General features: G+C 48.9%; 2 protein-coding genes and 1 pseudogene across 3 annotated transcripts; all 3 read left to right on the forward strand.

The window, feature by feature from the left end:
• Positions 1-7,639: 7,639 nt before the first annotated feature.
• Positions 7,640-28,072, forward strand: LOC142250408 (cytochrome P450 2A5-like; annotated as a pseudogene).
• Positions 28,073-38,311: 10,239 nt separating this feature from the next.
• Positions 38,312-69,339, forward strand: LOC142251800 (cytochrome P450 2C8-like). Its single transcript, XM_075324848.1, has 10 exons — positions 38,312-38,367; positions 39,709-39,898; positions 40,465-40,627; positions 48,301-48,450; positions 61,363-61,523; positions 61,604-61,780; positions 61,877-62,018; positions 64,029-64,216; positions 67,133-67,274; positions 69,112-69,339. The coding sequence occupies exons 1-10, from the start codon at positions 38,312-38,314 to the stop codon at positions 69,285-69,287; spliced, it is 1,545 nt and encodes a 514-aa protein (XP_075180963.1). The 3' UTR covers positions 69,288-69,339.
• Positions 69,340-80,368: 11,029 nt separating this feature from the next.
• LOC142251090 (cytochrome P450 2G1-like) lies at positions 80,369-105,810 on the forward strand. Of its 2 annotated transcripts, XM_075323602.1 has the most exons (10): positions 80,411-80,496; positions 89,268-89,460; positions 92,660-92,822; positions 94,519-94,668; positions 96,547-96,707; positions 96,851-97,027; positions 100,683-100,824; positions 102,492-102,679; positions 102,958-103,099; positions 104,597-105,810. In XM_075323602.1, exons 2-10 carry the CDS (start codon positions 89,281-89,283, stop codon positions 104,776-104,778), a joined length of 1,485 nt encoding a protein of 494 aa, XP_075179717.1. In that variant the 5' UTR covers positions 80,411-80,496; positions 89,268-89,280; the 3' UTR covers positions 104,779-105,810. The 2 variants fall into 2 exon arrangements, with proteins under 2 accessions (XP_075179718.1, XP_075179717.1); XM_075323603.1 differs by lacking the exon at positions 89,268-89,460 and having other exon boundaries at positions 80,369-80,496.
• Positions 105,811-125,231: the final 19,421 nt, after the last annotated feature.

The raw sequence follows: 125,231 nt of genomic DNA on the forward strand, positions 1-125,231 counted from the left end.
TGCTAATAGTTTTGGGAATTTGATACAGTCTTATATTTTCTATGAATATGCAATATATGTTATTTTTAACAATCTAAATAAAATTATTATTTTATCATGAAATTATCACCATCCCCTTTATTTTGAACCCGTTATGGCTTCTCTTTTAAAGGCTTTTTGATATTTAGTAAGATTATATTCGGCTATGTGGATGATACAGGACGCGTCATCCACAGCAATCACATCGGGAGGATGGCGATTCACAGCCGAGAGGAGGGACAGGAGCTGTTGAAATGACGCCAATCGAAAGGACTAGACGCACCGAGGGCGGAGGTTTCCTGCAATCACATCCACTTTATTTATACATTTAGGCCGTGTTCACATGTAGAGTAAATGCTGCTTTTTTTTTTTTTGCTGCTTTTCTTGCAGACATTCTGCAGTGTTTAACTGTCCAAGCAAAGTGGATGGGATTTCATGAAAGCCTCTGCAAGTGTGAAGACGCTGCTGAAACGTGTGTGCCGCCCCTGCAGCGGTCCGAAGCGCTCGCATCCGGGGCGATTATTCGTGGCTCGAGGGTCTCCGGACCCGGGGGCTAGGGGGCCACACTCGAATTAAAAAAGGGGCTATTTACAAGGGAGATGTAGTTTGTGACGCCACCCGTGGTGTACGGTAATTGGGAGTACCGCCGCTGCCGTTGGGAGTGCCCGGGGAGATGGAGTGGGGCAGCCAGATGTCGTCACCCTCCATGGGTAGGGGAGGCCCCGGGGCTCTGGATAGTGGGGATGCAGGGGTCACTCAGGTACTCACTCAGTCAATAAGCAGACGCTGACAACCGGGTAAACCAAATCTCGGGGCATCGCTGCCGCTTGAGGGGAGCACGTCCCGGTCCAGTCTTCTATGGTGTTGCCTGGTGATCCGTGACCTGCCTCCTGGCACTAAGTTTAACTTCAATGTGGTGGCCCAGTAGTCTGAAACTTGTCAGGCCCCGCTGCCCACTGTGGCTAAGTGTGCGAGCTTGCTCTCAGGGCTCACTCTTGGGATTTTCTGGACCATTTGATTGGAAAGCCCTATCCTTCTCGTTGCGCTAGTGCCCCGATTTTGGAGCTGGTGGGAACAGATCATAAAGGCTCAGCTCTCCTCAGGTAAATTGTCGGGTTGCCTGAAGCTTCTCCCCGACCTAGGGTCCATGTACCCAGTTGTGCCTTTGGTCCCACACCGGTGACAGTGCCAGGCTGCTGACCGTCCTCCTCGACAGGTTCAGGCACCTAGCCGCAATCCCCTGCGACCGGGGTCTGACTCCTCTAGGTCCAGACCACCGTCTGCTACCTAGACAGCTTAATTTGGGAGCCACCACTCCCAACCTCCTCTGAGCTCCTCACAGCTCAAGGGTCCCTCACTAACTGACTACAGACTACACTCCTCACCTACCCTCCCTGACCCTCCAGGTGGGCGACTCTATTCCACTCAAGCCGTCAACTGGTGTGCCTGGTGGGCGTGGTGCAGGGTGTATCTAGGATTTGATTTTTGTTGGAGGCAACATCATTAGATAGGGACCCAGAACCATGAGGGATTTGAATACTGCACGGGAGGTAGATTGTGCAGTACCCTGTGACAACCTGATAGGCCAGGGGTGTCACACGTGCACTTTTATGCAACGTGTGAACACGGCCTTACAGGCACAAAAAAGCCACACGTCATATAGTGAAGCTTATATAAATATGAGAAAGTTCTGGCTGATACGACTTTGAATGAACAGTCCAAGGCGTCTGCTCAACATCTCTTACTGCCAAATGGGTGTGGCTAGGGGCATGGTCAAGTTTACTTTGTCCCTCTTTCTGTCTTTCAAAAGTTGGGAGGTATCCAAAAACATAGTATTTATGCAACATATGAACGCGGCCGTACAGACAGCAAAAAGTAACATGTCATATGAATCTTACGTATAAATGAGAAAGTTATGGCTGCTACAACCATGAAAGAACAAAAAATAAATCTACAGATCCCAACTAGAGAGGAGCAGGACGCACAGATGGCGTCTCACTGGCACCGGAAAACCAAAAGGACATTAGAAGGGAAGAGATTTGCGGCCTCCCGCCCAGCCGCCAGGTACCACTGACCTGGGCCGGAGTCCCATGAATCGATCCGCTCAGCTCTAGTTCCAATTGGCCTGGATATAATGGTCAGACCGGCATTTGGGTCTATGCCCTGCAGTCTCGGGCATCTGCTGAATGTCCCTTCTGATATCTCTTCCTCTCCAGGTAGAAAGAAATGTGGCAAAGGGGCGTAACCACACACTACATCTTCCATCACTCTTCCTTATCTGTAAAAGCTGAGAGATATGACACAGACATAGGTAGATATATGGATACAGACATATCCATGCATGAAAGACTAGACATGTAGGGACAAGCTACAAAAAATAAATCATATCAATATATATATATATATATATATATATATATATACATATATATATACAGTGCCTACAAGTAGTATTCAACCCCCTGCAGATTTAGCAGGTTTCCACATTCGGAATTAACTTGGCATTGTGACATTTGGACTGTAGATCAGCCTGGAAGTGTGAAATGCACTGCAGCAAAAAAGAATGTTATTTCTTTTTTTATTTTTTTTTTTTTAAATTGTGAAACGTTTATTCAGAGGGTCATTTATTATTCAACCCCTCAAACCACCAGAATTCTGTTTGGTTCCCCTAAAGTATTAAGAACTATTTCAGGCACAAAAAACAATGAGCTTCACATGTTTGGATTAATTATCTCTTTTTCCAGCCTTTTCTGACTAATTAGGACCCTCCCCAAACTTGTGAACAGCACTCATACATGGTCAACATGGGAAAGACAAAGGAGCATTCCAAGGCCATTAGAGACAAGATCGTGGAGGGTCACAAGGCTGGCAAGGGGTACAAAACCCTTTCCAAGGAGTTGGGCCTACCTGTCTCCACTGTTGGGAGCATCATCCGGAAGTGGAAGGCTTATGGAACTACTGTTAGCCTTCCACGGCCTGGACAGCCTTTGAAAGTTTCCACCCGTGCCGAGGCCAGGCTTGTCCAAAGAGTCAAGGCTAACCCAAGGACAACAAGGAAGGAGCTCCGGGAAGATTTCATGGCAGTGGGGACATTGGTTTCAGTCAATACCATAAGTAACGTACTCCACCGCAATGGTCTCCGTTCCAGACGAGCCCGTAAGGTACCTTTACTTTCAAAGCGTCATGTCAAGGCTCGTCTACAGTTTGCTCATGATCACTTGGAGGAGTCTGAGACAGATTGGTTCAAGGTTCTCTGGTCTGATGAGACCAAGATCGAGATCTTTGGTGCCAACCACACACGTGACGTTTGGAGACTGGATGGCACTGCATACAACCCCAAGAATACCATCCCTACAGTCAAGAATGGTGGTGGCAGCATCATGCTGTGGGGCTGTTTCTCAGCCAAGGGGCCTGGCCATCTGGTCCGCATCCATGGGAAGATGGATAGCACGGCCTACCTGGAGATTTTGGCCAAGAACCTCCGCTCCTCCATCAAGGATCTTAAGATGGGTCGTCATTTCATCTTCCAACAAGACAACGACCCAAAGCACACAGCCAAGAAAACCAAGGCCTGGTTCAAGAGGGAAAAAATCAAGGTGTTGCAGTGGCCTAGTCAGTCTCCTGACCTTAACCCAATTGAAAACTTGTGGAAGGAGCTCAAGATTAAAGTCCACATGAGACACCCAAAGAACCTAGATAACTTGGAGAAGATCTGCATGGAGGAGTGGGCCAAGATAACTCCAGAGACCTGTGCCGGCCTGATCACCTCTTATAAAAGACGATTATTAGCTGTAATTGCAAACAAGGGTTATTCCACAAAATATTAAACCTAGGGGTTGAATAATAATTGACCCACACTTTTATGTTGAAAATTTATTAAAATTTAACTGAGCAACATAACTTGTTGGTTTGTAAGATTTATGCTTCTGTTAATAAATCCTGCTCTTGTTTGAAGTTTGCAGGCTCTAACTTATTTGCATCTTATCAAACCTGCTAAATCTGCAGGGGGTTGAATACTACTTGTAGGCACTGTGTATATATATATATATATATATATATATATATATACACACTAGCTGTACTACCCGGCTTCGTCCGGGTTAATAACTGTTGTTAACAACATAGAATGTATTAACAAAAATGTATTCTGCACACAAAAAACACAGAACAAATAGATATAAATGTAATTATTAAAAGGCAAAAACTAAGCTAATAGAAGCATTTCACAACATATATTTCAACACCACAGATATTCCACACAGATTTAACTAAATTGGCCAAGTAATGTGCTCCGTCTGTCTCTTTACCTGTCTGTCTGTTTCCCTGTCTGACTGTCTCTGTCTCTCTCTTTTTTTGTCTGTCTCTATCTCTCTGTTTCTTTCCCCATCAGTCTCTTTCCAGGTCAGTCTCTTTCCAGGTCAGTCTCTTTCCAGATCTATCTCTGTCTGTCTCTTTCACCGTTTGTCTCTGTCTCTCTGTCTCTTTCCCTGTCTGTCTCTTTCCCTGTCTGTCTCTGTCTGTCTCTCTCTCTGTCTGTCTCTCTATCTGTCTCTATCCATCTCCACACCAACGTCTTATTACCTCACATATAAGCTTCTTATACTATGAATGTCTTTTGTTCCTATAGCAACCACTCACAGCTCCTACTGTGACGCCCTGGACTAGCCAGGTAGTCTTATACATACCAACATACACACCCCCACCCTAGGCAGTTACACCAGCCAAACCAAAAACCCTTGTTGCCTCCCTGCAGGGTCTGATGTCCACACCAGGTGGGGCGGAGTCAGGCGGTTGGCTCCACCCACCGAGGAGTTCACAGGCCTGGAGGCAAGAAAAGGTGTCAGATGAGTTTTGGAGGTGAAAGTGAGAGGAGTGAACACTTGAAGTGTCTGGATTGGAGCCCAGACACTGACAGCAAGGTTGGCAGCCGGTGGTGGCCGTCTGCAGGAGTTGGTGGAACTCCGCAGAGCCATAAGGACCGGGGTCGGGCGTCGGCCCGCCGGTACCGGACCGGGGAATGGAGTGAAGCTAAGCACACAGGCAGGGCCATCAGACCCCGACCAGGCTTGGAGCTGCCGTCAATAGTCAAATCCGAATGTGACAGGAACCCCTGGGGTTCCCTAACAACCAAGTCCCGATTGAATGCAACCGTCCACCCAGAGAGGATATACAGCCACCGCCACAGGCTAAAGATCCAAGGGCCAGCGCCTGCAGGCAAAGCGGGCTCCTACGGCACCTATACGCCGGGGAGCGGACTACCGGTGGGCAACCACAGGAGTCAAGAACATTTACAAAGGCACAGGGAAAGACAGCCACCATCAGCCGTCCGGGGAGAGCACAACAACAACACTGCAGCCGGCTGCGGGACCCGTCCATCCGGCCGTTTGGGTTTACCAGGACTTTGTCAGTGATTGTCTGAGTGAGTACACCGGTGCCGTCCCGGCACCGCGCCGCGCAGTCCCTGCATCCAGCCATCCAGCCTCCCCGTTACACCGCCGGGTCCCCGGATCACCAACCCCCTACCCACGGAGGGGACAACATCCCAACTGCGCCCCACCATCTTTCCCGGGATCCCCGTTACCAGCAGCGGTGGTGCCATCATCACCCCGTCCCGTGAGTGGCGTCACGAACAATCTCCATAACCAAAACCACCCCTTTTCACTCACGGGCAAGGAGCGCTGTTCGAGTCCCCGGGTCCGGTCCACCGCTCGAGCCACCGAGCACCAGCAGCAGAAGCTCCGGACCCGAGCGTGGTGAGCGCGTCCCCTCCGCCCGCGACACTACTAATAACTTGTAGTTCCAGGCTCCATTTACTTTAATTAAGGCATGTTGTTTGGAGAGTAACTGTAAAGCGCTGGGTTAATTTTTCCCGTCAAAACATAGTTTACGGCGTTCCCTCACATGAGGTTTCTGTGCAAAATTTTGTGATTGTAAATGAGACGGTGTGGATACACTTTTCGTTTGACTTTTTCCCCATTATGTAGATAGGGACAAAATTGATTGGTAAATTGGAACGCGCGGGGGTAAAATTTAGCCTCACAACATAGCCTATGACGCTCTCGGGGTCCAGACGTACGAGTGTGCAAAATTTTGTGGCTGTAGCTGCGACGGTGCAGATACCAATCCCGGACATACATACATACATACATACATACACGCATTCAGCATTATATATTATATGTATATATATATATATATATATATATATATATATATATATATATATATATATATATATATATATATATATATATATATATATATATATATACATATACATATATATATATATATATATACATATACATATATATATATATATATATATATATATATTTTCATATACATATATATATATATACATATACATATATATATATATATATATATATATATACATATATATATATATATATATATATATATATATATGAAAAATCATGTCAAATAAATCTACCATTGTAAAAGAATAAAGAAATATATATTATTTATTTTTTCACATAACTTTACCAACTTGTGCACACTTTCAACAAACTTTGCACAAATGCTGTGTCCATGCCTCCATGGGGCTGATATAGGCTGCTTTCACACATCAGTTTTTTGTCAAAATGGATAAAACGGATCCATCGCCGGATCCGTTTTTTCCCCATAGTCTTGTACTAGCACCGGATTGTGCTGCATGGTGTTGCGTTTCATCCGGCGTGCGACGGATCCGGCAAAAGTTGTCTGTGCAGCCGCCGGACAGGATGTACCATGTACGGCCTCTCTTTACACATCACTTTTTTCCATCATCCGCAATCCGGCGCCGATTAGTTTTTCCCTCATAGTGTTGTTTTTGAGCCGGATTGTGCCGTATGGCCTTGCGTTTTGATCCGGCATGCGACGGATCCGGCAAAAGTTGTCTGTGCAGCCGCCGGACAGGACGCATCATGTACGGCCTCTCTTACACATCACTTTTTTCCATCATCCGCAATCCGGCGCCGGATTAGTTTTTCCCTCATAGTGTTGTTTTTGAGCCGGATTGTGCCGCATGGCCTTGCGTTTTGATCCGGCATGCGACCGATCCGGCGAAATATGTCTGTGCGGCTGCCGGAAGAAACGCAGCAAGCAACGTTTTTTGTGTCCGCCAAAAAAAACGGATTGTGACAGATCCAACGCTGTCTATTTTTTATTACAATGGTAGCCTATGGGCGCTGGATCTGTCGCCATCCGTAAAACAACATGGAATCAGGTGACGGATCCGTTTTTTGTTTCTGAGCATGCCCAGAACATATGTAAATTCACTTGTGGAAAGAAAAAAAAAAAAAACTCTTACCGGAAGGGGAAAAATGAGACAGATCCTTTTTTTTTTGCCTGATCCGTCACATCTGTTTTGTCACAATCTTCAACGTATCCGTCGCATTAGGCACAATCCGGTTTGTGCCTGAAAAAAAAAATGCGAAAAAGTAAAGTTTTTTGTTGGAAAAAAAAAAAAAGGACGCCGATGGATCCGGCACCATCCTGCGTGTTGTATAATGGCAGCCTATTGGCGCCGTATCTGTCGTAATACGGTAAAAAACGCAATTCAGCGACAGATTGCATTTTTTAAACTGAGCATCCTCAGTATCACAATAGATCCATTGAAAAACGGAAGAAATGGATGGGAAAAAAACTGATACGATGGATTTGTTTTTTCGACGGATCCGTTGCATCAGTTTTTTTGCTGGATTGTGCCTGATGCCAAAAAAGTGATGTGTGAAAGCAGCCTTACACAGCTGGTCTCTACATGTGACTAATTACCTGATTAGCCCTTATGTGTGGCCTATATAGAGGCCTCTCTTTCTATTTACTTTATTTTTTTTACCCTCTGATGAAGCCACAGGCTTAGCGGCGAAACACGTGCTGCCATAATACACAGGTTCTGCCTATTATCTTAATTGACTGTACTGGTTTTTCGCTACAGCTCTTTAGTGATTATTTTCCCAGTATTGGGCTTATTATCAGCATTGTGTTCCATGTACATTTATATAGATATAAATATACAGACCGGGTACTATGTCATGACCTTTAAAACAAGCCCCCCCCCCCCCCCCTTCATAATGCGCTCCTATATACATTATCTGTAATACTCTATATGTTTCTCTTCTGTGATTCCTGGGTTCAGGTTACAGATCACAATGGATCTGGGTATCTTTGGGAATCTTCTCCTTGTCGTCTTTCTCATGTATATCTTAAGATGGTGGTGGAAAATTAATCGAAATATGCCCCCTGGACCCCGGCCCCTGCCCTTACTGGGCACCATGATGCATGTGAACAATAAGGAAATGCCTACCTCTCTGATGAAGGTGAGTCTGAGTTCAATATATAGTGTGTGTATGTGTATATATATATATATATATATATATATATATATATATATATATATATATATAATCCAAAATAAAAAAAAATGGTAGCATTTCCCCCCCCCCACCCCCCCCCAAAAATACAAAGCTGGTCAAAAAATGCCTGATCCCTGTACCATTTTTTTTTTTTTTTTTTTTTTTTTTTTTTTTTGCCCCATACTTTGAGTAGATGGGTACTTTTTTTTTTTTTTTTTTTTTTTTAAATTTTTCTCTTTAAACTTTTTTTTTTTTTCTTATATAGCTGAGTAGGACTTATGGTTCGGTGTTCACCCTCTACATGTCCAACACGCCTGTGGTGGTTCTGATCGGCTATGATTGTGTGAAGGAGGCTCTGCTGGACAAGGGGGATGTATTCAGCGCCAGAGGCCCCACCGGACTGGGACAGCTGCTCTTCAAAGGCTATGGTGAGTAACAGATCCTACATGGAGACGATCAGATAAACATTACAGAATATTGCAGTTTAATTAAGGATTAAAACTTTGCCCAAAAAATAAGTTGCGATTTTCATAAAAACATCCAATTTCACTTCCTCAAAAAATTACATTTAATATCTTTTTAAAACTACTTGAACTACCAACTGTGCTGCTGGTTTCCTGCATTTGGCTAAATAATAATAATAATATAATATTTTACATAATTTTAATATGTATATTTTTATTAAATATATAATTTAGATAAATATGTATTCTTATTTTAAGATTTAAATATATAATATAATTTGTATTTATTTTTAAATCTTATAATTTTAAAAATGTGTTTAAAAAATATTAGTATTTCTAAAACATATTAGAATTATGTAAAAAAAAAAAAAAAATTTGTGGTGGAGAGTGCACACCCCACAAGACTAAAGTAAAATTGCCGCATACTGATCTCAAAACTGGAAGAGGCTTTGCATTGCAGAGCAAATAAAAAAATGACATTAAAAAAAAAAAAGAGAAATTTATATATGATTTTTTTTTTTTATTTTATTTTTTGTTTTGTTCTCTGTTGCAGAGCCCCATTTCTAATTTGGAAAGCAGTATATCGAATCTTGCAGACCATCTGAGGTTTTTTTTTTTGTTTTTTTTTTTTTGTAGGGTGTGCACTTTCGCCACTGCCATCCCGGATACTGTTATTAGGGTATGTGCGCACGTTGCTTTTTACCTGCTTTTTTGCTGCTTTTTCTTCTGCGCTGTTTAATGCCAAAATGGATGTGTTCTTCTATTCAAGCAAAGTCTATGGGAATTTGGGTTTCTTGTTCACACTATGTTGTTCAAAATGCTGCCTTTTTGTGGCAGAACTTTGGTCAAAAACTCAGCTTTGCAGTGCAAAACCCAAATGGCAAAAACAATTGACATGTTGCTTCTTTGAAAAGCTGAGTTTTTGACCAAAGTTCTGCCACAAAAAGGCAGCATTTTGAACAACATAGTGTGAACAAGAAACCCAAATTCCCATAGACTTTGCTTGAATAGAAGAACACATCCATTTTGGCATTAAACAGCGCAGAAGAAAAAGCAGCAAAAAAGCAGGTAAAAAGCAGGTAAAAAGCAACGTGCGCACATACCCATAATAGCACCAGCTGATCCAAGTCTCAGATGCTCCAAAAAGTGACTATTTCATCACTTTGGAGGTGTTAACACAAAATTCATAATTATTTACTATCCAAATAATGTGTAATTTTAAATTATTAAATTCATAATAATTATTTGTATATTAAATTATTTTACATTTAATAATTTTATTGTATTATATTTTAAAAATTATTAAATGTAAAATAAAATTGGATTATGAATTTAAAAAATGAAAAGTATAAAAAATTATTATTATTATTATTATTATTATTATTATTATTATTATATTAAATGTATTTAAAAATGTATATCCAAGAACAGGAAACTAGCAGGAAAATTGGGGGCATTCAAGGAGGGTTTTTTTTTTTGTTTTTTTTTATGTAAAAGAATATGCTAAAATGGTTGTAGTAATTGATATTGAGAGGTTATGGTATTGCCAATGTATGTAAAGTGCTATGGAATTAATAGAGCTATATAAATGAATAAATCAATCCAATCAAATCAAATCAATCATATTTTTTTTTTTTTTGTCTCCTAATGTCAGGAGTGATAATGAGCAATGGTCTGCGCTGGAGAGAGTTACGTGCATTTTCTCTTTCTGTCCTGAGACATACTGGACTGGGGAATAGAAGCATAGAAAACGCGTATAAAAGAGGAAGCGCGTCACCTGATAGAAGAGATTCGAAAGAAAGGACGTGAGTGGAGACATGTTGATTGGGGGGGGGGGGGGTGGTTGACACTTAAAACTATCTAGGAATCAGAAAGCCACGGACCCACTTGGGGGGAGGGCGACATGACCAAGGGGGAGGTAGGGAGTGATGGGTTAATAGGGACAGTGGTATATGCCTAATATGGCTTTGGGGGATGGTTTTAGCCGGGGAGGAAGAGGAGGAGCAGGGAAAGGGTTAGCTGGGAGAGGAAGGAGTTACCTCCTCTTCTGTTTCCGGACGCCGAACGATCTGCACGTGCACCTCCATGGCAGATCTTCAGGAGCTCCAGCGTCTGATTCAGGCAGCGGTCGCAGCGCACGGGCCCCTGGCAGTGCAGACCCACATCAGGGCTGCCGGGGTTAACCCGTCGGCGCTTGCCCCTCGTCCCCCCAGCAGCGGCGGGCGCCAGTCGCGGCCCCCCCCGCAGGTATTCCCCGGGCGCGGGGGGGGCGAGGAGGAGATGTAAGAGCCCCTCCAGGGACCCTCCGCAGAGTGCAGCGCAGCAGCAGCGTCTGGCTGCTGCAGAGGGCCGGCGGGAGGAATCTTCGTTCCAGCCGCGGCGGTCGGGAGGTGGGAGTGGCCAGCACGGGGGCCCTGCTTCCGGTCCCGGCCTCCGGGCTGGAGTTACTGAGACTGCAGCGGCTCCAGGCCGGGAGCGCGCTCGGCGCAGGAGAGAGGCCAGCAGATCCCCCTGCAGTCGGCGGGGGGACCGCGGGGCTGCACGTGGCGGTAGGTCCGGCGCCGGGGGGGGGTCTGCGGTGCCTGACCCCGGTGCGGCTGAGAGAAGGAGTGACGGCGGGAGCCCTGCGGCAACCGCCGGGTCACTCAGTACCGCTGTGCAGCCCCCGGATGTGGCAGTCTCCCGTGGGAGCGGGAGGACTCGGCGGATGGAGGCCTGCAATAGCCCAGGAGGGCCAGAGGCGACGACGGCTGAGATCCGGAGCCGGGCGTCTGGTCGTCCGCGCCCAGAGGCCCCTTGCAGTCGGCAGGGGGGCGGGCGCAAGAGGTCGAGGCCCGGGGTGCCGGCGCGGGGGACAGGACGGTCTCCTGGGTTGTCACCCCGGGGCAAGAGATGAGCGGGGATGACTCTGCCCACGCGGCGGCCCTGTCTGGCGGCCGTGGTGGGGGGGGTGCTGCGGCGGCGCCCCCCGGATGTCGGATGGAAGATGAGGCCAGCGGCGAGGAGGGGGAAGAGGCTTTCGGTTCGGAGGAGTCGGATGGACGACAGACGGAGGACAGCGAGGCGGCGGTCTCGGGAGACGCCGAGCGGCGGTCGGGTGAGACGGCCGCGGAGGCGGCAGGGGCTGCGCTGGCGGGGGGCTTCGGGGGGGGGGCGGCTGCGGCTACGGCAGCGCCCGCTGGTTTCGCAGTGTGGAGTCAATTGTTGGGGCTGTTGCAGGGGCTGGCGGCGGCTTCGGGAGCGGGGGGGGGAGGGGGCCCAGGCGCCGGTGGCGGCGTGGGTGGGTGCAGCCGGTTTAGGGGCCTCGGCGGCGACGGGGGGTGACGGAGCGGGTGCGAGTAGAGGGGGGGGCGAAGGGGGGAGTGAGACGGGGGGGGGAAAGGAGAAGGAAAAGGAGAAGGAAAAGGAGAAGGAAAAGGAGAAGGAGGATGAGGTGGTGCGCTTAGATGATAGGGCTAAAAGCGAAGTTTATGTTTGTTTTGAGGGCCCGCTGGGGGCCCATTTAAAGAAGGAGGTGCGGGAAAAAATTTGGAAAGGGGAATATGTGGAGATATTTTCTCTGCTTCCCCTGGAGAAATTTAATTTGGATAGGGTTAAGCCGAGTGATTCCAAAAAGGAGAAGGACGAGGAGGAAAAGCGCCGTTATAGGCTTATTCCTCGGACTTTTGCCAACTGGCTACAGGCATTTGCGATTTTGGCGAGCGTGGGTCGGGGAGAAGGAGCCGGAGCATTGTTCGGCTTTGTTCGGCTACATGGATGCGATAGGGGAGGCTTATCGAGTTTATGGCGGACTGGCGTGGCTGCGCTACGACGAGCAATTTAGGCAGCGGAAGGCATTGCGGCCAGATATGCGTTGGGACCATAAGGATATTTCCTTATGGATGCGATTGATGTCGGCACCGGCTCAGCCCTTTCGGGGGGGCGCCGGGGGTTCGGGGGGGGCCGGGTCCCCGGCAAGTTTCAAGAAAGGTTTGTGTTGGCAGTACAATGAAGGGCAGTGCAGGTTTGGAGCGGCGTGCCGTTTTAAGCATGAATGCTCCGGATGTGGGGGGGGGACATAGCTTGTCCAAATGTTTTAAAAAAGGAAAAGGAAAGGCTGGTGATGGGGCTGGTAAGAGGGACGACGCCGGTGAAGGTAGAAGTGATGGTTCCGTTTTAAATAGGTATCCGGACAAGGAGGCGGCGGCGTTGTTAAGTTCTGGTTTTTCGGATGGTTTTCATATTCCGTCGGTTGTTAATGCATCGGTTCCGCCGTATCGTAATTTGCGTTCCGCTCGGGATCACCCGGAAGTGGTGGATGAGAAGCTGGAAAGGGAGGTGGCTTTGGGCAGGATGGGCGGCCCTTATGTCGCCCCGCCGTGCGGGAATTTGGTGGTGTCACCGTTGGGGGTGGTACCAAAGAAGGAGCGGAATAAATTTCGGCTGATTCATCATTTGTCTTACCCGGAAGGGTTATCGGTGAATGATGGCATTGCGCCGGAGTTGTCGGCGGTATATTATGTGTCGTTCGATAAGGCGTTGGACCTGGTTAGGGCGGCGGGGCGGGCGGCATTGATGGCAAAGGCGGATGTGGAAGCAGCGTTTCGGTTGTTACCGGTTCATCCAGATAGTCAGCATTTGTTGGGTTGCTGGTGGGATGGCAGTTATTATGTTGATCGTTGTTTGCCAATGGGCTGTTCCATTTCGTGTTCGTACTTTGAGGCATTTAGTTCGTTTGTTGAGTGGGTGGTTCGGGACGTGTCCGGGCTTACGTCCATCATTCATTACTTGGATGATTTCCTGTGTGTCGGGCCGGCGGGTTCGATGGTTTGTGCGGGTTTGCTATTTGCGTTGCATAAAGTTGCGGCCAGTTTCGGGATTCCTTTGGCGCCGGATAAGACGGAAGGCCCGGCGCCGGTGATGTGTTTTCTGGGAATTGAAATTGACACCATTGCTATGGAATGCAGGTTGCCGGCGGAGAAGGTCCGTGGATTTTTTGAGGTCCGCAGTGTCAGGGGTAAAAGCGGCGAAGAAGGTGCGGCTTAAGGCGGTGCAGTCTTTGCTTGGAAAATTGAATTTTGCTTGCAGAATTGTGCCAATGGGGAGAGTGTTTGCGAGGCGTTTGGCGACGGCGACGGCCGGGGTACGGTTGCCGGCGCATTTTGTGCGGATCACAAAGGCGATCAGGGACGATTTGGAAGTATGGGATCAATTTTTGCAGCATTTCAACGGCCGGACGCTGGTGATGGAGAGGGTGGCGTCTAACGGGGCGTTGCAGCTGTTTACGGATGCGGCGGGGTCGGCCGGGTTTGGGGCTGTCTTCAGAGGTCATTGGTGTGTCGGGCAGTGGCCACAGGCGTGGCGGGAGAGCGGCTTGGTTAGGAATTTGGCTCTGTTAGAGCTATTCCCCATTGTAGTGGCAGTGGAGCTATGGGGGTCGCACTTTGCCGGAAGGAAAGTGTGTTTTCATTGTGATAACCAGGCGGTGGTGCACGCGATTAACAACTTGTCTGCTAAGTCGGAGCCGGTGGTGGTGTATTTGCGGCATTTAGTGTTGAGATGTCTGCAGTTGAATGTGCAGGTAGTGGCAAGGCACGTTCCGGGTGTTGACAACGAGGTGGCTGATGCTTTGTCTCGTTTTCAGTTCAGCAGGTTTCGGGCGCTGTTGCCGTGGGCGGACGAAGTTGGAGTGGAGTGCCCCGAGGATTTGTGGCATCTGGTGAGGCGGTGATCTCAGACTTGATTCGGAACTCGGTGACCGAGGTGACTTGGTGCCGGTATGCTAAGGTGTGGGCTGAATGGGAGGAGTTGTTGCGTCTGATGTTTGGTGGGGAAAGCGTGGATTACTTGGTGGCTTTGTTGTCATTGGTGAGTACGGATTTTTCAGCCGGGCGATCGGCATCGGCTGTGGCACATCGGGTGTCGGCAGTGGCATTTTGGTTAAAAATGAGAGGGGAGCGTGATGTTTCACAGGATTTTCGGGTTCGTCAGGCTTTGCGGGGCTTTCGCCGTGGCGTACGGGAGAGGGACAAGAGGCGCCCTGTATCGTTTGGTTTGTTGAGACGGATGGTGGGTGGCCTGAGCGGCATTTGTGAGTCTGTGTACGAGACGGTTCTATTTACAACGGCTTTCGGTCTCGCTTTTTATGGGGCGTTCCGGATAGGCGAGCTGGTGAGCCCGTCCAGGGTGACGGGTGGTGGTTTGATGTTTGAGGACGTGCAAGTGAGCAGTAGTCAGGTGGAGTGCCGGATTCGCCGGTCAAAAATGGATCAGCTGGGCCGTGGTAGATTGGTGGTGTTATATGCGGTTCCAGGAGAGGAATTGTGCCCTGTGCGTGTAGTCGAGAGATTTATGGCCGTGAGGGGAGGCTTACCTGGCCCGTTGTTGCGGCATTTGAATGGGTCGTTTTTGTCGAGGTTTCAGTTTGTGGCGGTGCTGCGGCTAAGTCTACGTAACGCGGGGGAGCGCCCGGAGGAATTCGGGTCGCATTCATTCCGAATTGGTGCAGCAACGGAGGCAGCCCGTTGGGGGCTTGGAGATGAGGTGGTAAAGCGTATTGGTAGATGGGAATCTTCTTGTTTTCGGCGGTATGTGAGACCGCAGTTGTTGTAGCATCATGGGACTTTGGTTACGTGCGGAAGGTTTGAGGAAAGGGGTGTTTTTTGATGTGTTGGTGGTTGTGCTGTTATTGGTTTTGATATTTTCGTTTTGTTTTATTTGTTATAGGGAAGTGCCTGATCTGGATCTTGGGGCACTCCTTCGTATTTTGGGGTGCCCGTCGGGCGGAGGTCCGCCCGAATGGTCGACAGCTGGGTTTGGATCGTGCGCAGGCGACTGTTCGATGGATCGGAGTTCGGGGCATGGAGTGGGGCAGGGTGGTCCCGGAATTTCGTTTCCATTGTAAAGTTGAGCGGCCCCCGGATGTGCTGGTATTGCATGTGGGGGGTAATGATCTTGGTGCCAGGGCGTCGCGGGATTTGATCCGAGACATAAAGATTGATTTACTGCAGTTGTGGAAGCGGTATCCTGGTTTGCTGGTCGTATGGTCTGACATAGTGACCAGGTTGGCATGGAGAGGGGCTCGGTCGGTGGAGAAGGTTAATAAGGCCAGGGCCCAGGTGAATAGGGTAGTGGCTAGGTTTGTGTCCAGGAATGGTGGGATTGTGGTACGGCACAGGGATTTGGAGCCGGCTGATTGGCGATTTCGGAGGGGTGATGGTGTGCACCTCAACGAGGTCGGTCTGGATTTATGGGCGTTGGGTCTGCAGGATGGTGTGGAGCGTGCTTTTGGTGTGTGGCGGGTCCAGGCCACGTAAGGTGTCACGTGGTCTGTCCTGTGGCGGTGGGGGTAGGTCTGGTCCAGAGGTTTGGAAGTGATTGGTGGCTGGACCGGGAGTCATTGTCTTGGTATGGTGGCTCTCGGTTTCCGGGATGTGGCAGGCACGGGGTTCTGCCAAAGTGTGGGGGTCAATCCGTGGGTGATTGGCACCTCGTCTCTGGGTCGGTGTGTTGCGGCCGGGGACAGGGGGAGTAGTAGTAGTGGACTGGGCCTACCCCGGGGGGTATTGTAAATGTTATTGTCTATTGTTACCGTTATGTGGTTGTTTTGGGTCGCCCGTTGGACGGCGTCCCTAAGGTACTAGTCTGTAAAACAATAGGCAATAAAAAGGCTGCTGTGGCCATTTGAACCAAGTCGCATGCAGTCCGTGTGTTTAATTTTAGAGGATAAGGGGGTTTGGTTACACAGACATCATGACCGGAGAATCCTCCCTCAGCTGGTCAAGAAAGCCACGGACCCACTTGGGGGGAGGGGCGACATGACCAAGGGGGAGGTAGGGAGTGATGGGTTAATAGGGACAGTGGTATATGCCTAATATGGCTTTGGGGGATGGTTTTAGCCGGGGAGGAAGAGGAGGAGCAGGGAAAGGGTTAGCTGGGAGAGGAAGGAGTTACCTCCTCTTCTGTTTCCGGACGCCGAACGATCCCCGCCCACCCTCCCTTTGTGTTGTCATGTGGGAGATGTTTTTGGGTAGTTGGGATACCTTTTGTCACAGTAGCGGTGGGGGTAGGTCTGGTCCAGAGGTTTGGAAGTGATTGGTGGCTGGACCGGGAGTCATTGTCTTGGTATGGTGGCTCTCGGTTTCCGGGATGTGGCAGGCACGGGGTTCTGCCAAAGTGTGGGGGTCAATCCGTGGGTGATTGGCACCTCGTCTCTGGGTCGGTGTGTTGCGGCCGGGGACAGGGGGAGTAGTAGTAGTGGACTGGGCCTACCCCGGGGGGTATTGTAAATGTTATTGTCTATTGTTACCGTTATGTGGTTGTTTTGGGTCGCCCGTTGGACGGCGTCCCTAAGGTACTAGTCTGTAAAACAATAGGCAATAAAAAGGCTGCTGTGGCCATTTGAACCAAGTCGCATGCAGTCCGTGTGTTTAATTTTAGAGGATAAGGGGGTTTGGTTACACAGACATCATGACCGGAGAATCCTCCCTCAGCTGGTCATGGAATTGTCTGATTCAAATGTAATTTAATGCTATAAATCAATACAGTAGATTCCAGCGATGTGTCACTTACTGGGCTGCTTAGGGTCCTTTTGATACTCTCCTGCTGATTAAACAGTGATTTTATCATTACAGGACTACTTGACATGCTGCAGGTAGTCCAGCATATTCATGAGCTCTGTATAACTGCTAGATGTGCAGCAGAGAAAACAGTGATTTTATCAAAATGACAGCACACAGCTCAGTAAGTGACACATCACTGGAATCAGGGTCTCTGTCTCTACATTATGCCGCTCTCAGATGGGGGAGCAAAACCCTGGTGACAGATTCCCTTTTAAAGGGGTTTTCTCATGTTATGAAAATGGAATAAACTGCATGAAAATAAACAGGTTTGCCATAGACTTTCTTTTACTATCTGCTGATATTCTTCTCCTCTGAGATCTTATCTTGCATAGTTTTACAGCTAGTTGCCAAGGAGACCGACCCAAAAGAGCCTGGCCAAGTATGCACAGTAGTCGCATTGCAGATTTAGGCGTTAATTCCGAAGATCCCAGCCACTCCTTTCCAATCCGTTGATTTCTGAAAATATGTTCACATTCTCCTCCTTGTTAGCTCCTGATCGAGAGCTGCTATCAGTCCTGCAAAATCTCAGGCAAAGTCCCAATTATCAGCTATTTCTAGAGCAATTTTCTTATTCATTGCTCAGTTAGGACAAACCTATGACTCTTCTGTCCTAATCTAATAACTGGAGACGTCAGAAAGTCCCTGGCAAAGACTTTGTCTCGGACGAGTCCCGCCCCAGAAGCGGTCGACCCGCTCGGATCTGGGTGTCACTACTCGTAGCTCGAGGGTCTCCGGACCCGGGGGCTCTGGGTCACGCCGAAACGTGAAGTGGGTTATTTACAGTTGAGTTAGTTTGTGACGCCACACATGGTCTATGGTAATAGTGTGACGCCCCGGACTAGTCGGGTCGTCCCAGGTAGTCACACAAAACACCACACCTCCTCCCGATTAGGTAACACCAGTCAAACTAAAAGCTTTGTCACCACCCTCCAGGTTTGATGTCCACTTCGGGGGGTGGAGCCAGGTGGTTGGCTCCGCCCACCGATGAGTTCACAGGCCTGGAGGCGGGAAAACACGAGTCTAGCTCAGGTTCTAGAGGAGTGAAGTTCAAGGTCTGAGTTAGAGCAGACAAGTTGATGGGCAGTCCTGTGCCCAGGCTGCCAAGAGACTACCAGGTGACTGGGTCGAGGCCCAGTCACCATTGGCAAGGAAGCAGATGATGGTGGCCGCCTGCAGGAGACCGGGAAGATGACCGGTGGAACCGTAAGGGACAGGGTAGTGGCCCGCCGGAACCGAAACGGAGAGCCAACTGGATACCAGAGCACCAGGCAGGGTACTCAGACCCAGTACAAAGCCCCGAACCGACAGGGCCGAGTCGAATCCACGAATTGCGGACTGGACTTAAGGACCTATCCCACACAAGTCCCTTTAGAAGACAACAGCCCAACCATACAGGGTAAAGCCACCGCCAAGGCATAGAGACCCAAAGGGCTAGCGTCTGCGGGCAAACGGGCTCCTACGGCAGATATCAGTCGGGGAGTGGACTACCGGTGTCTAGGCACAGGAGTCAAGCATTTACACACAGAGGTGCAGGAGAAAGGAGGAAATCACCAACCTATTCTGGGAGAAGCTGCAGCCGGCTGCGGGCCCCGTTCATCACTCCGTTTGGTTTACCAGAGACTCCAGTGTTTTGTGTCAGTGAGTACACCAGTGTCATCAGGCACTACACCGCAACACTTCACCCTGCACCCCGGCCCTCGCCTACCAGGCCCCAGGACCAACATCCCCTAACCACGGAGGGGTCAACACCTAGCTGCGCCATTACACCGCTCCCGGGTGCCCCATACCTTCACCACAGCAGTGGTGTACACAATCACCACAACCCATGGGTGGCATCACGAACTATCATCCCAAACCAAACACCCAAATCCCCGCGTGTAGCGCCAACTGCCTTGCAGAGCGACGTGACCCCCGGGTCCGTGAGAGGCTCGAGCCACCACCCGCAGTACGAGCACGGATCCCAGCGGCTCGGCGGTCGCAGCCGAGCCCGCGGGGCGGTACAATAGGGAGTACCGCCGCTGCCGTTGGGAGAGCCCGGGGTGATGGAGTGGGGCAGCCAGATGACGTTACCCTCCACGGGTAGGGGAAGGCCCTGGGACTCTGGATGGTGGTACAGGGTGCAGGGGGAGCGCAGGCTCGCTGGTTGCAGGGGTTAATCAGGTACTCGCTCAGAAGGAAAGCAGACGCTGACTGTACCACCCCCGCAGCAGCAGCTGAGCCGCTCTGATCCGGAGCCATGGTAGCTCGAGGGGTCTTGCGCGGACACTCGAAGTAAAAGGAGAGGGGGGGGCGGGTATATACAAGGGGATTAGGAAAGTTGGTGATTCCACCCACGGTGCGTGGTAAGTTGAGGTACCACCGCTGCTGTTGGGGACACCCGGTGGCGGTGGAATGGCAGCTAGGTGTTTTTAACCCCTCCGTGGTTAGGGGGTTTCTGCCCCGGGAGCCCGGTGATGGTGATGTAGGGGTGCCGTTGGGATGTAGGAGAGGTATTTGCAGTGTATTCACACAGTCCTGAAATAACCACACCGACAGCTTGTAAACAAACGTTCCGAGCACCGCTGCAGCTGGGAGGGAGCACGCTGGGGTCCATGCCCTTGGTGTTGCAGTTGGTCCGTAGCCCTCTCCTGGCACCTGTACTTTCTCTATAGGACCTAGAAGCTTAAAACTTGTCGGGTCCCGCTCACCCGTGTGGCTAACTGAGTGAGCTTGCTCTCAGGGTTCACGCGTAGGATTTCTTTGGACTGTATTGGGAAAGTCCTATCCCATCGGTGCGCTAGTACCCCAATTTTGGAGTGGGTTGGGGATGACACTTGAAGTCTTCACACCCGTTGGGTAAATTTGCCGGGCTGCGTGAAGCTACTTCCCGGCCTAGGGTCCACGTACCACGTCGTGCCCTGGCCCCTGCCCGGTGATGGCTGAAGGCCGCCGGCCACCCTCCTCGGCAGTCCGTGCCCCTTGACCCTATCCCCTGCGACCTGGATTCCAGCTCCTACCAGGCCCAGACCAACGTCTGCCACCTAGTACACAGGTGCCCTGCTCCTCTCCACTTCACTCCTCATTCCTCCACTGTCAAACACTCCACTGCCACTTTACTCACTTTTTCCCTCACCAACCCCCATGTGGGCGGCCCTATTTCCTTCAGGCCCCCCCAATGGTGCATCTGGGAAGGGAAGGGTTTCTAGGGTTTTTGATCGGCTCAGCTGTTTGCAACACCAAAAGACCAGTCCAGGACCCATAACCAAGGAGGGTGGATACTGTGCTGAAGGGCAGATTGCACAATACCCTGTGACGGCTGATAGGCCAGGGTGTCACACTGACAACGTGGTAATCAAAGTCTCTGGGTGCCGCTGCCCTCTTGCGGAGCGTGTCTGGGTCCCGTCCCCTGCAGCACTACCTGGTGGTCTGTGGCCTGCCTCCGTTCACAGTATTTTAAAGTGTCCAGGTGGCCCGTAAGCTTGGAGCTTTCTGGGCCCCGCTCCCTACTATGAGTAGCAGAGGAGCTTGCTCTCAGGAGCTCACGCTTGGGATTTCAGTGGGCTGCTTTGCTTGCAATGCTCTATTCCCCTTGTTGCGCTAGTGCCTCTGATCTCTGAGCTTTGTGGGAACAGTCCATATAGGCCCTGTCCACCGCAGATTAATTGCTGGGTTGCTTGAAGCTTCTCCCTGACCTAGGATCCATGTACCCCGACGTGCCTTCGGTCCCAGCCCGGTTATTGAACTGCAGCTGCTGGCTATCCTCCAAGACTAAGTCAGGCACCCAGTCCCAATCTCCCGCGACCGGGTCTCCGACTCCTCCGGGTCCAGACAACCGTCTGCGACCTAATCTGCTTCTCCCCTGGGAGCTCCAACTCCAAGCGTCCCCGAGCTCCTCACTGGTCGAGGGCTACAACTCAACTGACTTGTCTCCTCCCACGTCCCTGCCTGACCCCTAGGTGGCTGGCCCTATTCCAGCTTAGCAGCCCACTGGTGTGCCTGACAGGGTGTGGTGTGAGGTGTGACTAGGATTTATAGATGCCGGTGCAGACAGTACTTCAAGATGGGAACCCAGAACCATGGGGGGGTTGAGTCCTGCATGAAGAGTAAAGAGCGTGCAGTACCCTGTGACGACCTGACTAGTCCAGAGGCGTCACATGTCAATGTCTCATTATAGCAAGGAGAAGCTAAGCATTTAATTTAAAGACTGTCAATTAATATATTGAGAAGTTATCCATCAATGTATGATTGGTGTGTATGTGATGCCCTGGGCAAGCCAGGGGTCACAGGTCACAACATCACATGCACCCCACATTCCCGGCAGGTACATCTAGGCTAACCTAAAATCCTTGTTGCCTTCCTCCAGGGGCTGATGTCCACACCAGGGGGTGGGCCAGGCGGTTGGCTCCGCCCACCGAGGAGTTCACAGCCCTGGAGGTGGGAGAACCAGGCAGTTCAAGCTAGGGGAGTGAAGGAGAAGGAAGTGGTAGAGGAGCTTGTAAGAGGAGTTAAAGTGGAAAACTAAGTGGCAGTTAAGCAAGCCTGAAGCTGGTCCGGGTGTGTGCCCCGGACTGTGACAGCAAGGTCAGCAGACGGCGGTGACAGTCTGCAGGGGGACTGCTTGGAGGTTGCTGGAAGGACCGCGGATGGGTGGTGACCCGGCGGTACCAGAGCAGTATACGAAGAACAGTCAGCACCAGGGCAGGGGCCTTTCTGATCCCGGCAAGGCTAGGAGTCGCCATAATTTGCCAAATCCGTCAGTGAAGGGGACCTCTGTCTCCTAACAACCAAGTCCCGATTGAAGGCAACAGTCCGACCGTTAAGGGGAGACACCGCCACCGCCAAGGCACCAGTTTCCCAGGGCCAGCGCCTGCGGGCAAGAGAGGGGCTCCTCCGGCCCATATCCAAGCCGGGGAGCGGGTACCCGGTCAGAACCCATCGCTACCAAGAGACTTTACATAGGTGCAGGAAGAGACAGTCACCGCTAACTGCAGGGAACAGCAGCACCGTAACCATCCGAGGGACCCGTCCAACCAGCCGTTTGTTTACCGAGAACTGTGTCGTGTTTACTGGCTGAGTGAGTACCTCCGTGCCGTGCGGCACAGCGCTGCCCCTGCACCTCCACAGGCCCCATACCCGCCTGTCCACCATACCAACCCCATCACTGGGCCCCGGGAGCACCAAAACCCCCTACCCACGGAGGGGCAAATCAACAACTGGCTGCTCCATATCATCCCTCCTGGGCTCCCCAGACAGAGCAGCGGTGGTGTCCACTTACTCACCACAACCGTGGGTGGCGTCACGGACAATAAACTATCCCAAAACCCAATCCCCTTTCACTCACGGGCGAGGAGCGCCGCTCGAGTCCCCGGGATCCGGCCCATCGCTCGAGCCACCGAGCAGTGGGAGAGCGCGGCGTCCCCTCCTCCGCCCGCGACATGTATCCGATCAGTAAAACTAAGGAAGTGAGTAACAGAACCAGTCAGGATAGGATATGGTAAACCCATTCCAGACGTGACCTTCTTTAATAGGTATTTGACATACTTTTAGGTGACCCCTTTGACCCAATACCTCTGCTGTCCAAGGCAGTCGCCAATGTTATCTGCTCAGTTGTGTTTGGAGACCGGTTTGATTATGAAGATGTCAAATTCACGACCTTTGTAGGGTTACTCAAAGAAACGACCCAACTGATGTCTACCCACTGGGGAATGGTAAGTTAATATTTGACTTGACTCTTGGTAAACCTGCCCTACTGTGTAAAGAATGCATAACAATAACATCAACCCTAAATTTTTATTTTTTTTTTTTTTTTTTTTTTTTTTTTTTTTTTTTTTTTTTAGTTTCTCAACCTCTTTCCCAAAATAGTCAGCCGTATTTCTGGACCCCACCAGAAGATATTTAGAAATCTTGAGGAACTGAGGGATTTTGTTTCAGAGTCCTTCGAAGACCACAAAGCGACCATTAACCCAAATAGTCCTCGGGACTTCATTGACTCATTCCTAGTAATGATGGAGAAGGTGACTTCCCCCCCCCCCACCCCCCCTCCTGCCTTTTTTTTTAGAGAGCTACTTCCCATAGTATCGATATAACAAATTACAAATACTCTGACTTTGCAGGAGAAGAACAATCCAAGAACTGAATTTCACTTTGACAATTTATTTGGCACGATCATAGACTTCTATTTTGCTGGCACAGACACCACAAGCGCAACTCTGAAGCATGGTTTACTGTACCTGCTCAAATATCCATATGTGGAAAGTAAGTACATGTGGGTTTTTTTTTTTGTTTTTTTTTTTTTCTTTAAAGGTTACAATAGTGCTCAAGTAGAGGAAGTCTAACGCATGACGAAATGCGCGTCGGGCTGAAGGCTTAGTTCCATGGACCCTCTTTCTATGTATCCTATATCCCTCTTTATTGCTTCATCCTTGCAGTATCAGCTACAGTATTTCTACTTGAGCACTATTGCACCTTATTATATAGACATCTGCCATTGGAACTAATATTGGAAATGCACTACATCTAAGACCGGGGCCAAACGGGGGGACTAATGCGATCCTCGCATGACACTTGGATCACGCTGGCAGCACAGCGGGAGCAGAGTGTCACTGCGACTGAGATCAGATCATGCGATCGGACCACAGCTGCAAGGGGCGGGCCGGCACTGAGGGGAGGGCCGCCTCTGAGGAGGAGGGGCGGGAGGAATTTATCACGCTCTTGCCTCCTTAGCCGGCTATTGCCATTCTCGCCCTGCACTCGCGGTACACTGGTGTTCTGCGAGTGCAGTGCGTTTTTTTTTTTTTTTTGTTGCCCCATAGACTTGAATGGATGCAAGAGAAACAAAGATCACATTAGTTGCAGCATGCTGCGATTGTTTTCTCGGTCCGATTAAGGCTGAGAAAATAATAGCTCATGGGGGCTGACACACAGGCTAATATTGGTCCGACTGGAATACGATGTTTTATTGCATTCCACTCGCTCCAATTTTCATGCAGTGTGTCTTAGGCCTAATTTTTCTGGTTCTGGTAGTTTGTTCATTTATTGTTACACTGTCATCTGGATACTTTATAACTTTTTGGTTTCCCTCTGGTATTTATTTCCCCTAGTCTTTTGCCTTTTTTGGAATAACCCTGTCTTTTTTTTTTTTTTTTTTTTTTTTTTTTTGTTCCCAGTAACTGTAATGAAAAGAATTGTAAGATTTAAATTTAGCTTTTGGTGTTTTTGTCTCCTGTGAGGTAGCTTCATGCCTTCTATTCAGCTCATGGGAGCTTTTTGAAATCCTCAGTGTTTTTTGAACACCTTTTATTAGGGGATATTTAGGATTTAAGCAGTAGTAGATAGAAGACTTTAATAATCTCCACACAGAGCTTCCAGAATAACATACATGACAGTCTGTTCAGACTGTTTTCTCTCCTTACGTAGAGCAGAATATGGTACCTATCATGCAGTGAGATGATGGGGAGGGGTGAATCCTGAACTGGTCACTTCTCTCCTATACTTCTGCTGCACGGAGTTTGCTTTTGAGTTGTCCTAAGCGGTTCTCCACTCCCGGCAGTCTGCATAGCTTGACTTTTTTTTTTTTTCTCAGGATACATGCACTACACTTTTGTGAACACTGCTCCTTCTTTGCAGAGAAAAACAGACACTTCTTTCCTTTTTACAGAGGCAAAACACACTCCCAGCATACCCTTGGTCACGGTCACTGCTGGACACTTCTGCCTCCTACTGCAGACTTAACTCCACTCCACAGTTGCTTTATGATTTTGGATAATCTGTGCAGTCCCTACTTGTCACACATGAATGTTCAACGTTAAGTTTTACAAAATGCATTTTCATAAAAGCTATTTGAGACTTGTGTAAATTAGGGGAGGGTTTTCTTGGGGCTCAATATTTTTGACTGGAGTGGAGAGGGGGTTAATAAGAATATCTCGCAATGTAGGACTTGTCCTATTCTGCACAAGGACAACCCATTGATTGGAATAGGCCTTGTGTAAATCCCCATCTTCAATTTGGTGGAGCTTCTGGAAATCTGAAGACACTGATGGCTTTTTCCAACCAAAGGAGGCACTTTGATAATTTTAAGGGGCTCTTCGAACAACTAGGAATGTGGAGACAGAATAAATCATGTGACCCAAGTGGATTTGAATTAAGAAAAAGGTAAAACATTAAATGGCCCCCAAATATTATCCCTTACGGTACGTTTACAACATGAGCTAATCTAATACACTCACATCATGTAACAAAGCATTGCATGGCCTATGACTCCTTACACTGGCATGTCATGCTCTACAAGTAGACATTACCCCTTAGATCTGTCGATAATCGTACAACCAAATCAGATCTCCTGCTTTGGATAAAAGCCAAACCAGACAGTGTTTCAGGGTGTGCCCCCCTCATCGCAAAGTCATGTCAAGGCTCGTTAAAGGGTCTATTGACTTTTAGGATTGCTACTTCCAGTAGGTGGTACTAATCCTTGGAGGCCATTTTGTATTGAATCATTTTAGTTGAAATGTAATGTTTCCTCCACTTATGGAAGAAAAAACTGTTACAAAATCTCTGCAGGTTTTTCAAAATTTTTTAGGATAGGACTATTGAATTCAATGTTTTCTCAATGTACATCTGGTCTCCCAATGTGCTAGTGGGCAATGATTCCCTAAAATAGGAACGGTTTCCTACCTGTTGACTTCAGTACAATAAAACACTGGATCCTGTATTGAAAAATCCAGGAAAAGCTCATTCCTAATGGAACCATACTAGAGCCATGTTGATGTGGACAACCAAGCTGTTCAACTTTCTGGTGCCACATAGCCATGTCTATACAATATTGTTTGAGGAATGTAGATTCTATATTTTGGTTACCCTCTTAAAAACATGAACTGTAATGTGCCTTCAAAGGGAAGGTTCATGTTGAGTTGGATCGTGTGATTGGCAAGAATCGTTGTCCTTCAATGGAAGATCGAGTCCAGGTGCCATACACAGATGCCGTTATACACGAAATTCAGAGGTTTGCGGATGTCGCACCAATGGGACTTTCGCGTGCAGCCGCTGAAAACACAACTTTTCGAAGATACAACATTCCCAAGGTAAGAAGTGAGACGACTGACATGCTGTGTGTGGGGTGGCACGTTCCTGCAACTCCTAAGCGTCTCACAGAGGGGCTTGTTATATACATCCAAAGAGATAATGTTTTATGAAGATCATAGTAAACCAAAAGCCATAGTGATGAATTCAGTAAAGTATGACAAGAAACCCTATATATCATTCTATAAGATCACAGTGCTAGGAATGTCTTAATTTTTAAGGTGAGGTTCATGCCCTGGGTTTTCTCTTTGCAGGACACTGTCATTTTTCCTATGCTGACTTCAGCCTTAAGGGATCCCAAATATTTTAAGAATCCGAGACAGTTTGATCCCACAAACTTTCTGAATGGCAATGGCAGCTTCCGGAAGAATGTCGCATTTGTGCCTTTCTCATTAGGTAATTGGTCATAATACTGCTTATTTTGGACGATCAAAGAGGTCAATGTCAATTGTATAATCGTAATAGTTGTCCACTAATGGTATTGTAGGGGCTTCTAGTAGGATCATTGATTGTCAAAGCATTATACATTGCATTTAGCCAGAATTGAGACAATATAAGATCTTACCCCCATAAGATGGACTTACACATTCACAAGAAGTGCAACTATCTAGAAAAACAGCATTGTAGACACTTTTTACTGGAAACCAGAGTGGTGACCACAGTTGTCTCATAAGTTGACCAGTCTTGACATAATCTCCACATTTTAGCACCGGTGTGCTCTTCCAGTAGTTATAAAGCTCACTGGTAACTATGTAATTATCATGGTTGGATGTCTGGGAGTGAAAGGGGGTAGGTAATGGAACAGCTACTTTGCCTAACATTCAACTAAGTGTGGCCACCTACTTGACGATCTATCCTAAAGCTATCATTACTGTGTAAGATACTCCTAAAGTCTGATTTGAAGCCAATAAGTCTCTGCCACTAAATGAGACCTTTTGAAAGGTGGTGGTAGAATGAGAAATTGGGGAGGAATGGAAGCGAGGCAACGAAGGCTTTGAGCAAAGGATGTGGTAGGGAGAACCATGATGTAAAATTCTAAGTTGATGGTCTTCATAAAGGGAATATTCTCAATGTTCTGTTCTGGGCCCTCATCACTGCCTATTGCCACACTTCTTGGTTCAGTGGGTGGTTTATCAGTGACCATGTTCTGTGTGCATATGGAGATGGCTATCAACCACTGATGGGACCACCCACCGGACTGAATCCAAGGAGCAGAGGATGTGATTCAATCATTCTCCACTATATACGACTACTCTGCTCCCCCTGCTTGACATACCTGCAGACTGGTCCGCTTTCATGACCACAGGTTCCCTCTAATGTCGAAGTCTTGACAGTTGTCATCTAATTTTTGTATTGGTTTGTTACTAAAATGTCTGATCTTCTAATTTCCACAGGCCCTAGAAACTGCGTTGGAGAAAGTATGGCACAGATGATGATATTTCTGTTTCTGACAAACATATTACAGAATTTCAATCTGAAATCAGTTTTGGCCCCAGACGATATTCAGATTGCACCAGAACCAAACAGAACGCTGACACTGCCAGTGACCTACCAGATGTATGTGACCCCCAGATGATTGGAAAACTCTTAAACTTATTTATTTATTTTTGTTAGGTAACAATTTATTAACTTAAAAGTTTGTTATACAAGGAAAATTAAAATCTGCATTATGATATATTGTGCCTCTGTGTAAAATATTTTATTTCCTTCTACCAGTAACCTCATGTCCTCTGATCACTTGACTGCTTGTCACAGAATCTCAACTTTCACCCATGTGTCATCCCCAACTCTAGAACGCACTACCTTGGCACATACTGTAAAATTGTCCTCCAAGCCCAACCTGGAAGCCAACCAGTAAAGAAATCTGCTACTGTCCCATCCCCATATGAGCTGCGTTCAACCATCAACCCTTGAGCCACGAACGATCGCTACCCCAGGATCCGAACGGTTCAATCCGCTGCTGGGGCGGCACACTAATATCTTTGATGGGAGGTCAATGAGAATATCTCACTTGCACTGTTTGTTTTGCTGTGATTATGATATGGGGTCACATATGTAAGTTAGCCGGACCCCTCTAGTCTTCATTCCAGGTACACGAACAGCCAGGGCAAGCCTTAGGCTAACTGCTGCCCTGGGTAAAATTTCTCTTCAGTGCTCTTCTCTTGGTTTTACCCCATAACATGTGAGGTTTTTTTTTTTTTTTACAGGATGGAAACCACTGCATGGTGTATGGAGCTGTGGTCAGTCATTTCTGGCTGACTTCAGAACTAACAGTTTAACATGAGAATAACTTGAGCTAGAAACCAAAATAACTAATGAGTATTTGTACCGCCACCACGACAGCCGATGGGCTGCTCGGATCCGGATCTGCAGTGGCTCGAGGGGTCTCCGGACCCAAGGCGGGGTTGCGCGGCCTCTCGAAAATAAAAAGGAGGAGAAAGGGTGGATTGGATAGTGTTCATGACGCCACCCACGAGGCGTGGTAAAATAGGTTACCACCGCTGATGCGCTTTAGGAGAGATAGGGAGCGCCCGGGAGCGATGGGATGGTAGCTGGTGATGTTAACCCCTCCGTGGGCAGGGGAAGGTGTCCTGGGGCTCGGTGATAGAAGGTTGGTGACCCGTTGGAAGCAAAGGGGCACAACGTACTCACACAGTCCAGAGATGCTGATGCTGACACCAGGCAAACCAAAGTCTTGAACGCCCTGCAGCTTTTGTCCGAGCACACTGGGTCCGTGCCCTTTTGGCGTTGCTGGTTGGTCTCAAGCCTTGTCCCTTGGCACTGTGTTTTACACTGGGTGGATCCCTTTCGCCTAAAACTACTTGGGTCCCGCTCACCTGCGTGGCTAGCAGAGTGAGCTTGCTCTCAGGGTTCACGCTTGGGATTTTCTGGACTGTTTTTTGAGAAGTGCTATCCCTCTCGTTGCGCTAGCACCCCGATTTTTGGAGCGGGTGGAGAGCGTTTCATGAAGATTCAGTCATCGTCGGGTGAATTACTGGGCTGCATAAAGCTACTTCCCAGCCTAGGGTCCGCGTACCCCGTCGTGCCCTGGCCTCTGCTCGGTTGTAGCACAAGGCCGCCGAACTGACCTCCGTGGCAGTACCGTGCCCCTTGCCACTACTCCCTGCGACCGGGGTTCCAGCTCCTTCCAGGCCAGGCCAGCGTCTGGCACCTGGGACGGGTACAGGAGCCCAGCTCCGCAGCGTGACTTTTCCTGTCACTGCTCACTGACACTCTGACTACAGCTGACACGTCTGGCCCTCTTTCTACCATCCCTCCATCTGGGTGGCCCTATTCCCCTCAGGCTGCCAAATGGGTGTCTGGTGGGTGTGGTGCAGAGTGTTCCTCAGGATTTGTGTATACCTATTCTTAGCAACACCAAAGGGACAGGACCCGTAACCAAGGAGGAGCGGGTACCATGCAGAAGGGCAGATTTCAAGATTTCACGGCACCCATAGGCCAGGGCGTCACATATTAAATTAAGGGATATGCCATCCATATCTACATACTGGACAACCTTTCTCATGTTGTGAAGTTAAGCAAGTGACACACCCACCAGGGTCATGGGGCACTCAGAACCGGGCCAGTTCTTGTTATGGGGAGGATGTCACAGCGGTAGGGCCTGACTCGGTGAACCTGGCGGTGTCGTTTAAATGAAGCTGGGGAATGTATGTTTACATGGGATGATGGTTTGTGACGCCACCTGTGGTATGCTGCCAAATATGAGCTGCCGCTGCTATTCAGTGCCCCTGGGGTTGATGTTGATGCAGCTAAGTTGGTATAGCCGCAGGTAGAGCTGAGCCCCAGGGCTGTACATGGTGTTGAGAAGTAATGGCGGGTTACAGGGCCGGAGGCGCAGACAATAACTGGGCAACACATGTGTCGCGGGCGGAGGAGGGGATGCCGCGCTCTCCCACTGCTCGGGTCCGGCTGCCGCTGCTGCTGCGGCCTGCTGCTGCTGCTCGGTGGCTCGAGCGATGGGCCGGATCCCGGGGACTCGAGCGGCGCTCCTCGCCCGTGAGTGAAAGGGGATTGGTTTTTGGGATAGTTTATTGTCCGTGACGCCACCCACGGTTGTGGTGATTTGTTAACACCACCGCTGCTCTGTATGGGGAGCCCGGGAGTGATGGTATGGAGCAGCCAGTTGTTGATGTGCCCTCCGTGGGTAGGGGTTGTGGTGCTCCCGGGGCCCGGTGATGGGATTGGTATGGTGGACAGGCGGGTATGGGGCCTGTGGAGGTGCAGGGGCAGCGCTGTGCCGCACGGCACGGAGGTACTCACTCAGCCAGTAAACACAACACAGTTCTCGGTAAACAAACGGCTGGTTGGACGGGTCCCTCGGACGGCTTACGGTGCTGCGGTTCCCTGCAGTTAGCGGTGACGGTCTCTTCCCTGCACCTATGTAAAGTCCTTTTGGTAGCGATGGGTTCCCACCGGTTACCCACTCCTCGGCTTCAAGCTGGGCCGAAGGAGCTCTACTCTTGCCCGCAGGCGCTGGCCCTGGGAAACTGGCGGTGGCGGTGTCTCCCCTTCACGGTCGGGCTGTTGCCTTCAATCGGGACTTGGTTGTTAGGAGACAGACGTCCCCTTCACTGACTGATTTGGCAAATTATGGCGACTCCTTGCCTTGCCGGGATCCGAAAGGCCCCTGCCCTGGTGCTGACTGTTCTTCGTATACTGCTCCGGTACCGCCGGGTCACCACCCGTCCGCGGTCCTTCCAGCAACCTCCGAGCAGTCCCCCTGCAGACTATCACCGCCGTCTGCTGACCTTGCTGTCATTGTCCGGGGCACACACCCGGACCAACTTCAGGCTTTACAAAACTGTTTCTTTTCACTGTCTCTACTCTCACTGTTTACTCCTTCACTCCCCTAGCTTAACTCCTCTCTAGCCCTCAGCTAGGCTTCAACTCCTCTCACTTCCTCCTCCAAACTCTATCTGCCTGGTTCTCCCGCCTCCAGGGCTGTGAACTCCTCGGTGGGTGGAGCCAACCGCCTGGCCCACCCCCTGGTGTGGACATCAGCCCCTGGAGGAAGGCAACAAGGATTTTGGGTTAGCTTGATGTACCTGCAGGGAATGTGGGGTGCGTGTGGTGTTGTGACCTGTGACCCCTGGCTTGCCCAGGGCGTCACATTCCCCCTTAGCAAAACGCAGACCGTCCTCGGGCTGCCCGTCCAACACCGGTTTTATTTTCCTTTTTGTTTTCTGTGAAAATAGAAAAACGGTAACATATTTATAATTTATGGCATCATCCCACATCGGAAGGTTCAGTTCTTAAACGTTGCAAACGGTAACATTAAACGGTTGCGGCTGCCGCTCTCTCCCACCCAAGTAACCTGGCCCTGATGCTGCCCCTAAAACCCAGGCAGCACCCCTTGACCCCAGTCCAGCACAAGTTACCCGAGAGGGATCTGTCCTTCCCCTCCAGAGGGTAGCCACTGGTTCCTGTGGTGGCTGGGCCCCAGCCTGCTCTGCTGTGGGCCCTCCCTCCAACCTGCCTCTCCGGAGGCGGTTACGGTAGCTGCACAACATATCATTTTTATTCACAAGCCACTTAACGTTTGTGGTTGCCCTGCAAGTTCACGGGCTTGTCCATAGGAGTTCCTATGCAAAACTTTTCAAACGGTCCCCACGGGGACAATGGTACAGGCAACGGCCGGTTTCCAAATCGCATGCTAATCAGGTGAAGCTTCGGTTCCATTTCACTTATCCTCATTTTCAACTTTTAAACAAACACACTTAAACACACCTGTTTTCTTCGGTACCAACGGGGACTGTGCAGCGGCACTCCGCTGCCTTTTGCGGCTCAACAGTCCATTCTCACTCGTGGGGCTCTAGTGCCACCTTCACATGGTGCACCGCTCTGGACCCCAATGGTAGCTTGCTGAAGGCGATCTTCTCCCATATACATGCGGGCATGCACATCCGCTCTACACCCCTCTCGGGCATCGATCTCCCTGCGCAGCTGCTGTTGCCGCCGCCCCCAGTCTGGAGCACTTTCTGCTTGCTCCTGTTCGGCCTGTGCGGGGAATGGACCCAGCCAGAGTCCCTCCGTGTCGGCTACGACTGGCACCTTCAGTAATGAGTGACCCCGCTGTGACGTGGCCTGCTCTGCCGCTTGGCAGCTACATCCCCCCCGTGCCTCAGCCGAGGCCCGGTGCCTGGGGGCGGTCAACGTGGCTTGCGATGTTGGCGTTTGATCGAGGATCGCCTCCGCTGCGGCCGGGCGGACTGCCGGGGCCGTCATCAACTCCGTCGCGGCTGGGATGGAAGCCGGGACGGGTGCCAGGGCGGTGGTAAAGGTAAGGCCCGGGGGCCGCAGGTCTGGGCCCTCTCCCACAGATGCTGCGGGCTCCGCTACCGGTGGCAGGGGTAACGGGTTGGTCGGGGCGTTGGCCGCAGGCATGGACAGTGAGGGAGATAGCGTGGTGGACGGCAGCAGGCCGGGCCCCTCAGCCGTATCGACCGATCCCTCGGGGACATAGGGGCGTGGGTCGCTTACCCGCTCCTCTGAGACCACCTCCACTTCGGATGCCCAAAGGGTTGCGGCCAGGCCCTTCATCTCCGACGTCCACTTCGCCAGCATGAAGTGGACTTGGGCCTGAAGCTTCTGGCACATCTTGCTTCTGGATCCAGGAACGTGTTTCAACAGAGTCCTGGCGTCCCTGCACGCTACAGCGCTAGTTACATGCGGCTGCGACCACCGCTCCTCCAGCGGCTCCGTCGGGCGCAGACATCTTGTTTCCGTCCCCCTTAGCCTCTTTCCAGCCCCTCCTCTATCTGGGCGGGGTTTTGGCCTTCGCGCCTCTGCTACTCGAGAAGACGCTCGAGCGGGAACTCTTCGCGCCAAAGATGGCGACTTCTGAAATTTTCCGGCCGGATACCTCCGGCGGTCACAAGGCGCACCTCTACCCAACGGCAGAGCGGTAAGATCCTGTTCGTGACGCCAAGTTGTCGCGGGCGGAGGAGGGGACGCCGCACTCTCCCTCTGCTCGGGTCCGGCTGCCGCTGCTGCTGCGGCCTGCTGCTGCTGCTGCTGCTCGGTGGCTCGAGCGATGGGCCGGATCCCGGGGACTCGAGCGGCGCTCCTCGCCCGTGAGTGAAAGGGGATTGGTTTTTGGGATAGTTTATTGTCCGTGACGCCACCCACGGTTGTGGTGATTTGTTAACACCACCGCTGCTCTGTATGGGGAGCCCGGGAGTGATGGTATGGAGCAGCCAGTTGTTGATGTGCCCTCCGTGGGTAGGGGTTGTGGTGCTCCCGGGGCCCGGTGATGGGATTGGTATGGTGGACAGGCGGGTATGGGGCCTGTGGAGGTGCAGGGGCAGCGCTGTGCCGCACGGCACGGAGGTACTCACTCAGCCAGTAAACACAACACAGTTCTCGGTAAACAAACGGCTGGTTGGACGGGTCCCTCGGACGGCTTACGGTGCTGCGGTTCCCTGCAGTTAGCGGTGACGGTCTCTTCCCTGCACCTATGTAAAGTCCTTTTGGTAGCGATGGGTTCCCACCAGTTACCCACTCCTCGGCTTCAAGCTGGGCTGAAGGAGCTCTACTCTTGCCCGCAGGCGCTGGCCCTGGGAAACTGGCGGTGTCTCCCCTTCACGGTCGGGCTGTTGCCTTCAATCGGGACTTGGTTGTTAGGAGACAGACGTCCCCTTCACTGACGATTTATGGCGACTCCTAGCCTTGCCGGGATCCGAAAGGCCGCTGCCCTGGTGCTGACTGTTCTTCGTATACTGCTCCGGTACCGCCGGGTCACCACCCGTCCGCGGTCCTTCCAGCAACCTCCGAGCAGTCCCCCTGCAGACTATCACCGCCGTCTGCTGACCTTGCTGTCACTGTCCGGGGCACACACCCGGACCAACTTCAGGCTTTACAAAACTGTTTCTTTTCACTGTCTCTACTCTCACTGTTTACTCCTTCACTCCCCTAGCTTAACTCCTCTCTAGCCCTCAGCTAGGCTTCAACTCCTCTCACTTCCTCCTCCAAACTCTATCTGCCTGGTTCTCCCGCCTCCAGGGCTGTGAACTCCTCGGTGGGCAGAGCCAACCGCCTGGCCCACCCCCTGGTGTGGACATCAGCCCCTGGAGGAAGGCAACAAGGATTTTGGGTTAGCTTGATGTACCTGCAGGGAATGTGGGGTGTGTGTGGTGTTGTGACCTGTGACCCCTGGCTTGCCCAGGGCGTCACACATGAATGCAGTCACAAGGTCGTTTACTCAGTTAATAGTTCCAGGTTACCATGGCTAGTCAGATGCTGCCCTCAGAGTGCTGGATCCTGCTGTAATAGGCCTCAGCCAATCCCCAGATAGTTCGGAGGCACAACCCGATGCACTCTTCTGTGTTCCTTCCCTGGTCGTCTTCCTGCGCTGGCCTCTCCCGTCTCCTCTGTGCCTCAGTGCCTTGTGCCAGTGTCCACAGATCTTTTTAATGAGTTGCTTTCCTGCCTTTTCCCTTGGTCCTATGTGGTCACCTTTTCAGCGGGATATGTGTGGTGGTGGCTTCGGTGCCTCCAGTAACCTCAGACTCTGGTTTACTAGCTGAACCTGGTTGTTCTCCACTAGTCTAGGGACAGGCTCACCGGTATACCGACAGTGGATGCGAGCCCATGGGTGTATGGTGCACTTCCTGCAGCTTTAAGACTCCTTTTCTGATCCTGGGACAAGCTGCTCCAGACCCCAGGACCTTTCTCCTCAGCGTCAACTTCCTGACTAACGTTCTACAGTCTTCTCCCACTAACTAAACGTCACCTCCAGACTGGCTTTGGGACTGTGCTTTTCCCTAAGGTGCAACTTGCCCTAACTACGGCCTAATGGAGTGTCACTACATTAAGAGTGTGTGTCTGTATGTGTGCAATGACTTGTGGCCTCATCCTTTCCCGCGAATGGGATACTACACTTCTGGCTGAGGGGCAGTACCTCTGTGGCGACCGGAGGCTTAGGGGCGCCACACACCCCCACAGCAATTGCCAGCACGTCCGCGGGCTGGAACAGAAAAATAAATACAACTGATGTTAGGACTTGCAAAATTTTGAAATGCTGTTTAACAGGTAACACTAAAACATTTCATCCCATTATGGGAGACACCATTTCTTTAATGTTTAAACATGCTAAAACTTCACACTAAAATATAAAACTTTACAATAAAACATCACTTCAACATTCTTAACACTTCTCAGGAGTCCAGGAAGCTAATATTCTTCACACCGCTCCGGTTAGCAGCAGCAATATGGGGGACCCTCGACCAACAAACCCCCAGTGTAGCCTCTGGGCATGGCGACAGAGCGTTCCTTACCACTCTTCAGTTCTTCAGCCACGAGTTTTAATTCCTGTGGTCTTTTAAATCTACTTGAGAGCACAATAACCAGGTGCTAACTATATAAAATCAGTTCGGTTGTTGATTGTCTACAAACCTGTCTTTTCAAAATCCTATTATCCTCCTATACAATAGCCTTAACTTCATTGTCTACTTAGAAGAGAAAAGAAAAACTAGCAATGTTACTATTAAACAGGTTAACTATTTACATATCCTTACATGAGGCTGTATGCACTAATATCCTTCCTTCCACAGCCGGTTACCAGGTCTGCAACTCCCTGGCTGGGGAAACTCCACATAATCCATCAGCCTATGGCAGATTACGTGTGTCTGTGTCTCCTGGTCACATAACAGTCTTTAATGCAATGACTGGGAAAAGTTCCCAGTCTGGTGCTGTTGGTCGCACTCCGGTACCGTTTCTTTCTCCCTCAGACGGTTGATCGTTACATCCAGCGTATTATAAACTTTTTCCTTTTTGCCTGGTATAGGTCACTGAGTCATCCACGTGCAAGTTCCTATTTGGGTGTCCTTTTTGTAAGTGCAACTCAACGTCGCACCGGGAGACAAAAATTTCTGATGTGCATTGGACCAGACCGGTTGCATTTGTATACAGCACAGGAGATATTCAAAAGGTTTTTGGGGGGATATACAGGGGGTCAGGGCATAATATGCAATTTTTTGGAATCCAGCATAGGTGCTAAGGAAGGTGATGGTATTAGCTCATACACTACATACTGGTGACAAGCTTTTTAAGATTTGGTTCTCTACCTAAAAATTCAACATTGTAGGGGGTGAGTTTGTGAGGGGGGGGGGGTTATACAATTTTTTTCAGGCTCCACATAGAAAACTATAGAGAGAAAAATGTACCAAAAATTGCAGTGCTACAGCGTATCTAAACGCACCAAGGGTGGAGTTTTCATGAAATCACATCCAATTTGTTTATACATTTAGGCCGTGTTCACATGTAGCGTAAATGCAGCTTTTTTTTTCTGCTGCTTTTCTTTGCAGACATTATGCAGTGTTTAACTGTCCAAGGAAAGTGGATGAGATTCCATGAAAGCTTTTACCTCTAAGGTAATGTGCACACACTGCAGATTTGGTGCTGAAAGTTTCTGCAGCAAATCTGCATGTTGTGGCAAATAAACAGCATCAAAAACCGGATGCGGGTTTCGGGAGGGGGAGAAGGAGGGGGAGGGAGGGGGAGAGGGAGGGGGGGAAGAGGGAGGGGGGGAAGAGGGAGGGGGGAGCGAGGGAGGAGGGAGGGGGGAGCGAGGGAGGAGGGAGAGGGAGGGGGAGGGGGAGAGGGAGGGGGGAGCGAGGGAGGAGGGAGGGAGAGGGAGGGGGAGGGGGAGAGGGAGGGGGGGAGCGAGGGAGGAGGGAGGGGGAGGGAGGGGGAGCTAGGGAGTAGGGAGGGGGAGTGAGGGAGGGGGGAGCGAGGGAGGAGGGAGGGGGAGCGAGGGAGTAGGGAGGGGGAGTGAGGGAAGGGGAGGGGGTGGGGGAGCGAGGGAGGGGGAGGGGGTGGGGGAGCGAGGGAGGGGGAGCGAGGGAGGGGGAGGGGGAGAGGGAGGGGGGAGCGAGGGAGGGGGAGGGGGAGAGGGAGGGGGGGAGCGAGGGAGGAGGGAGGAGGGAGGGGGGAGCGAGGGAGGAGGGAGGAGGGAGGGGGGAGTGAGGGAGGAGGGAGGGGGGGAGCGAGGGAGGAGGGAGGGGGAGCGAGGGAGGGGAAGGGGGAGCGAGGGAGGGGGAGGGGGAGAGTGAGGAGGGAGGGGGAGCGAGGGAGGAGGGATGGTGAGAGGGAGGGGGGGAGAGGGGAGTAGAAAGAGGGGGGGTGAGGGCGACGGAGGGGGAGAGGGAAGGAGCAAGGGGGCGAGGGAAGGGATATGCACAAAAAATGCTACGAAAAAGACACCGTGTATACAGCAATTAATAAACCCTACTGACTTTGCTGGCTTCAGGAGAGCCATGCAGATTTTGATGTAGATTTTTTTTAGAAAAAAATGTAAAAAAAACCCCGCAGTGTGTGCACAGGGCCTCAGTCTAAAGACGCTGCTGAACCACGCATTTTTTTATCTCTATAGTCTTCTATGTAGAGTCTGAAGAAAGAAAAAAAATAATTTGCAGTTAATTTTTTAAGTGGAGATTGAAAGGTTTTCTATACTATAAAAACCTCATTAAAAATGCTGCCTCAAATCTGCCCCAAAAATGCATCAATTATGGAGTAAAAGCAAAAAAAAGCAACAAAAATTCAATAATTAGAGAAGAGTGTTATTGTGTAGTTTGGTGTGGGCAGAAAACAAAAAAAACACGGTATTTATACAGTGTGAACACGGCCTTACAGACAGCAAACACAACATGTCCTATAGTGACTCTTACGTATAAATGAGAAAGTTCTGGCTGCTACAACCAAGAACAAAAAAATAAATCTACAGATCCTAACTAGAGATGAGCAGGACGCACAGATGACGTCTCGCCGCCCCGGATAATAAAAAGCTGCATCGGGGATGCCGGAAAGTAAGAGATTTGCGCCTCCCGTCCAGCTACTAGGGACTGGACTTCCGTGAATTGATCCGCTCAGCTCTAGTCCCAACCGTCCTGGATATAATGGCCTATCCCGTATTTGGGTCTATGCCCTACAGTCTCAGGCGACTGCTGAATGGCCTCTTTCACACGTCCGTCCAAAACATACACGTTTTGCACGGTCTGTGGTGTAGGTGTGTCCGTGTGTGCATTTTCGTGTGCTAGCCGTGTGATATCCGGATAGCACACGGACAGCAAGAACTTCTATACTCACCTGTCTCTGGCGCTGCTGCTTCCGGGTCCGTGGTGCAGAGAATATACATGAGCATAATAAGCGAGCCCAGAAGTAAGTGACAGCCGAGCTGGAAACAGGTGAGTATAGAAAATAATTTTATTTCACAGACACGTGTTTTCTCCGGTACCTGTCATATGCATCACATCCATGCTGCCGCAGAAAAACGGACTTGGTGAAAACAAGGACATGTGCACAAGCCTATTGATTTTAATGGGACTACGTGTGTCCTTGTCTCCGGTATCTGTGAAAACGGAAGTCACACGTACCGTACCAGAAACATGGACGCGTGAAGGAGGCCATATCTGTAACAGCTGAGAGATATGAGACAGCCCTAGCTAGATCTATGGATACAGATATATCCATACACAGAAGAATCTGCAAAAAATAAATAAAATAAGTGTGTGCGTGCGCGTGATCATGTAAAATAAATTTATCATTCAATTTTTTTTTTTGTAGAACTTTATTGGCAACTTGCACACACTTTCAACAAACTTTATTCCTTTACATTGTTTGCACTTATGCTGTGTCCATGCCTCCTCCATGCTGCTTCATGGAGCTGATATAGACAGCCGGTCTCTGCATGTGGTAACTAATTACCTGATTAGCCCTTATGTGTGGCCTATATAGAGGCCTCTCTTTCCTACTTGCTTCATTGTACCCCCTGATGAAGCTACAGGCTTAGTGGTGATACACGTGGGGCTGCCTTTTCCTGCTGCCACAACTAACAGGTTCCTTTTATGATCTTAGATGACTGTACTGGTTTTATTTACAAATCTTTAGTGGTTATTGCCCCACTATAGGGTTTATTATCAGTTGTGTTCCATGTACATTTATCGTCTGATGGAATAGTTGGTGGTGGTCTAGAATGTTGTTGATTAGTACTTGTAATGTGTGTGTATATAGATCCTTTGGGTGAAACATTTATATATTACAAGGAAAAGTGACTTGCAAAAATCTACAAACCCCTTGGATATTGTGAATTTTGCACATACTAACTAATAATATATATATATATATATATATATATATATATATATATATATATATATATATTACTTTGCCATAAGTGTCTCTTCCTGTGTTTAGATTACAGATCACAATGGAGCTGGGAGTACAGGGTACGGTTTTCCTCGCTGCCTTCCTCACTATGGCATTGTATGCCTTTATGTGGTGGTGTAAAGTTAGAAAACGTATGCCCCCTGGACCTTTGCCCCTGCCCATCCTGGGCAATATGCTGCATGTGGGCAGCTCTAACATGCCTGGATCTTTGATAATGGTGAGTATGAGTTAAAAAAAATAAATATATATATATATAATTTATTTCCCTTTCCGCCCCCCACCAAGGCCTTACATTTTCTGTGCAAATAAAACACATTTCGCATGGTCTGTGGTATAGGTGCATATGTGACATCTGGATAGCACACGGACAGCATGAACTTCTATACTCGCCTGGTGCTGCTGCTTCCGGTCCTCTGGTGCAGCACCTGTTTAATGAGCAGGGGTAGGAAGCAATGGATAGTGGCGGCAAAGACCGCAGAGCTGGAAGCAGTGCGCATGGAAATCCATTTTATTTCAGACACGCGGGTTTTCTCCGGTACATGTTACATCTGCCGGAGAAAAATGGACATGCCACACGTACTGTCCATGGCAAAACACTGTCTGCAAGGCCATTGATTTTTTTTTTTTTTTTTTTATGGGTTTTGACATGTGTGAAAACGGACATAACATTTATAGGAGACACTGATGGGAGCCTGAGCTACACTTCAAAATCTATTTTCTCCATTGAACATATACTATGAAATCCTCTTTAATTTAGTGTGTTCCTCCTCTCCCCCCTTCTAGATGAGTAGGACTTATGGTCCGGTGTTCACCCTCTACATGTTCAACGGACCTACAGTGATTCTTATCGGCTTTGATAATGTAAGGGCGGCTCTGCGGGACAGGGGGGAAGTATTCAACAGGAGGGAACACTCTGCACTTCACCAGCTGCTCTTCAAAGGTTGTGGTGAGTAACAGATCTTACATGGCGAAGATCAGTGTGTGTGTTTATATATATTTTTTTTTATTTTTTTTTTTTTTGGTTAGCACCCTGTTCACATTTACAATTGAGTTCCAGCAGTCATTTTGATTTGTTTTGGAAGGAGTCCAGACAGGTATTCAGTGCAACTGGTTTACTCACTGTTGGTGTTGCGTTGCCTGAGGCTGGCCGGTTTCGCCTCCAGGTCCTCTTCATCCCAGTGCCAGTCTGGTTCTCTGGTACCTTCTTCCCCTGCACCTGTCTGGTAAGTGCATCCCCGTGGGATGGAACACTGGGCTCCTCAGTCTGTGGTTTGTCCGCCTGACGGTAGCGTGAACCCTGTGGGGTTGGAGTCTCTGGTTCTGTCCCCGGCTTTCCCATTGCTACTGAACCTTCAGATTCTTTAGGGTCAGCAAGGTCCTTGAGGGTCCCCTTTGCTGTGCAGGTGTTAACAGGTCGACTTGGCTCTTTCCTGTCCTAGGGTCCTGTACCCTGTCAGTGCGTAGTTCCAGGAGTACTCCACCGGCAACTACCTCTTGGGTACCAGGTCACCATTAACCTGAGTCAGGACGTGGCTCAGTCACCACTTCACACTCCTGATGTCAACTCTGACTTCTAACTACTCTCCAGTCGGCCCCTCCCACCTGGTCAACTTGTGGACTGGAGTGGCTCCACCTCTAGGTGTCCATCCATTGGTCCCACCCTAGCTGGGTACCATTCTATGGGGGATTTGTTGGGGTAACTGGGATTACCTGTTACTGGCACTGGGGTTCCCTGGGGAGTGGGGGTAGGCCCTGCATCCTTGTAAACATGCAGAACCTTGTAGCACCCTGAGGGGTTCAGGGGCGCTACAATAGCAGCTGATCCAATAGTCTCAGATGCTGCCAAACTAACTATTTCACCGTATCAGAGGTAAAAATTAAACAAAATCAGACATGCTGCATGGCTATGCCAAAATGGCTGTAGGAGGTACTTGATATTCAGAGGTATGGTATTATAGCGATCGGCCAAGCCACGTGCCCAGTGAATGGTGTCGATGGAGGGAAGAAAGGAAGGTAGCTCTTCAATCACTTGATTTCCCCACTGAGCAATGCCTGGAGGTTACCATACTTTCTCTAGTCCCTTCCACGACAGCATAGGAGGTTGTCTCTCCACGCCCTAATTGGGACAGGAAGTTCAAGAGGTTTAAAAGGACCCTCCCACCTCCCACAGCCAGTGTCTTTCCTGTCCCCATGGGGCATGGAGAGGTTTTTGTTTTTCTCCTATGCTGTGGTGGCCGGCGAACTACAGTATAATTTTTTTTTTTTTTTTTTTGGATCATCTATCCCCTGTACCTGAAGCCGGACAGCATCGGTCGGGCCTCACCGCTCCTCCCTTGCTGTTCCCTCACGCTGTGGGGGACCGCTGCTCCAGCCTTCCGGATCCTCCTGAGGGGTGATGCAGGCTGTTGAGCTCCCCGGCCGGCGTCCTCCCTGAGCCGCCGGCCGCTTCCCGCATGCACGCTGCCGGAGCGATCCGGAAGTGCTCCCGGAGGCGGGACTTCCGGTCTTGCGGACTTCCGGTCGAGCGCTTCCGGTTTTGCGGAGGCAGCGTGGAGGCACGCCGACGGTGACACGGCCTGCCCAGGACCGGATGCGGGAGGCGGGGAACATGCACCGTCACTGGGGGGGCAGGCCCTTTTGCAAAGGGCTGCCACGAAGACATCAGATCATGGTAAGCAACCGTGCTCCCTGTCATGTCTTCCGCTGCAGCAGCCTCTGCAGAACCCAGTGTGCCCCCTGCTACTGTGAGTATGGAGGGGAATGGTCCCTCGGACATAGGTCTTATCAGGTGATTTATGGCTATATGGTCTGTGTTTTCTAGGAGGACAAGGCCACCAAGAAAACTGACAGAAATGAAAAGTCAGAGAAGCCAGAGAAGTCAGAAAAAGCTGACAAGTCCGATAAGCCTGATAGACCTGACAGAATGGAAAAAATTAAGAAATGTCCTATCTGTATAAAGAGGCTCCCTGCAGTATGGGATAAAAAGCTTTGCCAGCAATGTACGGACCAGATTATTAGGGCCGAACAACCATCTCTGATAGATGAGTTGCGGTCCATGATGAAACAGGAGATTAGGGCCTCACTAGCTTCCCTCCCTGTTCCTGCTCCTGGCCCTGCTCCTGGCCCTGCTCCTGGACCCTCTCCTCCAAAAAAAGAGGAGACTCCAGTCGACCCCTTCTGATCAGGAGGACGCTGATTCCACCTCGGAGGGTCCTGATGAAGGATTTCCATCTGGGGGGTCTGAACAGTCCTTTCTATTTTACTCAGAAGAGTTGGGGGATCTTATTGAGGCAGTTCGGAGCACTATGGGTTTAGAGGAAGTGCAGTCTCTTCCTTCAATCCAGGACGAAATGTTTGCTGGCCTGAAGTCAGTCAAACAGTTGGGATTCCCAGTTCATGCCAATGTTTTGGATATTGTCTCTCAGGAATGGGAATGTCCTGAGAGGCGGGTACGGAGTGACCTTAGACGCCGGTTTCCTCTGGAACCTTCGGGACTACATTGGGAGGTCCCAAGAGTGGACGTTCAGGTGGCTAGGGTAGCTAAGCAAACGGCTCTTCCCTTTGAGGATACTTCCCAACTGAAGGATCAGATGGATAGGAAGGTAGAGGGCCTGATGAAGCGGTCCTGGGAGGCATCGTCTTCCTCTATTCAAGCCAACATTGCCTCCACCTGCGTATCCAGGTCCCTAATTAGGTGGTTAGACCAGTTGGAGGCTCATATTTCCCAAGGGACCCCTAGGGAGGAATTACTGGAATCCCTTCCCTTGCTTAGGAAGGCTACCTGTTTTCTGGCAGATACCTCGGTGGAATCTGTCCGCCTGGCAGCCAGGACCTCGGTGCTTTCTAACTCTGCCCGACGTGCCCTCTGGCTTAAGGCCTGGAGGGGAGACTCCACCTCCAAAATGAGGCTTTGTTCCCTTCCGTTTAAAGGGGATTTAGTGTTTGGGCCTGCCCTGGATGATATCCTGGACAAGGCGACTGATCGTAAGGCCTTGCCCGATCCTAGACCTACCAGGAAGCGGTCCTTTCGTCCCTCGATGCCTCAGGCCTCCCAGCCCAGAGGGAAAGGGAAGGCAGGCAGGTGGAGCTATCCCAAAGGTAGAGGGAGAAACATCCTCATCCCTCCACATCAGCAACGTCCTCAGCAGGACAAACAGTGACTCGGCCCGGGTGGGGGGGAAGACTCTCAGCGTTTCTTACCCAGTGGCAGTCCATAACCTCTTGCCAATGGGTTCTGAAGATCATCTCGGACGGTCTTCTCATAGAATTCCTTTCCCCCCCCTCTTCCGGGTCTCCGAGTCACTGCGCTGGCGTCTCCGGGTTCACAGGCTCTGTTGTACACAAAGATTATAGAGCTAGTGCACTCGGGGGTCGTTTCCCCAGTCCCGAGTCAGGAAGAAGGGGTAGGACACTACTCCCGTCTCTTCCTGGTCAAGAAGCCATCCGGCGATGTCCGTATAATTATCAATTTAAAAAGTCTAAACCGTCAGGTACCGGCGGTTCAAGATGGAGTCGGTAAAATCAGCTATTCCCCTGATAGGTCTACACCACCAGATGGCCTCTATCGATCTGAAAGATGCCTACTTCCATGTACCCGTCCATCCGGGACACAGACAATACCTCAGGTTTGCGGTGCTTCACGGAGAGGAAGTGCTTCATTTCCAATTCAATGTACTTCCCTTCGGGATCTCCTCAGCTCCAAGGATCTTTTCCAAGATCATGGCAGAGGTGGTCGCCTTCATAAGATTGCAGGGTATCTGTCTGGTTCCGTATCTGGACGACTTTCTTCTCATGGCTCCGTCTGCTCCAACCCTCCGGAGCCATGTGGAAAGGTCTTTGGGAATCCTTCGGTCTCTGGGATGGATTCCCAATCTCAAAAAATCACAGTTATCCCCCTCCTCCACTCGGCAGTTTCTCGGAGTGCTGCTGGACTCCGACAGACAGGCATCCTTTCTCCCAGAGGGCCACAGGATGGCTCTGTTAGCCAAAATATCAAAGCTTCGCAGGCAGGCTCGCCCGACGCTTCGAGCGGCTATGTCAGCCCTGGGTTCCATGACATCCTGCATTCCTTCAGTCAGGTGGGCTCAGGCCCATTCTCGGTGTCTCCAGGATCATATCCTGGCACATTGGGACAGACTCCCGTCATCCCTAAACCGAAGGTTTCGCCTCTCGGGGTCCGTCTCCTCATCCCTTCTCTGGTGGCTGAGTCCCGCCAACCTGCAGGTGGGGGTTGCCTGGACTCAGAAACCCCTGGTTACACTGACCACAGATGCCAGCCTACGAGGATGGGGGGCAATGGTGGCAAATTCCCCATTTCAAGGGGTCTGGAGTCCTTACGTCAGCTCCCAATCCTCCAACTACCGGGAGCTCAGGGCAGTCAGGGAAGCCCTCCTTGCGGCTCAGGACCTCGTCCGGGACTCTCACGTCCTGGTATATTCAGACAATGTCACAACAGTGGCACATCTTCGACATCAGGGCAGTACACGCTCAGGCGCCCTGAAGTCGGTATCCTCCCGAATCTTTCAATGGGCAGAACAATCTCTGCTCTCCCTTTCTGCGGTCCATCTGAAGGGCTCCCTCAATCTTCAGGCGGATTTCCTGAGTCGTTGGGATGTTCATCCGGGGGAATGGAGCCTGGATCAGGCGGTGTTCTGCTCTCTAGTGGCAAGGTGGGGTGCACCAGAGGTGGACCTCTTTGCCTCGACAGGGAACCCTGAACCCAAGGGACGAGGCGTTAGGGGTAGACGCTTTCTGCCACAGTTGGTCCTTTCGCCTCGCTTACGCGTTCCCCCCCTCTTCCTCTTCTCGCACGGGCCCTGAGGAAGATCAGAGACGAGGGGGTCCCAACTATACTGGTAGCCCCTCTGTGGCCCCGGAGGAGTTGGTACAGCCTGGTCCTGACGCTAGGAATCGACGGCCCAGTCCTCTTAGGTTCAGACCCCAGCCTACTGTCACAGGGTCCGATTTTCCATCCGGCTCCCCAGAAACTCAACTTGGCTGCCTGGCTTCTGAGGCCCGGGCACTGAAGGCCCAAGGGCTTTCTGACAAAGTTGTGGCTACGCTACAGAAGAACCGTAAACCTGTGACTAATAGTATATACAACAAAATCTGGAAGAGATTTTCCTCCTGGTGTGGTTCTCGGCCTCCTGACCCTCTTCGGCCTAATATTGCGCAGATTCTGGACTTTCTCCAGAGTGGTTTAGACTTAGGTCTTCGGCCTAGCACCCTGAAAGTTCAGGTGTCAGCACTCAGTGCAGTCTTTGACATGGCTCTGGCAGATCATCGTTGGATCCGTCGGTTCTTTGTGTCCGCTAGTAGACTCTGTCCACGTCAGAGGGTCCTGACGCCTCGCTGGGATCTCAATGTGGTCCTTACAGGACTATCTCAGTCTCCGTTTGAACCTCTGTGCTCTTGTAACATTCGTTCCCTTTCTCACAAGACTGCTTTGCTTGTGGCTATTACATCTGCTCGCAGAGTCGGCGAACTTCAGGCTTTGTCCGTTAGGGAACCTTACCTGACCATCAGAGATGACAGCATTGTGTTTCAGCTGGACCCTTCCTTCCTTCCCAAGGTGGTTTCGGATTTTCACCGTTCTCAGTCCATCGTCCTGCCTTCCTTCTGTCAGAATCCTCGGACTCCGGGTGAGGAAATGTTTCACTCTTTGGATGTCCGTCGGATAGTGTTGCACTACCTGGAGGTTACTGCTTCTTGGCGCCTTGATTCTAACCTGTTCATCCAGCCCTTTGGCCGCAATAAGGGCAAGAAGGTGGCTAAGAGTACCGTCGCCAACTGGATTGTGCGGGCAATTAGAGATGCCTACCTCGCTCAGCATCTCTCTCCACCTACTGGATTCACGGCGCACTCCACCAGGGCTACCTCTGCCTCCTGGGCCGAACGGGCAGGGGCTTCCCCTGAGCAGATCTGCAAGGCAGCTACGTGGTCTTCGCTCCATACGTTCACGAAGCATTATCGGTTGGATCTGGATTCCAACAGGGATTTGGCCTTTGGCAGGAGGGTCCTGCAGGCTGTGGTCCCCCCCTAGGTATCAATTCTTTGGTATTCCTCCTATGCTGTCGTGGAAGGGACTAGAGAAATAAGAATTATTCTTACCGATAATTCGCTTTCTAGGACCTTCCACGACAGCAGGTAATTCCCTCCCCTATATATTCATTTACTCCTGAATGTGTAGTACTTCTCATATGCTATGGATTCTTTGTAAGACACTGGCTGTGGGAGGTGGGAGGGTCCTTTTAAACCTCTTGAACTTCCTGTCCCAATTAGGGCGTGGAGAGACAACCTCCTATGCTGTCGTGGAAGGTCCTAGAAAGCGAATTATCGGTAAGAATAATTCTTATTTCCAGATTATAAGACACATTTCCCACCCTCAAACCCCTCAAAATTAGAGGTAAAATGGGGGTGCATCTTATAATCTGCATACGGCTTACCGGTGTGGTGAGGCTGGGTCAGCGATATTGAGGGCTGCAGTGCAGCAGCTCAGGAAGGTCAAAGCATGGGTTTTCATGGCGGCAGGTGCCACTTAACTGACTGTAGGCTCTACTGATCCACCTGCGCTTGATGCAAAGAACATAAAATGTCCAGAGGTGGTGCAAATTGATGCACTGTACTTCAAGAAAATGGTACATGTGTAGATTGGCCACAGTCCTTTTTCTTGAAGTCCATTGCATCAACCACGGGCAACTTGATGAAGCCTGCAGTCAGATCATTGACACCCAATTCTGTGACCCTACTGAGCCACTCCACTGCAGTGACACCCCCTTCACCAACCCTGCCTCCTTTGACCCAACTCCACCACCCTGATAAGCCATAGCATTGCCTACCTGGCCTCCAGTGACCTTCCTGAGCTCCCCTAAATTTTTTTTTTTTTTTTTTTTTTTTTTTCCTCTAAATTTGGAGTGCATCTTATAGAACGAAAAATACAGTAATTGTTGTGAAGCCTGAACATGCAAGACGATACACTCCAGAATTATTGGTTATGTTTCAATCCTCCCTTGTTTGTACCCTTGTTTGTACGTTATACTGATTGGTTCTTTGGAATATCAGATAAATATGAAGCATCATGACACAAATGGATGTGAAGATAATAATCTCGGCATAGTGTATGTACATACTGTTGCACAGCTTCTAGCTTCCCAGTTGCAGAAGAAACTTCCCAGAGCAGATTACTTGGGATAACAAGCTTTTTACTTCAGAACATGAGGTAAATGATATGCAGTCATTCAGCACTGCACCAGGAAGAGAAAACCATTAAGTACAAAAGACTTTTTACAATAGTGAGTAAGGAAACTTTGCACAACATCGCCATCTAATGTTAGATCAGCATAAAGTCCTCCTTCACACAAACAAGTCCTCAACTGTTGCATATACCAACACATACATGGAAGCCAGTGTATGAGATAATGTCTTGTAAACATTGCCATGTGACAAACACTTCAAAACCACATCTTAGTGGTACAATTCAATACATACAAGATGGTTCTTCCACACACTTCAGAATCCAGGTGTATTATCAAATTCAAATAGAATATCAATCATGACAATCTTCTCCTGGATCAGATTATTTCCCTAACAGTATGATCCATTTTTGTCTCCTAATCTCAGGAGTGTTATTGAGCAATGGTGAGTGCTGGAGACAGCTACATCTGTTTGCTGTTGGTTTCCTGAAACATGCTGATCTGGGGAATAGAAGCATGGAAATGTGCATTAAAGACGAATCGCGTCACCTGATAGAAGAGATTCGAAAGAAAGGACGTAAGTTTAAAAAAAAAAAAAAAAAAATGGAAGTGGTGATGATGGGATGACGTTGACTTATTTCTATCTAGGAATCTGGAATTGCCTGATTTAAAATGTAATGCAATATTATAAATCAATAGTTATCACATGGCTTACTATATACTGTACTTATATAACAGCAGGCGTGGGCTGCAGCAGGCGTGGGCTGCAGCACGCAGAAGACCGTGGTGACTCAACTGGATTTACTAATGCACAAACTGGAACAGGGGAAAACTATAAGGACAATGGGTTCAGTTTGTGGCTTACACAAACACAATAGCTCATAAGGATTCAGGGGAAAACACTCCTCCCTAATGACTTGTAGCCCATGTTAAGTACTATGGGGGAGGGGGCTATATGCCTCCTCACAATCTCTGGGGATGTATGTGAAACACCCAGAGTCTTGGGGAAGGGAGGGGGGCGGCACTGCTGCTCCTACTCAGTGGCTCGAGCGGTGGGCTGGATCCGGGGACCCGAGCGGTGCTCCTCGCCCGTGAGTGAAGGGAGTTGGTTTGTTTTGGGGATTTTAGTCCATGACGTCACCCACGGGTTGTGGTGAAGATGGGCACCACCGCTGCTGGTGATGGGGTTTTCTAATGTTAAATTGGAATAAATTACATGAAAATAAGCTTCTTTGCCATGACATGCTTTCACAATCTGATTCTTCTGCTGAGATCTTATCTTGCATAGTTTTTACAGCTTGTTGCCAAGAAGACCAACCAGAAGAGACTAGTCACGTATGCATAGTCACACTGCAGATTGGGAACTCAGGAATTAACTTTTCAGCCACTCTCAAATCCATTGATTTCTGAATCTGTTCACCTTGTCCTCCTTCTCCCTGTCGGCTTCTGATTGAGAGCTGCTATTGTCGCGGGCGGAGGAGGGGACGCTGCGCTCTCCCACTGCTCGGGTCCTGCCGCTGCTGCTCGGTGGTGGCTCAAGCGGTGGGCCGGAACCCGGGGACTCCTCGCCCGTGAGTGAAAAGGGATGGGGATTGATTGTGGGGATTTGGTTGTTGTCCGTGACGCCACCCACGGTTGTGGTGATATTGGTGACACCACCGCTGCTCTGGACGGGGATCCCGGGAGCGGTGACAGGGAGCAGCTTTGTTGTTAGTTCTCCCCTTCGTGGGTAGGGGGTTGGTTGTCCCGGGGCCCGGTGATGGGGGTAGGGATGGTTGGCAGGCGGGCTACGGGGCCTGGTGAGTTGCGGGGGCAGTGCTGTGCCGCACGGCATGGTGGTACTCACTCAGCCCAATGATGAAGACACAGTTCTCGGTAAAACACACGGCTGGATGGACGGGTCCCACAGACGGCTGCGGTGTTGTTTCTCCCGGCAGGTTGATGGTGACTGCCTTTCCCTGCACCTACGTACAGTGTATGGTTCCAATGGGTTCCCACTGGTAACCCGCTCCCCAGCTCGGATATGGGCTGGAGGAGCCCCTTTTGCCTGCAGGCTCTGGCCCTGGAAAATGGTTGCCTTGGCGGTGTCTCCCTCCTTTTGGTTGGACGGTTGCCTTCTGTCGGGACTTGGTTGCTGGGAAACCCCGGAGGTTCCCTTCGCTAACGGATTCGGCAACTTCACGGCGACTCCTAGCCTTGCAGGGGTCCGTAGGCCCCTGCCAGATGGTGCTGACTTCTCTTTGCGTACCGGTCCGGTACCGCCGGGCCACCGCCCGTCCATGGTCCTTGCGGTAAACTCCGATAGGCCACTCCTGCAGATGGTCACCACCGTCTGCCAACCTTGCTGTATTGCCCGGGCCACACCCGGACGCTGTCAGTTAGTTGCTCCACTACCACTTTCCTTCCTCTCACTTTATCTTCCAAAACTGACCTGTTTACTTTCCCACCTCCAGGACTGTGTACTCCTCGGTGGGTGGGACCAACTGCCTGGCCCACCCCCTGGTGTGAACATCAGCCCCTGGAGGAAGGCAACAAGGGTTTTGTGTCTGACTTCGGTGTGCCTGATCGGGAGTGTGGGGGTGTGTTGTGCTGTTCTCTGTGGCCCCTGGCTTGTCCAGGGCGCCACACTATTGTCGCGGGCGGAGGAGGGGACGCTGCGCTCACCCACTGCTCGGGTACGGCTACTGCTGCTCGGTGGTGGCTCAAGCGGTGTACCGGATCCCGGGGACTCGAGCGGCGTTCCTCGCCCGTGAGTGAAAGGGGGTGGTTTGGTTTAGGGATATTGTCCGTGATGCCACCCACGGTTGTGGCACCACCGCTGCTCTGGACGGGGATCCCGGGAGCGGTGACGGGGAGCAGCTTGGATGTTTTCTCACCTCCGTGGGTAGGGGGTGTTGGTTGTCCCAGGGCCCCTGTAAGGGGGTAGGGATGGATGGCAGGCGGGTTACGGGGCCTGGTGAGGTTCGGGGGCAGCGCTGTGCCGCACGGCACGGTGGTACTCACTCAGCCAGTAATTCACACGGAGTCTCTGGTCAAACAAACGGCTGGATGGACGGGTCCCACAGACGGCTGCGGCTGTTCTCCCGGTAGGTTGATGGTGACTGCCTTTCCCTGCACCTGTGTTGTGTTTACAGTTCCAATGGCTTCCCACTGGTAACCCGCTCCCCAGCTTGGATGGATGCTGAAGGAGCCCCTTTTTGCCCGCAGGCTCTGGCCCTGGGAACTGTAGCCTTGGCGGTGACTGTTTCCCTTTACGGTGTGAGCTGTTGCCTTCAATCGGGTCTTGACTGCTGGGAAACCCCGGAGGTTCCCTTCGCTAATGGATTTGACCAATTTTACGGCGACTCCTAGCGTTGTCGGGGTCCATAAGTCCTGCCGGATGGTGCTGGCTTCTCTTTGCTCTCCGATCCGGTACCGTCGGGCCACGGTCCTTACGGTTCGCTCCAATTAGCCTCTCCTGCAGACGGTCACCACCGTCTGCCAACCTTGCTGTTCTGTCCGGGCCACACCCGGACGTCTTCAGTCTCCTCTGCTACCACTTCACTCCTCCTCAACTCCTCTCCAAAACTAATCTGACTCCTTTTCCCGCCTCCAGGACTGTGAACTCCTCGGTGGGCGGGACCAACTGCCTGGCCCACCCCCTGGTGTGGACATCAGCCCCTGGAGGCAGGCAACAAGGATTTGTGTTTGGCTTCGGTGTGCCTAGCCGGGGTGTGTTGGTGTAGTACCTGTGACGACCTGGCTTGTCCAGGGCGCCACACTATCGGTCCTGCAAAGTTCCCTCAATTAGCAGTTTCTAGGGGAATTCTTATTCATTGCTATTAGTGTGACGCCCTGGCCTATCGGGTCGTTACAGGGTATTCTGAAATCTGCCCTTCTGTGCAATATCCACCTCCTTGTTTGGGACCCATAACCTACATGGTGTTTCCTACAACAGCTAATAAAATCCTAGGTACACTCTGCACCAGACACACCAGTGGATGGCCTGAGTGGAATAGGGTCGCCCACTTGGGGGGTTCGTTAAGGGGAGGTAAGGAGTCCTTCAGTGAAGTGAAGGAGGTCAGGAGCCGGGCCCCTTGGAAGCAACTAGGTGGCAGACGGTGGCCTAGGCCTAGTAGGAGCTGGAACCCCGGTCGCAGGGGATCATAAGGGGCACAGAACTGTCGAGGGCAGCCTTGTACAATCACTGGGCTGGGACCAGGGCATGACTGGGTACGTGGACCCTAGGTCAGGGAGTAGCTTCAGGCAACCTTACAAGTTACCAAACGAGAACGGAGCCTTCAAGATCCGTTCTCCACCTGCTCCAAAATCTGGGTACTAGCGCAATGAGGGGATAGGACTTTCCACTAAAACGGTCCAGAAAATCCCAAGCGTGAACCCTGAGGGCAAGCTCCCAGTTAGCCACACTGGGGAGTAGGACCTGATTAGTTCTATACTACCGGGACCAACAGAAGTAAACTTAGTGCCAGGAGGAAGGTCACAGATCACCAGGCAGCACCATTTGGGGACTGGACCCAAACTAGCTCCCCTCAGCGGCATCCAGAACTTTGGTTTATCCAGTTGTCGGCGTCTGCTTTATGAACTGAGTATGTAAGTGACCTTTTCACTCCCCAAACACAATCAAAGTCCCAGGTCATTCCCCCTACCAATGGAGGGTTCTAACACCTGGCTGCTCCACTCAATCACCCCCGGGTACTCCCAACTGCAGCGGTAGTGTCGCAGGAGGGGACGCTGCGCGCTCACCCACTGCTCGGGTCCGGATGCTGCTGCTAGCTCGATCGGTGGGCCAGATCCCGGGGACTCGAGCGGCGCTCCTCGCCCGTGAGTGATTTGGTGTAGGGATATTGTCCATGATGCCACCCACGGTTTGTGGTGAGGTTGGGACACCACCGCTGCTCTGTACAGGGATCCCGGGAGCGTTGACAAGGAGCAGCTGAGATGTTTTCTCCCCTCCGTGGGTAGGGGGCTTTTGGTGGTCCCAGGGCCCGGTGGTGGAGGTCGGAAGGTGGGTTGCGGGGCCTGGCCGGGTGCAGGGTCGCGGGGCAGTGCCAGATGGCACGGTGGTACTTGCTCAGCCAGTAATGCACACGGAGTCTCTGGTAAAACAAACAGCTGGATGGACGAGTCCCACAGACGGCTGCGGCGGTCACTCCTGGTAGGTTGGCGGTAACTGTCTCTCCCTGCACCGGTGTTATGTTCTCGGCCCCAATGGCTTCCCACTGATAGCCCGCTCCCCAGCGGTATGTTGGCTAAGGGAGACCTTCCTTTGCCCGCAGGCTCTGGCCCTGGGAGCTCTAGCTCTGGCGGTAGCTTTATCTCCCTCACGGTTTGGACGGTTGCCTTCAGACGGGTCTTTACTGCTGGGAAACCCCGGAGGTTCCCGTCGCTGACGGATTTGACCGGCTTTACGGCGACTCCTAGCCTGGTCTGGGTCCGAAGGCCCTGCCGGATGGTGCTGGCTTCTCTTCGCTTCCCGGTTCCGTACCGGCGGGCCACCCCACCCCCGTCCCCGGTCCTCACGGTTGTGCGTCAATCGGCCTCTCCTGCAGACGGTCACCACCGTCTGCCAACCTTGCTGTCAGGTGCCTGGGCCACGCACCCAGACACGGCCAGTCAGTTCCTCCACTACTACTTCCTCACTCTACGACTCCTCAAACTGTTCTCCTAAACTGCCTTCCTTTTCCCGCCTCCAGGACTGTGAACTCCTCAGTGGGTGGAGCCAACCGCATGGCTCCGCCCCACCTGGTGTGGCCATCAGCCCCTGGAGGAAGGCAACAAGGATGTGTCTGACCTTGATGTTTGGGAGTCACCTGGTTTTGTCTACCAAGGGTCAGCCACAACAGGGCCAGCTGTGGACTGCCCTTGTAAGGGCGGGAGTCATTGTGGATAAGTAAAGGGTCAGTTTAATCCCAAACAGGGCTAGTGACCAAGCCACGACTCCCACCGTGCCGGTACTTGGACTATAACAACACGGGAGAATTTTGATCCATCCATGGCTAGAAGGAACTGGGTGAGATTGTTCCACTTTAAGTGGTCTTGATTCTGCATCGTTTTTTCTTATTACATGCTTCTTGCCTTAAGGTATAATTGGTATCTAGCAGAATATATCCATTTAGGAGTCATCTTCTGGATATTATAATTGACGTTGCATGTTTCTGCTTAAATTGTCCTTTGATGGTATGTTGCATTAGTGTAATTTTACAGCTGGGCAGTTGTTTGCGTTCATGACGTATCTATAAGGGATAAACGGGTCTCCAGTGACAAACTTCCCCTTAATTTAAACATATTAGTAACGACACAGACTCCAACTTTATTGCCGAATGGCCACAGCTTTATTCAACAGTATATATGTACCAAACTTGTGGCTCAACATGCCACCCCATTAACACCTGAACCTGTACATATATACATATTCTCCACAAAATTACACCTGATAGGTCCATCCGAGAGCCAAACCATCATTCCTATCCCCCGGCCGTAACCTCCAACCGGCCCAGGGGACCACCTCGGCCGTGACCAAACCGACCCGAGGTGTAGGGTAATTAACGTTCCATCGTTAATTACCCCTCCCCAGAACCTGCAGGACCTCCGCCTACAAGTTCCCATCCAACTCAAAGCCACTCCCCCTGAGTGGCTTCATACCAACAAACCTACTGTCGGTACACCAAACCTCTCTGAACGGACCTATCACCCCGCCACAGACCGGCCAAGTGACACCTTACTTGGCCCGGTCCCCCCACACACCCAATGCTCGTTCCTTTCCATCCTTCAAACCCAACTTCCACAAATCCAACCGCCATCCGTGAGAATGGACCCCATCACGCCTCAAATACTGCTCGGTGTACTTCTCCAACTCCTCGAATCGAACCACCAACCTCCGTTCCACGCTCCAAACCTGCCCATCGCCCGGTTCCATTTTTCCCAGGCCCTGTTAATCCGATCCACTCCTAAAACGCCACTGCCTTCGGGCTACCATATCGGACCTCACAATCACCATGCCATGGAACGCCCTCCACAAATGAAGTAAATCCACCTTGCTCTCCCTTTTAACTCCCACACCATCCACGCTCCAAAGTCATTCCCCCCCCCACCTGCAGCATTAAAACCACAGGTTCCTTGTCAATCCGGCTATAATACACCAATTCAGGGCGAACTCTACTCCAAGTCATGCCCCGAACTCCGAGCCATTTTTTACACGGGCTTCCTACATCGCCGCTCCGTGCAAAGAGACTGCCCACCAAACCGTCCTCAATAAAGGACCCCCCCCCTGTCACCAAACATCACCTAATCAGATGTGGTCTAATATACAAACGAAACCCGGAGGAATCCCAGCTCCCAATCCACCGGGTCCCATCCTCACTCAGCCCCCCCACTTAGCCGCTTCGGTCGCTGCCCCAATCCGAAAGGAGTGGGACCCATAACCCTTGGCTACTCCCCCGGCCTTTACTAAAGCCTTCTTCAACACTGCCATACTGGACTCACGATAAGGCATATCCATCCACATGTCTAAAGAAACACCGGGGTAGCCACCCCACACCTGCAAGAATTCCACCACCTGACCCACTGGGCATAGGTGGTGCCCTGGCAATTCAAACAATGTCACCAGACGTCCCCCACCTAATTGGTCTGTCTATCGAAAACCATACCGGCACTCACGCCATCCTTACCAAGCGTAACAACCTCTAATAACAGCCCGCCTACCGCATGCCTGGCAGGGCTACCAAATTCTCTGATGCAGAAAACCCCAAAAATGCCAATACGAAGGCAACCTTAAACAGCCTCGTACCTAATCGGACGAGCATATATCCCCCAACCACATCACCAACCAATCAACGACGGAAACAATAGTGGCCGTCTCCTGTCTCGCGACCACGCGTCCTTTGAAAACCCTTTATCCCCAACCGCACCAGAAAATCCTTTGCCACGTCCCGAACCCCTTGAATTTTAACAAGAAGGCCAACACCGCCCAACTTGTAATCATCACCGAAACGGACCGGCCTGCTGAAAAAATCCCAGCTAATCAATGACAAAAACCCCCAGCACTCAGCCTGTCTAACCAAGCTCCATAAAAGCCGCCTTCTCCAATTCCTCCCATTCTCGCCACACAGCCTGACATCGGCACAAGTAGCCTCAGTCACCGGTCTCCTGATTCCCTCAAATGCTACCCGACGCCAGGTCACACAGCCATGCCGGGCATAGTTCTCCCACCTTGTCCGCTCCAGGCACCATTCGCCTGCACCTGTTGAACTGAAACCGAGAGCGCATCAGCCACTTCACTTTGCCCTCCGGGCACATGCTGCGCCACCCCGCACCTGTTGGGTTCTAAACAACCCAACCCAGATGTCTCAAGTAGCACACCACCGGGAGCGATTTTGAAGACCATGAATTGATCGAAATACACCACCACCATGTCAGTACAATGCACACCAAGCTTCTTGCTCGCAAATTCTGGGCCCCAAAACTCCAATACCACTATGCTGGGGGAACATTTCCACCAGCGCCAAATATGTCACAAACCCCTTTTTCCACCCAAAGCCGTGGCCATTAGCCCACACACCGATGCGTCCTAAAATTGCCCCAAAACCTGATGCCCCCGCCGCATCAATAACAGCTCCGGCTGGCTATCTGATACTACCCTGCTCACCCATAACGTCCGTCCGTTGTATCATTCAAGGAATGCAGCCCCACACCAGCAAACCTTCTTTCATTGTCATTGACACTCTGACACATAATTTGTAGCAATCACCCCTGCCATTGCGCTCGCCAGACGCCTGCTAAATATTCGCCCCATAGGCCTAGTGCGACCGGCAAAATTCAACTTCCCAAGGACCGACTGAAATCCTGTAACCGCACCTTCTTAGCCCAGTGCAACAACTGCACCGACACCTTCAAACACGCAGCTCGTCCTCCGGCAATCGGCATACCATAGCCACCGTGTCAATTTCAAAACCCAAGAAACACAAGGACGTCACTGGCCCTTCTGTCTTCCCCCCGTGCCACCGAATCCCCAGGCTTCCTGCAATGCGTTCTCATGTAAATAACAGCAAGGAACAAACCGAGGAGCCCACTGGGCCCACGCAAAAGAAATCATCCAAATAGTGTATCACTGAGTGGACACCCGCCACATCCCTGACTACCCATTCCACAAACGAACTGACGCTTCAAACTAAGCGCACGAAATAGAACAACCCATGGGCAGGCACTGATCCACATAGTATTGCCCATCCCACCTGCACCCAAAGGTGCAAAAACTCTCCGGGTGCACCGGAAGTAACCGTAAAGCTGCTTCCACGTCCGCCTTGGTCATCGGGGCCCCTTGCCCACTACCCACACTAACTCCCACGCCTTGTCAAATGATACATAACAGACCGCCGGCACTCGGGTGAAATCCCGCCGTTCACCAACAACCCAGCCGGGTAAGAGAGATGATGAAGGAGCCGGTACTCGTTCGACTCCTTCTTGGGTACCACTCCCAGCAGCGAAAACCCTCAAGTTGGGGGGTGACGGGTCCTGGACCAGACCCGCCATCCATCCCGCTCCACCTCCTTCTGCAGCCTTTCCGTCACCACCTCCGGATGTCCTTTTGTGGACCCCGAATTACCCGAGCGAAACACCGGCGCCCCAAAATCAAGCGGAACCCGGAAACCTACCATAAAACCCGTAGCAAATAGCTCCGCCGCCCGGTCATCCGGATATCTATTTAAATAGGGACGCATCCCTCTACCCTCACTAGCGTCCTTCCTGTTACCAAAAAACCTTCCCCCGCCTTTTCATTCCCCCTTTGAAACACCTGTCCAAAGAGTGGGAAAAAATTCCACAACCGGAACACTCGTGTTTTAACCGACACGCTGCCCCCAAACTTACATTGCCCCTCACTAAATTTACAACACGCCCCTGCACCCGGGCCCCGTGCCCCTGCACCCGGGCCCCTGGCACCACCTCAAAAAGGGGGCTGCGCCGGAGCCGTTATCAAGCGCATCCCCAAACATATCTTTTTGTGTTCCCACCAGATGCCCGGCCGCGCAGCCTTCCAATGCCAGCTAGTAAGCGTCCTCGGGATCAACCTACACCTCCCCCCTTTTTTTTTTTTTTTTTTGAACCTCCTTATCTCTTAGATTCACTTGCCTTCACCGTATCCAAATTAAACTTTCCAAGGGAAGCAGTGAAAATATTTCCCCATACTCCCTTTTTCTTATCTACTCCCTCACCTCCTTTTTTAAATGCCCCCCTAACGGACTCCCAAAACACCCGTAACTTCGCTCCGTGCCCTATCATCCAAACGCACCACCTCATCATCCTTTTCCACTTCCTCGCTAACCCACGCCACGGCCGCCGCGCCGTCCGCCTGACCCGCAACGACCGCCGGCACAACCTCCTAAGTCTCTACCTCGCGCACCGGTACCACCGGCAGCCACCCTGACCGTGGGACCCACCCACGCCCCCCGCCAGGGACCCAGGCCCGCTTCGACCTGACCGCCCAGCCGACGATCCCTACAACACCCTTAGCAGCTGCCCCCAAAACTCCGCCCCGGGTAACCCCGACTGACCGACCGCACTAAACCCCCGGCAAACCACTCCCCGCGGTGGAACCCCCGTCCCCGCTAACACTACCCACAACATTAAACATATTGATTGTTCTCTCACCGGGCTGCCTCTGAACCGAATCCGGAGCAGCCGTACCGCGAACATCCTGCTGCCGTTCATCCGTCCTGCCGCCTCCTCCGGTCCTTCTTCCTCGCCCGAATAAGAGGAGCTGCTGAAGTCCGCTGGGGGGACCAGCGAGGGGACAGCCCGCACCTTGCGGCCGTCAACCCCCACGGTCACCGCACCCTGCTCCTCCGTGCACCTCCTATTTGTCCTCTGTTTCCTGCCGCGAAGCGGCGTCCTGCCGCCATCCTTCTTTGCTGCCCCCTCCTGCTGCACCGCTGTAATCTCTGTAGCCCCCGGTGGTCCCCCTCCCTGCCGACTGCAGGAAGGCCGTGCCTCTCCGTCCGGATGCCAGGAACACCCCCCAGCCTGATCCCTGCTGGGAGGTACCGTAAGAACCGACCGCCGCAAGGGCCCTGCCGACCGCAAGACCCTGCCACCAGCACCCTCCGACTACCGCTCCGATCCGTCCCTCCATCCATGCTCTCTCTCCCCTGCCGTCTGCAGGGAGTCTCCCCGTCCGCTCTGTGGTGCCGGGCGCCACCCCCAGCCCGCACCTCACTGGGGGCTGCCGCTACTCTGGTCCGTGGCCGTGCAGGCCGCAGACCGGAAGTAGGCCTCGCATAAGCTCCGCCCACCCCCGGCCCGCGGAATCTCCGACGAGGATTCCTCCCGGCGGCCGGAGACACATCCAAAGGTGAGGTGCACTCCGCTGCCCCGGAGGGTCCCCGAAGGGGCTCCTAAATCTGTCTTCTCCCCCCCGACGGGGGAGTAACGCTCCGGCGGTCGCGCCCGCCGAGCGTGCAGCGCAGCTCCGGGCGCAGGAGCAGAGAAGCCGCTCCAGCCCTGCAGACGCGTCCTCGCCGATGTCCTCAGATGCTCCCCCCCCCCCCCCCCCCCCCCCAGCACCGCCACCATTCTTCAGTCAGGGAGGCAGCAGCGCAGGGGGGACACACTGTCTGTAGGTCAAAAGGGGCAGTGACCTCTGCACAGCCCCCTTTATACCCACACACCAACCCTCCCATATCCTGTCCCTCACCCAATCCCTTTTCCCGACTCTCCCACCAATCAGGCAGCCCCTATGTGCCTCCAACCTTAGCACTTAACTCTTTCCTACCCTAACCCTCCCGATCGTCATGGGCCTGTTCACCCCTATGGGGCTCTCTGGCCGTCTTTTATGCCTAATGGCACTAGTGCTGACTGGGTCAATTGGCATACTATCTCCATTGTGATCATACACATTTTCGGTAGGCTACATATACCCAGCAACAATTTAGCTTACTGGTGGTGCCACAACAGTTATTTGTGCACAAGATCTCCCTCCTGTGGTGTTGGTAAAGGGCGAATGTCTTCCATTCCCCTATATATTGAAATATGTTGACGCCATAAAACACATGAACCATTGTGGCCTCAACATTTTTTCTGGTTTTAATTGGTGTTTGGATCACTGTGTGTACTCACATCATTTTTAATAACCCAATTAAAGGTTAAGTTTTATTATCACATGTTGCTATAATTTGTTTAAGTTGTACATGTTGGAATTCTCCTCTAATACCTACTGGTTTTAAATTGGTGCTATATTCTGACCTTGATGTTCCTAACTGGGGTGTAGAGTGTTGTTGCAGTACCTGTGATGTCCTGGCTTGTCCAGGGCGCCACAGTGGTACTCCACATTACCACATACCACTGGTGGCGTCACAAACACTAAGTATAATCCTTTCTCTCTTCCCCTTTTCATTTGAGTGGCTGCATGACCCCCTGGGTCCTGACGCTGTGACGCCCTGGCAAAACCAGGGTGTCACAGACCTGCAGAAATCCAGCAAAGAGCAGGTCACTCTCCTCTGTAACCTGATCCCACACCAGTGCAGCAGGACAGACACCACCCCCCCAGGCTGCTACAGAAGCGTGCTCCAAAAGGGCCGGGACAGGCTGTTAGTGAGGAAGGGACTTGAGGTGACCGGGGCAGGGTAGTGGCCCGCTGGTGTCGAAAGACATCCCGGCTCACTGCAGGGGAGTGGACTCCCCGTTCCCAGCTGAGGAGGAGAAAGAGGCACCTGGCTGCAGGGCAAGAACACTGGTCTGCTGCACCATGTGTGGGACTTAACCACCATCTGTACCAAAGGCTATGGACACCGGCAATTTCTGGTTAATGCCTGACTGTGAATTGTCTTGTAAAGCGAACTGTGAGTAACAACATCCCCCCCCCCCGGTCCAACCGGGCGCACAGCTCTTACTGTCTCAATCTCCTCCCTGCACCACCTCACCGCAGTCCCGGGACACAAACACCCTACCTGTGGAGGGAAATCACCACCTTGCTGCCCACTACCATCCCCGGGATCCATTAACCAGCAGCGGTGGTGCTCCGTTACCTCACCGCACACCACGGGTGGTGTCACGGACAATCTCCCTTACCTAATCCCCTTACTGTGGAGCCTGGGATCACAGACCGGGTCACGCCACCGTGATACCCACAGAAGTGACCCCCCCCATGGCCCGGATCGGAGTACCCCTTATACCTGGGCGACAACGCCACCGCGGATCCAGATCTGAGCAGCCTGGCTGCTGACACGGGGGCAGCACATTAGCACAAACCGATGACCCCTCTGTTCAAATCTAACACTGGAGACTTCAGAAGGTCCATGGCAAAGACTTAACATGTCTCGTTGTAGCAAGGAGAAGCTAAGCATGTAATTTAAAGACTTTCAAGTGATAAATACTGAAGTTATCAAATGTATGATTGTGTCTTCAATTTGATCTTATCGGAAAAACTAAGTGAGCAACAGAACCAGTCAGAAAACCCATTCCAGACGTGCCCTTTAATAGGTATTTCACATCCTTTTAGGTGACCCCTTTGACCCAACACCTCTGCTGTCCAAGGCAGTCGCCAATGTTATCTACTCAGCTGTGTTTGGAGACCGGTGCGATTATGAAGATGTCAAATTTATGACCTTTTTAGGCTTGCTAAAAGAAATGACCCAACTGATGTCTTCCACTTGGGGAATGGTAAGTAAATGCTTGACTTAACTCTTGGTAAACCTGGTAAAACCTTGGTAAAATTTTTTTTTTTTTTTTTTTTTTTAAAGCTTCTCAATCACTTTCCCAATGCATTCAGCCGTATTCCTGGACCCCACCAGAAGATATTTACCAATTTTGAGAAATTGAGAGATTTCGTTGCAGAGTCCGTTGAAGAGCACAAGGCCAGCTTTAACCCTGATCTTCCTCGGGATTTCATTGACCACTTCCTAAAGCGCATGGCAATGGTGGGGTTTTTGTTTGTGTTTTGAAAGCTTTTAATATAAAAATTTAACAAGCTACTAATAATGACATAACAAACTACAAATTTTCTTACTTTGCAGGATACGGACAAGTCGAAAAGTCACTATCACTTTGACACTTTATTTGGCTCGATCATAGACTACTTTATCGCTGGCACAGACACCACAAGCGCAACTCTGAAGTGTGGTTTACTCTACCTACTCAAATATCCATATGTGCAAAGTAAGGTTTTGGGTGGGGTTGGTGGTGTTGTGATTTTTTTTTTTTTTTTTTTTTTTAATACAAGACTCATATATGTGATAACTAGGGAATAACAAGATACTTCCACATAGACTATCCCTATAAAATGTAATTACTTTATTAAATCACTTAAAACCACACCGTGATTACTAAAAGTGCACAGGATAGACTGCTGGCCCTCAATAGCTGCACCTATCTGTGCACCGCCTAACAGCGGGGGTTGGCACCCTAAAAATGCAATGTGGCGCCCCCACTCCGCGACGACTTTCCCTGCTGCCCCTGAAGTCCCTGCCGGAAAAAGGTGCAGTGCCTAAGATAAGTGCAACAAATTGGTGTGGCAGGTGGACAGTGGGGAGGACAATTCAAAAACTTATCTCATTGATATGAATAAAATAGTAATTTCAAGCCTCAACGCGTTTCTCCCAGAAGTGGGTTCCTCAGGAGGCCAATAGTAAACTACAATGGTGGTTCAGAAAAATCCTCTGTAGCCTGATGGCTGATTCAAAGAGGAGATCCTGATGATAAATAGCACACTGCAGACCCAAATAGTGTTGGTGTCCAAGGGAAAAACTCCCTATTCAATGAGAGCACCAATTTTTTTTTTTTTTTTTTTTTTTTTTTTTTTTTTTTATATACGGTATATCTAATATATAAAGCTGAATGTGTGTCCGGGATTGGCATCCACACTGTCGCAGCTATAGCCACACAATTTTGCACACTCACACTTCTGGACCCCGAGAGCATCATAGGCTATGTTTCGAGGGGAAATTTTAACCCCGCTCTTTAGTTATTTGCCAAAAAACCTGCCTCCATTAAAGCGAATGGAGCTGGGAGCCACAGTGCAGCCAGAACTTCAGAAGAATGCGCAGCCACGCCCTTATATGGAATGTTGGTGTGTCACAATGCAGACAGGGAAAGACAGACACAGAGACAGACTAAGAGACACACAGGAAAACAGACAGGGAAAGTGACAGAGCTAGACAGATGAGGAAAGAGATTGAGACAGATGGAGAAAGACAGTCAGACACAGACAAGGAAAGACAGACAAAGATAGAGACAGAGATATATACAGAGGGGGAGACAGAGAATTGGAGAGAAACAGACAGTTACTATCCCGGGTGTTAATACATTCTATTTATACATTCTATCCCCAGAATGTTAATACATTCCATCTTGTTAACAGCAGTTATTAACCCGGGCGAAGCCGGGTAGTACAGCTAGTGTGCATGTATATTATATATCATATCTTTCAAAAAGGGAGAAATTAGGATGTCTTCCAGATTTGTTATCTGTCTACATGATGGTTAATGGTTTCAAATTTTACAAGTCATTTTTCATAAAGACTGTTTTAAGACTGCCACCCCTGCAACGGTCGAACCGCATGGATCCGGGATTGCTGTGGCTTGAGGCAACTCAAATGTAAAGGGGGGGGGGGGCGGCGGCGGCTATCTACAGTGGATAATTCGTGACAACACCCATGGTGTGTGGTAAAGTGGAGTGCCACCACTGCAGCTGGAGAGTACCCAGTGGCGATGGAGTGGGCAGCCAGGTGTTTAACCCCTCCACGGGTAGGGGGATGCCCCGGGACTTGGTAATGACAGACAGGGAGATGCAGTTGGGGGTAAGGGTCATTTGCGTACTCACTCAGTTGACACCGACAACCTTAGTAAACCAAAGTTCTGGACACCGTTGCTGCTGAGGGGGAGCATGTTTGGGTCCAGTTTCTGTTGGTGTCGCCTGTTGATCTGTGACCTCTTTCCCGAGGTACCTTGCTTCTGTCTGGTTCCTGTAGCTTAAAACTAGCCAGGTCCCGCTCCCCAGTATGGATAACTGAGGGAGCTTGCTCTCAGGGTTCACTCTTGGGATTTCTTGGACCGTATATGTGGAAAGTCCTGTCCCTCTCGTTGCACTAGTACCCCGAAAATGATAGAAAATATAATTTTCTTTTGGTTACCCTCTTTAAAGACATTAAATTTTAATGTACCCACAAAGGTAAAATTCATGTGGAGCTGGATCATGTGATTGGCAAGAATCGATGTCCTTCAATGGAAGATCGAGTCCAGATGCCTTACACAGATGCTGTTGTACATGAAACTCAAAGGTTCGCAGACGTCGCACCACTGGCAATTTCACATGTGGCCTCCGAAAACACGACTTTCCGACGATACAACATTCCCAAGGTAAGTGAGACTGACATGCTATGTGGGGGGGTGGCACGTTCTAGCAGCTCAGAAGTGTCCCACAGATGGGCTTGTCATATATACATCCCAAAAAAGTTTTATTAAGGTCATGTCGCGGGCGGGGAGAACGCCGTCGCTGTTGCGCTGACGCTCAGGTCCAGCGCTGACGCTCAGTGGCTCGAGCGGTGGGCCGGATCTGGGGACTCGAGCAGCGTTCCTCGCCCGTGAGTGAAAGGGGTGGTGGGCTTGGGATTTATTCTGTAACGCCACCCACGGTTCGTGGTGAAGATGGGCACCACCGCTGCTGATGACGGGAATCCCGGGAGCGATGGTAGGGAGCAGCTGGGATGTTTTACTCCTCCTTGGGTAGGGGTCGGTGGTCCCGGGGCCTGGTTATGTGACAGGGAGGCAGGGTCGGTGAGGTGCAGGGTTGCAGGGACAGCGCGGCGCCGGATGGCACGGGTGTACTCACTCAGCAAGAAAGGTACAAAGTCCTCGGTAAACCAAACGGCTGGATGGACGGGTCCCGCAGCTGGCTGTAGTGTCTGTCCCTGGACAGGTGATGGCGGCTCTTTCCCTGCACCTGATGTTCTTCTTCTGACTACTATGGATTCCCAACGGTAGTCCGTGCCTCGGTGTATGGGTACCGGAGGAGCCAGTTTGCCCACAGGCGCTGGGCCCTTGGGTCTCTAGCCTTAGGCGGTAGCTGTATACCCTCACGTTGTGGGAATTTGCCTTCAATCGGGACTTTTGCTTTTGTGAAACCCCTGGGGTTCCAGTCACATTCGGATCTGACTATTGTTGGCGGCTTCAAGCCTGGTCGGGGTCCGATGGCCCTGCCTGTGTGTGCTGGCTTCACTTCGCTCCCCAGTCGATCCCGGCGGGCCGTCGCCCGTCCGCAGTCCTACGGTTCCGCATTGCTCCACCACTCCTGCAGACGGCCACCACCGTCTGCCAACCTTGCTGTCAGTGCCTGGGCCACAAACCCAGACACCCAAGTGTTTACTCCTCACTTCCACCTCCTGGACTGAAGCATGCTGCTTTTTTGCGAGTTTCTACTGCGAGTCTCTCCAATGCAAGTCTATGGGAGCGTGTAAATAATCTGATGTCACGGGACGGCACTCACACCATCCTAGTGACATCTGATTTTCTAAATACATTTCTCGCATGTTTCCTAAAACATTGGAAACGAGTGTCACAATATTCTGTCAATCACTATTCTGTCAGTCGGTCTCTCCCTCTCGGTCTCTATTCTCTGTCGGTCCGTCACTATCTCTGTCCCTCTGTCTGTCGGTCATTTTCCCCTCCTCTCATACTCACCGATCACCGGTGCGGCGCTGCACGGCATCCACACTGCTGCGGTGGCTTTTACTATTTTGAAAAAGCCAGCCGCTCATTAAACAATCTCATATTCATTTTTTTTTTTTTTTTTCCTGCCCACCGGTGCCTGATTGTTTGCAGTGAGACGCGCCCCCACGCTGAGTGACGTGTCTCTCTGCACCCAATCACAGCAGCCGGTGGGTGTGTCTATACTGTGCAATGAAATAATTAAATAATTAAAAAAGGCGTGCGGTCCCCCCCCTATTTTAATACCAGCCAGATACAGCCATATGGCTGAAGGCTGGTATTCTCAGGATGGGGAGCTCCATGTTATGGGGAGCCCCCCAGCCTAATCGCGTAATCGTGGCCACCGCTGGATCCAGTGCCAGCGGGTAACCTCAGTGACAGCTCAGCTGATCGCGCTACTCACCTCAGTTGCTGTGTGGAGGTGATGGGAGCGGCGGTGTCTTCTGCAGCTCCGGTCACCTTCATGCAGCAGAGCTGGAAGCGATGCTGGAGGTCTGTGGATTACGCTGGACATGGGCTTTTTGGGGCTGATTAAGTGTGTGTGTGTGTGTGTGTGTGTGTGTGTGTGTGTGTGTGTGTGTGTGTGCCCGATTTGCTAATGCACCAGGGCAAATCGGGAAGAGCCGGGTACAGTCCCAGAACTGTTGCATCTAATGTATGCAGCAATTCTGGGCGGCTGCTGACTGATATTGTTAGGCTGGGGGGCTGCCCATCCTGAGAATACCAGCCTTCAGCCGTATGGCTTTATCTGGCTGGTATTAAAATTGGGGGGGACCGCACGCCATTATTTTTTAAATTGATTTATTTTACTGCACAGCATAGACCCGCCCACTGGCTGCTGTGATTGGTTGCAGTGAGACACCTGTCACTCAGCGTGGGGGTGTGTCTCACTGCAACCAGTCATAGGCGCCAGTGGGCAGGGAAAGCAGGGAATATGAGATTGTTTAATGAGCGGCCGGCTTTTTCAAAAGAGAAGCCGCCGGAGCAGTGTGAACGCCGTGCTGGGGATCGGGGAGTATGAGAGAGGGCTGCTAACTTCAGTCACTCGGGGGATTTGCGGTCACCGGTGAGCCCTTCACAGGTGACCGCTAATCAGGACGCAGCACAGACAGCCGCAGCATGACCATGAAGTCGGGTGAAGTTCATTCTGACAGTGCGGCTCTGTCTGTGTCTGCTGTCATCTGCCATTAAGCTCTGCTGCATGGCTGGCTGTGTCTGCTATCAGCGGCCATGTAGCAGCACTGCATGGCAGATGACATAGTAAAAAATACGCATTACACACTCTAGTAAAATCATTAATTTATTCTGAAAGCATCGCACTTGCGTTGCACTCGGACCTAACGTGAACTAAAATCAGCCGAGTTTTTTTTTTTTTTTTTTTTTTTTTTTTTTTTCAGCCCAGTCGGACCAATTTTACTTGCATAGATGTGTTTCCACCCATAGTAAACCATAAGCCACGGTGACAAATGCAGTAAAGTGACAAACCCTATATATCATTCTATAAGGTCATAGTGGTAGGAGTGGCTTAATTTTTGAGGTGAGGTTCATGCCCTTGTTTTCTCTTTGCAGGACACTGTCATTGTTCCTGTGCTGACTTCAGTCTTAAGGGATCCCAGATATTTTAAGAATCCAAGACAGTTTGATCCCACAAACTTTCTGAATGACAATGGCAGCTTCCAGCAGAATGACGCATTTCAGCCTTTCTCAATGGGTAATTTGGTCATCAGTATAATCATTGTCCACTAATAGTATTGTAGGGGCTTCAACTGGGATCATTGATTGTCAAAGCATCATACATTGCATTTAGCCAGAACTGAGACAAGTACTAAATCTTAACCCCCCCCCCATAAGATGGACTTGCACATTGCACTTCATTGTGAAATTCAGTTGTAAAATCCACACTGAAGTTATCTAGAAACCTGGCATTGTAGACACTTGAGTCAACAATTGTCTCAGAAGTTGACGACAATCTTGACATAATCTCCACATTTTAGCACCAGTGTACTTTCAGTAGTTTTAAAGCTGCTAGTGGCAGCTTTATGTAATTATGGTTGAGCCTCTGGGAGGTCCAGCCATCCAACAAAGTGTAGCCACTTGACAATCTAGCCTAATGCTATCAGTACTGTGTAAGATAGAACTACATTAGTCAGTTTTGAGGCAGTCTCTGCCATTAAATGAGACATTTCAAAGATGGTGGTGGAATGAGAAATTGGGGAGGAATGGTGCGAGGCAACAAAGGCGTTGAGTAAAGGACATGGTAGTGAGAACCATGATGTACAACTTTTAAAAGTTGCTGGCTTTCGAAAAGGGAATAGTCTCAATGTTCTTGGCCCTCATCACTGCCTAATGTAAATTGCCAAGAAGGGGTAGTCATGGGTGAGGGTTATAGTCCTCAACCCACCCTGGGACAGTATGGGGGGGGGGGGCGCAGAGTAGGGCAGTAAGTGTGGAGGTGGTACTGGTCTGGATCTTCAGCCAGCTTCTCAGGATCTCACTCACTATTGGCCTCACACATCGCAATGTCAAACTAGTCCACCACCGGTTAAAACCACAACTTTTACTGAACAGTTGGGTTAGCACAGTTTCCATTTCTTAAAGGCAGACTCTTCATCGATAGTTTATAGCCATTCTTTTTTGTACTGAACACACCTCTGCAGCAACGGCCACCAAGGGGTGATTTATCCTCTACTTTCTAGAAGAAGAGATGCCTCCCTCCCTCATACTGGGTTTACACCTTGCCTCTGAGGGGCTCACACTCTCCTACATTCTCATTTACTCCTTCTTTCTAGGTCTGACACCTCCACACCACCAAACTCCAATTTGCTTCATCTGACTGTGGGTCCTTTCCTTTCTTGATACTACTCCCTATATGCCCTGTACCTGGAAACTTCTGCCCTATTTCCTCCTGTGCTGGGGACAGTCCTCCCCAGTTAACCCATGCTGGCCTGTCACTCCCCATGTATTACCTCACACTAGGGATCAGTGGCGCCTAGTGGCAGTCGGTCAAATTACCCAGGAGACACACGTGTAAGTAAAATACAGTACATTAACACACATGCATGAAGAGCATCTCTCAGCATAAATAAACCAATTTGCCATACATATTTGGGGTCAACAGGCCCACTTACACAAATACCACACAATTTCCCAAAATATTTTTTTTATTCTCCCCCCCCCCCCCCCCCACCCCCCACCTCTATGGTCCATGAAAAGCAATTTATCAAAGCCTTAGGGTGAGGAAAGCTTCAGTAAATCTAATTTACATGCCGTGGGATTTCTTGGTTCAGTGGGTGGCTTTATCAGTGATGGCAATGTTCTATGTGAACCACTGATGGGACAACCCACCAACCCAGCCTGAGTCCTAGAAGGATCAATAATTCTCCACGATATTCAACTCTACTCGGCTTCCCCCTGCTTCGCATGTCTGCAAACTGGACACCTTTTTCATGACCACAGGTTCCCTCTAATGTGACGTGCAAGTCTTGACAGGTTTTTTTTTATTTTTTTTTTTGTATTGGTTTCCTACTAAAATGTCTGATTTTCTACAGGCCCTAGAAGATGCCCTGGAGAAAGTATGGCACAGATGATGATATTTCTCTTTCTGACAAACATATTACAGAATTTCAACCTGAAATCAGTTTTGGCCCCACACGATATTCAGATTGCAGCAGAACTAAATGGAACGCTGCCGTTTAACTACCAGATGTATGTGACCCCCAGATGATTGGAAACCTCTTTAAACTTATTTATTTGGTTGGGTAACCATTTATTAACTTACAAGTTTGTTATACAACGAAAAATAAAATTTGCATTATGATAAATTGTGCCTCTGTGTAAATGTCTTGATCATTCTTTGATCACCTGTTGTCTACTTGTTGGGGTGGCTAATAGGGGCCATGGTTGTCATTGCAGAAGGTCCCTGGCTGCAGAGTGACATGTCATTAACTCCACACACCCCAGTGCAACACAACAAAAATCCATTCATCTGCTGACACTAACTCACACATGAAGGTTTCCTTTAGGCACCGGAACTTTGTTAGCTTTGCACATCTCCATCTCGCAATATGAGGATACAGTTTTGAACTTCGGCGGGGTTCCTCATAGTAAGTCATGATATTTAATTTCCAGGCTGACTGCTTCCTTGGCACTTGAGTCTCTGAGAAGACCTGTAAGCCCCTCATCTCCTCTAAAGATGTGGCAGGCTCAACCTCTGCTCTCGCATTTGGTTCCCACCCTCTCTTTAGGGTCATGCTAACGGTTTCTTGAGGGGGTTCTTTAGGTATTCTTTCCAGGGAAACTGATACCACTCAGACTGCAGACTCCACACTCTTCTAGGGATGCAGCTACACTCAGTCCTTCCTCACACAGGACCCTGCGTGTCGGAGTCTGACCCTGAAGGTCTAGCCAAATTACTCCAAACGGGCTTCTGGCCTATTAGGTCTAGTGCAGCTACTCTCACTTTCTCCTCACTGGGGACTCTCCTTTCCTTTTCCTATTACTTGCCCTTTATTATAAGCTACAGACCTCCCTGCAGTTAACACCTTTCCTACCCAGAGGGTTCCAGTGAGAACATTACCATCTAGTGGCCACACAACATGGCACTCCTTTTTTAATATACATATACATGCTGCTTTTACTTCTGTGGGGGTGGCAGAGCCTTAGACCTCCCCCCCCCCCCCCCCCCCCTTACATGCTTGTCACAATCAACTTTTACCCACTATCAAAAATTCTGCTCCCATCCCCATGTGAGCTGCTTCTGTCGCGGGCTGAGGGGACGCTGCGCTCTCCCAATGCTCGGGTCCAGCTGCTGCTCCTGCTCGGCGGTGGCTCGAGCGGTGGGCCGGATTCCGGGGACTCGAGCGGCGCTCCTCGCCCGTGAGTGAAAGGGGGGGGGGGGGGGGATTGTTTTGGGGATTTATTGTCCGTGACGCCACCCACGGTTGTGGTGAGGTTGGGAACACCACCGCTGCTCTGGACGGGGATCCCGGGAGCGATGACAGGGAGCAGCTAGGATGTTGTTTTCTCCCCTCCGTGGATGGGGGGGTTTAGTTGTCCCGGGGCCCGGTGATGGGGTAGGGATGGTTGGCAGGCGGGTTACAGGGCCTGGCGAGGTGCAGGGTCGCGGGGGCAGCGCTGTGCCGCACGGCACGGTGGTACTCAGCCCAATGATGCACACAGTCTCTGAAACAACCGGCTGGATGGACAGGTCCCACGGGCGGCTGCGGTGTTGTCTCCCGGCAGGTTGGTGGTGACTGCCTTTCCCTGCACCTGTGTAGTATAACTGTTTCGATGGGTTCCCACCGGTAACCCACTTCCCAGCTAAGATGGGTGCTGAAGGAGCCCATTTTGCCCGCAGGCTCTGGCCCTGGGAACTGTAGCCTTGGCAGTGACTGTTTCCCTCTCTCGGTTGGACTGTTGCCTTCTGTTGGGACTTGACTGCTGGGAAACCCAGGAGGTTCCCTTCGCTAACGGATTTGGCAAATTCACGGTCACTCCTAGCCTTGCAGGGGTCCGTAAGCCCCTGCTGGATGGTGCTGGCTTCTCTTTGCGTACCGTTCCGGTACCGCCGGGCCACCGCCCGTCCACGGTCCTTACGGTTGGCTCCGATAGGACTCTCCTGCAGACAGTCACCACAGTCTGCCAACCTTGCTGTTCCGTCCGGGCCCCACACCCGGACCAACTTCAGTCTGCTCTACTGCCACTTTCCTTCCTTCCACTTTCACTTTCCAAACTAATCTCTCTCCACTTCACAACTGATCTGAGCTCTTTTCCCACCTCCAGGACTGTGAACTCGGTGGGCGGGACCAACCGCCTGGCCCACCTCCAGGACTGTGAACATCAGCCCCTGGAGGGAGGCAACAAGGATTTTCGTCTGACTTCGGTGTGCCTGACCGGGAGTGTGGGGTGTGGTGGTGTAGTACCTGTGACGACCTGGCTTGTCCAGGGCGCCACACTTCCAATGCCCCTCCCCTACCTATGGTTTACACTCTTATGGTAAATATGGAAATACTGTGAGGGCAGGGCCCTCTTTGGTCTGGCAACCATGTGGGGCAATGCCACTGGTTCGGAGGGCTGTTCCAGTTATTATGGTGTCAAAGACAATATTGCTGAAAGGATAGAATCCCATTGCCATCTTGCTCTGCACCATGATAGACTTTGATATCTCTAGGAGGTCAATGAAAAGGCTGAGAACATGCACACTGTTTATGCTGTGACTGATATGGGGTCACATAATGTAAGGTAGCCGGATCCGTCTAGTCTTCATTCCAGGTACACTAAAAGCCAAGGCCAACCATAGGCTAACCAGTGCCCTGTACAAAATTTCTCTTCGGTGCTCTTCCCATGGTTTTACTCAAACCATGTGACTGTTTGTACAGGAGAGAAACCACTCCATGGTGTATGGAGCTGTGATTTGCTTCACTTCTGGCTGACTTGAGATCTGCTATCAGTTGAACATGAGGATAACTGGTGCCAGAAACAAAATGTCTAAGGGGTACTTCTCACATATCGATCGCTGCGGAGTCACGGATTTTGTGATGCACCAGTGACCTCATTAGCGATCTCGCTGTTACACTGAGCAGCGATCTGGCCCCTGCTGTGAAATCGCTGCTCGTTTCTTTTTTTTTTTTTTTTTTTTTTTTTGCTCGTTGCTCTCCCGCTATGAAGCACACATCGCAGTGTTTGACGGCGAGAGAGCAACGATCTGATTGTGCAGGGAGCCGGCGTCTGGAAGCTGCGGACACTGGTAACCAAGGTACACCGGGTAACTAGGTAGCGTCTAGCTTGGTTATCCGATATTTACCTTGGTTACTAGCGTACGCTGCTCTCAGGCTGCCAGTGCTGGCTCCCTGCACACGTAGCCAGAGTACACATTGGGTAAATAAGCAAAGCGGTTTGCTTATTTACCCAATGTGTACCCTGGCTACGAGTGCAGGGAGCCAGTGCTAAGCGGTTTGCGCTGGTAACAAAGGTAAATATCAGGTAACCAAGCAAAGAATTTTGCTTAGTTGCCAATTATTATATTATACTAATTATATTAGTTACCAAGCGCAGAATCGCTTCCATGCGTGGCTGGGGACTGGTCGCTGGTGAGATCTGCCTAATTGACAGCTCACCAGCGACCATGTAGCGACGCACCAGCGATCCTGGCCAGGTCATATCGTGGTTGGAATCACTGGTACGTCGTTTAGTGAGACGGTACTTTTTTAGTGCTAAAAGTATAGGGATGCCATAAATCTATATACTGGACAACCTTTCTCATGTTGTGACATTGAGTCACTCTGTAAATGTCTTGTCCAGAGACTCTATTCAACAGAGGTGAGTTTGTGGTCAGTAACTACAGGACATTCTTGACCATGCATATTGTCTTGGTTTTCTAAGGGCCCAGACTATAGCTAGGCATTGCTTTGTAGCACTTGCATAGGAAACTTCTCAACCAGCAGTTTCCTGCTAAGGTGGGCAATGTTTCTCCCTAGCTGCATTCGCTTGGCTGACTGTAGCTCCCAGGCCACAAGTGGCATCTGTCTGCACGGTAAATATCTTGGTAGTGCAAAAGAACAGGATTAAATCTTGAGGAAAGAGTCTTTAGATTTACCGAGTATGAAAAACACCCAAGAGGCAAACATAGTAAAAATATAAACATTTTTATTTTCCAATAATTGCATAGGGTGTGACATAAGTACAAAATAGTCATGAGGAACCAGAGTATGGAAAAGTGTAGGAGGGGAAGAAACCCCACGTGACCTAGGGAAAGAATTCAAATATCACCAGTGATTTGCATAGAAGCCTGGACATGCAGAGAAGTGCCTAAATGCGAGTGCAAAAAGTGGCCAGCTAAGAGATAGCAAAAATCTCAAGGCATAGCCTAGATAGGACAACTTACCAGGGCAGCAGATCACTGGACTTGGACCCAGGTGTACACGTGGGGACCGGCGTCCCAACACGTGTTTCGCGTGGTGTGCTTCGTCGGGGGACAGATAAGAAATGAGTGCTCAGTACAGGGTTATAAAGGGGCCAAATTGCTGCTTAATCGCTAATTAAGCGACGCGCCATGACATTATGCTACGGACTGCGCCATGGTTCAGCGTCAGCAGCAAAGGCCGGATGGAGGAAAAACCTCCGGTGACGTCACTGGTGCTTCCGGTCCTTCGCTGCTAGGGATGCTAAGTCAGGCACGCCCATAGAGGCGGAAACTACGTCTGTGACACATTACGAGTGCTTCCGGTCCTCTGCTGCTAAGGACGCCAACACAGGCACGCCCCCAGCAGCAGACAGCAGGTTAGTGACGCGTCGCTGGTATCTCCAATCCAGGAAGAGAAAAGAAGCCCTCTGAACCGTAAGTTATAATGCAAATAATTGCATTAAAGCGATGATCACCTCCAGCAAATTAGCAGGAGGTAAAAATCGTTGTTAATAGTTTATAGGGAGAAGTGAATACATGGAGGTTAATAGAAAAAATGAAAATAGAAAACAGAGAAAGAAGCAGACGTCTGCGAAGAGTACATAGTAAATGTAGGTAATCACACAATAATGCATGAATATACAAAGAATAAACGGACGGCTGCTACATAGTTCCTTCATGGATTTAGAGATATAAAGTTCGTTCCGAAGGCATGATTGCCACAGCGTTTCCATTCCTGAGGAGGGCCTGGAATGGGAATAAGGTGGCGAGATAACGGCAATGGATCCCTTTTAACTAGACAAATATAAAAGACACACTGTTAAAAAAGAGTTATATATGACTGCCACAAGTGCCAGCATGAGCAGGCATCAACTTATATGGGAAAACACATCAATATACTAAAATCTAGGCAGAGCGTAGCCCTCAGCGGGGATACATTCATCATGGAAATATATAAAATATATCCATCTTCGGGAATTATCAAAAAGAGAGAGTAATGAAAACATCAGGGTCCACCAATGTCAGGGAGACTGGGAGGCTAGAGAAACGGGGCATAGGAGAGCCGTTCATTGAGGCCATGTGGTGTCTGGGTGCCCAAGATGAAGATCCATCGACACTCCATCTGTGCCAGGCGTTTTTTGAGATTGCCGCCTCGGATTCCTAGATGTACCTTAACGATACCTCTAACCTGCAGAGAGACTGGATCACAATTATGAGTCTCTCTGAAATGGCGGGGTATCGTTTTTAGGGTCTCAGGGTTGGTGGTCTCTTTTGCTGCCAAGATGTCCCGCACATGCTCTCTCGTGCGAATACGGAGCTCGCGGGAGGTCAAACCAATGTAGATCTTACCGCAGCCACATGTGGCGTAATAAATTACGCCAGATGTGCTGCAGGAGATGTATTCACGAATGGAGAATTCTCTCCCTCCGTCTGCGGAGCAAAAGGTGGTAGCCCTGATGATGTTTTGACAACCTCGGCAGCTGCCGCATGGGTAACAACCGACTCGTTGGGGGCCACATCCAAAGAGGGGGGTTCTCTTGGCCACATAATGGCTGTGTACCAGTATGTCTCTGAGACTCCGACCCCTCTTTGCTGTCATTAATGGGCGTTCAGGCAGATACCCCTCAAGAGAGGGTTCAGTTTGGAGTATGGCCCAATGCTTGCTCAGCACCCCTCTAATTTGTTCCCACTGACGGCAATAGGTAGAGATAAACCTGGCTACTGGATTAGATGTTGTTGACGGGTTGTCATTCCCAGACAACAGTTGTTCCCGTCGGGAATGTTTAGCACGTTGGTAACCCCTTTTGATAGACCTACCACTGTAGCCCCTATTAATGAACCTCTCCCTCATATCTCCCGATTCCCTTTCAAAAGAACCATCCGAGGAACAGGAACAGGATTGTAGACTAAAACGCAGCCAACAAAAGATGCCCAGTGTGGAAATCACAATCTCAGACTTTGCTGGGAGAAGGAAATGCATGCATTTTGGTACATCTTTGTGACGTCAAAAACGGAGCAAAAGATGCCCTGTGTGAACTTAGCCTTATGACGCATATCCTGTGAACACCAGCAGAGCGCAGCAGTCACCGGAGAGCAGTATTTCTTGATCAGCTCAAGCAATTGGATAGTGCAGGCATAAAGCCTTGCTGAATCATCACCGATCCTCCACCAAACTTCAGTGGGTACAAGACACTGTGGCTTGTACGCCTCTCCAGGGCTCCATCTAACCATTATATGACCAGGTGTTGGGCAAAGATGAAAATTAAACTCATAAGAGAAGATTACTCTAGAAATTTGGGCAGATTAAACTTTGTGAAGGATGTATGAATCAAGCAGCATACAAGGTTATCCTGGAAAAACAGTTGCTTCCTTCTGCTCAGGCAATGTTCCCCAACTCTGAGGACTGGTTTTTCCAGCAGGTCAATGCGCCATACCACACAGCTAGGTCAATCAGTGTGTGGCTAAAGGACCACCACATCAAAACCCTGCCATGGCCGGCCCAATCCCCAGACCTGAACCCCAATGAAAATCTCTGGAATGTAATCAAAAGTAAGATGGATAGTCACAAGCCATCAAAGAACTGCTTACATTTTTGCACCAGGAGTGGCATAAGGTCACCCAAAAGCAGTGAGACAGACTGGTGGAAAGCAGCCAAGACGCATGAAAGCTGGGATTAAGAATCATGGTTAGTCCATAAAATATTGATTTTTGAACTCTTCCTGAGGTAAAACATTATTAGTATTGTTGTTCCTAAATGATTATGAACTTGTTTTCTTTGCATTATTTGAGGAAATAAAATGCAGTTAAATAAAATAGGAAATGAAAGCAATGCATTGTTTTATTTTGACCATTTCTCATTCTCAAAAAATACAATGTTTTTGCTTGGAAATTCGGAGACGACGTCAGCAGCTCATAGAATAAGAACAATTTACATTTTACTCAAAGAGAAAAATCAAACTGACAATTTTGCAGCGGTCTCAATTTTTGCCAGAGCTAGATATAGATGGAGAGATAGATATAGATTATATATATATATATATATATATATATATTTTATATATATATACATATATATATATTTATTTATATATATATATATATATATATATATATATATATATATATATATATATATCTCACATGAATCTTGGATTAAGAGTAACTTGGTTTGAGAGCGTTTTGCAAGTCAAGCAAAGGTTTCTAAAAATTTGTAACTTGGTTTAAGAGCAATGCTTTGCAAGAAGAGCAAATCCTCAACGTGCACACGTCCGGTTTTGTCCTTTCACCGAGCTCTGACCCTCTCTGGAGGTAACTTTCTGTACATATGTACTGTATACAGTATACCATTGTACAATATATACTATACAGCATTTCTATACATTTGCATTTGTGGATATAGTATTGTGCTTTCTTTCTGATAACCAGTGCAGCACATTGCTTACTGTATCTCCCACACTCCAACAATTTTATAATTTTGTTGTTTTTTACTGTCCAGTATTTTGTATTAGTGTACTGTAATAATTTTATATGAATACAGGACATTATATTACTGTAAAGTTTGTATAAATATAGTAAATATTTTTGAGTTGTGGAACGCATTGCCGGCGTTTCAATTATTTCCTATGGGAAAATTCGCTTTGATATAAGAGTAACTTGGTTTAAGAGCACAGTCCCGGAACCAATTATACTCGTAATCCAAGGTTCCACTGTGTAGATAGATATACTAGAAACCATTGTGACCATATAGTGGCTGTAAGTTAATAGGAATATATGATGTGCATGATAAAAAGTTAGTTGAATTTTGTGGAACGCCCATATATACATATATAATCAGGGCGTTCCACAAAATTCAACTAACTTTTTAACATACACGTCATACTCGTATATTCCTATTAATTTACAGCCACTATATGGTCACAATGGTTTGTACTGTGTGTGTGTGTGTGTGTGTGTATATTTATAATATATATATATATATATACAGTTAGGTCCAGAAATATTTGGACAGTGACACAAGTTTTGTTATTTTAGCTGTTTATAAAAACATGTTCAGAAATACAATTATATATATATATATATAATATGGGCTGAAAGTGCACACTCCCAGCTGCAATATGAGAGTTTTCACATCCAAATCGGAGAAAGGGTTTAGGAGTCATATCTCTGTAATGCATAGCCTCCTCTTTTTCAAGGGACCAAAAGTAATTGGACAAGGGACGCTAAGGGCTGCAATTAACTCTGAAGGCGTCTCCCTCGTTAACCTGTAATCAATGAAGTAGTTAAAAGGTCTGGGGTTGATTACAGGTGTGTGGTTTTGCATTTGGAAGCTGTTGCTGTGACCAGACAACATGCGGTCTAAGGAACTCTCAATTGAGGTGAAGCAGAACATCCTGAGGCTGAAAAAAAAGAAAAAATCCTTCAGAGAGATAGCAGACATGCTTGGAGTAGCAAAATCAACAGTCGGGTACATTCTGAGAAAAAAAGGAATTGACTGGTGAGCTTGGGAACTCAAAAAGGCCTGGGCGTCCACGGATGACAACAGTGGTGGATGATCGCCGCATACTTTCTTTGGTGAAGAAGAACCCGTTCACAACATCAACTGAAGGCCAGAACACTCTCAGTGAAGTAGGTGTATCTGTCTCTAAGTCAACAGTAAAGAGAAGACTCCATGAAAGTAAATACAAAGGGTTCACATCTAGATGCAAACCATTCATCAATTCCAAAAATAGACAGGCCAGAGTTAAATTTGCTGAAAAACACCTCATGAAGCCAGCTCGGTTCTGGAAAAGTATTCTATGGACAGATGAGACAAAGATCAACCTGTACCAGAATGATGGGAAGAAAAAAGTTTGGAGAAGAAAGGGAACGGCACATGATCCAAGGCACACCACATCCTCTGTAAAACATGGTGGAGGCAACGTGATGGCATGGGCATGCATGGCTTTCAATGGCACTGGGTCACTTGTGTTTATTGATGACATAACAGCAGACAAGAGTAGCCGGATGAATTCTGAAGTGTACCGGGATATACTTTCAGCCCAGATTCAGCGAAATGCCGCAAAGTTGATCGGACGGTGCTTCATAGTACAGATGGACAATGACCCAAAGCATACAGCCAAAGCTACCCAGGAGTTCATGAGTGCAAAAAAGTGGAACATTCTGCAATGGCCAAGTCAATCACCAGATCTTAACCCAATTGAGCATGCATTTCACTTGCTCAAATCCAGACTTAAGACGGAAAGATCCACAAACAAGCAAGACCTGAAGGCTGCGGCTGTAAAGGCCTGGCAAAGCATTAAGAAGGAGGAAACCCAGAGTTTGGTGATGTCCATGGGTTCCAGACTTAAGGCAGTGATTGCCTCCAAAGGATTCGCAGCAAAATATTGAAAATAAACCAAACCCAAACAAAATATTTTTATTTGTCCAATTACTTTTGACCTCCTAAAATGTGGAGTGCTTGTAAAGAAATGTGTACAATTCATACAATTTCTATCAGATATTTTTGTTCAAACCTTCAAATTAAACGTTACAATCTGCACTTGAATTCTGTTGTAGAGGTTTCATTTCAAATCCAATGTGGTGGCATGCAGAGCCCAACTCGCCAAAATTGTGTCACTGTCCAAATATTTCTGGACCTAACTGTATATATAATATATATATATATATATATATATATATATATATATAATTAGAATCCATTGTGACCATATAGTGACTGTGTGGCTGTAAGTTAATAGGAACATATGACGTGCATGATAAAAGGTTTTTGTTGAATTTTGTGGAATGCCCATATATACATATATAAATATATATATTTTTTTTTTACCCCACATGTTCTTCAGAGGGGACTTTTATTCTTTGTCTTTTTTTTGAGGTTTTCCCATGAATTTCTCCATTTGAAAGTTCAAAGTGTCTCTCCAGGAAAAGAGACAAACTCTAGCGCAGCGCCACCTATTGGAAGTAGCGATCCTAAAAGTCAAATGTGGATTTTTAACAATCCTTTGTATATGACCTAGGTCCTAGGATATATAAGCCAGATCAGAATCCCAATTAGGCTGCTTTCACACCTCCGGTTTTTGCTATGTGGCACAACCCGGCACTTTGCAGGAAAAACGCAACCGGTTTTTGTTTTTTTTTTTTGCTGCTGGTTGCGTTTTTCCTGCATAGACTTTAATTAGTGCCGCATTGTGCCGCATGGCCTTGCGTTCGGTCCGGTTTTTGCCGCATGCGGCAGATTTAGCCGATGCGGCGGCCGGATGGAACGTTGCCTGGCACGTTTCTTTGTGCGGCAAAAAAAACTGCATCGCGCCACATCCGGCCGATGCGGCGCTTTTCTCAATGCATCCCTATGGATGCTGTATGCGGTGCGATGCGGCAAAAACCGCATACGGCCGCCGCATGCGGTTTTTGCCACTGCGCATGCTCAGTAGCGTGCCGCAAGCGGCAAAAACCGAACGGGCCGCATGTAAAAAACGTATGCAAGTGATGCGGTGTTTTCACCGCATCCGTTGCATAGGTTTCACAGCTGGATTGAGCCGCACTGCTCAAACCAGATGTGTGAAAGCAGCCTTATCAGACACGGTGTTTCTTGCAAAGTCTCCTTAAAAAGAATAGTGTTCCCCCATGGGCCATGGTCTGCATTGAAAGTAAAATCATAAACAAAAAAATCATTTGGGTATTAAATTGAGAAGAACACAAGAAAAGGGTTTACAAATACAGAAGCCAGAGAGAGAAGAACAATACCCTACATTAAAAAAAAAGTTGGGAAAGAAGCCGCATAGAATAAAGTAAAAGTAAAGGACGTGATGAAGGGAAGAGGGAGCTATTTGACTGTTGCACATACAACAGCTGAATAGGTTTCCTGGAGGGGAGAGGCGCGGCCCTGCACTGAGCATGGAGGATATGACACTTTCTGATGGGGAGGGCGGCAGACACAACACAAGAGGGAGGACATGATGCACAGCGCCTGCTGCTTGTAGGACATCACACCTGTAACACTGCCAGCGGTGGCACTTGTGTGACACATATCCAGGTGAGCGCTTTTCTCTCCTCTTTTCTCTCCTCTTTTCTCTCCTCTTTTCTCTCCTCTTTTCTCTCCTCTTTTCTCTCCTCTTTTCTCTCCTCCTTTTCTCTCCTCTATTCTCTCCTTCTATTCTCTCCTATTCTCTCCTTCTATTCTCTCCTTCTATTCTCTCCTTCTATTCTCTCCTTCTATTCTCTCCTTCTATTCTCTCCTTCTATTCTCTCCTTCTATTCTCTCCTCTATTCTCTCCTCTATTCTCTCCTTCTTTTCTCTCCTCTATTCTCTCCTATATTCTCTCCTCCTTTTCTCTCCTCCTTTTCTCTCCTCCTTTTCTCTCCTCCTTTTCTCTCCTCCTTTTCTCTCCTCCTTTTCTCTCCTTTTCTCTCCTCCTTTTCTCTCCTCTATTCTTTCCTTCTATTCTCTCCTATTCTCTCCTTCTATTCTCTCCTTCTATTCTCTCCTTCTATTCTCTCCTTCTATTCTCTCCTTCTATTCTCTCCTTCTATTCTCTCCTTCTATTCTCTCCTCTATTCTCTCCTCTATTCTCTCCTTCTTTTCTCTCCTCTATTCTCTCCTATATTCTCTCCTCCTTTTCTCTCCTCCTTTTCTCTCCTCCTTTTCTCTCCTCCTTTTCTCTCCTCTATTCTCTCCTTCTTTTCTCTCCTCCTTTTCTCTCCTCCTTTTCTCTCCTCCTTTTCTCTCCTCCTTTTCTCTCCTCCTTTTCTCTCCTCCTTTTCTCTCCTTCTTTTCTCTCCTCCTTTTCTCTCCTCCTTTTCTCTCCTCCTTTTCTCTCCTCCTTTTCTCTCCTCCTTTTCTCTCCTCCTTTTCGCTCCTCCTTTTCTCTCCTCTATTCTCTCCTTCTTTTCTCTCCTCCTTTTCTCTCCTCCTTTTCTCTCCTCCTTTTCTCTCCTTCTTTTCTCTCCTCCTTTTCTCTCCTCCTTTTCTCTCCTCCTTTTCTCTCCTCCTTTTCTCTCCTCTATTCTCTCCTCTATTCTCTCCTCCATTTCAAAATAATTTGCACTGATCTTTGAACGAGATCACAAGTTGCAAAACTGAACATAAATATCCAGGCTACAGTCCCTTCTTTCCTGGAGTGAATGAATGGGGTCCTGTCTGGCACTATAGACCGGGCACTATTCCGCGTCCTGATAGTGAGAGGTGTAAGTCTCTGCTCTGTCTGCTGAGATCCTGTGTGCAGAGCTGCACAGAAAAGACTATGGTGACATGTTGTGTGTGGCTCTTCTTGTACGCCGCTATTCTCTTTAGTATTTTATTGCGCGCACGAAGGAAAATATTCCCAAACTATAAACACAGCTGGATCCCTGTATACGGCTACACGGCTGTGTTTATAGTATGAGCTCACTAAAATGCTAAAGAAAATAGCCTACCCTTCTCCTCCTTCTAATCTCCCTTCTCCTCCTCCCAATCGGGAAGGTTGAGTGACAACCAAAGTGGTCAACACCACTGCAGCTCTCCGTGGTTGTCGGTCGTCTTCCCTGCAGCTCTCCAGGGTAGTCAGTTGGCTTCCCCGCAGCTCTCCGGGGTTGTCGGTCGGCTTCTCCACAGCTCTCCGGGGTTGTCGGTCGGCTTCTCCACAGCTCTCCGGGGTTGTCGGTCGGCTTCTCCACAGCTCTCCGGGGTTGTCGGTCGGCTTCTCCACAGCTCTCCGGGGTTGTCGGTCGGCTTCTCCACAGCTCTCTGGGGTTGTCAGTCGGCTTCCCTGCAGCTCTCCGGGGTAGTCAGTTGGCTTCCCCGCAGCTCTCCGGGGTTGTCGGTCGGCTTCTCCACAGCTCTCCGGGGTTGTCGGTCGGCTTCTCCACAGCTCTCCGGGGTTGTCGGTCGACTTCTCCACAGCTCTCTGGGGTTGTCAGTCGGCTTCCCTGCAGCTCTCTGGGGTTGTCGGTCGGCTTCCCTGCAGCTCTCCGGGGTTGTCAGTGGGCTTCCCTGCAGCTCTCCGGGGTTGTCGGTCGGCTTCCCTGCAGCTCTCCGGGGTTGTCAGTGGGCTTCCCTGCAGCTCTCTGGGGTTGTCAGTCGCCTTCCCTGCAGCTCTCCGGGGTTGTCGGTCGCCTTCCCTGCAGCTCTCCGTGGTTGTCAGTGGGCTTCCCTGAAGCTCTCTGGGGTTGTCAGTCGCCTTCCCTGCAGCTCTCCGGGGTTGTCAGTGGGCTTTCATGCAGCTCTCCGGGGTTGTCAGTCGGCTTCTCCGCAGCTCTCCGGGGTTGTCGGTCGGCTTCCCTGCAGCTCTCCGGGGTTGTCAGTCTGCTTCCCTGCAGCTCTCCGGGGTTGTCGGTAGGCTTCCCTGCAGCTATCCGGGGTTGTCAGTGGGCTTCCCTGCAGCTCTCCGGGGCTGTCGGTCGGCTTCCCCGCAGCTCTCCGGGGTTGTCAGTGGGCTTCCCCGCAGCTCTCCGGGGGTTGTCGGTCGGCTTCCCCGCAGCTCTCCGGGGATGTCAGTGGGCTTCCCCGCAGCTCTCCAGGGTTGTCGGTCGGCTTCCCCGCAGCTCTCCGGGGATGTCAGTGGGCTTCCCTGCAGCTCTCCGGGGTTGTCGGTCGGCTTCCCCGCAGCTCTCCGGGGTTGTCGGTCGGCTTCCCCGCAGCTCTCCGGGGTTGTCGGTCGGCTTCCCCGCAGCTCTCCGGGGTTGTCAGTCGGCTTCCCCGCAGCTCTCCGGGGTTGTCGGTCGGCTTCCCCGCAGCTCTCCGGGGTTGTAAGTGGGCTTCCCTGCAGCTCTCCGGGGTTGTAAGTGGGCTTCCCTGCAGCTCTCTGGGGTTGTCGGTCGGCTTCCCTGCAGCTCTCTGGGGTTGTCGGTCGGCTTCCCTGCAGCTCTCTGGGGTTGTCGGTCGGCTTCCCTGCAGCTCTCTGGGGTTGTCGGTCGGCTTCCCTGCAGCTCTCCGGGGTTGTCGGTCGGCTTCCCCGCAGCTCTCCGGGGTTGTAAGTGGGCTTCCCTGCAGCTCTCCGGGGTTGTAAGTGGGCTTCCCTGCAGCTCTCTGGGGTTGTCGGTCGGCTTCCCTGCAGCTCTCTGGGGTTGTCGGTCGGCTTCCCTGCAGCTCTCTGGGGTTGTCGGTCGGCTTCCCTGCAGCTCTCTGGGGTTGTCGGTCGGCTTCCCTGCAGCTCTCTGGGGTTGTCGGCCCACTTCCCCAGCTGCAGTTCACGACATGGTGCACAACGCTGAGCTATCCGGTCGGATGTGATGACAGATGATCGGTGTGGGTGCCGGGTGTGGACCCCTCACCCCCACTCCACTGATTAAAAATTTATGACCTATTATAAGGGTATTGTGAAATTATTTTCCAGGCAAATTCCTCCTAGAATTCATCAAAAAAAAGAAAGAAAAAGCGCCCCAAAAATGGAAATAATGCACAGCAATGTCAAAACAACACTGCTGTGCACATGTGCTGTCTTCTGTTACTTCTTATAATGGAGGTTGTTAAAAGAAGTAAAGTGTTCATTCTTCAGGTGGCTTCATATGGAAGCGGCCCGCTTTCTGTAACAGAATGAAAAGGAAAAAGATGGCGTTAACATGACCTAAAAAAAAAAATCGCTGCTGGAGCCGCTTTAGGAAGGGTTGTTGTCTTCTTCATAAGGCCTCCTTCACACATCCGTGTCTCTGGTATGTGTGATGTCTGCTTTCACACTTGTTTTCATAAGGACTATGTGTCTGTGTGCTCTACATGGCAACATATCTGTTTTCTGATAGCAAAACTGGTGTGATCCCTGTGACAATCAGTGTGACACGTACCAGAGAAAAAACACTACTTAAAAAAAAAATATATATATATATATATTTATTTTTTTATACTTACCTGTCTCCGGCGCTGCTGTTGCTTCCGGGCCCGCTCATTATGCTCATGAATATTCACTGCACTCACTGCAGACCCGGAAGTAACAGCAGCGCCGGAGACGGGTAAGTATACCAGCTCATGCTGTCAGTGTACTATCCAGATGTCACACGGACAGTACAGGGACTGCACACACACATGTACCTTCATCATGGACCATGAATGCACACACGTGTGAAGGAGGCCTAAAGCAATTTTTTGAAAGCCGTCAGATTAAATCCGTTGTGTACACATATGTAGAGGAAGAACAACAAATTCCATCACAGCGTTCCACATCTCATTCCTTTTATTAGTCCATTTTTGAGTGGCGACATTGAGCCTATGGAATTTGTGCCTTTGTCGTTTTGTTTTTTTTTATTTTTTTCATTAGTGCCTTATTCTTCTTTTAATTTGTACCTTTTAAGTCTGCTGTATGTGTTATCATCTTCCTTTTTTAGATGTCGACATCGTTAATAGGGGTTTGTATTTTCCAGATGTCTTTGGCTGAGTAATCAATTGTGACTTTTTAATGGCTCATGCAGATGCAGGGTGGACCTGTTGAAGCGCCTATCTGTGCAAATTGGCCATTGTCCAGCCCCTTGCACCTGCACTTTATTGTTCCCCCTCCTCCGCACAACGGTAACTAGTTGATGGAATAATACATAACAATTTTTCCTTGATTTGGAGTACCACTATCTTTTTGGAGTCCTGAGTAATCAATTGTGACTTTTTAATGGCTCATGCAGATACAGGATGGACCTGTTGAAGCACCTATATAGATGCAGGGTGGACCTGTTTAAGCACCTATATGTGCGAATCGGCCATTGCCCAACCTCTTGCACCTCCAACTTATTGTTCTCCCTCCTTCGAACGACGGTAACTAGTTGATGGAATAACGCATAATGTTTGTACCTTAGATCTGGAGTGCCGCTATCTTTTTGGACTCCTGAGTAATCAATTGTGACTTTTTAATGGCTCATGCAGACGTCAGTACAAATTTCTCCGATCTCACATCACAATGTACGGACAGGACTCAACTTTCCCAACCCAAGCGTGACCGCCTCATAGAAATCCATGAAGCCGTCACACTCCGGTCAGGAGACCCGCGGACAGTCCGTGCATTGTGATCCCAGGTCGGACCGATTTGCACTGACGTCTGAATGAGTTCTCAAAATTTGGCACAGATGTAATACAGTCCCAGAAAATGGGCGGGGAGACAGTGCAATTTTAATTTTGCTCAAAATTTCATTAACCGTAAGTGCAACTTTGATTAATTTGTCGTAAGAAAACCTCAACGAACAGAAGGCAAAAAAAGGATTTAAAAAGAGAAGATTGCAAAAGATGAATGGGGTCCTGTATGGTACTAAAGACGGGTCACTATTCCACATCCCTCTATTGAAAGGTGCACATGTTAAAGGGAATCTGTCACCAGGTTTTTGCTCCCCCATCTGAGAGCAGCATAATGTAGAGACAGAGACCCTGATTCCAGCGATGTGTCACTTACTGAGCTGTTTGCTGTCATTTTGATAAAATCAATGTTTATGTTGCATATCTATCAGTTATACAGAGCTCATGAATATGCTGGACTACCTGTGCAGCACCCAGAGAAGGGGGTACTCGGTCCCGGGCAGTAACAAATGGGAATGTCACTCTGGGGCCGTTGCCCAGTCCCATGCCCTGGGACCCTTTTGTAAATGAGGGGTTTTTAGAGGGGAGTAAAGAGTTTTTGTCATGTGACGCCACCTGCGGGTTGCAGTTAATGATGGAGAACCGCCGCTGCTCAATGTGGGTACTCCCAGGGCTGGTGGTGATTGCAGCAATGGTGTTAGACCCTCTGCAGGTAGGGCCGTGCCTGGGAGATGATGAGGGGTAATAACTGAGACCACACCAGGTTGTCTTTAACAGTCTCTACTCACTGTGGACCAAGGAGTTGCTGGTTCAGGTCCCAGGAGTATCAGTGCCAATGTAGTGACCCAGGTTGCTCTGTCCCCGGCACTCTCAGTTAATTGGATCCCTGTAGCGTGGAGCGTGTGGGGGCCCCGAGTGTCCCTTTTGGGGTACAGTCTCCTTCTCCGTACGGCGGGCAGTGTGGACACTGTGGGGTGGTAAGTATCTGAACCCCGATCCTAGTTTACTGCTGATGCCGCAGCATTATTTGGTTCGGTGAAGTCCGTGAAGGTGTCCTCACCGGGCAGGTATTTGCCGAACAGTTTCAAACTTGCGCTTGACCTAGGGCCCTGTGCCCCGTGTGTGCTCCGGTCCCAGCGGTATCTCCTGTACCCATCTCTCCTGTGCCCCCGGGGTCACCATTACACAGATTCAGCTCAGGCACGTGCGCACACCTCTCCTGTGTGCTACTTCACTCACTCCTCACTACCGACTGACTGACCCCTCCCACCAGGCTGGCTAAACCCAGGGACTCGTTCCCATGGCAACCATCCCCTTACATGGTTAACCCTGTATGCCCACTGTGGAATGGAGAACTAGAATTTTGGTCGTGTTTTGATGGAATCGGCACCAATACTCCAGGTCCCAGGGGGTAGGTCCTGCATCCCCAAGAGGATGCAGTTCCCTGTAGTGCCCTGAGGGTCTCAGGGGCGCTACACCTGCAGCATGCCAAGTAGTCCTGTAATGATAATCTGCTGATTAAACAGTGATTTTATCAAAACTAACTAAGCAGCTCGGTAAGTGACACCGCTGGAATCAGGGTCTCTGCCCCTACATTATGCTGCTCTCAGATTAGGTGGGAAAAAACTTGGTGACAGATTCCCTTAGGTATTTGGTGCAGAAATATCTGCATCGTTTCTGCATCTTTTGGCAGGAGAAACTAAGTTGCAAAAAAACGTGCTTATTTGCTGCGTTTTCGGTGTATTTTTGCCATTGGTGCACATTTTTCCCAATGAGTGAAATCTGCAGAAAATATAATGAAAGAATTGACAACCTGCGGATTTAAATCTGCGAGGAGAAAATACACAACGTGTGCAGGAGACTTCAGGATACTCATTCACTTTGCTATTGGGAAATTGTGACAGATCTGAGCAGAAAAAAAGCTGCAAGGTGTGCACATGGTCCTAAATCTCATGTACAGTCAGTCATGTGAAAAAGTTTGGGCACCCCTATTAATGTTAACCGTTTTTCTTTATAACAATTTGTGTTTTTGCAGCAGCTATTTCAGTTTCATATATCTAATAACTGATGGACTGAGTAATATTTCTGGATTGAAATGAGGTTTATTGTACTAACAGAAAATGTGCAATCCGCATTTAAACTAAATTTGACCGGTGCAAAAGTATGGGCACCTCAACATAAAAGTGACATTAATATTTTGTAGATCCTCCTTTTGCAAAAATCACAGCCTCTAGTCGCTTCCTGTAGCTTTTAATGAGTTCCTGGATCCTGGATGAAGGTATATTTGACCATTCCTGTTTACAAAACAATTCCCGTTCAGTTAAGTTTGATGGTCGCCGAGCATGGACAGCCGCTTCAAATCATCCCACAGATGTTCAATGATATTCAGGTCTGGGGACTGGGATGGCCATTCCAGAACATTGTAATTGTTCCTCTGCATGAATGCCTGAGTAGATTTGGAGCGGTGTTTTGGATCATTGTCTTGCTGAAATATCCATCCCCTGCGTAACTTCAACTTCGTCACTGATTCTTGCACATTATTGTCAAGAATCTGCTGATACTGAGTTGAATCCATGCGACCCTCAACTTTAACAAGATTCCCGGTGCCGGCATTGGCCACACAGCCCCAAAGCATGATGGAACCTCCACCAAATTTTACTGTGGGTAGCAAGTGCTTTTCTTGGAATGCCGTGTTTTTTTGCCTCCATGCATAACGCCTTTTTGTATGACCAAACAACTCAATCTTTGTTTCATCAGTCCACAGGACCTTCTTCCAAAATGTAACTGGCTTGTCCAAATGTGCTTTTGCATACCTCAGGCGACTCTGTTTGTGGCGTACTTGCAGAAACGGCTTCTTTCGCATCACTCTCCCATACAGCTTCTCCTTGTGCAACATGCGCTGTATTGTTGACCGATGCACAGTGACACCATCTGCAGCAAGATGATGCTGCAGGTCTTTGGAGGTGGTCTGTGGATTGTCCTTGACTGTTCTCACCATTCTTCTTCTCTGCCTTTCTGATATTTTTCTTGGCCTGCCACTTCTGGGCTTAACAAGAACTGTACCTGTGTTCTTCCATTTCCTTACTATGTTCCTCACAGTGGAAACTGACAGTTTAAATCTCTGAGACAACTTTTTGTACCTTCCCCTGGACAACTATGTTGTTATGTATGTTTCAGATCATTTGGGAGTTGTTTTGAGGAGCCCATGATGCCACTCTTCATAGGAGAACAACTTGCAAGTGGCCACCTTAAATACCTTTTCTCATGATTGGATACACCTGCCTATGAAGTTCAAAGCTCAATGAGGATACAAAACCAATTTAGTGCTTTAGTAAGTCAGTAAAAAGTAGTTAGGAGGGTTCAAATCAAGAAATTGATAAGGGTGCCCATACTTTTGCACTGGTCAAATTTTGTTTAAATGCAGATTGCACATTTTCTGTTAGTACAATAAACCTCATTTCAATCTTACTGAGCCTGAAGAAGAGACCTGAGAGTCTCGAAGGCTTGCTATTATCACCATCTTTTCAGTTAGCCATTACAAGGTATCAACTACTGAGTCCTCTCAGTTCTTTTAAACAAACTTTTTTTTATCTCTACTGGCTAACACGGTACAAAGATATATTTTACGCATTTCAATCCAGAAATACTACTCAGTCCATCAGTTATTAGATATATGAAAGTGAAATAGCTGCTGCAAAAACCCAAATTGTTATAAAGAAAAAAAGTTAACATTAATAGGGGTGCCCAAACTTTTTCATACGACTGTATTTCTGCTGAGATCCTGTGTGTGGAGCTGCACAGAAAAGTATAAAGGTTACGTGTATATAAGTGTCTGTACTCAGGGTACAGATCACAATGGAGCTGGGAGTGTCCGGGACTCTTCTCCTCGCTGTCTTGCTTAGCCTCGTCCTGTATTTCTTCACATGGAGGAGGAATCTGAAAAAGAAAAATTTGCCCCCCGGACCCCCGCCCCTGCCATTACTGGGCAGCCTGCTGGATATAAACACCAAAGAAGTCCACATGTCTCTGATGAAGGTGAGCCTGAGCGATACAAAAAGTACCCGTGTGTGCACATGTCCTATAGCGCTATATGTCGTGCAATACTAAATTACTTATTTTTTTCTGTTGTTTTTCCATTGACCATGTACAGTAAATAAAATTTCATTTGGCACCAATTGGACCTTATAGTAGTGGGAAAATCTCCCCCAAAAATGAGTTTTTATGGCTAAAATAGGATAAATAGGATATTCCTCCTGACTTCGATTGACATTAGATCGAGTTGCTTATATCTAATTGTTGCGCCCCTGAATATATCAGGGTGCCACAGGGAACTGAATCCTGTCACCCAGGGTGCAGGACCTACCCCCCATGGTTCCAGGTTCCCAGTAACCGGTGTCACCTTCATCAGCACCACAAATCCCAATGAACATCTCACATCATGACATGTCAGACACACCAGTGGGTTGGTCAAGCTGGAATAGGGCCACCCACATAGGGGTCAGGCAGACTGGTGGGAGGGAGGAAGTAAGAGAGTAGTGAGAGCCCTCAAGGAGTGAGGAGCTGGAGTAGTAGCTCCCGGGGACCGAGATTGGGCCCCAGACGGTGGTCCGGGATCAGAGGAGTCGAGGACCGGTGGCAGTGACATTGGAAAAGGGTGCGAGGGACATAGTCTAGGAAGACTGTCAGCACCGGATAACCCAAAAGAACTGACCAGTACCGAGCACGTCGGGGTACAGGACCCTAGGTCAGGAATCGATTCAACATCCTAATAATTAACCTGGGAGGGAGAGTATCTTCACGAACTTCCCTAAGAGCTCAGAGATTGAAGGCGACAGCACACCGCGGGGGACAGGGCTTTCCAGTAAAGCGGCCCACTAAAATCCCAAGTGCCAGCCATCAAGAGCACAGCTACACTATACATAGTGAGCGGGGCCCTAACAGCTTCAAGCCAAGGGGCCACTATAGACAACTAAATTGTGCATGGAGGTGGGCTCCAGATTACAGTGACACCGGTGGGAGCGGACACCTGGATGGGCTTCCCGCAGTGACTGTGATGCACAGAGACTTTGGTTTGCCTTCAGTGTGAGTGTCTGCTTATTAATCCTCATCCTGCACCACGACTACCCACAGTGAGTACCCTTATTCCCTGCACCCTGCGCCTCCAAATATCCCACCAAAACCCCAGAGGCCGGGGCCTTCCCTACCTGCAGAGGGACTTACACCTTGCTGCTCCCCACCATCTTCCCCGGTACTCCTTCCAGCAGCGGCGGTACTCCCATTACCGCAACCCGCAGGTGGCGTCACAAACTTTTCCCCTGTAAATAATCCCCTTTCAAGGATCGGAGTGAGTGCCGAGCCCGGGTCCGGGCCCCTCGAGCCACGACAACCCCGGATCCGAGCACCCCGGTCTGCGCCGGGGCGGCACATAATTACCATGTATCAGACACATTAACATGCTAAGAAAAAAGTAAAATGTGGAAATAGCCAGCCATAAGTAAACGAGTGAATAGGAATAGTATATGTAAATAACATTGGGAATTTAGGTGACCGTATTTTGATCAAATAAGCATAAAATCCATCTTACAAGAAGGTGTACCTAATCAGTATGGTCCCTAACTCTAGAGTCTCATCTAGCTATGTGCAAGTGTGGCACCCCTGAGGCTCTGGTTGCCAAAGGGTACTGCCCCCCCCCAATCAGGATGCGGTATCCATATTGGATAAGGAGGGGGTTTATCACCGATGTTCCACATTCACACACTACATACAGTGCAGGAGCCTTCACACAGGTTGGGATGGCTCAGGGTAGGCGGGGGGGGGGGTGGCCAAATGAACATGGACTTCCCGGTAACTGAAGCCAGCCACCTGGGGCGCGGGTTCCACTTGAAGTAGAAATAGGCGCAACAGACACATCAAAAACAGACCCGTCAGGACCATAGGTCTGGCAAGACATCTCTGGAAGACTTGGACTTTACTGGGCCCAGGAGCTTGGAGCGGGAGCTCAGCCTAACTGTGGTGGGGAACACCCTAGAAATAGGACTCTCTCCTTCTCTCTCTCAAAAATACCAGTGGTGACCCCTTACCGAATCTGGGATTGACCGAAGCCCATCACGGCAGTGACCAGTGTGACCGGGCTGGCTGCTGAAGTTATGAGTAAACTACACACTGAACCCGCAGAGACTGTGTTGGCTTGTCCTTACCGGTGCCGACGCCCAGCGTTTAGGCGCCAACGTCCATTACAACCCTCATCATCCACCGGGGGCCTGCTCCGCCTGTGGGGAGGGAAACCATCCCGGCTGTCATAACACCTGCCCTGGTGAGGAATCCGGCAGCGGCCGCTATTTCCTGGCCGCGTACCACAGGTGGTGTCATGAAGACAAATTTTTCCCAATACCCCGCTTCCCCCACCATTTAACTGTATGCCTTGGGGCAAGGGAACCAGGCAAGGCCACCCCGTGACATCACCTGACTTGACCCGAAACGGCCCGGCGATGAGTAGGTTAACAGCCTGCCCCATGGGGTGCTACACAAGCAAGCCTGAAAATAGCCTGGGGTAGAGCAGGACCACGCCTGACTGTTAACTACTTACAGAACATAAAAGTATGTAATTTAAGGCGGTGCGCACATGATTAGGGTTTGCAGCATTTTGGATGCCGAGTGTTAACGCTACGTCCAAAGCGGTGCGTTGTATAGTAGAAGCACAGTGGATGGGATTTATAGAAACCCCATGCCACTGTGATTGTTTTCTCCGCAGTGTAAACTGATCTGCTTTCCGAGCCTCAGCATGTCAATGTATGATCCAGAGACACGAGTGTTCTTCGCAGGGAGAATAGAGGTAAAGTCTGCAGCTGCCCGATCCCTGATCGTGGGCACGGACAGCTGCGGTCTCCTGCGGAAAACACTCACGGCCCCGCAGGAGAAGACACACTGCATCCTGTGTGCACATAGCCTAAGGGGGAAATTTGCAGTTTATCCCCTTATGCAATCATCTAATATACAGTCTGTGCATATCATAGAGAAGCTGCAGCTGCATCCCCCCCCTCCTTCCAACCATCCAGTAATTAACTGTTTTAAAAACTTTGCCTATATGTGATGTACTTTAATAGGGCTCGCTTTCAATTTCGTACAGCCAGCGTATAATCCGATATCTTAGACATAAATTTATGATCCCTGTGCCAAAATCTCCACAATATTGGTATAGAGGAAATGGGTGAATTCCATGTTGTTTCTCTTCCAGCTGGGTGAGACCTATGGTCCGGTGTTCACAGTTTACCTGTCCAGCACTCCCGCAGTGGTTCTTATAGGCTATGATTGTGTGAAAGAGGCTTTGATAGATAATGGAGATGTGTTCAGTATGAGAGGACACTTGGAGTTCACTTATCTGATCACCAAAGGTTATGGTGAGTAATGGATCTTACATAGAGACAATTGCCTTATATAAAAATTACATCTCTGTGTGTCTCTCTCTGTCTCTGTGTGTCTCTCTGTCTGTGTCTCTTCATCTTGCTGTGTGTCTGTCTGTTTCGCTGTGTCGCTCTGTCTCTGTGTCGCTCTGTCTCTGTGTCGCTCTGTGTCGCTCTGTCTCTGTGTCGCTTTGTGTCGCTCTGTCTCTGTGTCGCTCTGTGTCGCTCTGTGTCTGTGTCGCTCTGTGTCTGTGTCGCTCTGTGTCGCTCTGTCTCTGTGTCGCTCTGTGTCGCTCTGTGTCGCTCTGTGTCTGTGTCGCTCTGTGTCTGTGTCGCTCTGTGTCTGTGTCACTCTGTGTCTGTGTCGCTCTGTCTCTGTGTCGCTCTGTCTCTGTGTCGCTCTGTCTCTGTGTCGCTCTGTCTCTGTGTCGCTCTGTCTCTGTGTCGCTCTGTGTTTCGCTCTGTGTCTCGCTCTGTCTGTCTGTGTCGCTCTCTGTGTCGCTCTCTGTGTCGCCCTCTGTGTCGCCTTCTGTATCCCTCTCTGTGTCTTTGTGTTACTCTGTGTCTCTGCTTCCCTCTCTCTCTCTGTTTCTGTGTCTCTCTCTGTGTCTCTCTCTCTTTCTCTCTCTGTCTCTGTCTCTGCTTCTCTCTGTGTATCTGCTTCTCTCTGTCTCTCTGCTTCTCTCTGTCTCTCTCTGTTTCTCTCTGTGTCTCTCTCTGTTTCTCTCTGTCTCTCTCTGTTTCTCTCTCTGTCTCTGACTCTGCTTCTCTCTGTGTATCTGCTTCTCTCTGTCTCTCTGCTTCTCTCTGTGACTTTCTCTGTCTCTCTCTGTGTATCTCTCTGTTTCTCTCTCTGTCTCTCTCTGTTTCTCTCTCTCTCTGTGTCTGTGTGTCTCTTTCTGTGTCTCTCTCTGTGTATCTCTCTGTCTCTCTCTGTGTCTCTCTCTGTTTATCTCTCTCTCTGTGTCTGTGTGTCTCTTTCTGTGTCTCGCTCTTTGTCTCTCTCTCGAATTTATTTGATGAAAATCCAAATTTTGGGTGGGGAGGAAATTTCAAATAATCTGCCCATCTGTACTACATAGTCTTAAATAAAAATTAATGGATCAGGCTAAATTCAAGTTCGCCATATGGTGCTGATTTTTCCAGAAAAACTCAATTCTCAGCAAAGATATTCTTCACAAATTAGATTTCTGTTATAATCCTCTGAATATAATCAATGTAATATGTTTAAAAAATTAAATAAATAAAACATTTTCACCCTAGCGCTCAACTATCCAGCCCCTCCTAACAGTCATTCATTGGGTTTTTGTCACCTCCACAAGTGCTGAATCTTTGCCGAGACCACCTCTGATGGGACAGTTTTGCGCATGCGCACGTGAGGTCACAAGGAACGTGGATTTTTGTCAAATTCCAGTAGAAGTCAAATACTCTCTATCTCCCATTTCTGGCCTAGTGCAATACTTATTCCAGCGGCTTGTGCTTTTTGATTACATCTGGTGCCTCTTTACACTGTCTAGTCTAAGGTTGCACCACCTATTGATTGGTTTACTCTGTGCCAAAATTTGTACCAAAATGTTGCACTTCTGGCTTTGCCTTTTCCCAATAAACGATAGCCATGACAAGGCCATGTCAACTGAAACATTTTGTTACTTATTAGTCCGGTATATCTCTGTTTATTGTCTCCTAATATTAGGAGTGTTAATAACCAATGGGGAGAGATGGAAACAGATGCGCAGGTTTTCTCTTTCTACCCTGAGAAATTTTGGAATGGGGAAGAGAAGCATTGAAGAACGGATACAAGAGGAAGCGCGCTATATAACAGAAGAGATTGAGAAGATTGGAGGTGAGTCAACAAAGTGGAAGAGGAGATGTGCCAATGGGAGGTTGAAGCTTGAGTTGCGTTATTTCGGTTTTGGACTCAGGAATTGGCTGATATCATTTCAATACAATACTACAAATAGAATATAATACATTATAATCACATTATGACTTACAATATACTTTGTCATTTATCTGGAACACTTCAGAGCTTTTTCCAGGAATAGATATTTATGGCCTATCCATCAATGTGTGATCATTGGGTTTACAATCTACAGAACCTCAACTGATCAGCAGAACAAGGAAATAAAACAGATCTCCAGTTATAGACTCTCAATTCCTCGGGGAGAAAAAAATACAACTGTTATGGTCACCGAGGGGCGGTGAGCGTCCGGGAGTGGACTCACTGGACCATACACCAGACTCCCCTGGAGGAGCTAACCCCTATACAGGGATTGTCAGACGCAGCCCTGGGGGCTTAAATGCACAACAGCTAGGACCAGTGGAGTCTGTTCTGATGGACTGGTGAATCTCTGAAGTCCGATACGGATTTTCTCACATGTGGCATGGAGGTGGTGACTCAGACATGGAGGTACAGAGGTGGTGACTCAGATGTGGTGGCATGGAGGTGGTGACTCAGATGTGGCGGCACGGAAGTGGTGGTAGCAACAGGCTTTGAGAAAAGACACAGAATAGTGGAACAGGTAACTGGTACTAGGACAAGAAACACAGAAATAGACACAGTAGCGGGTATGGGACCTGAGAACTAGCAATGCACTAAGAATAGGCAATAATGCTCAGGTGCCTCCCCTAAAGAGAGGCAGTATTAGATATTTGAAGAGTGATAGCTGACCTCAAGGAAGACTCCCAGGTAATGGGGCGCCGGACCTTTAAAAAAGAGGCGTGGTGACGTGCACCCTATGGGCACTCCCAAAAGGCCTGCGTGTGGCCTGGAAGCAGGAGGAGGCCATGGCAGACCCCAGGGCAGGAGTGGGGCGCATGGGATCGGCGGGCAAATGAGGATAACTGAACCCCCACCGTGGCCTGGGAGCGGGAGCTTGTGGAGGTGCTGCTCCAGGACCGGGCACTATATGCATGTCAGGGAGGCTCCTTTTAGCCACCACACAGGTCATTGTCCTTCTACATCTATATTTTATTAAAATGAGGGGTGCGTCTTAAAATCTGAATATAGCTTACTGGGAGGTGAATAGGCAGGCGGCCGGGTGCGTGCGGGCAGCCGGGTGCCTGTCTGTGCCGGTGTCCGGCAGATTTGTTGGTGCCGGCGGCCGGCTGCCTCTCTGGCCGGGTTTGGCCTGCTGGCTGCCACTCTGACCAGCCGGGTGGCTGGGCGGACTGCGGTGGCTGTGTGGTGGGTGTCCTAGTCTGTCCGCGGTCCCGGCTTCAAATGATGGCGCCGGGAGTCAGCGCGTGCGCAGATGGAGCTCTTGGACGAGAGCTCCATCTGCACATTCGCATCTCCGGGCGTCATTTCTTTGAAACTCGGACCATGGACAGACTGGAACACTCACCACACTGGCCCGCTCCACCGCAGCTTCCACTGCCACCACTGACCCGCCACTGTCACCACTGACCCTCCGCTGCCACCACTGACCTGCCGCCGCTGCCAACACAGCCTCTGCCTGCCTCCTGTGACCCCCGCTCCACCACCATTGCCACCCCCCTCCAGTAAAAAAACACCGGAGTATAGGACGGACTCAATTTTTTTTTACCTTTTTTTATCTCTAAATTTGAGGTGCGTCTTATAAAACGAAAAATATGGTAGTTCTTCCTTTTGGGATTTTTTACATTACAAATTTGTAGAACAATGGCCTATGCATTAAAGTTAAGGACACATCTGTATGTTTAATTCTTTGATTCAACAGATGTGACCATCTCCTTGCAGGCGCTCCGTTTGACCCAACACATCTTCTGACCTTGTTTGTCTCCAATATTATCTGCTTTATTGTGTTCGGAGAACGTTTTGACTATGAAGATGAAAAATTCATGACTATTCTTAATCTACTAAAAGAAATGTTCTTACTTATGTCTTCCAGTTTGGGAATGGTGAGTATTAACATCTTACCTCTTGGTAAACCCATTGGAGAACCATTTCTACCATAGAGGGGATTTACAAAATGATCAAATCTCACTAGTTGTATTTGTCACACGGAGCTTACCAACCCTTTTTTTTTTTTGCTATTTTTCAGCTTATTAATGTGTTTCCTAAGATTATTAGTCTTCTTCCCGGACCCCACCAAAAGATATTTACAAATTTGAAGAAACTAAAATATTTCGTTGCGGAGTCTTTGGAAAATCACAAAGCAACTCTTGACCCAAACTGTCCACGGGATTTAATTGATTGTTTCCTAGTAAAGATGGAGGAGGTGACGTATAAAATTTTATCTAAAGAGTTTCTAAAAAAAATAAATAAATAATATACACTGTGTAGGCAATTTGTGTATATATTTATATTATTATTATTATTATTATATTATTATATTATTATTATTATTATATAGAATATTTTTTTTTTTTTTTTAAAGTGCTCCAATACCCGGGATTTTCCTATATAACCTAAAGCCAGTGCTATACCGGCACTATCAGGCTGATTCTATACATACCTTTAGTTGTCAGCTCGGATGTATAGCTTTTGAAACACAGGCAAGTGAAGTTTTGTAAAATGAGCAGCTTCTTGAATGACAGCAGCTGATAGCTGGGGTGGGTATTCATAGCTATCCCCTCCCTCTGTTATTTATGCTAATTCTATTATGGAATAGTTTTACTTTGTGACTAGAAGGACCTGTGCTGATGTCATACCCATGTGACCAGAAGGGGCGGGGTCTCAGCCAACAGAGCTGATACCAGGAAGCAACATTATTTTTCTGTAGGCTGAGGCCCCGCCCCTTCTGGTCTCATGAGTATGACATCAGCACTGGTCCTTCTAGTCACAAAGTAAAAACTATTCCATAATATAATTAGCATAAATAACAGGAGGAGGGGATAACTATGAATAGCCCCAGCTATCAGCTGATCGGCAGCTGCTGTCACTCAAGAAACTGCTGATTTTACAAACTTTACTTGTCTGTGTTCCAAAAGCTATACATCAGAGCTGACAACTAAAGGTATGTATAGAATCAGCCTGATAGTGCCAGTATAGCACTGGCTTTAGGCTATATAGGAAAATCCTGGTGATTGGTGCACTTTAAATTACAGATCTATCAGTCATGTCAAAAGGTTATTAAACCTGAGACCCGAATATTTAAGAAAGTAAAAGTGAGGTTTTGTCTTTCTTAGGAGAATATCTGTGTGCAGAATTATTGGGCAACTATTAGTGTGCAAAATGTTGTAATAAAAAAAACGCAAATTTTTCAACCTCAATTATTAATTTTTATCTGTTTAAAGTGCGAATAATACCCTAACAGCTCAAAATGTACAAAATAATTTTCTGACATCTCTTCCCCCCCCCCCCCAAAAAAAAAATCAGTGACCAATACGGCCTCACTTCTTTTCAATAAGTCATAACATTTTGAGTAGCACCAATAACTGCCTCCCAAACACCGATCAGAGAGGCGACTGTTTTTGTTCACCGCAAATCTCCCATTTAACAAGAGCCCACAAGTTCTCAGTAGGGTTAAGGTCTGGTTAGGAATTGGCCAAGTCATTATTCTCACATCGTGAAAGCCCCGCTCCAGCATTATTTATTTATTTATTTTTATTGCAGCGCTAGAGAGGTGCTTCTAATCTAATTGTCCCGTCCTTACTCCATTCGACCATCTTCTGCTCTTATCCAGTTGGTTTCCAGAAGTTTCTGACCTACACAATCGCTCCAGTGTTTGGTGGAGCGCGCCAGAGGTAATTTTTTTCAATGAAAGTCTAGGAGAGCCTTGTTATGGCTCTCATAGACTTATATTAATAATTATAATAATAATAATTAATTTTATTCATTTATATAGCGCTATTAATTCCACAGCGCTTTACATACATTAGCAACACTGTCCCCATTGGGGCTCACAATCTAGAGTCCCTATTTGTATGTCTTTGGAGTGTGGGAGGAATCCGGAGAACCCAGAGGAAACCCACGCAAACACGGGGAGAACATACAAACTCCTTGCAGATGGTGTCCTTGATGAGATTTGAACCCAGGACCCCAGCGCTGCAAGACTGCAGTGCTAACCACTGAGCCACCGAGAGCCACTGAGCCACTGAGAGTTTATAATCATTAATTCTGACTTCCCAGTCAGTCAGAAGTTGTGAACACAAGATGACATTGCAGTAATGGAAAGGTGCCGGGAAAGCTGAAGATAATGACTTGTAAGTATCGAATTAGGGCAACAGAACATGCATTAGTAGCACCACTCCAGTACTGCAATAAATAAAAAATTCTGGAGAGGTGTTTTCAGACTTTTACTAGCAGCCGAGCACTGGAGACTTCTATTAGATAATTGTCCTGTATAAAAATCATGTTTTTTCTAAATAATAGACTTTTTCCTTTACCATTATTGGAAGAACGTGTCTTCTAAAAACTGCCAGAAGGTTTGAGAGTTGATTTTGAGTCCATCTTCAACCTGAAAAGGTCAATCTAGTTCATCTTTAATAATCCCAGGCCTTAGCAGGACTCGCCTCCATCTTGCTGACATCTGAGAGGAAGAGGTCTGTGCCCATTACCGATCAGGCCCTGGCCCATCCATCTGGTCCATGAGGAACCCCATCAGTCCATAAAAACTTGTAAACAATTGGTTTTCAGATATTTCTTGTACCAGACTGTATATTTCCCCTTCTGTGTCTTGGTCAGTTTCAGTCTCCTCACCTTGGCTGTATCTCTGAGAACTGAATACATTGTACTTCTGTGTCTCGCTCAGTGGTGGTCAGGTTTCAGCCTCTTCACCACGGCTGTGTCTCTGAGCAAAAACACATTATTCTTCTTTGTCTTGCTCAATGGTGATCGGTTTCAGTCTCCTCACCTTGGTTGTATCTCTGAGCACTGAACACCTTGTACTTCTGTGTCTTGCTCAGTGGTGGTTGGGTTTCAGCCTCATGACCTCAGCTGTGTCTGTGAGCACTGAACAGTTTGTACTTCTGTATTTTGCTCAGTGGTGGTTGGTTTCAGCCTCCTCACCTCAGCCGTGTCTCTGAGCACTTAACACTTTGTACTTCTGTACCTTCTCAGTGGTGGTCTGTTTTCAGTCTTCTCCCCTCGGCCGTGTCTCTGAGCACTGAACATCTTGCACTTCTGTGCCTTGCTCAGTGGAGGTCGGTTTCAGTCTCCTCACCTCGGCCGTGTCTTTGAGCACTGAAGACCTTCTACTTCTGGGCACTCCTTGGAGGCTGCAGTTCTGGAATATGACCGCACTGGAGAATATTGGCTTCTTGGTCTTCTCCCGTTTGATACTTCTCAAAGCGTTGGCAAGTAATGTGCGGCTTTTCTCTCAACATGCTTTTTTCGACCCTGTTGACCACTTGGAGCAAAACCTTTGACGGTTCTGTGATCAGTGCTACATCCCTTTGAAAGACTGTCAGACCCCGGTTCTTCTTTGCTCCAACTTCATTGATATCAGTTGACACAAGGTGAGGTGTTAATACTAGAGGATAGGACTGTTCCCATTGGGGTACACCTTGTCATGGTGGGATGGCTTTTAGACTTTTTTGCTTTTATCAGAAACCGTGTTCCTAAGCACCCCATGTTACTTTTGTGTACTATTACTAATTACTTACTGCAGGGTATTTGCTTTTTTTTGTTTCCATTTTGTATTGTGTCTGATAAGTAACGACAGTGTGAACATGCTCTTATGCGTTGCAGGTACAGTATACCAACGTATGTTTCGGCTCATTTCTTTGGTTTTCCTCTGTAAGACTGGTAGCAATTTTTGACTTTTCAGAGTCAGTTAGATCTCTTTGTGGCCCATTTTGCACAAGGAAAGCAAGCTGCCTAATAATTCTGCACAGTCTTGTTTCCATATGATCTACATAATTAATTCTTTAATTAACTAAGCACTCTGCCAATGCCACTCCTACAATTACAAATACGCTGTGACTTTGCAGGAGAAGAGCAATCCGATAACGGAATTCCACTTTGATAATTTATTTGGCACAGTCCTCGACCTTTTTTTCGCTGGCACCGAAACATTAAGCAGAACGCTGCAGTATGGGTTAATCTACCTGCTCAAGTATCCGGATGTGGAAAGTAAGCGCTTCTTCATATCTTATCAGAGGATTTAGGCCTTATCAGACATAAAGGGTCCATCCTGGATTATAAAAACATGGCTGCCTTCCACCCAAAAAGTGGCAACTTGTTTTGCAGCTCGGTTCTGTTAAAGAGAACGGAATTGAGCTTCGTTACCAGATACGACCTGTGGACTGGGGAGGCGCTGTTTTTGGAAGAAAGCGGCCATGTTTTTAGAATTCAAATACTCTCTTCCAACAGTTCTAATTTCTATTGGGAATCATGAATGGATAAGAAAGTCGGGTTTAACACTGCGCTAAAACCATGAAGCCAAACGATGTGATGAATTCTTTGCTATATTTTCTTTATTTAGGCCAGGTCTACGCGTTTCAAAGGCATGTCCGCCTTCTTCATCAGGACAAGTATCCCCAAGTAGCAATTGGTATCATGCTGTTTTTTCCTTTGTGTTAAACCCGACTTTCTTATCCATTCATGATTCCCTGTTGCATCATCGGGGCTGCTGCTTGACCATTTTCTGCATACATAGGAGTTGTGCCTGTCACAACTTCCATAGGTGAGCACCTGTTTTCATTTTCTAAGCCTGCATTGTTTGCCAGATAAGACCCTATGTGCGCTTTTCTCTCCACAGCATTTTGATTCTAATTTCTATTGGGAAGATCACCGTTTTTGGAAAAGTAGAACTTAGGAAATTTTAAAAGAATGGTTCCACTTAAGTGTATATACATCAATGCTGTATAGCTTAGAAAACCTATTTTCATAAACGCCGTTGAGGACTTTTTAGTAAACAAGGAGCTCGTTTTACAACCTCCACCTTTTGGCCATAGTGGAAGGTTCTGTCCTGCGCTTTATAGATTAACATAGATTGTCATGGACCTATGGAGTAGCTAACTTTATTTCCCAGGGATCCTTCTAACAAGTCAGAACTGTCTAAATTGGAAAACCAATTCTTCACATGTGAATAAAGGAGGCATTAAAGAATTATATATATATATATATATATATATATATATATATATATATATTTATATTTATATATATATATATATATATATATATTTATTATATATTTTTTGAGAAGAGATGAGAGGACCTGAACAGTAAAGTTTGGTGTTCCTACCAAACACGAACGTTACAATAAAATCAGTGTTCGAGTGTTTTACGAATGCAACCACTCACGTGAGCATCGGTGTGCTCGGGTATATTTGGTGCTCAGCCAAGGGAGAGCCGCTTGCAGTGTTTGATCTACTCACACTGGGGGTAAAATCGGTGTTATCAGATATAGTGTGTACAAAAATGAAAAACTCTGCCTCCCCCTGAAAGTGCCCTGTTTATGACTGGCTGCATGGGGGTGAAGAGCTGAACTTGACCAATCAGTGACTTTCAATGAGATTCGGGTCAAGTAAGGGTCCCGAACTGAACTCTACCCAAAGTCCAACTGATCCTTCCAAACCAAACTTCAACGGGTCCGCTCATCTCTAATTTTGAGTAATCTAGGAAATTGGGTAATTCTTGGTAGAACCAAACTAGAGCCTTGTTGATTTGGGCACCTCATAATGTCTACCTTCCTGGCACCATGTCCTATGAGGCTTCTCTATATTAAGTATACCATAATAAAGCATTGTATATCTTGGTTATACCTTTCATACCATGAATCTGTGCCCACAAAGGTAAGATTCATGAGGAGATGGATCGTGTGATCGGCCAGAATCAATGTCCTTCCGTAGAAGATCGAGTCCAGATGCCATACACAGACGCTGTTATACATGAAATTCAGAGGTTCGCTGACATCGCACCTTTGGGGCTTCCACACAAAACCGGTCAAGATACAACATTCCGAGGATACAACATTCCCAAGGTAAGAGGCAATACTCCGTTACCTTAATCCTGGGTAGGTTATGATAGTGGCAACTTCCAGCAACTTTTTATATTTACCATCGGTCCCAAATATAGCTAATACCTATGGTATATTGATAACTAGAAAGAGATCATGGTTGACGTTCTTTGATCCTCATAAATCCTTTTACATGTGCGTAACAAATAAATGTAATAAAATGGAAGAATGTCATGTGATGGGAAACCCTATAAAATGAATGGTGCTGTTTTTGATTTGAAGGTCCTTCTTTGGTTTTGCAGGACACTACAGTCGTTACCATTCTGGCATCTGTCTTGAAGGATCCTAAATATTTTAAAAACCCCAAACAGTTTGATCCCACAAACTTTTTGAATGACAATGGCAGCTTCCGGAAGAATGAATCATTTACGCCTTTCTCATTAGGTAATGTTTTTGGTACATTGGTTAAAATTTCCTTACTTTTGTAGATCTTTCCCCAACACAGTTTAGTCATGAATCTGATTGTTTTGTATGATCAAAGACGTAAATGTCAAAGTGTGTCACGGCGGTTGTCAACTGATGTAGGGGGTTCATTGATTTTGTCAAAGCATCATAAATCACGTTAAGCTTGGGACAAGTATTAGGTATCACCCACCTATAGGATAGATTTTGAATTGATTTAGACATTCTGCACTTGAATTAATTTTGGAAGACTGTTGTCAAATTCACACTGAAATCTTATTGTCAAGGTTGACACATACCTCTGGTGTCTGGCTGCAGCAGGTCACTACATTTGGTTGCACTCACTCCTCCTTGGTGTGAATGGATATCTATGTATCTTTCCTATTAGGGTTTACTCTTTTCCTTTAGGACCCTGCTGATATCTTGGCAGTTCAGCAGCAAAACCTTATTCCCCACTCCCTGTGTCTATATATACCTGCATTTCCTCTTGGTTTGTTGCTGGTGATAGAGTTTATTCTTATGATGTCCAGAATGTAATCAGTTGGCTTGAAATCTCCCGTCGAAACATGTTGTATGTTGCTGTCATTCTCCCAAAGTCATTTTGCAGGTAAGTTGTCTGTTTGCATTTCTCTGTTTGCTCTTTAGACCTTAGTGGGGTTGACTAGGGCTCATTCCATCCGGTCAGTACCTAGGGCCTATTTCAGGGTCAACCATGGCCTGTGCCAGTTCTGCACCTTCTGCGCCAATCAGGATACCTATCTAGGGACGTCAGGGGAGGCAGGGGCCAGAGGTAAGTTTTACCAAGGGTCACCATCTTCCCCCTTCAATAGAGAGAGGGTTTCCTTCACCACCACCCCCCTTCCTTTTCATCATTCGCTGGTATGCCATAATACCAACCGTGAGCCATATTTTGCTTGCAAGTTTTCGGAAAACGACATTTGCTTCCAGTAGGAAAAGTGGCTACAAAAAAAGAGACCAGAGATGTGTTATAGGTTGACCATGCCCTCGTGAACTCTTCTAGTAGAAGTTTATGTAGTTCATTAGTGGTTGCTCTATGTAACTGACCGGTTGAACCTCAATGGGCTAACAAAAGGAAAAAAGGCTTAAAAGTTGTTATGGGGTCTAACTAAAAGTGGCTATCACTTTGCCTACCTTGACTTATCGAAACTACTAGTATAGCCAGCATTGCCACCAATATGAGACCACTAGAAGATAAGAGAAATCTGAATGATAGATAGTAGTGTGAATAGAGGCAGGGATGCGGTAGTGTAAGCCGTGATCGAAAGGACACGGGAATGAAAACCAAGATAATGTTGGGTTCAAACTTCAAGGTGAAAAATCTCATTACATCGTGAAGTGCAATAGTTGTAAATTATTAAAGCGATGTCCATGTCTTGGGAGTATTTTAAGCTCATTTTGCATCGCTTTGTTCCAAAAATATCTGATTGTCTCATCATTACTTGTTACTCTTTCTTACAGGCAAAAGAAGTTGCGTTGGTGAGAGTCTGGCACGGATGGAATTATTTCTCTTTTTTACCACCATCTTGCAGAAATTCAATCTGAAATCGGCACTAGCCCCAGAGGATATCGAAATCACCCCAGAACCAAATACAAACGGCGTAATGCCAAGGACCTATGAGATGTATGTGACCCCCAGATGACTGAAGCGCGCCTAAGAGACTTTTCTTTTTTTTTGTTTTTTGTTGGTTAACGATTGAAATAAATTCTGAAATGTTTCTTAAACAAGGAAAACAAATATTCAAATTTACATTGATATATTGTACATGATCTTTCTATTTCAATGTCTGTATAATCTCCTGCTACCTCCTACCAGAAATCTCATATTCTTAGGAATCTCCTTCTTTGCCCTCTTGTCTGCTCATCACACACATCACATCTTTGGAACTTTCCACCTTGGTACATACGGCAAGATTGATCTCCATGATAGAAGCCTCTAAAAGCCACTTTACACGCTGCGATATCGGTACCCATATCGCTAGCGTGGGTACCCGCCCCCATCGGTTGTGTGACACGGGCAAATCGCTGCTCGTGGCACACAACATCGCCCAGACCCGTCACACGTACTTACCAGCCTAGCGACATCGCTGTGACCCGCGAACCGCCTCCTTTCTAAGGGGGCGGTCCGTGTGGCATCACCGCGACGTCACTAAACGGCCGCCCAATCAAAGCGGATGGGGCGGAGATGAGCAGGACGTAACATCCCGCCCACCTCCTTCCTTCCTCATTGCAGGCGGCGGCAGGTAAGGTGAGGTTCCTCGTTCCTGCGGTGTCACACATAGCAATGTGTGCTGCCACAGGAACGAGGAACAACATCATACCTGCTGCAGCAACGATAACTGAGAAGGGACCCCCATGTCACCGATGAGCGATTTTGCACGTTTTTGCGACGATGCAAAATCGCTCATAAGTGTCTCACACGCAACGACATTGCTAAAGCGGTCGGATGTGCTTCACAAATTCCGTGACCCCAATGACATCGCTTTAGCGATGTCGTAGCGTGTGAAGCGGCCTTAAGTGCAGCCTGAAAAGCCTACAACCGTCAATAAATTCTTCTACAACGCTACTACCACCTGAACTGTATTCAACCCTCTTCATCCATTGATTTCTACCCCCATACCTTATCGGTTGTAGGACAAGGAAAAAAGGTTTTGTCCAGCTCACCTGCTCAATGGAGACCATTAAACTTTGGACCGTGCAAGGAGGAAAAGTTGGCAAGGCTTGAACAGATAATCCAGAAAAAGAATATTTTTTGGACTAGATTGCTGTAATTTTTTCTGGATTATTTTATTGGTTGTAGGGTCTTCTTTATCACTGAGCCAGTTTGTAACTTATATTTAACATTAGTAGTAACTACTTTGTGCGTAAACTTATTTAGCATGTAGAGTATATTATCTTGGAATCAAAGAGCTTGGGATGGTCATCAATGTCTGATTGTCTTTGGTCCGATATTCCGCACCCCCATCCATCAGCTGTTCTTGCTCTCGGCTTGGGCAGTAATTGGCTGGAAATGCTCAGTTTCGGAGCTGCTCTGTCTTCTGATAGCGGGTGCGGACGGGAACTACCCATCCGCCTGCTATTCAAATCTATAGTAGATACATGTGCAGTACCTGGCCGCTATCAGAAGATGGAGTAGTTGTGTAACTGAGCATTTCCAGCTGCCTATTGCCGCCGCCGCCGACACTGAGAACAGCTGATCGGCGGAGGTGTGGGTTGATGGAATGATAAAGAATAACTTCTCAGTCTCCCAAGGATTACACAACCACTTTCTTCAATGGAGTAAAGAAAGTTTTATTGTAGCTACATCAGCTCTGAGCAAAACTAGACACAACGGACTCCATTATGCTGCTATGCATTATTATAGTAAATTTACATTTCTAATCAAAAAACAGACCCACAACTCTATAGTAATCCCAAAATAGAGAAAAAAAATATAAAATAGAGAAATAGGGACTACAGGACACAAATTCAAAAATAAAACATTTTATTTTTACGTTAAAAACATAAACACAAAAGGAAAATACTACTATTGTAGGGGGTGAACAAAACAAACTGTAGCGCCCTCAGGGGTTACTCGTCACCGGGCCAGTGGTTTTGTGGGGTTCTGCTGTGACTGGCCTGACCCGGCTTTCTGGCCCTATCGGCTACATGTAAAGGCAGGTGCAAGGTGTCCGGTGTAACGGGGGATGGAAGGAGGGCGAAGAGGCCCTGGAAGGCATCACAGGTTGCAGTGGTGACTGGGGTCTCGGCCATCGACCCCTCCTGCAACTTTTCCTCTCCCAGGAGGTGTTGGATGGGAATTGGGGATGCTTTGCAGCACCACCCTTGGTGTGCAGCCAGGAATTAGTCGCCACTGTGAGATGTTGCTCTCCTCCGGGGCTGATGAAAAATGCAGCACAGATAGTGCAGATCCCCACAGGTGGAGCGAGCCCCAGGGAGGATGAGGACAATGGGGACAACTGGTGGCGCCGAAGCGCGGGGGGAGGCTGTGTTGGGAATGACAAGGACAACATAGGGGGCTGCGATTCAAAGTTCCGTTTACTGGCCCCCCCAGGTGGTCACACATAGAAAAGGCCCCGCATAACACCTTCCCTCACAGGGTTACACCAAAGCCAACAAAGCCCTAGTCACCCCCCCCCTCCAGGGTAGGACAGACACACCAGTGGGCGGCACCAGGCGGATGGAGAACGCCCACGGAGGGGTCTAGGGAACCCAGGGGTGGGAAAAGAGTCAGTTTGGAGTTTGAGTTTGGAGTTTGAAGTTGGAGTGGAGAGGAGTAGGTGTGAGAGAGAAGGTCAAGTGCAAGTAAAGTCAGAGAGCAAAGGCGTTGGGGTTAGAGCCCCGGCATTCTGGCTCGGTGGCAGACGGTGGTCAGTGTCTGACAGGAGACGGGAAGACGGCTGCCGGAGATCTGAGGTGGACCGGGACAGTGTAGGAGCCCGCCGGTACCGACACCGGAGAACCCACCCAGAAACCGTGCACAGAGGGGGTACTTAAACCCTGAAGCAAGGACCGGAACCAACGGCCTCGCTAATTAATCAATTGAGGGCAGGATTATAGGTTCTGTCCCAACCAAAGTTCCAAAAACAGACAACAGCCCACCGCGGGGGATAGGGCATCCGCCAGGGCGCGGTTGATCCCAAGGGTCAACGTCAGCGGGCAAGGCTCCCAATAGAAGTAGCGGGAGCGTGCTCCCGTGTTCCATACCTGGAAGTCCACAAGAAACAAGTAGTGCAGAGGAAAGTGACACAGACTATTACCCCGGGTGAGGGACCAGAATACACCCGCCTGCGGAGCTCCGGCCACCGGCACTTTGGTTTACCACGGACTTGTGTGATTTCTTCAATAGTGAGTACACCAATATCCCCCGGTCCGTCCAGGCGCGCCGGCCCCTGCAATCACCATCCTCAGCACAGAGACGCTGGGCCCCGGGGCATCCATCCCTACCCACGGAGGGTTAACAACAGTTAGCTGCCATCCCAACGCCCCGGGTGCTTCCAAATAGCAGCGGTGGTACCCCATTTTACCACACACCGTATGTGGCGTCACGGACTGAATACAATATCCCCACATACCAACATCTCCATTTTATTTCGAAGTGTCTGTGAGACCCCCGGGTCCGGAGACCCCTCGAGCCACACTGCAGATCCGGATCCAAGCAGCCCGGCTGCTGACATGGGGGTGGTACATACTCACAGTTCTTAAAGCTCCCCGGAGGTGCCGCTTTCCGCTGCCATGGAGACTCTAGCCGATCCCGGGTGAATTGGAGGCAATCAACGTTGTCTGTGGAAATGTATGAGACCTTCCTCCTTGCGCTGACTCGCGGCTCCCCGTAGACTGAAGCAACTTGGGGACTCCGCCGTCTGTGTTAAGTGTCCCGTCCTGTATGCATGTGACGCGGGTCCTCGCCACTGGGCCTGGCTGTAAACTTGACCCCGGATCCTATATGTCACTGTGCTCCAGGAAAGTGGGTGGTGGGCGATTGAACATGAAATCCCTAACCCTTGCAGATTTGTTAGTCCATGAAGGTTTCCCCAACCGAGGGTTCTACACCCCGACTGCGCTGGCACTGTGGAAGCGGTTAAGCTCCCCCCAGCAGCCATTTCTCCTGTGTATCACCATCTCCACCGGTCGCCTCTGTCTCTCGCCCTCTTCCAGTCCGGTCGGTCATAGCTATAGAAGTTCTGTGAAGCACTCGCTATTGTAGCCGTGGTACTACAAGTCCCATGATGTTCTGGCACTCTCTCCTCCTTCGCCGAGATAGTTCCTGGGCATGCATCCCGGGTGGTCCCCCTGAGGGGAACTGAGTGTAACGCTCCCCCCAGGGGACCTGTTCTCTCTTCACTGTCTCAGACTGAAGTGAAGCTGTTTGTCTCTTTCTACTCACTCACTGAGAGCAGCCCCCACCCTCTGGAATGACTCAGCAGTGCTGGAGGAATTTCTAGGGACGAGCGAATTTATTCGCCATTATTCGGTATCTGACAGATAATGGGGTATTCGAGGTATTCGCTATCCGACGGCTAATATGGTATTCGCTTCGATACTTTCATTTTCATTTCTGACTTCCTGGAGCCTGTTTTCCAGCCAATGAACACATCTGACGTTGCTTGCCCTCACAGTAACTCTGCAGTCATCTTTGTTGTGCTGTTACTGTGATTGGCTTGGCTGCACAGCGTCATAGGGGCTATATAAGCCAGCGACCATTCTGAGAACACGCAGCCATAGGGAGCTGGCAGTGTAGATAGTAGTGATGGGCAGTCCAGCTCTCTTTGGTGATCCGGTTCGTTATTGGCTGCCTATTAAATATGTGTTCACCCCAGGTGAACACATATTTAAGATTATAGTAATGCCAATGAAACCCCGCCCACTTACAAGGACCAATTAAATTGTTGAGTGGGCGGAGTTTAGAGGTTGGTGGGCGGGGTTTTAGTGGCAAAAAGAGCCGTTTAGAGATTTTAGTGTCTCTCACTGGGGATCCGATTCCTGTCAGTCACAGTAGGGAGCCGGAACTTTGTGTCGGATCGTTCGTGACCGACACATCACTAGTAGATAATATTGTATTGTGTGCGGGAGAGCGTTCTTAAGGGTGCTTTACATGCTGCGACATCGCTAACGATATATCGTCGGGGTCACGTCGTTAGTGACGCACATCCGGCGCCGTTAGCGACATCGCAGCGTGTGACACCAAGTAGCGACGATCAACGATCGCAAAAGCTTCAAAAATCGTTGATCGTTGACACGTCGCTCCTTTCCATAATATCGTTTCTGCTGCAGGTACGATGTTGTTCGTCATTCCTGCGGCATCACACATTGCTATGTGTGACACCGCAGGAACGACGAACATCTCCTTACCTCCATCCACCGGCAATGAGGAAGGAAGGAGGTGGGCGGGATGTTCCAGCCGCTCATCTCCACCCCTCCTCTGCTATTGGGCGGCCGCTTAGTGACGCTGCAGTGACGTCATTATGATGCCGAACACACCTCCCCCTTGAAGGAGGGATTGTTCGGCGGTCACAGCGACGTCGCTGCAAAGGTATGTGCATGTGACGCTGCCGTAGCGATAATGTTCGCTACAGCAGCGATCACCAAATGTCGCACGAACGACGGGGGCAGTGCTATCAGGCATGACATCGCAAGCTATCGCTAGCGATGTCGCAGCGTGTAAAGCACCCTTTAGATCCAACTAATAAATAGTCCTTGTAAGAGCTGAACACAGTGTCCAGTAGCTGCTAGTAGCTCCATGAATCGCTTTTTTGACAAACAGAACGCAGGTCTTTCAGTCTCTCTCTCTGTCTGTCGATTTATCCCTCTCCCCTCTCTCTCATACTCACCGATCACTGACCGATTACCAGCGCGGCACTACATGACTGTCACACTGCTCCAGCGGCTTCTCCTGCTTTTGAAAATGCCAGCCGCTCATTATTCCATCTTGTATTCCCTGCTTCCCCCTCCCAATGGAGCCTATGATTAGTTGCAGTCAGACGTGCCCCAACGCTGAGTGACAGCTGTCTCACTGCAACCAATAACAGCTGCCGGTGGGCGGGTCTATGTAGTGCAGTAAAATAAATAAATAATTTAAAAAAAAATGGCGTACGGTCCCCCTAAATTTTGATACCAGCCAAGATAAAGCCACACGGCTGAAGGCTGGTATTCTCAGGATGGGGAGCCCCACGTTATGGGGAGCTTCCCAGCCTAAAAATATCAGCCAGCAGCCGCTAGGAATTGCCGCATCTATTAGATACGACAGTCCCGGGACTTTACCCGGCACGTCCCGATTTCATAGTTTCATAGTTTTTTAAGGTTGAAGGGAGACTCTAAGTCTATCTAGTTCAACCCGTAGCCTAACATGTTGATCCAGAGGAAGACAAAAAAACCCCAATGTGTCAAATAAGTTCCAATGGGGAAAAAAATTCCTTCCTGACTCCACATACGGCAATCAGACTAGTTCCCTGGATCAACACCCTGTCATAAAATCTAATATACATAACTGGTAATATTATATTTTTCAAGAAATGCGTTCAGGCTCTGCTTAAATTTTACTAGTGAATCCCTCATTACAACATCATACGGCAGAGAGCTCCATAGTCTCACTGCTCGTACAGTAAAGAATCCTCATCTGTGATTATGATTAAACATTCTTTCCTCAAGACTTGGCGGATGCCCCCGTGTTCCAGTCGCAGGCCTAGGTGTAAAGAGATCTTTGGAAAGGTCTCTGTACTGTCCCCTCATATATTTATACATTGTGATTAGATCCCCCTAAGATTTGCCCTGGTGTGGTGGCAATCGGGGTAATAAGGAGTTTATGGCAGCCAATAGCTGCCACTAAGTCCTAGGTTAATCATGGCAGGCGTCTATGAGACACCTCCAATGATTAACCTGTAAGTGAAAGTAAATAAACACATACACCCGAAAAAATCCTTTATTTGGAATACAAAACAAAAAAAACACCCTCTTTCACCACTTTATTAAAATCCCCAAATACCCCTCTAGGTCCAACGTAATTCTCACGAGGTCCAACGACGCATCCAGCTCTGCTACATGAAGCTGACAGGAGCGACCGTAGAACACCGCTGCTCCTGTGAGCTCCACAGAGCCCCGGAAGTGAGCCGCGCAATTAGCGGTAACGTCACTCAGGTGACCCACGGCCACTGCTGTCAGGTGGAGGACTGCAGCTGACTGCGGGTCACCTGAGTGACAATAATAGGGTATTCGATCATCCCTAATTATAATGTTTTATTTTTTGAATTTTATAATTTTTTTCTCTATTTTGGGATTAATATAGAGTTTTGGGTCTGTTTTTTTGATTAGAATAGTTTTGTTGTGACACATACAATAGATGAGAGAATTTTGATTAAATTAGTAAAATTACATGTAGGGTGAACATAGGGAAATCAACATATATCCAATTAGGCAAAAACACAATACTTCAACAATCAATTGTTATCAATCAGGTGGGTACATATAATTGATTACAGTCTACAGATGGGGTGATCATAGTCAGCAGAATGCAAGGTATTTATCTCAGACCGTACAGCCCTGAGGTCAGAGTGACCATGATTATCGACCCCGAGATCTTGGTGTCTGTTTCTGAAGCTTCTGTAAATGCTGTCAATTTGTTTATTGATTACTTAATTAATTTTGGATTCATAAGTTGAAGTTTGTTATACTAAGAAGTCTATTTTTCTATTTTAGAGTAGAATGTAAAGGGACACAAAATGATTTGAAATTAGCTATATACATTAAATTACCAACAGGATCACAACTGAGCAGACATTGATGACCTATCCTAAAGGGCCATTTACACGCTGCGACATCGCTAACGATTTATCATCGGGGTCACGGTGTTTGTGACGCACATCCGGCGTCCTTAGTGACATCGCAGCGTGTGACACGTACGAGCGACCTTCAACGATCACAAAAGAGGCAAAAATCGTTGGTTTTGGAGAGATCATCCAAACACCAAATATCGTTGTCTGGTCAGTGACGATGTTGTTCGTCGTTCCTGCGGCACCACATATCGCTGTGTGTGACACCGCAGGAACGACGAACATCTTCTTACCTGCGTCCACCGGCAATGCGGAAGGAAGGAGGTGGGCGGTATGTTCCAGCCGCTCATCTCTGCCCCTCCTTTGCTATTGGACGGCTGCCGTGTGACGTCGCTGTGAAGCCGCACGAACCGCCCCCTTTGAAAGGAGGCGGTTTGCCGGCTAGAGCGACGTCGCAGGGAAGGTAAGTCCGTGTGACGGGTGTTAGCGATGTTGTGTGCCACGCAGGGCCGGATTATAGGCAGGGCAGGCGGGGCTTCAGCCACGGTGCCCCCACTAAAAGAGCTTCCAAGGGGGCCCCCACCACCAGGGCCATATTCGCCACTAGGCACCCGTCAGCAATTTTTTTTTTCCTTCACACCCTCTCCCCCTCTGACAGTCTAATAAATCAGCTGTGTTTTCGGGAGGGGGAGGAAATACATTTATTTGTATCTACGTCTGTAAGACGCAAAAACAAACTGCAGGCGTAGGACGCTGATTGACCCCGGAAGTACCAGCGCCTGCACTTCCGGGGTCAGAGGTGTGCCTGCTCCCTGCTCTGCTGCGGCGTCCAATGCTGCGGACGTCACAGCAGGACCCCGCGGCCGCGGAGGAGGAGAAGACCGACGCCGCAACCAGGAGAGGAGACTCACCGGAGCAGGAGGATGGCCGCGGCACCAGAACAGCAGCAGGAGGACGGCGGCCTACACCGGAGCAGCAGGAGGATGGCATCAGAGCAGGTAAGGGCTCGCAGAGCTGAAGAAAGATGTGAGTGTTGCTAATGCGGAAGCAGAGCTGTGTGTGTGTGTGTGTGTGTGTGAAGCAGAGCTGTGTGTGTGTGAAGCAGAGCTGTGTGTCTGTGTGTGTGTGTGTGTGTGAAGCAGAGCTGTGTGTGTGTGAAGCAGAGCTGTGTGTGTGTGTGTGTGAAGCAGAGCTGTGTGTGTGTGAAGCAGAGCTGTGTGTGTGTGTGTGAAGCAGAGCTGTGCGTGTGTGAAGCAGAGCTGTGTGTGTGAAGCAGAGCTGTGTGTGTGTGTGAAGCAGAGCTGTGTGTGTGTGTGAAGCAGAGCTCTGTGTGTGTGTGTGTGTGTGTGTGTGTGTGTGTGTGTGTGTGAAGCAGAGGTGTGTGTGTGTGTGTAGCAGAGCTGTGTGTGTAGCAGAGCTGTGTTTATGTGTGTGTGTAGCGGAGCTGTGTGTGTGTGTAACAGAGCTGTGTGTGTGTGTAACGGACCTGTGTGTGTGTGTGTAGTGGAGCTGTGTGTGTAGCGGAGCTGTGTATGTGTAGCGGAGCTGTGTGTGTGTGTAGCGGAGCTGTGTGTGTGAAGCAGAGCTGTGTGTGTGTGTGTGTGTGTGAAGCAGAGCTGTGTGTGTGTGTGTGAAGCAGAGCTGTGTGTGTGTGTGTAGCAGAGCTTTGTGTGTGTATATATGAATCAGAGCAGTCTGTGCGGCACCCCAGAACTATATGGGTCCCCCAGAGCGCTAAGCCACCCATCCCAGTAATGTGTACGCCACCAGAGCTGTTTGCCACTCCAGTAACATCTATGCCCCCCCAGTAAAGTCTATGCCCCCTGCCCCTCCTGTAATGTATATATTGTAGGCCCCAGCCCCTCCTGTGATGTATATACAGCAGTGCTGTCAGTGTGCACGGTGTGCAGTCATGTCTGTTAGTGATGGCCATCATGCAACACAGCCACATGTCCTGGAGGAGCTGGACAGAAACAAGAGGGGGAGGTGAGTGATGCTGCTTGTGACTTCTCCATATTAACACCTGAAATGCGTCTGTGTCTGCATGTTTGTCAGTGTATATGACTGTGTATATATTTGTCTGTTTAAATGTATTTTTGGGAATTTGTCTTCAAATATGTATATGTACGTATGCCTGTATGTGTATGTGCATGTCTGCATGTGGAGGGGGCCCACTCAGACTCAACCGGGGACCACAAAAACCTGGAGCCGGCCCTGGCTGCCTTAACATTGGGATCAATTAAAAATATGTGAGTAACTCTACTTTCTGTGTATAAGTGACGGCTGTGAGTTATCCTGGACTGTATCTGTATTGTACTGTGTGTATAAGTGACGGCTGTGAGTGATCCTGGACTGTGTCTGTATTGTACTGTGTGTGTAAGTGATGGCTGTGAGTTATCCTGGACTGTATCTGTATTGTACTGTGTGTATAAGTGACAGCTGTGAGTGATCCTGGACTGTATCTGTATTGTAGTACTGTAAATCTGAATGTGGTAGAACAGGGTAAGATACATGTTCATTGGATTTATATCTAAATGCTACAGTTCGTGCTCTACTGATATGGCTAAAAATGTTAACGTTTATGGGGCCCCCACCAGATTTTCTGCCCAGGGGCCCCCACCAACCTTAATCTGGCCCTGGCGCCACGGGCAGCGATTTGCCCATGATGCACAACCGACGGGGCAGGTACGCTCGCTAGCGATATCGGTACCGATATCGCAGCGTGTAAAGTACCCTTATGGACAAGCCATCAATGTTACACCAGTGGACAACTTTTTTTAATATTATTTAAAATAAATACTAACTAGGAATGAGCAAATTGATTCTGCAAGAAATTATTCAGAGCATTTTTTTTTTTAATTTGGCAAAGTTTGCAAATCTATACAATTTTTGATTTGAATCAGATGAATCATACAAAAAAGGAGGAGAAAATCCAGTACTCTTTAGTGGGAAAAAAAATGATGTAGAAGTAAAAACACCTTTGAGTATAAAAAATCCATTAAAAAGAGTCAGCACATGGAAAGGAGAACAAAACTGACACGTTTCAAACATGGTGTACCTATGCCTTAATAAGCTGTCTTTTCTCTTTCTTCTGTAGCGCCCCTGAACCCCTCAGGGCACAACTAGGTACTGCATCCTGGCAAAGATTCTGACTAGTTCGGGACTCAATGAATGGCCACCCAGGGGTGGAACCAGTCCAGTCCACGAGACGACAACCCGGTGGGAGGGGACAGATAGACAGTCAGACAGAGGAGTCCGGTAGTGACAGTTGAAGGGGACGGATGTGTCTCAAGACGGGGTCGTGTAACAGTGACCTAGGAGGCATAGGAGAGTGGTTGCCTGGGAGGGTACAGCCAGGTACCTCTGGAACCAGAGCACCAATGGGGCACAGGGCCCTAGGTCAGGCGAAAGCTTCAGGCAACCTGACAAATACCTGCATGATGAGGGGACCTTCAAGGACCTCACTGACCCAAGAATCCGGGGCCTCAGCAGTAAAGATTGAGCCAGGGACAGAAACAGAACACCGACCCTACAGGGTTGACACTGCACACCGTACGGACGAGAGACTGCCGACAAACAGTAGGGGACCCACAATCGCTCCAAGGTAGAGGGTACCACCAACCAGTGAGAGGTGCCAGGGAAAGACACCACCAGGTTACCACACCGGCACTGACGTCCTCAGCGCCATGACCCCGCTTGGCTCCACCCACCCCGCACTCCACCCCCGGCACACATTCTCGGCGGCCGAACGATCAGCTGATCACCCGGCGTCCAGCTACTGTGAGCGATCAGCTGATCACCCAGCGGCCGGCTGCTGTGAGCGATCTGCCGGGTGATCAGGTGATCGTTCACAATAGTCTTCCGCCGGTAAAACTGTAAAGAAAAAAAAAAGCAGATTCCGTTGTTTTGTACGATCCGTTGCATCCGTTGTGCCACTATATGCAACACATCCGTTGCATCCGTCACACAACGCAATGCAACGGATGCTGTTCAACGCAAGTGTGAAACTAGCCTAAGTATGGGACCCTGCGAAGAAATCCGCAGGAATAGTTGACATGCTGCAGATTTTTCTGCAGGGAAATCCGCATTATTTCCGCTGCGGAAAAAAATGCAGCATGTGCACAGCAGTCCCCAAATGCCATAGAAATGGCTGGGGACTCGCTGTACTGCGGATTTATGAAAATATACGCGGCGAATTCCGCAAATTCTCCGCAGCGTGGGCACATAGCCTAAGGTTACACAATATCTTTTTAGGGAGATTAGGAACAGTTTTGAGGGACAGCCATCGTGGAATGGGGCACTACTCGAACCCTAGAGTGCATGTAACTTAATTGTTATATCTCCATTGACAAGTAGTGGACAGCTCTCCTATAGGGATTATTTAGCTGGCTCACCAGTTCTGTCGTTGAATAATATCTTACTTGAGATATTCGACAGTCCATATTGTATGTGTTTGTATTTGTCTACGGTGTGTGGGATAGTATTTGGAATTTCTTAAAAAAAATAATAAAATTGTATTTTAAATTGTATAGTGAAGGTAGACTGTGTAAAAAAAAAAAGACAAGATTGTATGTACCCAATCTTCTCAATTTTCCTATTTTGATAAATAGATTATTAAAATTAAAGGGATACTTTCGGCAGATAAAAAAAATTGTAATGTCCCTGCACTCATAGACTATAAAGATGAGATGTACAGTGCAGTTCTATTATTCTTACAATGCCTATAATTCAGTGTGACAGGAGCTGCTCCCATTGCTCCACCTCTCCTCTGGGACATTACGACATTACATCAGTTGCAGCTTCCTACTGTTAGTGACAGCCAGTTCTCTGATGGTAGCTGTCCGTGCCCCCTGTTCTCTGTAGAGAATTGATCTATTATCAAAAGACTCATTTCTGAGGTAAAATCTGTCTTCAGTGAAGACTTTACCATTACTGAGAGGAGATGGCAGTTGGTGCTGATGAGATTCTATGTAGATAGAAGAGGGAGGATATGTGGATCTGTCTGTAACTCCTCCCTCTGCCTCTAGCTCCTCCTTCCTACCATCATAGAATCTCATCAGCACCAACTGCCATCTCCTCTCTCAGTAATGGGAAGGTCTTCACTGAATACAGATTTTACCGCAGAAGTGAGAATTTTGATAATGACTGATCAATTCTGGCAGAGAAAGAAGCAAATATGTCTGATAAGATATATTATAAAGTTGCTTATGTTCATATGTACTATTGATTTCTGAAATAAAAATTAAAATGACAATTACACTTTTACGTTGTTCTAGCCTTATTATGTAAACTATCTTGTCCTTCGCCCTGCCTGACCAGAGGGGCTGCCACCCGAAATTACAATGTGGCATCCCCACTCCACAACAACTTCTCCCTATCTAGATTACCCTATTATGCCCTATTCTCTTAAAGCAGCGGAACATCAATTGTTCATTCGGGCCACTGGGTGTTTATGTTTTGAGATGGACTATCCATTTCATCTCACATTGTAAAATATGTTTGTCTCAATATCCTCCTCGTGTTGATTGGTCGATCTTGTCTATCTCCATCAATTTTAATCCAGAGGTGACCCCACCATGTACCTTATGCATATGTCTAACCAATGGGGTATCTTTCTTATTGATAATGTCCCTGAGATGTCTCCCGACCCTTCTCCAAAACTCATGGATGGTCTTAACTACACATTCTAGACCACAATGCATCTACATCTAAAACACCTCTTAATTTTGGAGGTTAACTGCATTATATGTTTTGGTGTAGTAATATGGCTGAGCACTAGTTTAGCCGAGCGACTTTCCTTTTTTGAAAGTTGTAAGTGGATGAAATCCAATTCAATTCTCAATTCTCTATTTTCATCTATTAGAAGAATTGGCCAATGTTTGCGGACAATGGATCTAACTTGACTAGAATTATTAAAGGTGATAAACCTAATCTAACCATTTTTTTAAAAATTTTTTTAGAGGTAGGGATAAGAGGCTGTGTTCTATTTTCAATCGTGCCTTCATTTAAAGCCTTTTTATGGACCCTATCAGGGTAGATTTTTTCAAGAAAGAGATTCATAAGATCCCTCACCTTATTAAAAAATGTATGGTTGTTGGAGCAGTTCATCCAGATCCTCAAAAATTGTCCCCTTGGGATCACTTGTTGCAACGGACCAGGGTGATTCCTTTCCCAGTGGTGAAGAGAATTGTTAGAGGTCGGTTCTCTATATGTCTGGGTCATCATAATTCCATCAGATGACCGTTGTACTACTATGTCAAGAAAGGGGAGCACAGAAAGATTTGTATCTAAGTGTGAAAAAGTCCAAGGGAGATTTTATTCAATTCCGTCATAAAATTACCAAAACTTGAGGTATCCCCTCTCCAAATGACAAAACATCGTCAATATAGCGTGAGCACAATATAATCCCTTCAGTATCATCATATTGTGTATTACTGAAAGCTATTGTTTCCTCCCAACAGATAAGTACATTACCATACGAGAGGGTGTGTTGGCTCCCCATTGCTGTGCCCCTGAGCTTGTGGTAGTAAGAGCCATTAATAAGGAAGAAGTTCTAGGTTAGACAAAATTCAAGTAATTTGATTTCAAAATCACTGTGCTTTGTGTATTAGAGGCCACTCCTTAGGAAAAATCAGACAGCCTCCATGCCTTTTGGCTTGTAATATTGAGGAGTAGAGCATTTCTATGTCAATACTCGCTAGAATTGTTCCTGGTTTAAGTATTACTCTTTATATTTTTTGTAAGAAGTCAGTAGTGTCTTGAGTATAAGGCTGCTTTCACACATCCGGTTTTAGCAGTGCGGCTAAATTCAGCTCTAAAACCTATGCAACGGATACGGCAAAAATAACGCATCCTTTGCATAAGTTTTTTACATGCGGCCCGTCCGTTTTTTGCCGGTTGCGGCACGCTACTGAGCATGCGCAGTGCAAAAAACTGCATGCGGTGGCCGGATGCGTTTTTTGCCGCATCGCACCACATCCGGCATCCATAGACATGCATTGGAAAAAGCGCCGCATCGGCTGGATGCGGCGCAATGCGGTTTTTTTGCCGGACAAAAAAAGTGCCAGGCAACGTTCCATCTGGCCGCCGCATGGGCTAAATATGCCGCATCCGGCAAAAACCGGACCGAACACAAGACCATGCGGCACAATCCGGCACTGATGAAAGTCTATGCGGAAAAATCGCAACCGGCGGCAAAAAAAAAAAAACGGTTGCGTTTTTTCTGCAAAGAGCCGGATTGTGCCGCACAGCAAAAACCGGATGTGTGAAAGCAGCCTAAGAGTTCAGTTCTAAGACAAATGGTTTTAAGATCTAATCTAAATAAATCTCTATATTCTGTCAAAGACTTTCAACTTCAGAGACTATTGATATCGCTTTGAAAGGGGAAAGTCCTTTATGAATTTTGAGGAGACAGGAGAAAGTTTCCGCAAAGGGATGGAGAGAAAATTTAAAAATCAATTCCTTCTTGTCTACCACACCTAATGACAGGTCTTCTCTTGACATTGATTTCAGTTGCCACTGATAAAGGGATAATGCGTTAGACTGAAGTTTCTCATACCTCGTAGTATGCCTGAGAATGGTCATGCCCATACCTTGGTATTGTGCAGCATCCATAATTACTGTATTTCCTCCTTTATCTAAGGATTGTATGGTTATGCTATGGTCATTGTCCAGATCTTGAAGAGCCATAATTTCTGATCTCGTGATATTTTGTCTATGTGTGTCGGAGAGGTTTGCCAACTTCTGGAGATGCCTTGTGAGTAGCTGAACAAACACATCTAGTGTAGACAGCTCACTCTGAATAAGAGGCATTTTCTGGCTTTTGCTTTTTTTTAATTCTGTAAAAGGGCCTTCACTGTTGTCATTAAGATTAATTTTTGACAGGTTGAAGAGTAGCTTGATATCTGGTATTAAGTTGTCAGGACTGATAGTTCCATACTTGTGCATTTATCTTCCCACACAAAGTGGTTATGTGCCGCCCCCCCGTGCCAGCAGCCGGCTGCTCAGATCCGGATCCGCAGTGTGGCTCGAGGGATTCTACCGGACCCAGGGGTCGCACGGACACTTCAAATAAAAGGGGACGTATTTGTACGGGATTTGCCGTAAACAGTCTGTGACGCCATCCATGGTGTGTGGTACCACCGCTGCTGTTGTGGGGCACCCAGGGGCGATGGGATGGCAGCTGGATGCTAACCCCTTCGTGGGTAGGGATGGATGCCCCGGGGCCCAGTGTCTCTGTGCTGAGGGTGGTGATTGCAGGGGCCGGTGCGCCCGGTCAGACCGGGGGATGTTAGTTTACTCATGATTGAATGAATCAGACAAGTCCAATGGTAAACCAAGGTGCTGGTTGCCGGCCGCCGCGGCCGGGTGTATTCTGGTCCCATACCCGGGCTGATGGTCTGTGTCACTTTCCTCTGCACTGTTTTTTTGGTGTGGTGGACTTCCCAGTGTGAAACACGGGAGTCTGCTCCCGGTACTTTGGTTGGGAGCCTTGCCCACTGACGCTGACCCTTGGGATTTACCGGGCCCTGGTGGATGCCCTATCCCCCGCGGTGGGTGGTTCTCTGCTTTCGGGACTTTGGTTGGGACAGGACCTATAATCCTGCCCTCAATTGGTTAATTAGCTAGGCCGTTGGTTCTGGTCCTGGCTTCAGGGTCCAAGTACCCCCTCTGTGCATGGTTTCCGGGTTGGTTCTCTGGTGTCGGTACCGGCACCGGCAGGCTCCTACCCTGTCCCGGTGCACCTCAGATCTCTGGCTGCCGTCTTCCCGTCTCCTGTCAGACATTGACCACCGTCTTCCACCTAGCCAGTACGCCGGGGCTCCAACCCCGACGCCTTCCCTTTCTAACTCCGGACTTCACTTTCTCCTCTCAACTACTCCACTCCACTTGAACTTCAACTCTCAACTACTGCTTTTCCCGCCCCGGGTTCTCAAGATCCCTAGGTGGGGGTTCTCCATCCGCCTGGTCCCGCCCACTGGTGTGCCTTTCCTACCCTGGGGAGGTGACTAGGGTTTTGTTGGCTGAGTGTAACCCTGTGTGGGAAGGTGATATGCGGGGGCCTATTCTGTGTGATCAACTGGCGGTGCCAGGGCGTCAGTTATGCCATTTAAATTTCCTGGCAAAGAGGTCAAGGTCCCTGACACCTTCAAAGATCTTAAAATCAGAAGTGGGAACAATAGATAAACTTTAAATAATTATACATATTTCTGCTTCAGTCAAATATCTGGAGGAGAGACTTACCACCTGTGTTGAAAAAATTACTTGTATGCTGGAGAAGGAAGATTTTGTTGGTTTCTGAGGGGGTATGTTTGTTCTAAAAAAAATGCCCTGCTGTAGTGCTTGATTTATCAAAAGTTCCTCTTCTCACCTTACCTCCTCAGCCTCTCTGTTTACTCCATTGAGTTTTGGGGCGATTTTCTGTGTCTGAGATATCGTGTCAGGACAAAAACAAGGATAATTGTGGTATACTCCGCGCTGCTGTACACTCCAAAAAATAAAAGCAATGTGGATGGTTTATTCTATGCGTTTCCAAGAGATATCCCCTCTTCTTCCTCAGGAAAATCCACCGATGATTTGATCGGTGGATTGTCCTGAGGAAGAAGAGGGGATATCTCTTTGAAACGCGTAGAATAAAACATCCACATTGCTTTTATTTTTTGGAGTGTTTCTTTGTACAGCAGCGCGGAGTATACCACAATTATCCTGGTTTTTGTCTTGCTTCTGCCTTTTTGTCATGTGAGATAGACTGCAGCTGTTATATGTCTCTGAGCCGCCCCCACGTCAGCAGCCTACCGCTGCTGCTCGGATTCGGATCCGCGGTGGGTCGGGATTGTGTGGCCACTCGGAATAAAAAGGGGAAGTATTTACAAGGGAGAATGTGGAAAGTTTGTGACGCCACCCGTGGTGTGGTAAGGTGGAGTACCACTGCTGCAGTTTGCAGTACCTGGTGGCAATGGTGAGGGCAGCTTAGTGTTTAACCCCTCCACGGGTGGGGGGGATGCCCCGGGACTCAATGAGGGTGACGGGGAGGTGCCGATGGTACAGTAAGGGTCACTTATGTACTCACTCAGTCCAATAACGCTGAAACCGACAACTGTGGTAAACCAAAGTTCTTGACACCGCTGATGCTTGGAGGGAGCACGCCTGGATCCCGTGCCCGTGCCCGTTGGTACTGCCTGTTAATCCGTGACCTTTTCCTTGGCAACTTTTTCTCTAAAGGGTCCCTTTAGCATAAAACTATTCGGGTCCCGCTCACCAGTGTGGCTAACTGGGTGAGCTTGCTCTCAGGGTTCACGCTTGGGATTTTCTGGACTATGTAGTGGGAAAGTCCTATCCCCCTCGTTGCGCTAGTACCCCGATTTTGGAGCGGGTGGAGAACGGATCTTGAAGGCTCCATCCTCGTCGGGTAAATTACCAGGACACTTGAAGCTACTTCCTGGCCTAGGGTCCACATACCCCGTCGTGCCCTGGCCCCTACCCGGTGATGGTGCAAGCCCGCCGGCTGTCCTCCTTGACAGTCCGTGCCCCTTGTCACGATCCCCTGCAACCGGGGTCCAGCTCCTACCAAGCCCAGTCCAACGTCTGCCACCTAGTATTCTCAAGGAGCCCAGCTCCTGACCGCTCCTCTCGAGAGTCACCTCACAACTCACTGTCTCCTGACACTCCTGACTTCCCCTAAACAACCCCCCAGGTGGGCGGCTCTATTCCCTTCAGAATGTCCACTGGTGTGTCTGGTGAGTGGGGTGCAGACTGTTCCTAGGGTTTTGATTAGCTTGTTCTTGGCAACACCAAAGGTCAGGGACCCGTAACCAAGGAGGTGATGGATACTGTGCAGAAGGTCAGGGCGTCACATCTCTATACTGCTTGTGAGTCTCACAACCATTCCAGGTGAGCGGTTTTCCTATTAAAAAGTCATCATCTTTTACACTGGTAAGACCCTATTGCGCTCCTTATATCCACAGCTTGTTTCCTGAGATATTGTGTTGGTAGAGGACAATTCTGTTTCCACGTGCTTGTGTGGAGTTGTATTGTTGGTACATAAATAAGCTTTGTTATCCTTCAACTCCTGGAGATCTCAACGTGCATAGAGTAACCAAGAGTCTTAGAGACACTGAAGTCTTAATGCCAAGACATAGGCATGTGTTTTGGTGAGCCTTAAATAGCCTTCAGGCGAATGACCACATAGGACCAAACCAGGCCACCTTCAAAACCTGACGTGGATCACAAAAGAGTCTAACAAACCACAGGGATGGAAGCAATTAATGGATCCGGGACAGGCGCGTTACATAGGGTTCAACAGTCTGCACCTACAACGGGGCCGGGCGGCAGTACAGAGCTGCTAGTTGACCTCCCCATTTGCCACTCCCACCACTCTTATTAGCCTCTTCACCTATAAAAGCTGCTTTCATCCATACTGCAAATATTAACAATATTGAGATCTTTCATCTGTGAAATGAGTGTGATGGGTGTGTGCCGCCCCCGTGACAGCAGCCGCCGCTGCTCGGATCCGGACCTTCCAGGGGGGTGGCTCGAGGGTCTTCGGACCCAGGGGTCTCACGGACACGCCGAATAAAAAGGGGGGACATAGATGTACGGGCTAGGACGTATTAAGCTCGTCACGCCACCCACGGTGTGTGGTGAGGTGGGACACCACCACTGCTGTTGTGGGGCATCCGTGGAAGATGTGATGGCAGCTGGATGTTAACCCCTCCATGGGCAGGGATGGTTGCCCCGAGACCCAGTGTCTTTGTGCAGGGTATAGCGATGGCAAGGGCCGGCGCCCGGATGTGCGAGGGAATGTCTGGTTACTCACAGTAAATGAATCACACAAGTCTTTTGGCAAACCAAGGTGCTGGTGGCCGACCGCCGTGGCCGGTTGCATTCAGGTCCCCCACCCGGGCTGGTGGTCACTGTCCTTTTCCTCTGCACTTGCTTTGTGTATGGTGGACTGCCTGGTCTGGAACTCAGGAGTCCGCTCCCAGCTGGATGTGGCCTAAGGAGCCGTGCACGCAGACGCTGGCCCGTGGGATCTATGGGCACTGGCGGTGGCCTCCTATCCCTATCGGTGGGCTGTTGTCTTCTATGAGGGACTTTGGGTGGGACAGGACCTAAAATCCTGGCCTCAATCGGTTAATTAGCTAGGCCGCTGGTTTCGGTCCTGGCTTCAGGGTCCGAGTACCCCCTCTGTGCTACGGTTTCCGGGTCAGTTCCCCGTGTCAGTACCGGCAGGCTACAACCCTGTCCCGGTCCACCTCGGTTCTGCCGAGCCGTCTTCCCGTCTCCTGCTGACGGAGACCACCGTCTGCCACCTAGCTAAAGGCACCAGGGCTCCGACCCTGGCACCGTCCAACTTGAACTTCCTCTGCTGGAGGTACACCTAGCTCCAGCCCACACTCCTCTCCACTTGAACTCCAAACTTATCTGATTGTTTTGTCGCCCCGGGCTGTCTAGACCCCTGGGTGGGCGTGTCCAACCGCCTGGTCCCGCCCACTGGTGTGCCTATCTTTCCCTAAGGGGGGTGACTAGGGTTTTAGGTTGGCTGTGTGTTACCTAAGGCTGCTTTCACACCTCCGGTTTTAGCAGAGCCGGCCAATCTGGCTCTAAAACCTATGCAAGGGATGCGACGACAAAACCGAATCCTTTGCATACGTTTTTTACATGCGGCCCGTCCGTTTTTTGCCGCTTGCGGCAGGCTACTGAGCATGCACAGTGGAAAAAACGCATGCGGCGGCCGGATGCGGTGTTTGCCGCAGGACGCCGCATGCGGCGTCCATAGGCATGCATTGCAAATCGCGCCGCATCGGCCGGATGCGTTTTTTTTTTTGCTG

The sequence above is a fragment of the Anomaloglossus baeobatrachus genome, chromosome 9 (genome assembly GCF_048569485.1).
Source record: "Anomaloglossus baeobatrachus isolate aAnoBae1 chromosome 9, aAnoBae1.hap1, whole genome shotgun sequence".
Classification (NCBI taxonomy): domain Eukaryota; kingdom Metazoa; phylum Chordata; class Amphibia; order Anura; family Aromobatidae; genus Anomaloglossus; species Anomaloglossus baeobatrachus.

Bases quoted from the DNA above. Each gene is read 5' to 3' on its own strand.
- LOC142251800 (XM_075324848.1), top strand. From the start codon at position 38,312: ATGCCGGAAAGTAAGAGATTTGCGCCTCCCGTCCAGCTACTAGGGACT. The intron at 38,368-39,708 runs GTGAATTGATCC...TCCTGTGTTTAG, and splicing joins CTACTAGGGACTGGACTTCC to ATTACAGATCACAATGGAGC. The intron at 61,781-61,876 runs GTGGGGTTTTTG...CTTACTTTGCAG, and splicing joins TCCTAAAGCGCATGGCAATG to GATACGGACAAGTCGAAAAG.
- LOC142251090 (XM_075323602.1), top strand. From the start codon at position 89,281: ATGGAGCTGGGAGTGTCCGGGACTCTTCTCCTCGCTGTCTTGCTTAGC. The intron at 94,669-96,546 runs GTGAGTCAACAA...ATCTCCTTGCAG, and splicing joins AGAGATTGAGAAGATTGGAG to GCGCTCCGTTTGACCCAACA. The intron at 100,825-102,491 runs GTAAGCGCTTCT...GTGCCCACAAAG, and splicing joins CAAGTATCCGGATGTGGAAA to GTAAGATTCATGAGGAGATG.